This window comes from Camelus ferus, chromosome 2 (assembly GCF_009834535.1).
Source record: "Camelus ferus isolate YT-003-E chromosome 2, BCGSAC_Cfer_1.0, whole genome shotgun sequence".
Classification (NCBI taxonomy): Eukaryota; Metazoa; Chordata; class Mammalia; order Artiodactyla; family Camelidae; genus Camelus; species Camelus ferus.
In genome coordinates, this window is record NC_045697.1 from 116,869,793 (window position 1) to 117,013,971 (window position 144,179).

Genomic DNA, 144,179 nt, shown 5'->3' on the forward strand with positions numbered 1-144,179 from the left:
TAGAGCGCTGTTTAAGGAATGGTCAACGTCTTGGTGCCAGTTAAACATTTCTGAAAGAAAATTTCAAAGATGACAGGGCTAAGAGTTTTTCAGTGACAGGCCAGGCTAGCTGGCTGCTGCCCAGGCCCCGTGTGAGAGTGGGTGGCGGGAGGACTAGCTGATTCCACGTGACAAGCAGGACAGAAGTCATACCCAAGAACTGCGGCTAAGCCAGGATTAGAGCTCTAGAAGGGCTCTGGGTCCTAGAGGTCAGGAGGGTGGTGGGCAAGGGTTAGGGGCCCAGTGGGCAGGTCTGGTCAGCACAGAGCAGAGACAAAGCATCCATCTGTAGATCTGCAATCTGTAACAAGCCTAAGTCAACCACAGCAAGGAGGAGCTTACGACTTAGCTTTGCAGGGGCTGGAGGCCTTACCTATGCCTCCGAGGGGCAGGCCTGAGGCCGCAGCTGCAGGGAGCAGTACCCCTGCCATGGTGGACTCTTGGGGAAAGAAGACTGTTCCGAGGTGGGAAACTTGGAGCCCTCCCCACTGTCGGATCTGGTCCTGGAGTTCTCCCAGATTGAAGGAGAAACATCCTTCCCACACTCGGGTCTCACCACTGGAAGCCTGGAAGGATTTAAAAATTATTTCCCTGCCAGGAAAACCTATGACTTATCACTTGACTGCAGAAAGGTGCTAATTTGCTCCTGAAACCAGCCCTTTACCTTTCAGAAGAGCGCATCATAACCCTGCACGTTAGACGTTTTTCGAACAATGGATTGGGGGTTCCACCTCACACCCATTACACGGGAATCTCCGGGGACCCGGCTGGGACCTAGGCATCTATCTGTTTCTGAAAGTTTCGGTGATTTCATTGTTCTTTAACCTCTTCACTGAATTTTTAAATGATGAAAGTATCATGAGCTCTTCACTGCAAGTAAAAAAGATGGAAAAAAGGATTTGTTTTCCACTGTCTTTCTAGAAGGGGTTTAGCGTATGTCTACATGCTATAAAGAATATTCTTGTTTACCCACCACCTCTTTCAGTTTTATTAAAGGATAAGGTGCACCAGTCATAAATGGACAGCCAATGAACTATCCCCAAATAAACACCATCTGGGTTTAAGAGCATCACCACCAGCCCCAGACCCTGCCCATGTTTCTTCTCCACCATCACCTCCATAATTGTATCAAAATTCCCAGGTTATTCTAATGGTCCAGACCATTATCTTATGGTCTATTCTTCAATTTGTTTTCCCCAAAGATTTTTTTTTTTTAGTGGAGAGAAAATATTTTAGGTATGAAGATTAGTGTATCAGTCACTCGGAGTTAATAACAGCCGTAACGATAACAAATGCTTTGAATGTTTTACGTGTACTCACACGGCAGAGCTGAAAATTCTATTGTGGCAACAGATTTTCGAACCATTAGTCATGCAAGGAATTTAGCCTGATTTTTCTAAAACTAAATGAAATTTTTCTCTTGAGTCTCATGATACCTGATGGTAGAAGGTAACTTTCTGGTCAATTTCAGCAGAGACCACGAGCAACATGTGGTCCCGTTGCCAAACACACCCAGGGAAGGAGGCTGCAGTGCTGGGGAGCCTGAGGTTGCTGGGGTGAAGGGTGAGGACCATGTCTGTTGGACCACTTGTGGACGATACATCCAGGCCCGAGTGAGGAAGCCAGCCTTCTGGTCATCTTAAATGCTGCCTGAGAGAACAGCCTGAAGAAACGAGGCGGTCTCCGTGGAACAGTGGGCTGCCGGATTCCAAGGCACTGAGTGGACACCAGCAGCCAGCCAGGGAGACAGCGATCTTCAACATGATGGCAAAATGCCTCCAAAGGTCAGCTTTATACACCTGCCGCTCCCTGAGAGCCGGTATGCCCGTCCACAACAATGACAGTGGAGTAGCAGGAATGTTTCTGCTGATCCCACCCCTCCTTCCCCACCACCCTGTGACTCTGAAAGAGCTGGAGCCAAACTCAAAGTGGAGTGACTGTAACAGGGAAGTATAAGTCTGACTCCACGTTAGATCCATTTCTTTCACTTTGACCTTTGTATCTATTGCTTTTGCTTCCAGTTCATCACTAAAGGGATGTAGCCTATAAGCTTAAATTATACAAAATGGTGCATCTCTGGGAACCCTGTCTCCTAGATAATGAGCATTAAGCTAAAATATCTTTGTATTTAGCTCACAGGAAACATCTGACCAGGCCCACTTGGGAATGGATGCAGGAAGGAAGAAATTAACACGGCCCCTCTGGAGGCTGACTGGAGCCAGGAAATATTTGACTTTACTCCCTCCCCTTTGAGTATAAAGGAAGCCCCAATTCTAACTCAGGGAAGATGGTTCTTTGGGACACTAGTCCACCATCTTCTCGACCTGCTGCTTTCTGAATAAAATCATTATTTCTTGTCCCAACACCTCATCCCTTGATTTACTGACCTGTTGTACAGTGAGCAGTACATGCTTGGGCTCAGTGACGTGAGTGGGTGGGTGGATGAGGAATAAAGCCCTAGACAGAAAAAATAATCCTAGATGGATTTCTTCTCCCCTTTTTCAGTAGCTTTTGGCCATACTTTTTGAGGGACAGCTAGCTTTCCAGACAGGGGAAATGCTTTAAATTTAAAAGGCATTTGAAAATCTTGACCAGTATGTAGAATCCAACTTTTGATTAGGTGTGTGTCTTTGATGAAAAGGACCAGAGAAATCTTTAAAAATCTCAATACGACTAGGGAAGTCCTGCCTGAGTTTTTATCCAAAGGAGTTGAAAAGAGCTACTAGGTCCACAGAGCAGTGGGGAGAATGATTAAAACTGGTTTCTGATTTTATCTGCTGAGCATGGTTTCTGCATTGTATTTGTAATATCAATATACTAGCTACACCAATAATTATATTTTTTAAACTGAAGTGTAGTTGACTTACAATGTTGTTAGTCTCTTTTTTCCTTATTTTTATTGTTTTTATTTTTATTTTTTTATTCATTTAATTGATTACTTTATTTATTTATTTTTTTTATTCAGTCAGTTACCATGTGTCAGTTTCTGGTGTACAGCACAGTGTCCCAGTCATGCATATGCATATTCTGGTGTACAGCATAGTGATTCAGTTACATGTATATTCATTTTCATATTCTTTACCAGTATAGGTTATTACAAGATATTGAATATAGTTCCCTGTGCTATACAGTAGGGCCTTGCTGTTTATCTATTTTATGTAGTAGTAGCTTGTATCTGCTAGTCCCAAACTCTCAATTTATCCTTCCACTCTCCCTCTCCCCTTTGTAACCATAAATTTTTCTCTATGCCTGTGAGTCTCTTTCTCTTTTGTAAATAAGTTCATTGGTCTCATTTCTTACATTGTACATATAAGTGATATCATATGATATTCGTTTTTCTCCATCTAATTACTTCACTTAGTATGATAGTCTCTGGGTCCTTTCATATTTCAACAATAAGTCAATGAACTGGTTCCTAACTCTACCAGACAGCATCCCCTTGGTGCAATGGTGACTCCCTGTCAAGATGTATGTGCTGGGAGAAGGGCCTCCCAGAAGTTCGATATGGTGTCAGGGACAAAAACACTCTAAATTTTCATCCTATCACCACTGTCTCATACAGGCGTCCCAAGAAACCCACGAGGTAAGTGCGACCATCATTCGTCTCTTTGACAAAGGAAATGAGGCTAGAGAGGAGGTGGGTTTCCTGTGCCTTCAGGAAGGACCAGAGCCAGGAAGCGAGAGGGTGGGACTCCAAGCCACGCCTCACCTTCTGAAGCCCTTTCCCTAAGTATTACCCTCTTCAGCCTCCACTAATCCCTCTTGTGCCTGGAAGGGAGGTGATATATTGGCCTTTTAATAAAAAGACATTTCGTTTGGGGGAGAGGTGCAGTCAACAAAATGTACTAACTTGACAGCTCTTATCTACTTCCTAAGCATTTCTTCACCAAAAAAACAAACAAAAAACTGCTTTAGAAACAGCTGGTGGAGGCTTCTGTTTAGTATAACCCAGTCTCTGCCAAAGACAATTTTAATTTTTAGAGTCAGGTCAGTTATTCTTCAGAAGGTATGAAAACAACAAGATAGTTTGAAAAACCAGCCTTGAGACAGTTTCCTTTGCAGAAGTTAATATTTACTAGCTAGAAAATAATTCTGTGCTTAGAGAAGGGTATCTTAAGAGTACTGGAACACCAAGGGAATTGACTGGATGCTTAAATTCTCATAAAGTTTAACCAAAATCGACAAGTACTTCCAGGCCTGTGTCAATATTGAAATTGTTTCTTCTTCCTCCACGTGGCAGAACTTGTCAAGAGGCAGAAAGGTCTGCGTTTAAGAGTGCTAAAGTAACAGTTCTGTTACAATATTTGGTATTTTACACTTGGAAATTTATTCATTCTTTCCCTCTATATTCCAATACCTTGACCCTTTTTTGCATCGTAAAAAGGCAAACTTGTTAGGATTGTACACCACACCCCAATCCCTTACCTGCCCCCCACCCCCATAGCACAACCTTCCTTTCCAGTGGGAAAACCTTCCCTGTCCCCGTCCTGCCCTGCCGTCCAGATTCTATTTGCTGTAGAAGGAAAATCTAAGTGAGACCAGAGGTTATCAACCCTGCCTCTGTGCCAGGACACACAAACCACCTAAACCAATCACTAACCTTTTTAAAAAAAAAAACAAAAAACCCTCCAATCAGAGAGCATCCACAACTTCTTCTTGGGAACTGTTGCACCGGGCAGAGGCAACACTATAAACGTCTCTCCCCATCCATGTGCACTCTTATCTCTCGGTTCTGTTTTTTCCCCTCATTTGCATTAACCCTTTCTTACCTTTTTATGAACTTCTAGACCTACGCTTCTCAGAAGGGGTGGGACACCCACGTCACTCTGCCCGTGGCCAGGATGGAAAGGTGAGTCCCTGGGAACCGGGGCACTGTAATCCTGGGCAGCCAGGACAGACAGAGAGCTGGTGGCATTCAGACTGCCGCTGAGCACACTCTCAACCCCTTTTAACTCCAAGAGACTCTCATCTCCAAGTCTATTTCCAAACAGGACGCTAGAGGGCTCCCAGGGGTTAAAAATCAATGGGAAAAAACGATCTGAATGAAAACTGCTTCTATACGGCATTTGTTTTTTCCAGAATTTAAAATCAAAGTTTATTGCTTAAACTATTAAAAAAAAAACCCTCAAAACTTACACGTCTGAAAAGTGAGTTGTCAGTCGCCAGTGAAGAAGCAGCTGTTTTGCTTTGCAGTCAGTAATTTTCAAGGACGCTTTTGAAAGCTGAGCTATTTGAAATGTGGGACACTCTTGACCTTGAAGTATGTTCTACTTACATGCCTCAGCCTTTAAAAGTTCTTTGCATTAGAGTCAGGGATCGCATTCTTCCTGGAGCCAAGCACCGGGCCAGCCGTGTAAGTAAGTCCTTATCAGCCCTTGTTCTTTCTAATAATGTGACAGAATAGAGCTGGAGAGGTCTTTGTTTTCTTTCAGCCGACTTTGGTGGAAAGAAAAGAAATAAAAAGCAGTTTGATGTGTGTTTTGCATTTATGTGTGTGTGCCTGTGGATGAATACACGGAACTGCTTCCAAGATACGTAGGCATGTGTGGCTTTACATTATAATAACTCAATATATGCTAAGGGACTCTATTATGAAAAAAAGGATGGTACCATCCGATGAAGAGATTATGTTTCTGAATTTGCATGTGAATACTTGCTGCTTCTTCCCAAGTAGCTTTTTGGGACACAGGACTTTTTAAAATAAATGTGAGAGAGCTATAGGTTTTTGTTTTTTTTTAAAACTATTTGTTACTGGTCTTAAATTATTTCTGACTTTCAAAAAAGGAAAATCTGGATTTGCTGAATTTTAACACTTTTCCTTCAGGATCGAGTTAAATGAGTCTAGTTACAAGTTATACAATGCTCTTGGATGTTAGTGGTTTGTTTTCACTCATTGAAACTGAAGGACAAATCTATACATCTTGTTTCTATTTTTTAAACCTCATTTAAAAATGATTTGGCGGTGATGGTGATGACAAGAAAGGGTTCCGCTTTTTGCTTTCCTCTTGTGGAGGAACTGGACTAGTTTGAGACGGTGACTCAGTTAATGAAGTCCGTTTCCATTCATTCTTAGGAACAAGCCGCACTTCTTTTGGGGGAGACTGATAGAAGTTTAAAAGGTCGGCTGTGGCCAGTGTCAGAGACATTCCCGGCTCCATCACGCACCCTTCGAGTCCACCTCTGCCCACTGGAGACCACTTAGATACCCAAGCGGAGGCGACAGCTGCATTCAGGAAACCATGCCTCCCGTCAGCGGGAGCCAACTGCAGACTTTCAACCCTGTTCAACATGTGGATGCGGCCGAGAAATGACCTGTCCGGACAAGCCGGGGCAACTCATAAACTGGTTCCTCTGCTCCCTGTGCGTCCCGCGGGCGCGGAAGCTCTGGAGCAGCCGGCGTCCCAGGACCCGGAGGAACCTTCTGCTGGGCACCGCCTGCGCCATCTACCTGGGCTTCCTGGTGAGCCAGGTGGGGCGCGCCTCTGTCCAGCACGGAGGGCCGGCCGGCAAGGGCCCGCACCTCAGCCGCGACTCCGCCGAGGTGCCCTTTCCTGAGATACCCTTGGATGGAACGCTGGCCCCGCCCGAGCCCCAGGGCAATGGGAGCACGCTGCAGCCCAACGTGGTGTACATCACCCTGCGCTCCAAGCGCAGCAAGCCGGCCAACATCCGTGGCACGGTGAAACCCAAGCGCAGGAAGAAATACGCGGTGGCTCCTTCGGCCCTGGGGCCGGAGGCTTGGGTTGGACCATCCTTTCAGCCTCGGGATGCTGCGGGGGCGGCTGATGCTGAAGTGCCTGGGCATGTCCAGGGAGGACACCTGGGGGGGCCACCCTGGAGGGGGATACAGGGTCCGGGAGTGCGAGGTGGCCGCTTGGACTTCCAGCTGCCCCAGGCCAGGGAGAGCAACATCAGGATCTACAGCGAGAGCGCCCCGTCCTGGCTGAGCAAAGAAGACATCGGCCGGATGCGCCTACTGGCGGACGGCGCGGTGGCGGGTCTGCAGCCGGCCGGGTCCAGGAGCGGAGCGCGCCTGCTGGTGCTGGAGGGGACCCCGGGGCCCTCCGCGCCCGCCTGCGGCCCCAGCCCCTGTGGCCTGCTCAAACAGCCTGTGGACATGAGCGAGGTGTTTGCCTTCCACCTGGACAGGATCCTGGGGCTCAACAGGACCCTGCCCACCGTGAGCAGGAAATCCCAGTTCATCCCAGGTAACCGTCCCCCGCGCGTGGTTATTTGCAGCTGTTGGGGGATTCGGGCTGATTTTCCTCTTTTCCCTCAATCCCTTTTTCTAAATGATTTTCTCCGCCCACGTTTCACATTTGGACAGCAGCAGCAGCGTGTCTTTCCAAGCGCTTGGCATGCTTGAGTCTCCCGGCTTTGGGAGGATGTGCGAGTTCCAGGGAGATGCTGTTCTCCGCGGGCAAGAGTAATCCCACGATGTGCGATCAGTGCTCCACGTTCCCCTCACTGCACTTCCCAGAGGCTTATTACATCTAATTAAAGCCGTGGCAATTTGCATGATGAGGAGAGGAAGGGGGTGAAGCAGAGAACTTGCTGACAGTCAGGCGTATGATTAGAGAGGTTGCTATGGAAAGTCAGTAGGATTTTGTTCATTGGAAGTTTTGAAAAGTGAGGGGAAAGTGGCTTATCTTTCCATCTTCAATAGGGGAAATCTTTTTAAGAGGCTCCAAGCCAGACCAGGTTAGCCAGATCCACCCCCTTGCTTTTTCATGATGGATTTAACCCCTTTATTTTGCAAAGAAAATGAGGCAAAAAGAGGTGATTTGTTCTGTATATGTACTAACTAGCCATGTGGTTTCTCCAAGCCCGTGACTTTGATTCATGGAGCCTGAGGGCCAAGACGCTCGCAAGTGACAGTCATTTTGGCAGGTGTACAGTCAGCCACTTCAGCTGCAGGCACAAGGGCTAGTCTGTGGCCACACTCATGCCAAATAAAGAATTTTCTCTGCATCCCAAAGCTATTCCAGGCTTTGAGTACAAAGTCAGGTGGGTCCACGACTTGCGTTTGAAAGCAGAGTGATCCTGGAAGTTGTCACCCTGAATCCAGGCTGGTCCAAGAGGCTAAAAAGGACCACAAAGAGATGATAAACTCCAAGTTTATTTCCTTACTCCCTGTCACCATACAATTTAGCATTTCAGCCCAGCTTCCGTGGGGTCTGGACTGGAACGGATAAAGCCTTGGGAGTGCCCAGGAGGCACACTGCATTTTCAACGGCTCTAGGAGTATAATTTAGTCTCAGAATGAGTACTTACGGAAGTACCCGTGATTGACTTAGAGAGACTTGGCCTTCCTTCCTTACCCCGGTTTGTGGCTAAGTGCTGCAGGTTGACAGGTGTGTTTTGATGTCTCACGTCCCAAGTCACAAAGCTGTCTACCATGCTGCTGCTGACATGAGAAAGCCTCTCAAACAGTCCATCAGATGTTGGTGAGGGCTCACGATTTGCTAAGCACTGTGCTCACTGATTCATAGAATCCGCACACGCCTTGACTCCTGTGTATCCCGCAACAGTGCAAGGAGGTAGGTTCTCTGGTTACTTCCACTTAGTAGATGAGAACATTGAGGCTTATTTAGGCAAAGTAACTGGCCTCAATGGCCACCGCCAATGTTAATGGCTAAGCTGGGTTTCGAACCAACTTCAAAAGGTCAGTTCTTAGCCATTGGGCTTAGGTGACAATACTGCTTCCTGTCCAGACAGGAGCACCCTGGAGACAAGGATGATGTTGGCAGGCGTTGGGGCAACAGACACACGCTGAGGCTGTCCTGGGCCAAGCAGGGCAGAGGGTCGCCCTGTTATGCTCTCTTGCTGTCTATTGTGATGTCATAAAGTCCCCAAAGAGGTGCTTGAATATATCTGGAGGCATGGCACGCCCATCTGTCCTTTAACTTCCCTGGGATGCTCCTGGGTGGAAGTTGGGAGAGTAAAGCAGTGGTGAAGACCCTGGGCTCTGGAGCTGAGCTGCCTGGATTTGAATTTACCAACCACGTGACCTGGAAATGTCACAGCATCTCTCTGTGCCTTGGTGTCTTCAGTTGTAAATGGCAATGATGCCTACCTCGGGAGGCTGTTGTGAGTTAATACATAGAAAACACGTGGACCTGGTGCTTGACACGCAGGAAACCTCTAATAAGTAAGTATTGGCTATTTTTGCTACTACACGAGGCATGTGAGGTATTCACTGAGGTCACTCACATAGCCTCCAATCCTCACGTGTCATTTCTTTTATTTTTTAATTGAAGTATAGTTGATTTCCAATGTTGTGTTAGTTTCTGGTGTATAGCAAAGTTATTCAGTTATACACACACACACGTATATATTCTTTTCAGATTCTTTTCCATTATAGTTTATTACACAATATTGAATATAGTTCCCTGTGCTGTACAGTAGGGCCTGGTTGTTTATCTATTTTATATATAGTAGTTTGTTTCTGCTAATCCCAAACTCCTAATTTATCCCTTCCTACTGCCTTTTCTTTTTGGTAACCGTAAATTTATTTTCTATGTCTGTGAGTCTGTTTTGGTTTTATAAATAAGTTCATTAATATCATTTTTTAAAAGATTCTACATATAAGTGATATCATATGATATCTGTCCTTCTCTGTCTGACTTACTTCACTTAGTATGATCATCTCTAGGTCCATCCATGTTACTGCAAATGGCATTATTTCATTCTTTTTCATGGCTGCATAATATTCTGTTGTATAAATATACCACAGTTTCTTTATCCAGTCATCTGTTGTTGGGCATTTAGGTTGCTTTGATGTCTTGGTTATTGTAAATACTGCTGCTCTGAACATTGGGGTGCAGGTATGTTTTCAAATTGGAGTTTTCTCCAGATACATATAATTTCTTTGTGTGATAGAACTAGGTCAAAACCCAGGTCTCCCGCTTACCTGGTGAAACTTTTTGGTTTCAGCATATCTCTTAGATATTTAATTCTGTTCTTTGAATATCCAGCATCTTTGGAAATAAAGAAGGCAGTTGCATCCAGTTTGAAGGAGGCATTTATAATCCCAGTATAGACTGGCTGTTCCTTGCTCCTTTCAGAGGTAAGTGGTGATAGGAACTGACAAGGTTGTATTGATGTGACTCTCAGTGTGGTGAATTAAATACCTAAGATTATATCTCAAGTGACACCAGACCTTTCTTTGTCCTTTCTTTGATACTTTCTCTTAGAAAGTGGTTAAGAGTCATAAAATCAGGTCAGTTTCCTCAGGAGCCTATGACGTGATTTAGATATAGTTATGAGCACTCAATATGATTCTGCTCATGTAGACATGGTACTGTTGTAAAGTCCATAAATAGATCAGTTCTGGTCATGGTAGGGGATACACAGTCCTAGGTCCTCAGCACCTACCTCTCGTCTTTTCCCGACTTGCGTCTTTATTCCACTGATTTCCACAGATGTGTGTCTTCCCTAGAGGGTCTTCCTGGTCTTCTCTTGGTGGAAACTCAGCTTCATTTGATTATCTTTCTATCTTCCTGTCTAAGTAAGAGGGTGATAGATCTTATCTAATTACCCGGCACCTGTTTCTGGTTCATTCCGCATCATTGCTTTGTAATCATAATCACTTGTTGGTAATTATAACCATCTGTCCCTCCCCATTGGGGTCTAGGTCTGTGAAGGTAGAGATGTTTCCTGCCTTGCCCATCATTATGTTCCCGGATCCTAGTGGAGAGTCTAGCACATAGTAGGTGCTCAATAAATATTTTTGAATGAAGGCAGGGACACATATTTGGCCTGACTCTAAACAGTAAACCTATATTTGCTTCCAGCTTTCAAAACTCAGGACAGATATTCCCTTTTCAGTCCTAAATCCAAGCTGAGATTTCTCCTGGCAATTCTTATAAATGGCTTATTGTAACGGTAATGACAGATGTCCTTGGCAGCCTCTGTGTTATGTGAATAATAAGTTTTATAGGACTTATTCTTGTGAGGCCCATCAATATGGTGGGCTTCGCCTCACTGTGACGTCAGTTGATAATGAGTTTTCTGTAGGAGGGACATGGGGCCTTAGTGGAGGAATGTGTTTCCCTGATGACCTGGCTTGGTCTGGGAGCAGATTTTTTTTTTTTTTAATATTTGGGGAGTGGATGGCCAGCGATTTCTGTAAGTGATCTGCCCTAAGTATTGTTTCTGATCTCTGACTTTTGATTAATGTTTGTGAAAATAAATTCATGCTTTATACCAAGAACTTAGCTAGTCTGCCTCATGAGTTGAATATAGATACTTGTCTTGTCTGGGTTAATCTTTCGAAGCAATCTATGCTGTAAATATTTTTTCACCTCAGTTTTGAGATGAAAGAAAGGTAAGAAGAAGGCAGTTCAAAGTCACACAATGAATTAATTGTTCAGAAAGAATTCCAGCCCTTGTCTTCTAACTTCCGAGTCTTTCTTCTTTGTCAATCTGTTTTCCTCAACAAATCCTTCCAGGGGCCTTCAGGTACGTCTTCCTTCTCCATCACCATAACCTACTTGTATATCTCTCTCTCTGACATAACTGGACCCTGATGACTTCCACACTGATGGGCAGGTACAGGCAGGAGGAGCCTGTTATTTCTCAATGAGACAACAGCCATCACCACAGCAAGAGGAATACTGAATATGACCATATACCAGGCCCTGTTTTTTAGTCCTGTGCGTGTATTATCTCGTTAAATCCTGCCACACATTTTAGGAGGTGGGTACTCCATGAAAGACGTTTCCTGGACGTGGAAATAGAGGCCCAACATCATTAAATACCTTTGCTCAGAGTCATACACGTTATCTAGGTGTAAAAAGGAGACCTAAGATGCAAAAAGATGTGTGGAAGAGAATCAAAGGCTATGACTGAAGGATCTGCCAGCCCCAGCCTCTCAAGTGACGCTTTCTGTTCTTTCAGTCCAAAGGCAAAGGGTCCCAATTATAAAGCTCATCTTCAGGTATTTATTTGTTTGTAAATCTGACATGAGTGATCCTACCAGCCCAGAGCCTCCAGCTCAGGTTATTCTGGGACAGGTTCTTGATTGTGTAACTTGATGAATTCCAGATGATTCTCCTTGACTGCAGACATCTATGTGTGAAGTTGGCAGGTTTACTGGCCCCGTACTGTACACCAGACCATTTTCTGACAGGTGTTAATTCTAAAGGTATCCCAGAAAATGCGAAGGGCAAGGTTGTAATTATGTAGACGGTGCCAAGAGTCTACCACACTACAAAGTCCAGCCATTCACACTGGAACAGAGTCTTGTCCCATGTGTATCTTTGGAGGAAAAGGGGAAATACAGAAATGAATTGAAAAATAGCATCCAAGGCCTTTTTAAGAAATCCATTTTTGCAATAATGAAAGCTTTTTCGGTTGTGAATCTATAAAGAATCTAGTGTCTAGATCTCACATCACATTTTAACACAACGAGTGGGGAGGGTATAGCTCAAGTTGTAGAGCATGGGCTTAGCATGCACAGGGTCCTGGGTTCAATCCCTGATACCGCCACTAAAAATAAATACATAAAATAAATTATCTCCCCCCCCGAAACAAACAAAACAACAACAAAAAATTAACACAATGATTTCTGATTTACCATTGTGCCAATATTTCTATTTAACTTCTTTTTCCAACTCAACAACATAATGTAATATTTTTACTCAGGGAAGTAATTGTGATAACTACTCTGAACACTGCTCCAAGGGTGGTGGTGGTTGTTTAAATTCAAGCCAATGCTTACCAGATTTTCTTATTTTACCACAAACAATCATATGTATATAAATATGGCTCAGCATAGTAATGCATTTCTTGCCAAACTGTCTTAGTGAAAATCATCAATCCTTGCAAAGGTCACCAAAGACTATGTGGTGCTGGTACCTTCAGATAAATTTTTGTTAAACAAAATCTTCTGAAATATTTATCTAAGACAAGACGAACCATGTCAAAGCCAGGGGCATAGGAACCCTAGCACCTCTCCAAGGTCTTCCATTTAGCAGCATGGCCAAGCCTACCAGCAATCCGAGCAGCCCCGTGCATGAATCCCAAAGGCTACCATTTTGGTAGCACTTAAGTGTTATGCTATTTCTCATGCCCAGCATGGAAGATGCATTATGCGTGCTTCATTTTTAGGATGTTGCTTTCTTGCCACAGAGCTGTCATACTGAATTAAAGTAGCCTTGTTCTAGGAATTCTGTGTGTCAAGGCTGCTTGGATGACAAACTGCAGGCACCTCACCAACTTCCTGATGAATTTAAATTCATCAGAGATTGCACGTTGTCCACTGTTCTTCAACTTGTGCTGCCTCGTCTTACTCTAAAGCAGGAGAAATACACTGTGTATTTTCCACTCTCTTTTTGAGTCCATGTGAGCCGCACTGGGAGTTGTCGGCTGATGGTGCAGTGGCCGGGGCAGGGGGATGGCAGGTGTGCAATTCATGTTGTCCCAGGTTCTCAGATAAGATCAGAGGCATTTTGCAAGGAGTTGTGAGCATAACCCAGTTGCCCACACAACTTGGAAACACCCTGACTCCAAAATCCTAGAAATCTGGGACATGCGTGCAAACTTTCTTAAAATATTGATGTGAGAGTATAGGAATCATGTCTTACTTTTGAAAATCGAGTTGAAAGCACACTGTGTTCTTTATCAGAAAAGCCCTAAGGGTATTTCTTTAGTGATCAAATTGAGCTGGTCAGCTTAATACTTTCATTCATCAGTGAACAAAGTTTGCTGAGCGTAGGCTCCAAGCAGCGAGCGCTCGGCTGCACGGTCCTCTGGTTTGCTCACTGCACACCTTCCTCGGCAAAGTGGGGGCATGGGGTGACCTTCTCTGCTGTCCCTCTGGAATGTGTCCCTAATCTCACACGGGGCTGGGGCAGAGGGGACAGTGGGTAGTGGTTGCCACACGGCTCACAGCTGAAAAATGCTCGTTCTTTGCTCCAAGCAATCTGTCCCCTTTCACAGTATCATATTGATCTTTTCTTCTTTTAAGAAATATTTTACCGAGCACCTGCTGGGTGCCAGCCACTCCTCTAGTGACTGGGGTCTACATCAGTGGACAGAACCATCCAGAATCCTTGTCCCTGTGGAGCTGACACTATTGGACCACGTGAGAGTTCAGTGGCCTGGAGGGGATGTTCATATGGGCCACGGATTCCGAGATTCACTCAGCACCAGCCTGAGCCCAAGGTCATGACCCTTCCAGCAGGACTGAATCTGTTGCTGTCTCTGGGTTAGTTCAAGGACAGCAGAGATGCTGACCTCCGTTAACGGGCAAACATTGAAGTTTGGGGTGAATTCGATTGTAACTGATAGCATTTGCTTCCTCTGCGTGAAACACTGTTCTAAACCTGGAGAGAAGCTGAATCTTTTCTAATTCAAAAAGCTTGGCAGTTAAGAACGTGGACCGGCGTGTCAGTTTGCGAGGGCTGCCGTCACAGAACCCCAGGCTGGGAAGCTGGAACGGCAGACATTTCTTTCTCACACTTCTGGAGGCTGGAAGTCCAAGATCAAGATTTTGGCAGATTTGGTTTCTTCTGAGGCGTCTCTCCTTGGCCGCCTTCTCCCTGAGTCCTCATCCGACCTCTCCTCTGTGCACACACACCCCTCATGTCCCTTTGTGTTTCCAAATCTCCTCTTCTTACAAGAAGGACGCCGGACAGATGGGCTGAGGGCCCCCTCTAACAGCCTCATTTTAACTAAATTGTCTCTTCAGAGGCCCTTTCTCCAAACACAGTCACATTCAGAGGTGCCGCAGTTGGGGCATCAACATACGCATTTTGGGGAACACAGTTCGGCTCATCACAACTGGCAGTCTAGACTCCCTGAATTTGATTCCTGGTTCCACCACTCGATCACTGTGTGACCTGGGAGAACTAACTTAACCTCTCTGTGCCTTATGCCTTCATTAGTGCGACAGGGATGATGATAATGAAAACGACGACCCTGATGACAGCACTTAGCTCCAGAGCCGTGAGAACTAAGTGAGCTGCTACGCATGAAATATCTATGATGGCGCCCATCCGATGTTCTTGGAGAGATTTCCTATTGGGAGAGTGAGGCTGGGAGAGCGACGCATGTCCTCCAGAGGCCCGCAGGTCGTGGGTGGCGGGGCTGGGATGTCGACAGCGTGGGTCAGAAGGGTTCCACAGCCCTGTTCTTTGCGCTGTCTGCACCATCTCCCATTTCCCACATCACTTGTCAGCCCCAGCGGTTGTGGGCTGCGGTTCCCAGGTAACCACGCATCCCCATGGGAACCCACTGCCCCTACTGCCTTTTGGTCTGATTCCTGAATGAAGCCGTGATGCCTTAAGTGTTCCCGTCTCATGACGGCGTTTCAGGGTCCGGAGGAGAGAGGCAATGGTCTTTCCACCTCTTGTTTTCATCACTCCAGTGCCTCAAAGAACGGTGGAGACAGAAGAGTGGATTGTTGAGCACAAGCAGGGTAGAAGGAGGGTGTGGAAACCCCTGCACACACCACCTCTATTTCTCGAGTGTCTCTCTGATCCTTCTCAATCCTTCTCAATCTCAGTTTAGAGTGAAGACAGTGAAAGCCCAGCTTACGAGGAGGTCACACCAACCAAACTTTTTTTTTTAAATTGTTTTCATTTTTATTGGGATACAGGGGACAGGTTGAGAAATATTTATGCAAGTCATGCTTCCCCAGGAGACATCCATCATAATCTTGCTGGGACAGTTTTCAGAGCCTTTTATTTTTCTTGGAGCCGCTGCTCAACCAACCACACTGTTATTCAGGACCCACTGACCATTCCTTAGAGCCTAAGGGCTTAGAGGTGAAAACTGGGGATTCTGAACCTTCATTCAGTCATTCATCAGAAGTTTTGAAAGCTTGCTCTGGTTATGTCAGGAGTTGGAGACCCAACGGTGATTCTCAGACAGCTCCCAGCTTGGAGGGTAGGAGACAGCCAAGCAGACAAGAAGTGTAGGATAAAGACCTCAGTGGAGATATTTTCAGGGAATCCTATAGGCACAGAGAGGGGGAATTTGGTCCAGAATGTGTGTGCATCGGTGGGTGGGTAGGGGGATTAAAAAAAGTTTGAGAAGAGGTAAAGTCAGAATTGGTTCTTAAAAGTCACCGTGGATGGAGTGAGGGACGCAGTGGGTACTGACAGGGAGGAGAGAATTGATGGGTGAGAAACCTGTGAAGGCAGAGTGTGCTGGGGAAACTGCCAACAGTTCTGAAACAAGGAGATTGGGCTTGAGGGGGCGGTGAGAAGGGAGTGGGTGGGTTTTATGGCATGTGAGGACAGGGGACTTCATCTCAGCTGTAATGGGAAATCACTGAAGGGTTTGAAGAAGAGGGGTGACATGGTAAAGGTCACTCTGGCCAGGAATTCGTGGCTTCTTCATTCACATTAATAAACACTGAGCAGCCCAGGGCCGGGGCACCCTGATGTGATCAAGACTTCATTGGCAAAATGCGACTGTTTGTAGAGCCTGGCAGTGACCACATCATCCCTACCCTCTGAAGTCAAGGTCAGGGTTGGTTCCTGTTTTTCTACATGGAATATTGAGACAGGAAGAGTCTGAGAGTTTCCACTGACAGAGCGGAAGTCCAGGGCAGACCTAGAAAGCAGAAGTTCCCGTCCATTAGTCAAAGGTTCAGAACAAAGCGTGGCTTTGTTCGTAAAGTGGAACTAACGGTCCAGGTCGTTTGAGTCGTTTGTGATGGAGGAAGTCACAAGTGCTTCACACTTAGCCAATTCTGGAGGAAATGTGGAGATTATTTTAACTCAGTCCAACCTCGGGAAGGCAAGTTATGAAGTGAAAAACAGTTAGGAAGGTAACTAAATACATTTTTTTTTTGTTAGAAGAACAGTATTCTAAATCACTTAGAAATCCGTTCCTAAGAAAAGTCCTTACTTCCAGGACTTGGCTGGTTAGAATCTACACATATGAAATCTATGGAATTCTGCCTCTCTACTGCCTCCCCTTAAGAACTGAACAGAGGTTGGTTCTTTCTAATACTCAGCAGTGCTGTATCTTCACTGTTTCCATGAATGTCCCACAGCCCTGCTAGGGCAGGTTTGGAAAATGGTCTTTTCATGCCTTGAGGAACTCGCTGTCTTGGTCAGGGTGGTTGGAGGACTGGGCTTGAGTCTGGGGAGGCCAAAGACATGGGCCAGAATAGAATAAACGCCTGTGATTTCTTCTTTGACCCCACGCCACACGCTCAGCTCCTCTTCAGAGAAGGTTCTTCTCCTATTATTGCCCCAGCTCACCACCTCACTGTTCCGGGGCTCGGCAATCCTTTGTTTCTTGGCTTTATGCTGAGAGCTCAGTCTCTGTTTTAGTCCCTCCCTTGCTCCCTTCAAAACACCCTTCAACTGGCAAACCTTTAGCTCGATCGCCATCACACGCAGGCTTGTCTGTTTCTACGAGACTCCGAGCTGCAGCCCGGGTCTTGCCTGGGACTGGGATCTCGTAGGACCGCCATGTCTGGCATGCCTCACTCTGAATTCTTTCTGTCTGAAACCCAGCAACCAAGTGGGTCCAGATATTGAGGGACGATGGTAAACACATGTTGCTGGAAGAAGTGGATTAACCGTGACGAAAACCCTGAGCAGAAGTAACATCTCATCTCATCCGTCACATTTCCTCCCCCCTCAAGGCTGTCACGGCATCCTGCACCCTGTTTTGCCCTCCCTCACATTGACTAACTGGTTCACCATCACCAACTCTAAGCCAAGAGATCTTACCTGTTTTTTTCGCTTTGGTCTAGTGCTTTTAATGGCCAAAACCCTACTATGATAAGCACTGTCGAAAAACAGAGCAGATAGTACTTAGGGGATCATTCACAGCCAGACGCCTGCCACACGGTCACTGGAGACACACCCACATCAGCACGTGATTTCAGCAGATTAGAGATTTGCAATGTTAAGATCTTCCTTCAGTGCGTCGGACGGTTGGAACATGACAGAGTTTCCTTCCCATAGCAAAGATGAGCCTCAAGTTGTGACGGGTCTCTGTTTTCTCGAATGGGTTTTAGAGTTATTTTTAATGAAGGGCTCTGAGCTGAATTGTCACTTTCCTTTTTGTCTTGTTCACGAGAAGTCTTGGAACTTGGCCCATGTGATAGAACAGACCTTTGACTTCAGAGCTCAGGATGTTTTGACTTATTTTTGCTCAGTGATAAATGCAGACAGACATTCACAGCTCCACCCAGCATGCTTAGCATTCACCTGTGGTTCCACAAAACCTGTCACCCCGTGTTCAAAGCGTGGGGCACTTAATAAATCCGTGCAGAGGCGGCTGTGTGTAGCACTCATTCTCAGTGAATTTTCACATTCATCTTCTCAAGAGAATGTCCTCTTTGTGCTTTTGAATAAAAAATGACTTGGGAGAACATCAAAATTCAGAGGAAATATTCCGATTTTGGGAAAAGATAAGTTTTACTGACAAGTCTCATCTTTTCAAAGACAGCTGCATAAGCTTTAATACACGTGAACACCCACATATCTTTAAAACCCCACCTTCTCTCCCCACTCTGACAGTTAGAATTGTATTTCTTCACCATCACGAGGTCTTTAGAGAGGACAGTCCTGCATCATTTTGACACACCTGGATGCAGAGAGATGAATGCTCCTCGTCTCTGAAACCCTTCAGGTGAATTGCTTTAACCAGTTTCCTGCTTTCCGAGGTTGTTTTTCTGCCATCCTTTCAGATGGATCAGAGTTCATTTACTTCTGTTAACAGCCATATTTTATAAAAAGTGAAATTCCCCTCACAGTAGTGGTCATAGCTCTGATGTTAGCACTAAAAGGGAAATTTGCAAGGATGCTTGAAGAAGACCTGGCTCAGCCTGAGGACTGCCACGCCCCTGCTTCCCCGAATCCCGCCTTCCTGCAGTGACGGACGCCAGGCAGGGCAGGACAGAAGGTCTTTCTGGGACAGTCAGCATATTTTGCTGAGGGGAGAGGGATGTGAGGGAAAACAGACGATATTAGCTGAAAAACAATTACTCCTATCAGCTGAAAACTCCCTTTGTCAGTTGAAGAACAATTATTAAAATAATTTAATGGAAAATGTATCATTCAAAATGTTTTTGGATTTAAAGGAGAGAAATGGTAAATGAAATACAATTTACTCATCGGTAGCTCAGGGGTTGATTCTCTATGGTCCGTGGGTGAAAAATGCCCCTCACCTCCTGCAGCCCAGTTTTGTGTGGTCTGTGAGCTACCAATGGTTTCTATAGTTTTAGATGATTGAAAAAAAAAATCAAAAGGTTAAGAATATTCCAGTAACGCTTAAAAATTCCATAATATGTATATTTCACTGTCTATAACAAAGTTTTATTGGAATGTAGTCACTGCCATTTGTCTATATATTGTTTGACTGCTTTTGTATCACGATGGAGTTGAGTACTTGCTAGTTGAGATGGTATGGCCCTCAAACCGAAAACACTCATTGTCTTCCCTTGACAAGGTTTGCTGACCACTAGGCTAGACTATTATATCACAGTTAAAGTCATACTATTATTATTTATTATTTATTTTTTATTGAAGTATGGTTGATTTTCAGTGCTTCAGGTCTACAGTAAAGAGATACACTTATAAATATATATGTAAATATATATTGTTTTTCAGATTCTTTTCCATTATAGTTTATTACAAGATACTGAATACAGTTCCCTGTGCTGTACAGTAGACCCTTGTTTTTCATCTATTTTGTATATGATAGTTTGTATCCCAAATTCCAAATTCATCCCTCCCGCATTAAAGTGATACTGTTTAAAAATATTTAATTGTGAGAGAAATGTTTATGATGTAACATTAAGTGAAACAATTATGACAAATTTTATATATATATATATATATATATATATATATATATATATAAAATGATTCCAAATAGTTTATTTTCATTGCATAATTTTTGCCTTTCCCCTGGTGGAAGTGTAAGGTTTATGAAACTAAAACAAAACAAAACAGAAAAACAGCTGAAAATCTGGCATGTATGTATGTATGTATGTAAATTTCTTAAGACAGTTTACTTTTCCAGGTCGGAAAGAGAGGGATAGGAAAATGCCAGATGTAAATATATAAATAATAGAACCAATTACTAGGATAGGAGATTGTCGATATTGTTGTTTTCTTGGCTATGAATTTTTAATTTTTTTTTCTTTTTTGTATTGGGATATAGTTGAGTATAATATTATATTAGCTCCAGGTTACAACATAGTGGTTCCATATTGCTATAGTTTTATACTCCATTTAATAATATACTATTAAATACTCCATAACAAAGTTATTACAAACTATGACTATATTTTCCTGTGCTGTATACTATATCTTTGTTGTTTATTTTATACATAGTAGTTTGTGACTGTCAGTCCCCTGCCCCTATCTCACCCCTCCCCCTTTCTCTTCCCACTGGTAACCACAACTTTGTTCTCTATGTCCATGGATCTGTTTCTGTTTTATTGTATACATTGGTTTGTTTTATTTTTTAGATTCTACATGTAATTGATAACAGAGTGTTTGTCTTTGTCTGACTTATTTTACTAAGCATAGTATTCTGTAGGTTTCTCCATGTTCTGGCAAAGGGCAGTTTTTCATTCTTTTTTTATGGATGAATAATATTCCACTGTGTATATATACACCATATCTTCTTTATCCATTCATCTATTGATTGGCACTTAAGTTGCTTCTTTATCTTGGCTATTGTAATAATGCTGCTGTGAACATAGGAATGCATGTATCTTTTCAAATTAGTGTTTTTGTTTTCTTCAGATACATACCCAGGAGTAGACTTGCTGGATCATATGGTAGCTCTATTTTTAGTTTTTTGAGGAACCTCCATATTGCTTCCCATAGTGGCTGCACCAATTTCCAATCTTACCAACAGTGTGTGAGGGTCTCATTTTCTCCACAACCTCATCAACATTTGTTATTTTCAGTCTTTTTGATGATAGCCATTCTGACAGGTGTGAGGTGATACCTCATTGTGGTTTGCTTTGCATTTCTCTGATGATTAGCAAGGTTGAGCATCTTTTCATGCACCGGCTGGCCATCTGTAAGTCATTTGGAAAAATGTCTATTCAGTTCTTCTTTGCATTTTTAAGGGTTCTTTGCTTTTTTGATGTTGAGTTGTATAAGCTGTTCAGTAGGTTGTCTTTTTGTTTGGTCAATGGTTTCCTTTTCTGTGCAAAAGGTTTTAAGTTTCATTAGGTCCCTTTTGTTTATTTTCTTCCTTCCTTCCTCCCTCCCCTCTTTCTTTCTTCCTTCCTTCCTTCCTTTGTTTCTTTTCTTTCTTTTCTTTCTTTCTTTCTTTCTTTCTTTCTTTCTTTCTTTCTTTCTTTCTTTCTTTCTTTCTTTCTTTCTTTCTTTCTTTCTTTCTTTCTTTCTTTCTTCTTTTCTTTTCCTTCCTTCTTCCTTCCTTCCTTCCTTCCTTCCTTCCTTCCTTCCTTCCTTCCTTCCTTCCTTCCTTCCTTCCTTCCTTCCTTCCTTTCTTCCTTCCTTCCTTCTTTTCTTGCCTTAGGAAACAAGTTCAAATCATAGGGCTATGATTTATGTCAAAGAGTGTTCTACCTATGTTCTTTTCTAGGATTTTGATGGTTTCAGGTTATACATTTAGGTCTTTAATTCATTTTGAGTTTACTTTTGTATATGGTATCAGGAAGTGTTCTAATCTCATTCTTTTCCATGTAGCTGTATAGTTTTCTCAACACCACATGTTGAAGAGCCTGTCTTTTCTCCTTTGTGTATTCTTGCCTCCTTTGTCATGGATTAATTTGCTGTAGGTGTGTGGGTTTATTTCAGGGCTGCTTTCTGTTCCATTGATCTCTGTGTCTGTTTTTGTGCCAGTACAACAATATTTTGACTACCACAGCTTTGTGGTATAGTCTGAAGTCAGGGAGCAAGATACCTCCAGCTGGGTTCCTTTTTCTCAAGGTTGTTTTGGCAATTCAGGGCCTTTTGTGGTTCCATATAAATTTTAGGATTATTTGTTCTACTTCTGTGAAAAATATCCTGGGTAATTTGATAAGGATTGCATTAAATCTGCAGATTGCCTTGGGTAGTGTGGCCATTTTAACAATATTCTTCCAGTCCAAGAGCATGGGGTATCTTTCCATCCCCTTGTATAATCTTCCAATTCCTTCATCAGTGTTTTATAGTTTTCAGCATGTAGGTCATTCTCCTCCTTGGTTAAGTTTATTCCTAGGTGTTTTATTCTTTTTGATATGATTGCAAATGAGTTTGTTTCTTTAATTTCTCTTTCTGAAAGTTCATTTTTAGTATATAAGAAAGCAACAGATATCTATATATTACTCTTATATCCTGCAACTTTACTGAATTCATATTTTAGTTCTAATAGTTTTTTTTTTTTTTATTTTGGATGGGAGCGTTAGCATTTCCTATATGTAGTATCATGTCATCTTTCAGCTACACATTTTAAGAATTTCCCACATTTTCTAAAATGAGTAGATTTACTTTTAATTGCTTTTAAAATATGAAACAAACATTTCTAAAGGGAAGAGAAACAGCCCAGAAGTTGTTACCTGTTTCAGTTGTTTTTGTGCATCATTTCCTCATTTCTCTGAGGGCCTTGTATGAATTGCTGAGGAGAATGCTGGCCTGTCTCGTGTATTGACTTGTGTTGTTGAAGTTCAGTGTCAGATTTCAACTCCCTCTGAATGCTTCCTGACCCTAAGAATGCAAAGCGCTATCTGCAGACGACTTTGTTCCAAAAACACTGACTGATAAAAGCCTTTTGGTCGATCTGGATAAGTCTGAAGTGCCCATGTCTTTGAAAGCCGTGTTGTGTCTTCCATGCACATTTGGTTACGCTGGTTTATACATGTCTCCCATTGCACAATGGACTGCTTTTACCTCGAATTTATTATTACTATTTTTTAAATTGGCATACCGTTTGGAGCATATACTTTTAAAATTGTGTTTATCTAATATCTAAGATAATTAGGTCCCAGCAGCCCCAAATCATTTAGTAAAATAAAACCAAACAAAAAGGATTAAGATAACAATTAAGTTCTTTAGTTATGGTTTATGTTTCTTCTCTATTTTTCTCTTAATTGTACACCAAGGCCTATAGCCTGTTTTCCACAATCTAAAGGACATTCTGTGTGCCCTGGCCTAAATTGGAAGGCTAAAAGGAGGAAGATTTTTATTTTGAACAAAACAGTAAAGTAGGTGATTAGAATGATTAAGTGAATGCTATTGAAATTATTGAGGTTGCTGTAACACTACATTCAAGGATGGTGAGAGAGGGTGACCGTTTCTTGTATTAAAGACCAGAGATAAGAACTCAGTGAGAAGGCAAACCAGCAAGGGGGTAAAATAAACGTCTTTAACAAAAAAACAAACAGTTATAGAATGAGAACCTCTCAGGTTACTTAGAAGAGCTTTAAAAATCCCTGTGATGTCTTGACATTCCAGCCATAATTTCAGTCTTCTGTAGTCCAGGCCTGCTAAGAATGAGTTAAATGGGTTTTGTTTTGTTTTTCTTTCAGATCTTTATCTCTTAGTTGTTGTTTTTTTCCAAGGCACCATTCTGATTTTTCAGTTACAAGCGAAGCTGGTTTACCTTACCTCACCTCTCAGTGACTTTATTTGGTAGATGTGGGGGCTTGAGCGTGATCTTTTGGTTTTAAGTTTAAAGCGTCATTTCATGTTCAGTTTACCAATGAAATTTCTAAACCGTCCAGAATGAGGCAACAACATTTGAGTGATCAGTTTTTGGAAAAGTCACCCATGCACAGGCAGTTGAAGAAATGACATTTGCTTAAACTTTGTGAGGCTGTGACCTCACCTGTAAGTGAATAAATAATCCATCACCCGGAGCGCCACTGTTTCTATCAGAAAAGAAGAAAAAATCCTCCTGCTTCTTTTTTCTTTCTTTGGAGTTTATAGTTGCTGGCGTGAACCATACAATTTCACTGTTAAATTTGCGACTTCTAAAAATCCCTTCTCTTCCTGACATCATGCTGTGGCCTTAGAAAGTCAGACAGTTGTTTTTACAAATAGAGAGCAGCTCCACTCAGACACTGAATAGACAATTATAAATGTCTGGATTCTTTCCTTTTTCAGGGCGGCTGCTTTTAGATGTGGAAGAAAACCGCATTAACCAGAGGACGTTGTTATTGGTGGTTAGTGGTCTTTTCCTGCCACATCTGTAAGGCATCTTGTTTAAAAAAACAAAACCAAAAAACCAAACTTTTCTCTCCTTGTCGAACAGTAATGTTTTGTGTTACAAGACTTCTATCAGGAAGTATCGAGGTATAAAAATATTAAATGTTCAGAAGACAAAGGACCGTGCGCTAACGTTCTGTTATAAAACTTGTACCAGGAAGCATCGCTGAGGTATAAAAGGACCATTCATGTCATCTGATCACAGTGTGGCATGTGGCAGGTGACAGTGTGACGCTGTAAAGGAGGGCACGGTGGTCAGGAGTGCACACTGAGCCAGTGGCAAGCTCAACGTGTGTTTGTTTTTTGGATTCTGTAGATGGCCGCCCACGGCCGGTGATTCTCTGGGACCCATCTTTGTGTCCGACAAGCAACGAGACCCACTCTTCTGTGAAGCTCACCTGGGGAACTTACCAGCAGTCGCTGAAGCAGAAGTGCTGGCAGAACGGCCGGGCGCCCAGACCCGAGTGGGGCTGTACAGATGTGCATCACCACGAGTGGTCCAAGATGGCCCTCTTTGATTTTCTGCTACAGGTAAATTTATTCAATCAAGTAAGTGTCTATCTGAGCCTGACACTGAGTTATGTACTTCTGCCATGAAGGAGTTTTCTGCACCTTGAGTTTTTATGAAGCCAGGGTTTAGGTTCTGGAATGCTGTATTTCGCAAGCATAGTACCCCATCACAAGATGTTATATCCTTTCGGGAAATATTCAGAAATGTCCGTTAGCCCTTTCATTACATGCTGAATAAGTACTTCCTCAGCACTTCACTCCTGCAATAGCCGTACCCATTATAGATACAATTTATTGAGATAGCCCATCGACGGTTCTCCAAGGTGAGTGTTCTTACCTGACTTGGGAGGCAAGTAAGTAAACTGAAGTTTGGTGAGGTTAAGTAACTCACCCAGGTTCTTACAACTACTGAAAGCCGGGGCTGGGATTCCTGGGGTCCGCTGACAGTCAAAGTTTGTCTTATTTCTGATATTCCACACTGTTTCAATGGTCACTTGGCCACCTAGCTTACAGCCACCGTTTCCTCTGTTTTCTTTCCAGTAATTTTTTGCAAATATTTTATTACAACTAGACATTAGAGAATTATAAATATTGGCCATCTACATAATTGAGTGATTCAATGTTTTGTAGGTTTCTTTTTTTTCCTTTCACATTTTTTAAAATTGAAGTATAGTCAGTTTACAATGTTGTGTCAGTTTCTGGTGTACAGCATCATGTTTCAGTCCTACATATACATACATAGAATCGTTTTCATGTTCTTTTTCATTATAGTTTGTTACAAGATATTGAATATAGTTCCCTATGCTACACAGTATAAACTTGTTGTTTATCTATTTTATATATAGTAGTTAGTGTCTGCACATCTCGAACTCCCAATTTATCCCTTCCCACCCACTTCCTCACTTGGTAACCATAAGTTTGTTTTCTATGTCTGTGTTTCTGTTTTGTAAATAAGTTTATTTGTGCCTTCTAACAGAAATTCTACATATGAATGATATCATATGGTATTTTTCTTTCTCTTTCTGGCTTACTTCATTTAGAATGATGATCTCCAGGTCCATCCATGTTACTACAAATGGCATTAGTTTTTATTTTTTTATGACTGAATAGTATTCTGTTGTATAAATATACCACATCTTCTTTATCCAGTCATCTGTTGATGGATATTTAGGTTGTTTCTATGTCTTGGCTGTTGTAAATGTAGGTTTCTTATAACTCTTATCTCCTTTTGGTGAAGATCTCATGACTCTCCCTACTCCTCATTCCAATTATGACCTTCCTTCCTCCTTTTTAGAAAAGCTGGTTTTCTGTAGTTGTCACGTTAATTAGTATTTTGTGGCAATTTAGGACTGCCTTCACACATGTGCAAACCATTCTCCTTATGTTAATTCTTGTGTGTATGTGTGCATGTGTGTGTGTGACATTTCAGCAAAGAACCAGAGGGAGACAAAAATGTAAGAAGAAAATCAGTTTGGTGCAGAGTCAGTGTGGGATTGGGAACCTCCGAGATGGAGGGGACGACCTCTGGTGTCTGTGCTGCGAAGCCCCCAGTGAGAACTGAGCCTGAGAGCAGGCTACTTGGTTTGGCAAGCTGGTCATCAGGCGTCACCAAATACTCACGAAAATACAGCTAAGCAGCTCAGGCTGGTTTGAAGCTCTGTATGTGTATTATTATTCCATTTCATTAGCACACTCACTCTGTGAGGTAGGCAACCGTTCTCCATTTTACAGGCAGGGAAACTGAGGCATAAAGAGGTTATTATCAAGAACTGTGAAGGCTCTGAGGTCATACTCTTCCTGTAAGCTGACACGTAGCTAGCCACAGGTTCATAAAAGACAGAAGGCTTCCAGCTCAGAGACAAATGACTTTGCTAGTCGTGTTGCTTTGCCCTTCGAGTCCCACTGGGTGATATGAGGTGGCCCCAGTGAATGCTGTATATGGTGGGTTTTTGTACATTTTGAGAAACTGTAAGCCTAGGAAACCCCAATCTTCTAAGAGTTGCTAGCAAACCTGCCCAACATTTGCCCCAGAAGCTGACATTATCTTTATTATCTTGGTCAGGAAGCAAATCTGTCTTCCACCCCAGCAGGAGACACTCTTTATATCTTCCAAAGCTGTTTGCTCTACTGACATCCTTGAAGAGAGCATGCAGAACAAAACTTGATAGAAGATGTGCAGAAATGCCTTCGAGAATTTTTTAACAGTTTCCTGTCTTACTTGGCTAACTGTGGATGCCATCATTTTAACTATTATTCTATAACAATTACCAAGTCATCCTTTGTTTAATGAAAGAAGTTGGTGTGATAAAATGTAGTAGCAAATATGGAGAAAGAATAAAGATTTCAAGGATTAAACGGACTCACAGACATAGAAAACAAGCTGTTGTTACCAAAGGGGAAAGATGGGGGGAGAAATAACTTGGCAATTTGGGATTAACATATATATACTACTGTATATAAAATAGATAAACAACAAGGTCTTACTGTGTAGCACAGGGAACTCTGCTTAACACCTTATAATAGCCTATAATGGAAAAGAATCTGAAAAAGAATATATATATATATTATATATATATTATATATATATTATATATATAAATAAATCTATTGAAAAATCTCTATATAGAATCTCTATGTAAAATCATATATATATATATGAGGGAAGCTACAGCTATCCTTCAACAAATGAAGATGTATTTTTGCAACATCTACTGTGCGTTTTACTGTAGAAAACCACCACAGGGGTCACAGAGTAGTATAAGATGGTCATCCTCTCTGCCCCTAGAAGATGACTTAGTTAGGAAAATATACTATATAAAACAAAAATATAGATCCATGTAAGAATGGGTGGCTAAAATTATATACGTTCTTAGTGTTACAAGTCAAAAGAAGACCTTGCTGCAAAATAGATAGTGAAGGAGAAAGTTTGAGTAGGATTGTAGGCTGTAAATGAGAAAGACGATGGAAAAAACATGAGAAAATACATAGGACTGGGGCTGTTCATGCAATATTGAAGATATCCTAAATACAGGCACAGCTCAGAGAGATTTTGGGGTCGGCTTCAGACTACTACAATAAAACAAATACTGCAGTAAAGTGAGTCACGTGAATTTTTAGGTTTCCCAGTGCATGTAAAAATTATGTTTACAGTATATTATAATCTCTTCAGGGTGCAATAGCATTATGTCTAAAAAAAAACCAATGTATTCATCTTAATTAAAACATAATGCTGCTGGGAAATTGCTCTGATAGACTTACCCCATAGACTTCTTGATGAAGAGTTGCCACAAACCAACTTGTAAAAAGCTCAATGACTGGGACATGCAATAAAAATGTTCGCCTGTGTACTATTTGTCTGAAGCAGTTATGTAAGGGAGTAGTGATGCTCACTGCCTGTGAGAGTTATGCTAGAACATTGAGGAAGAGAGCTATTTTCACAGAGTAGAGTTACAAAGTAACTCCTGACTCAGCAGGAGCAAATCCCCGCTGAGTCTCCCCCGCATCAGCGGTTTTATCATTGCCATGTCTATTTTCTGTGGTCTTGAGGACATATCTGGGCACATGGAATTGCTATTATAATGTTTCAAATCCGTAAATGAATACTATTAATAACCTCACCATCATATAACACTTGCTGTGTGCCTAGCACTGTTCTAAGCACTTGGTTCTAAGCACTAAGGTATTAACTTATTTAATTCTCCTATCAACTATAAAGTAAATACTATTATTTCTATTTCAGAGATGAAGAAGTCAAGAGAAAGAGAAATTAAGTAACTTGGCATGGCTGGTATGCAACAGAACTTGTAGTCACACTCAGGAGTTCTGTTTTAGGAGACAAATCCCCTACGATGCCTCTTCCTATTCCTTTGGTGGGGAAACGGCACTGCTGTCATCCAATTTTCCAAGTCAAATGTTTGGAGTCATTCAGGGGCTTCACAGTACTTACCTTCCATTCATACCGTGACCAAATCCTTCATATCCACCCCAATCCATCTTGTCTCACGAATAGCTGGTGCCTTACCTGAGTTCGGACTTTAACCAGCTATCACCCGGATGACTCCCTCCAGTGCCCTCAAACCATAGGAGCCAAGATCACCTTTGGTCTGAGACACTGGGCATCAGCTGCTGCTGCCCGAGCAGGAGCTGAGCCTCTGGGTAGGTCAGCTCTATCTGTGGTCTGCCCTCTGCTCCTGATGCCTGGGGCAGGGGCAGGGGGTGAGGGAAGGGGTCTTCCTCATCCTTGATAATCCCTGAGGATGGGATCTCTGACCTGCCCAACTTCAGACACCAAGACTGGAGTTCCTAACTTTGGATCCTGTTAAAGCACTGAAAATCTAAGTCAGAAGTTACTCTGATTGTTAAGAGTTCATTTAATTACTGTTTACAGAAGTTTATCAAGCTCCATATACACAGATGGCTTTGTGAGAAGGCACTTATTTTTTTTTAAATCCATCCAACTTTTATTTACTTCCCACAGTAACAGACAAAAGGCTAACTTCCCCTAGATGTTGCTGTGTTTTACAGTTCCACCAGGAAGGTATGAGAGTGCCTGTTTCCTGTCTTTTGCCAGCTTTGGGAAGTGGAAAACTGATTTTTTTTTTTTTTTTTTGCTGTTTTTATGGAGGATAGGGGAGTTTTGTATATATTTTGAGTTCATATATTACTAGTGAGGCTGAGGATTTTGTATTTTCAAATATTGATGGTTTGCATTTTGTTTTCTATGAATTGCCTGTTTGAATCGTTGATCTTTTTTTTATTGCATTCCATAACTTTTTTCTTATTGATTTATAAAAACATTTTTAATACCATGAAGATGAGCCATTATCTAGTCCCAAATGTCTCAAATAATTTCTCTTACTTTGCTGGTTTTCTTTGGACTTCGCTAATAGTAGATTTTGCTCCAGAGCAATTTTATATTTTTTGTAAGATCATATTCATTTACTCTTTTTCACTCCCCATGTTGAGCCTCATACAGTGTTTATAGAGAGATGCTTATTGAAAATGTTTACTGAAAAAGTAAATGAAGAAAAGAACAAACTTAGGTCATTTTTCATGAGTACCATAATAGTTATCTTTTATACAATAATCCTTCTCATCAATTACGCTGAAATATTTAAAGTCAAAATATATGCCTTACTTAAATGGCATTTGGGAGTGTGTTGGGTTGTCTTGGATGGGTTTTGTGAGCAGTCTTAGAAAAGTTATGCCTGAAGCAAACCAAAGTCACGAGATCTAGGGCACCACAGCAAGGCGAGGGAACACAGAACGCAGTTGTTAATTTTCTGTACACAACACTCTCTGTGTTTCACCCAGTTACCAAATCCACATTCACAAAGGCTATGCCATTTTCCTGGGTCTGTAAAATGTGACGGAGGCACAAGTAACCTTTTATTCTTGAAGCCTGGGGCAGGAACTGAGTAGATAAAAATTTGCTTCCATTAGGATGACAAAGAGTGGTATTCTAGAGAGCGTTGGAGTTTCCAAGGCTTGGTCAAAATTTTTTCGAAAGATTAAATAACAGAAGAAGATTTAAGAGGTAGAAAACTTGCTTTCTGACCTCGGATATAGTCTGTATAATAGGTAGGGATTGAGATTCCGGATTCCGGAGCCAGCCTGCTAAACTTGAATTCCAACTGCCAATAACTAACTTTTTTTTTTTTAACATTGAGAAGTTCCTTCATCTCTCTCTGCCTTGGTTTCCTCATCTGTAAAATAAGGATAATAATATCGTTTATCTAGAGGGCTATTGAGAGGATGCAATACTTTTATATGTGTAAAGGATTTAGAATAATGCTTGTTACACTGTAGGTGCCCAGTGAGTACTCATATTAATTAAGAAATTGATCATCCAGAAATAATAGTAGAGGTAAATATCAATATAAAAATTAAAATATTTTATCATTATTTTTACTCATTAAACTGTAAATTATTCCCAAACCATTTCGTTCTTTCTATTCTTCTGTACTTTCATACTTACATGCTAGGTTTTAGCCTACTAAGTTTTAATTATTTTTGACTAGTCTGTCTTCTTTAATAAGCTGTGAATTTCTCAAGGGCAAGTTCCTGTCTTCTTCAACTTTGTAACCTTTCAATTTACAGCAGCATGTCTGAAAATGTCACAGTTACTCAGGGCATTGTGGGTCTTTTTTTTTGATCAAAGAAAACTACCTAGTTATATTAAGATATTAAATCCAAAGTGTCAAAAGTGTTAAAAAGGAAAAAAATAAAAGCATACTTGCAGTAAAGAGGTAAAGTTTTGTTAAAGGAAGGAAATGAGAAGTTTAGCAAATGAGAAATCAAATGAATAGAAATATTTAATATTTTTACTATTTAATAAACAGTCGTCCCTATATTTATATTTTCTGTTTATTTGATGAGAAATTAAGCAGTATTTCCATGGAGGGGGACCAGCAGAAAGGTGTCTTGGGAGCTGTTTGCTTCCACCATCAAGAAAGTAAGTTTCACATATATCTTCCCACTTGGGTTTGACAGACGCTTTTCAAGGTCTTCTCTGTCCCAGACACTCAGCAGGCTTAGTGCTGGTGTTAAAAAGATGACTAACATCACCTATCTCTCTGTCTATAAGAGTTACGCAGTCTAATAGGAGAGAGATCATCATAGCGGAGTGTCTCGGGTCTAATAACCCAGTTTAGCGTCCTAAGGAAACAGGTAAGGTGCTGTTAGTTCTTGTGGCACTTGAGGTAAAAGAGTGTGGATGGAGAGTGTGACATTTCACCCAGAAACTGAAGGCCTTGCAGAAATCAGGAGAGCACAAGAGTCAGGAAGGGAGTTTGAGAGAAAAGGCCTTCTAACAAAGGACCGGAAGTGAGGACACATTCACTGAGTGGGAGAAACGGCCCTTATGGAAACTTGCTGTTCCACCGAGGTCGTTGGCTCCCAGATGTCCGCGAGTTATGAACTTATGTTCGTAAATTCAATAAGAAACAATATGCACTGGCACGCCTGGCCCCCTAGACTTGTCTCTCCTAACTTTTACCTGGCTGCTTATGATTTAGTTCCTCAGTATAATGAATTCGATTGATCTAGGGTCTTAATCCTTAATATGTTTCCTCCCCCTCTTGATACTGTGGGTCCCTTTTTTTTTTTCTCTTAATGGTCTGACAGAATGAAAGTAAAATTTCCAACCAACTGTCATCTAAACAAGAGGACACATTGCTTTTCATTAAAAAGGAATTGTTTTTGTAGGAACGTTCTATATGTTAAGCAAAAAAAGATTCTGGGGTAGATAATGACCATCTTCCAGGCACCCTGTCCTCTTAACCCTCCTACTCAGTGATCAAGGGTCTCGCTTCCAACTTTTAGAGGTCAGTGAGGAAAAGCACACACAGGCAGGTGCTCTGACAGGGTCCCAGACACTGGGATTTCAAATCTAGAATTTGGGTCAGTTTTGCTGTTTTGTAGAATTAGCACCTGCCAGTCTAAATGGCTTCGAGCCCTGTATTTATTGGTCAGTCCAAAGAAGCAGATCGCATAGCATCCCATTCACTTGCTAGCAAGTAATGAGGGGTGATGCAGTCAGACACTGTCTTGGCTTCAAGTCGCCAAGAGAGTCTGGGATTAGCTTTGGCAATATTGGTTGGCATGCTGCATCGGCTGGGATCTGGGGAGCAAGGATTGCCAAGGATGAGAGGATGTAGAGAACATTACATTCCTGCTTTTTATTTTTTGTTGAAAAATCACAGTGGTTGGCTTGATTATAGAGGGTTGTTTACTAAGGTAAGAGGACATGGGGAATGTGTCATTCTAAGCTTTAAAAATGACACGCTTCAAACTTTGCAGATCTGCCTGGGCTAAGCGCTGAAATATACTGTAGGTAACTATAGAAGTGTCATTCTGTAAAACTAAGTTTGCCCTTTTGAAATTCAAAAGCCTGCCTTTGACATAGCTTCTACTATACAAATGTTCACACGATCACCGGGAGAAGTTATTTTTAGTATTAATGATGCTACAATACAGGGATTTTTAAAGAGGCCTCAGAAGACTTTCCAGATTATCTTGTGACACCATAGTTTCATTCTTCTGAGTACTGCTTGCAATGCGTGAGCAAACTGGCCAGAACACTTGGTATGTTTTGAGCACCTACAATGTTTTTTATTGCTTTTTATATTTATACGTGTAGAGATAGGAAGGGAAACTTACTTCTGATATCAAAGAATATAGACATTGTTTCAGGAAAAAGGATATAAATGAAATGACTAAACCATGCCAAGAAAGCATTTTTTTTTTAATTGAAGTGCAGTCAGTTACAATGTGTCAATCTTTGGTGTACATCACAATGTCCCAGTCATGCATATATATACACATAGATTCATTTTCATGTTCTTTAAAGGTTCTTACAAGATATTGAATATAGTTCCTTGTTCTTCACAGAATAAATTTATTTTTTTAACCTGTTTTTATATATAGTAGTTGATATTTGCAAATCTCAAACTCCCAAATTTATCCCTTCCCATCCCCAAGAAAATATTTTTATTAAAGAAGGATTTGGGTTATCTTGATATTTGTTCCAAGAAGATTTGACTTCCATTTTGATTCAAGCATTTTTATTATACAAATTTATGACACTTTATTTTTAAAGAAGTCATCATAATTGGGGAGAGGACATCATGTTTGTGCAGGTGTAGCTAAACAAGAGTTTACTTTTAACAAGTCAAAGTACGACTTTTTAATTTTTGACAGAATTTTATTTCTGAGAAAAGCACGTTGTCACGTCAGCCTCTCAGACTTGAAGTCTGGGAGCACATTTGTCACCTCGTTCCCTAACAGTTCCTGTCTCGACTTGAACCTATGTCTATTTCTGACGTTACTATTTTTCAATCAGCCAGGTTTGAAATCTTTGAGTCATCCTGGCGTCTTCCTTTGCTCGATGCCTCATAGTTGAGTAGCACTAAACTCTGACAGTTCTTTGAAATGCCTCCAGTCCCTTTTTCTTTTCATTCCTGTTAATGCCACCTGGATCAGGCTCATCCATGCAGGGCAAGATGCTGTAGGAGGCTCCCGAGTGACCTCCTTGTCTCTACCTCTGCCCCAGAGGCAATTTATTGTGTGAATCACTGCTAAATTTATCATCCCTACTTCCTTTTCAATCATATTGCTTCTTGAGAAAAAAAAAAATCTCTCAAGACTTCCATTTGATTGGAAAATAAAGTCTAAATGCCCTAATGCATTGAAAAATGTCTTATGGAAAAACTAAGCATATACAAAAGTAGATAGAATATTATAACGAAACTTTATGTGCCTGTTATATCCAAATATAACAATTAATCAACGCATGACCAGTCTTGTTTCGGCTCTGTCTCTGCTACTTCTGATGCCCGCAGTAATTTGAAACAATCCCAGACCTCATATTCTTTCATCTGTAAATATTTCAGTACGTATCATTAGAGGACAAAACATGCAAGCACAGGATCATTATCCCACTCAAAAGAAAAATTAGGAATAATTTCAGACAAACATGCAGTCAGTGGTCAGACTTATACTTGTCTCCCTAAATGTCTGTTTGTCTCTCTGTCTGTCTATCCATCTATCTACCTTCCTACCTACCTACCTATCTATCTCACAGTTGATTTCAGTCAGGATTCAGATGAAGCCTACCCTTGGTGAATGGCTGGTATGTCTTTTAATCTACAAACTCCACTCCATCACTTCTGTTTTTTCCCCTATCAGTCTACTTACTGAAGGAACCAGATCACCGGTTTTGTAGAGCTCTAGACTCTGGAGTTCGCTGGTTGCACTTCTCTGGTGACTTTGTTTGTCCTTCTATAATCTCTGCTCCATCTACATTGGTGTCAGGCTTAGGGACTTGATCAGATTTAGATTTAATTTATTTTATCCAGGCTCCTTTATAGATGGTGATGTGTTACACTGGGAGACCCTGGCAGATGTCCAGGGAGCCAGCCTGGTCATGATAGTAGCAGCTGTTGGTGCTCAGTATTAACCTCTCCAGTCACTAGGCATCAAAAAATGGGGGTATTCTAATTCTGGCATTATTTCTTCATTGATTAGTTGAAATACTTCTTTTTAAAAATTTTTTATTTTTATTTTTTATTTTTATTTTAAAAATTTTTTAATTTTTCTTTTTCTTTAGTTACTTTTTCTTTAATGGAGCTACTGGGGATTGAACCCAGGACCTCCTGCATGCTAAGCACGTGCTCTACCATGGAGCTATACCCTCCCCCTCAGAATACTTCTTTAAAGAGTAATTTCCCTTCATCTCTTATCTAGTTCTCTAGTGGTACAGTTTATATAGAAAAAAAAAATAACAGCATTACTTTTAAGGAACACTGTGACCTGAACTTCTAACTCCCTTTTTATTTTCATCTGTCACGATAACTCTTGTACCGTGTTTGTGTCTCTGAGGCTGAGAACTGGGCAGTTAAACACAATGAGAAGGTATGTGTTAGTTAACTTCAGGGTGTGTGTGTGTGTGCGTTTTGTGGTTTGGTCTGTTCCAAACTGTCAATAATTAAACACGTCCCCTCACTCTTTTCTGCTCTCCCGTCCCCACTAAAACACCGCCCGGTTCTTCCCTAGTGGACAGTCTGCCCACGCCTCAAAGTCCAGCCCAAATCCTGTCTCTGCAGAGCCTATGGGACTAACCCGAGTAAGCTCCTTTTCTCAGCAGAACATCTAGTATGTATATATACATATATTTAATTCTACAAGTTTTCAGTTCATCAATATCATAGAGAAATAGCACTGAATAGCATTTATGTAAAAGAAACTTGGGCTCAAATTCCACTTTTTCAATAGTCACATTTGGGCACATTTATAGTCTCTCAGAGCTTTGATTTATTATGTAAAAAAGAAAATGACTTGATTTCCCTTGGAGATTTGTTGTGAGATTAACAGGAGTGTTGCACATGAACTATTTATCATGGTACCTGGCTGTTACGGGCTGAATGTCCCCCCAAATGCATATGTGACTCAGTGGCCCCAGGGTGTAGTATTAGGAGGTGGGACCTCTGGGAGGTGATGAGGTCAGGAGGACAGAGCCCTCATGAACGGGGTTAGTCTTCTTATGAAAGAAATCCAGCAGGTCCTCCCAGCCCCTCCTCCCACGCGCCACACGGTGAGACGTGCGGCTCCCAAAGAGGGTCCTCACTGGAACCAACCGCACTGGCACCAGGTCTCAGACTGGCAGCATCCAGCCCTGTGCGAGCTAGATGCTTGCTGTTTCTAAACTGTTCTAACAGCTAAATGGACTGACACTGATGCACTGACAGATCTGCAGTTATCACCTAGAATTTAAACTTGCTGTAAATGTATATTTGTATGTGCATAGCTATGATCTCCTGAATCTCCAGATATGACAAGGTATTCGGTGGTAGGGGCGTGTAGGTCTGACCTTGGATGTTCTGCAGTGTGGAGCTGTGCATTGCAGCATTTGTGCTGTGGGAAACCATGCAAGCGCGTGACACAGTTTCCATGCACGTGCCGTCCAGGTCAGGTTGGGGTGGGGGCATTTTTGCACAGACAAGGAAACTGCAGATAATACCTCCTTACGTGTCTGTTAACTGCAGGACCCTCAGCCTGCAGAATTTGTGAAGCTAGCTTGGGTTTTATTCTCATATTCTGTTCCTCGAGGTCTCCTTGCCAACACATAAAAAAAAAAAAAAAAAAAAAACAAAGAACAAAGACTAACATAACAAATATCATGTTGCCAACTTCTAGAATTATCCTGTCAATTTTTTTGTGCACATTGGCTTTCAGAATGTACTTGAGAGGGGGTATAGCTCAGGGGCAGAGCATTTGACTGCAGAATGTACTTTAGGGACATAAATACATCAAAGTCAGAATCCCTCTGACCATCTCCTCATGTCTCCTTCCTGCACCTTCTCCCCAGAGGTGATCACACTTGTGAGGTTAGTATGCATCTTTTCAGCCAATTTAAAAATAATTTTACATACATAATCAGTGGATATCTGTGTGTTTTTTTTAAAAAAGCTTGCATATTGTAAATGCAGTTGACAACATGCACTTTTCTGTAACTTGATATTCCTGTTTTTTAACAACTGCTCCTACTTTAACAAGTGGAGAGGTGCAGGGTCTAGCCAGGCTGGGGGCTACGGTTTTATGGTGCTGGAAATAGGGCTGAACCCGGAGGTGGATATGAGGGACGGTCTATTCTTTTTTTAATACCTTTATTGCGGTATGGTTCTTGTTCAGTAAACTTCACATATTTCAGATGTACAATTTGGTGATTTTTGATAGATTTACACACCCATGAAACCACCACCACAATCAAGATAGCCAATAGTTCCATCACTCCCCAAGAAGTGCAATTTTCAAATTCCCAATTTATCCCTTCCTACCCTCCTTTTACCCTCTGGTAACCAACCATAAGTTTGTTTTCTAGGTCTGTGAGTCTGTTTCTATTTTGTAAATGATTTAGTCTTTTTTTTTTAGATTCCACATATAAGTGATATCATATGGTATTTTTCTTTCTGTTTCTGGCTCACTGCACTTCGAATGACGATCTCTGGTTCCATCCATGTTGCTGCAAATGGCATCATTTTATTCTTTTTATGGCTGAGTAGTATTCCATGGTATAAATATACCATAACTTCTTTATCCAGTCATCTGTCTATGGACATTTAGGTTGTTTCCATGTCTTGGCTGTTGTACATAGTGCTGCTATGAACATTGGGGTGCAGGTGTCTTTCTGAATTATATTTTTCTCCACATGTATTTCTTGAGAACATAGTTCTACAAGGCATCAGCCAAGAAATTTTCCCTTCGTTGGAACAGGAATATTTTTTTGTGGGGGAAGGGTGGGTAATTAGGTTTATGTATTTATTTATTTATTTTTAGTGGAGGCACTGGGAATTGAACCCAAGACCTCATGCATGCTAAGCTTGCGCTCTACCACTGAGCTGTACACCCCCCTCAACCCTGAGGTGGAATCTTAATGTGACAAATACCACATTATTGCCTTTGGACCCTTTAACATCAGATGAGAGGCTTTGCTTGGCTTCATAGATGTTCTATTTAAATAATTGGCTTACAGCCATTTGTTCTATTTTTCTCATTAGCCTATCTTAGTACTTTTAATTCTACTTTATAAACAAAAGCAGGATTTATAAGAGTACAGGATACTGCTTACAGGGTTCAATTAAATTCAGCAAACTTGGATTGAGGCATTTCTGTGTTCTAGCTAAACAATTCCCAATCAATCTGTGCGCCTCGGGCATCCTTTCAAATGGTTGTGTCTTGGCTCCTGAGTCTGACACAATGTTGTCTCATGCGTGGGGACCATTGTTCTCCTGTTTCTCAGGGTGATCCCTTCCCAGATGTCTTTCTGGTTGATTCCCACAGCCAGCTCCATCTAGGAAGGCTGCAAACTCTCCTCCTGCAGAAACTGACCGGCTAGCTTATCCTTCCCACTAAGAAGCTGGTCTTTTCAAAGCCTCGGGGAGATTAGGAAACCCACAGTCGAATTACATTGCCCTTTATTTCAAAAGGCACAGAGTTTCACTCTGTGTGGCCCTGAAATGGCATGTACTCCTGATACTCAAAATTCCTCTGCGAGAACATGAGAGAACGTGGAAAGTAAATACAAGGGCCCTGACCTTTGACATCCCGTCTTTTGGGTTTTGACAAGGTTTCTCCGGTAGAAGCCTGATTTTAGAGACCACATTCTTTCACTCCACGGAATTTAAGGTATTTATTTGATTCTCCATGGAGGCAGCTTTGAAGAGAAAGAGCTTCCCAGCCACACTGACCCCAGTCCATCACACAGACACAGCCGGTTAGCTGGCCGGCCTCTCCAACAGGAAGGCGCCTCTCCGGGTCCTGGCCCACTTCCTGTGAAGGGTTCTCTGTGTCTCAAAGCTTATCCTTCCTCTTAAGGAGCATAAAGATCCTCAGATGTCTGCTCCCAACCTAAAAGCCTTTAGAATTTTACGTATTCCTTCCTCCTACCGGCTAGCATTCAGAGAGCTCGGATTCTGCTAAAGCATCATTTGCATAAAAGGCAGGCTGGGGGACTGGCTGATGTAGGTCTTTCCTCTTGCATCAGTCTGCTTCCCGGGGGAAATGTCTGGTCAAATACATTCTATTCATAAGCCTCAACTTGCTAACTGACAACCAAGTGAACATCTCTGGGTCATTTCGAATTTAATTATTAATCAAAAGCACAACATATTTTACTTAATTATGGGTCCTTCTTGCTTCTATCAAGCCTTGCCATACAGTGCATAGTCAGTGCACTTCAGTCCTGAGTCGTCCCCACCACTGGGCTGGAGACAACAGGGACTGGAGGAATCCTGCATGAGTCCATAAATAATCTTTTGAGACTCAAAGATGGCTTGATGCATTGTTTGAGCTGGCTTTTGGGACTGGCTTCCCCATTAATCCTATGTCATTGAAACATAGACAGTTTGAAACCATCCTTGACTGCTGTGTTCCAGGAAAACAGGAGGTCGAAGCACTGGATCTCTAGATCAATCTGCCTGGAAGGAAAAACAAAACCATGGAAAGGGTAACACAACAGTATTGCCACAGGAAAAATGAAAGGCCAAGCAAATATTTACCTGGCGCGCTCTCTCTCTATATATATTTTATGTAATTATTTTTAAAAGATTTATGATTCATTTTGCCCCATGAAGTAGACTCAAAAAATTAAGGGAAAGCTGGCATTTTTGAATCCAAGCTACTTTAATAAAGAGTTTTACTTCAAAGCTGTTTGCCAACCAGGGAGTGTAGAAATAAATCCATTTTCAAATGGGAAATTCTATATATACATGTAAAAATAATTTTTAAGAAAGTTTAATTTAGTAACCCGGGGAGCATAGAAACAAATCCATTTTCAAACAGGAAATTCTACATATATGTGTAAAAATAAATTTTTTTAAAGTTTAATTTAGTAAAGCAGAGTTTATTTGTTTATTTTCTCTTTTTTTCTTCTAGCTTTATGGAGGCATAACTGACAAATATAATTGAATATGCTTAAAGTGTACAATGCGGTGATAGGATTTCCATATACATTGTGAAATATTTACCACAGTTGAGCTAGTTAACACATTCGTCACCTCACATACTTATCGTGTGTGTGTGTGTGTGTGTGTGTGTGTTTGTGTGTGTGGTGAGATTGTGTGAGTTCTACTCTTGTTAGCAAGTTTCAAGTGTATAATACAGTATTGTTAAATACAGTCTCATCCTCAGAGCTTAATCTTCTAACTAAAAGTTTGTACCTTTGACCAATATTTTCCCTTTCCCCCCTCCCCTGGTAACCCCATTCTGTTCTCAAACAGCATTTATTGTTCAATAACCAGAAAACAATCAGTTTAACAGAATTAAGTTTTGTAAAGAGAAGCGATTTCCATAAAAAAGGTGAGTTTAACATTTGGATATATTACATTAGCTTGTGTTCATCATTGTTAAAGAAAACCACATTCAATGATGCCTGTTAAAGATGGTAAGGCCGACTTTACTCAGGGCCATCACAGCAGGTATGGGGCCACTGCAGGGGGAGTTTACCGCGGTGGGGAGGGACTGGGCTCAACCTGGAAGGCAGCAGTGTGAGTGGGGACTCACAGCCCCACAAGGGGTAGAAGAGGGGTCAGCGGATGGAGAAATGACTAAGAAGAAACACCAGGGAGAAGGGCGTCCAGGTAAACTGGCCTCAACAGATTCTTGCTAAGGACAGGCCAGGTGATCGGACATCACCTGGGGGACCCAGTCGGATGCTGAGAGTGATCAGATAGCAAGCATACGGGCTTCTGGTCAAACTGACTTTGCAGGGCTCTTGCTGAAACTCGATTTTATCAGAAAGTGCACAGCTGGGCCTAAGAGAAGGTTCAGGAGCCCAGCTAAAGTTCGATCAAGCTGAGAGTCTTTATCACCGTGGTCACAATTATGTTTTGGTATAGTCCTCATGTTATTTTGTCAATATCCTTGTAATAATATACGACGTAAGGGGGGAAATGACATTGATAGGCATTCCTTAAGGGTGCTAAATATGAACACACACCACTTTGAGCAAAGGAAAAGCTTTCAATGACACGATTCCCTGAGATGTAAATGTACATAATTTTAAACTTATTTGCAGCCCTATTTAATGTTAACTCGTTAAAAATGGTGCCTCATTTCATTGAAAGAAAGCATTTTTAAAAAATTTTACTTATGTTAAGGTTATTTTATTCCTATTGTAACTTTACTGGCTTAATATAAATCCATTCTATAAATCAGAACTTCATGAAATATAAACATTTTCATTTTTCTTTGTCCAAGTGCTCTTTGGAAGTCTTTGCATCCAGGAAGGTGGGTGCGCCTTTGGTAGACACTATTTTCATGCAGCTTTGCCTGTGCAAATTATAGAACATGAATTTTCTTTCTCTAAAAATAGGTTGTCACTTGCCTAGTGACTCGCTTCAGGGTCTTTCTGTGGCAGGATGATGTTTGAGTTCTCATCTTGATTCAGAGGTTATATGAATTCAACAGATCGCATCTTTAGAAACAGATCCAAATATATTGTAGCATTAAAAATATTTTTACTTATTTGTAAAGAAATACTGTTTTGTCTTTACTTATGACTCAGTGATGTGAAAGCAACTAGAGATACTGCACTGAACTGGTCCACACTGATAGTTACTGTAAAATGTGGAATTCTGGAGTATCGGTGATGCTGAGCAGTGACTGCAACTTCCTGAGACTGAGGCACAGGGACGCTGGTGCCCATTGTTAGATGCACGTACTGCAGACGGTTTCCACTTTTCTCATCGTCTGCAACTGCTCTGGTAGTCACATGTGCATGCAGACTAATTTTACAGGCACCTGTTGCCATGGTAGCACAGAACAAGAATGAAAGCCATTATTTTACGGGGTGAGAGTTCCCACGAGGTGCAGGTGCGGGCTGGTGAGAACACCGCTTTTGCTTTGTCAGGTTGCCAAGGTACAGGGCCAGGTCTGTAATAACAAGTCCCATGGGGACTGTGGGGCTCGTCTGAGGCTGTCCTTGTCTGTGATCTAGGCTACCTTCACACGTTTATTAGACCACAGGGACCCAAATCTAGCCCCACTGATAACACGGCACTGATTTCCATCAAGACACACCGAAGCAGATGGATTTTCCAATGTGAGTTATTAGCTGATAAAGAAAGAAGCCCACATGTTTATGTGTCTCTGTGCTTAGGGTGGGGCTGACAGTGGTAGTGATTCTTTCTGCCGTTTTGAAATAAGATAATTACAGAAAGGTTTTTCTCCGTGTGTTTTCTAAAAACTAATGAGACATCAAATGAAATCGTTGGAACTCAAAGGAACCTTGCAGAAAACTGATTTATCACTCTGAGGTTGTACCTGTTGTATCTTTGTCACGTGTCTGTTACATGCCAGGTGTCACATGGACTCCCCGTGAGAGGTAAGACTTCACGGTCCACGGTTAGTGAAATGAAACCCCTAGAGAGACCCAGACGAGAGCAAATGACCAGCACAGGCAGTTCCATTTTTTGCTCCTTTCCCATTTTTTCCATTCCATCCAGATGCCGTCTTACAAAGACCCATGTCTTACTCTGCTGGCATTATTTTGTTTACTTCACTCTTCCCAAAGGGGGCAGTGTTTTGGAGGAGCTTTGTAAATAGCCAAATACGAAGTGGATACTGACTTCCCGCAGGGTTCTGTCAATAATAAACGTTTATCAAGTGCCTCCTGTATGCCGAGCATTGGATGAGTTCGTTACTATGGTGAATTACTCAGTTCCACTCATTACCTATCTTACTGCATCGTTTCAACTTGCTAAAACCAGTTCCCGGTAAAGGTGCGGTCTTTAACACAGTAACTTGACAAGAGATGGTGAGAAGCTTAAGCTATTGACTTAACAAACTGGAAACACACACACACACACACATGCTCACACGCCCCTGAGCTCACTCAGACCCTCAAAGAGGTGCAGGAAACAGGTAGAAGGCTGTACCAGGTGGTGTAATTTAACTAAAAGAACTGAGTGAGAGGAGTTTCTCGCCTTGGTTGGAAAGTACACCTTCACTTTACTCCCTCTTCAGCCCCTGAGAGCGTTTTGCCTTGGTTCCCTTCAGTTTTTGCTCTTTTGACGTTTTCACCTGATGCCGTGTTCCCTCGCCTGTCACCGCTCCTCCAGCCCTACAGGAGAGAGGGCTGGTGGGGCTTGCAGACATGGCAGATCTCCCAGCTTCCCCCTGTGGGCACAGAGCCCTTATTCAGCATTGACTCTGGCCGCCTGCCTTCCTGCCTCCCTCTCCCGATGGTGCAGACCCAGACCGTGGGATCAAGGGCCCGGGCAGTCTAGACCAGTCCTTGTAGAGAGCAGGGCCAACATCGAGCATTTGGACACTTTGGTATCAACTTGGGAGAGTATTTTTGTCTCTTGAATCTAACAAAATACTTGTTTGTATTTTTAAAGAATTTCATTTCTCTAGTAATAAATTATTTTATTTTATTTTATTCTACTATTATTTTATTCTATTTATTTATTTTATTCTATTCTATTCTACTCTACTCTTTTATTTTTCTTTTTTTTTTTTCCTTTTAACAAAACAATAGTCTGCATGCAGTGTCAGGTCTGGGGAGAGAAAGACCGAAAACACCTGGCTTTTCACTACAGACCATTTGAGAAGCACTGGTCTACCTGCTCTCAGGTTCTCTAAAGATGTGTTTTGATTTCCTGCCTGCATGCTTTTGCCTATTTTTTTTTAGCTAACACTGCCTAGCTCTTAAAACCCAACAGTGATATCCTCCCCCTCATGAATTTTCCCTGAACTCTTACACTGAAGTTCTTTTGTTTCTGCTGAAACCTTGTGACTGACATCTTATTGAAAGCAGTCTCACTTTGCATTCTGCACAAACGCACGTGTCGTGCTGCAGCGCCACCTCGGAAGCTGCACCTGAGACATCCACTCAGGGTGCGTAAAAGCGTGCACTTGGAAGTCACAGACATCGGGGCTAGAGTCCTGAGTCCTGTCGCGTGTCAGCCGAGGGGGCTTGCATCAGCTAATTGGCCTCTCTGTGCCTCAGTTTCCTCAGGTATCACAGGGGATTGCTGGTGGCACCTAGCTCTTAAGGTTGCTGTGAAAATCAAATAATACATGTAAACAGTTAAGGGCACAATTCCTGGCACACACCTGCCGCTCAGTGAATACCTGCTGTGACGTTTTTCATTATCAATATTGGCAGCATGTTTAGAATATATTCCATTGCCTTTGTTCAGGCAATAAAATTAGTCATGTAATTGTTTTGAGGAGAAAGAGATAAGAAGAGACTCCCACAATGGCTTTGAAAGACCCACTTTTTTTTTTTTCATTTTCATATTCTTCTTCATTATAGGTTACCACAGGATATTGAATATAGTTCCCTGTGCTCTACAATAGAAACTTGTTGTTAATCTATTTTATATATAGTAGTTAGTATCTGCACATCTTGAATTCCCAGTTTGTCCCTTCCCACCCCCTTTTCCCCTTCTGGGAACCATCTGTTCTCTGTGTGACAGGCCCACTTTTTGAAGACACGGCAAGAATGGATGGGGGTGCCGAAGTGTGGAAAGTCACTGGATTTCTGCAGATTCCTACTGAGCTTTGGGGAGCTGGTCTGGGCAGCCGAGACATCCTTGTTTAGGCTCTAGGCACATAACTCAGGTCACTTATAAGAACTTTTTTTTTTCTGACAGACAAAACTAACACTACCAGAAGGAAAATGGGATTTAAAAAAAGAAACTTTAGAAGAAAGGCAACATGTCTAAAAATATCCCCACCCACAAAATATTTGGCTGGAGCACCTGGATTTTTCTGAATATATTTTTAGTTAGGTAAACACTGAACGGATAGATTTTCCTAAAAGAAGAAAGAGTCATTTTATGGAAAAATGATGGTTGGCCATCATCTTCAGCTTCAGAAGTTCAATTTTGTAAAAATTTTGCCTTTTTTTTCTTTTTAAAGAGTGAGAAGCTGTGAATTTGAACAAGAGGCAGTAATGTGGTGAATAGTCATAACTGCTTAGTTGACAAGCTATACCCCCAAGTGGATTCTTTGTAGGGTTACTATCTAAGAACAGAGACACGTCAGTGGTAACTCTGGGGCTTCGCCACGTGACAGTGAAACGGCGTGATTGTTTTAATGCGTGCACTACACAAATACGTATATTAGAACCATGTGGCAGATACATAGGTATCTAAGATATGCTTTATTAGGCCTTAAAAAGTTAGGTAAAATCTGCTAAAACTAAGCAGAAATATATATATATATTTCTATATATAACTAAATTAAATGCCAAGAAAAGTGGCACTGAATTTAAGGATTATGGTTTCCTGGTCAAATTATTTCCGGTATATTGAATGTCAATTTGAAGGGAGGGCCATAAACAAAATTCTGGGAAGAGCTGGAGGCATGATTTAAGAGTTACTCAAGCCCTTGCTAGACAGAGACACTGATACAAAGACAGAATTTAGCCTCCAGTTGGAGGCTGAGAAAAATAAAGTAAACCCCAGTGATCTGAGGTCTTACAGTCTGATTCTGTGTCTGTAGGTGTAACACACACACCCAACCCGTGTTAACATACACACCAAGCAGGCGCATGGATCTGAACTACAGGACTGACACACGGTTTTGGAGGCGAAGTTCAGCTGAACACACGTTTTCCGTAATAAGGTCTGTTGGACCTGAGAGACGCAGCCGTCTGTTGGGGAAGTGAAATCATCACAGGCTGTTGAGTGATTCAAAATTAGATCAGACAAAGCACCTTAAAAACACACTGTAGGAAGCAATCTGATGTGGAGAAAAAGGCAGTAAGAAGATGACCCAAGTTGGGTCTTTTCGACCTCTGACTTTGAACGCTTTCTTGTAGTTTAAAAATGGAAAAGTATGATATTTACAGACGTCCTGAAAGCGAGGGTCTAAACTCTAAAGTGCTTGTTAGTCTACATACGTGGCGCTCATAGCTCTCCTGTAGAAACAACAGAAATGTCACTACGTGTCTTAGTCCTTTCTCACCACTAGAAATCGACAATGAAGAAACAGCCTGGGGCTCAGGGCGCTCTTTAAGAAGTGCCTGGTGGATGTGTCCTTGAAAGTTAGTATCTGCAAATCTCAGAGTCTCAGTTTACCCCCCCACCCCCTCTTCCCTCCCTGGTAACCAGAAGTTTGTATTCATTCTATGCACAAAATAGATAAATGACAAGGTCCTACTATATAGCACTGGGAACTGTATTCAATACCTTGTAATAACCTGTAATGGGAAAGAATCTGAAAAGGTATATATGTATCTATAGCTCTCACTGAATCACTATGCTGAACGCCAGAAATTAACCAACATTGTAAACTGACTACAATGAAATTAAAAACAAAGCTCTATACACATTTATTCAAAATGTGGTAGCCTGAATGAAATAGGATTAAGATTTTTTTTTTAACCATATATAACGTCATTATAATTGGATAAAAACATATGGTGCTTTTTGGGGGGGAAATGGTATACAGATTCTTTGAGATTCATTAGCTAATGTTTGTTAAAAAGGGACCTTGGATGAGAAGCAGCTTCCAGAAGTAATTTTTTATGTTCTCTCTGACCCTCTGGTCTTCACTTAAATAATTGGTGACCATGTACGAATCTCTTTATATCATTTGGTTTCTCTTATATTCACAGGCAGTCAAGGTTCTCCATAAAAGGAAAGAAATTCAGGGGAAAGGGTCCCATACAGGTTTCTAGTGGTTTCTAGTTCACGCGTCTTTCGTGTGCCCTAAAGGGGCTTGGTGGGCGCTCTCTTGCTCACCTTGGGGGAATGTTGGTACCCTTGGGTTCAGCGGATGCTCTTGAACCAGCAGTGGGAACTGGCTGTGCCCTGGAGTCAGCCTCTGTGGCCTTCTGGATAAACCACTGGTTAGACGTATCAGCCCCAAAGATCAGCTTCCTGGAGCCAGTTCTGACGGAGACCTCCCTGATCTGCAGGTTGTTTGGAGACCCGCCGTGCACCCTCTGAGCTGTCCAGGTGCCGGTGGCTCCGTGACCACCCCGCCCATGTGACTGGTTTCATATAAACGTCGTAGAAAGTTGGCTTATGCTAACTCCTCTTCCAGTCCCTGCTTCCTGAGGTGTGCTATTCGATACCAAGTCCCTTTACGTGCAGAAAACAGAGATGAGGGTCACTGGTCCAGTGCCTGGAGTTTGCTGTGGTACTGAGGCAAAATTAAACCACTTCATTTTCCTTTAGGAGTAGTGGTGATGCTGAGGAGGTGCTGGCCATGGGCGGCATTTGCCTCGGCACCCAGTCCACTGATGGGTGGTGGAAGATGCCCAGTGAACAGCTGGCTGGCTGGCTGGCTGGCTGGATGGTTATTTCAGAACAGGCTACATTTTGAGACTGCTATTCCTGACACCCTTTCTTAGCACCTGGCCACCTAGAGCGGCCAACCCCACAGATCTGCGAAAACACAGGAGGGAGAGAAAGGACGGGAGTTCGGTGCCAGAAGAATCAAAGTGCCAGTCTGTGTTGAGGAATCTTTGAATCACAAGCATCTGTGCGACCTTGCCTAGCCTTCAACTCCTCAACGTGATGACCTAGGGGGACACTGGGAAACTGAAGACAAACACAGCTGTGTCTGAATCTTACCTTTGCTACTTGCGGGAATTCTGCCCTGCAGATATTAAACCTCTCTGAGGCTGTTTTCCTCCATTGAAATGGAGAAATTACCTTTTGCCTTGGAAGCTTGGTTTTTTTTTTTTTTTAACTCCTTCCCCACAATAAGGTTTTGTTTGGTTTCTTTTTTTTTTTTTTTTTTCTTTTGGAAGCTTGTTTTGAGATAAAACACTTCCTACAGTGTGCACGTGTGTGTCTGGACAGTAGTACTAACAGTTTTTATTTTTTCAAGGATCTTCTCGATGCCTAGGTCAGGGCTGGAGCGTGTCCGGACCCTTTCATTAATCCTCTGACTAAATGCACAAGGTGAATGCTATCATCCCCATTTTACAGATGATCAAATTGAGAGTCAGTGCAGTAAAGGCATCGCAGAGCTGCAAAGTGTGAGAGCCGATACTGGACTTTACGTTTATCTGATTCCTGAGCCCAGACTTTAATTTACCCTGAAGAATAAATATTATTTCTTCCCTTGCCCCAAAGAAATGGAAATGACACAATTCTCCCTTTTCTAGTTCATCTGTTTACCCTCTTCTGTAAGGTAGTGGTCCTGTTCCCCCAGTAAACCCCAGGAGGCCCAACTGCTCTGCTTATCCTGCTCACCTATTTTGAATCCAGCCGTGGGCTTCATACAAGTAATGTGTTGGGTTTCATGATTGAACTTAACATCTTGTCAATAGATTTGTCCTCCGTTATTTCAGGTTAGATGCTGCAGCACGGAAGTCCAGAGAGGTTCAGAGATGCAGTTGAATTCTAGAGACACTGGGGTGACTCAGGTTTTCTATAACACAACCTGAGGGCGAGAATAAGATACAGCCTTCCGGGTGGGTCACAGGACAGTGGTTTCTAGCTTCTGTCCTGAATAGAATCAGATTCTTCTGGCCATGCGTCCACCCATGATGTCAGTGGGAACTTTGAATGTTAAGGGTGGAGATGCTTAACTTGGATGATCTGACCTTGGAGCTGTTAGCAGAAGCTGGAAATGCTCATGCTGTGCCTGAGTCAGAAGGATGTGAACCTTGGACTTACTCTGACAGTTGCCTTTAATTAAATGAGCCTGGCCCGATCGGACGCTGGCAAGTCAGCAATTGAGAAAGAAATCTCCAGTTCTTTGGAAATCTTCTAACTTTCCCAAGTTTTGTTTCCACTCAGCACCTTGGGTTTTGTTTTTTGCTTTCCATTTTCAGATTTACAATCGCTTGGATGCACACTGCTGTGGATTCCGCCCTCGGAAGGAAGATGCCTGTGTGCAGAGCGGACGGATGCCCAGATGTGACAAGCAGGATTCTGTGGCTCTGCAGCACATTGTCCAGCGAAAGCAGGACCCCAGGCACTTGGTCTTTATAGACAACAAGGGATTCTTTGACAGAAGCGAGGATAACTTGAACTTCAAACTGTTAGAAGGCATCAAAGAGTAAGTTTTATGATGCAGTGACAGAGGGAGGACCTCACATTTATACTGTATAAGTAGTGAGGTTTTGAGGAAACTCACATCCTGTGTCTGATCGGTGGAGCCCTGAGAAGGAACCAGGGAACGGGGGCCCTGAGAAGGGACTCAAGACAGATCATCACCGACTCACACCACCTGCAGAGCTCCCACTGCATCTCACGTCCGCCGTGTGGCTTGGCTCTCACTGTGACAACCAACGTGGGTGACGTGGGAAGCCCGCAGGGGTCTCTGAAATAGAAACTGCAGGGATAAGCAAGTGGCAAAAGCTCTGTCACCAGGACCCAGGACAGGGGAGTCACAGATGTGCAGATACTGACGTGCAGGATGTCCAATGGCGGAATAAACTCAAGTGACTTTATCAACACGTGGAAAGTCAGAGCCAATCGGCTGAGTAGAACACAGTGTCAAAGGCCAATGAACGGCTGTTTATTCAAATAGGGGGGCTTTCTGAGCACTTGAAAATCCTTCCATAGACGTAGATTAAGGGAAAAAGGTATCCTGAGCTTACATATATTTGGAAACCAAGGGACTAAGACACTTAAGGGTGGCAGAAACCTCACTGTAGAGTCTGAGCTGTTTGCCCCCAGCCACGGAGTCTGCGGCTGGATTTCAGGCTTCCCCTCATAACCACCCTTCCTGGTCTCCCTTGGGCAAAAATCAGAGTCACTAGAAGGGGGGCTGTGTCTGAGACTTGAAGATAAAAGATGCTCTAGTGTAACAGTCGGCCAGCTTTGTGAAGCTGAGTGACGGCTGGGAGCGCAGGGGCGAGTCTGAATTTGACGGGAGAACCCAGGTCCTCCAAGTCTGGTCATTTTTCTGCGGAATGTCATTGTTCCTGCTGTTACTATTACTCTTTTTACTAAACCTTTGAAGCCTATTTCAACAGTTCTTCCCAGCACCATGAGTTAGGGAGCGTGGATTTTATGTACTGTCAACACTAGAGAGGATGCGTTTCGTGAGTCCCCATTCCATGCGTCTTGGCCGTGTCTTTCCCTGTTAATACCCACTCCTCGCACCTCTTTGTGGACTGAAGGTAGAGTGTATAGCAGATTCTCTTCTCTCTGTGTCTAAACTAAGAAGATTGTAGGTGTGGGGAAATTTACACCCCAGAGGCATCACTTCCTGGGTTGATATTACAGTGTCTTAAATCCCGGAATTTCCTCTTAGAATTAAGAGTGCCTGGAGACCCTACCTATCCCATACATTCATAAAAATATGAATAATATTTTACTTGTGCTTTCAAAGAAGATTTAACTTTAAATGCATTATGAGGAGTAATGAGCTTCAAGTTAAATCTTCTTTGAATAAGTAATTTACACCTTCCAAAGCAAAAATGAAGACTTGGCTAACCCAGATTTATGCCTGGAATATTTCTATGATTCCGGGTAATGCAAAAGCAGGTAATTTTTTCTTCCTTTATGAAAAGAATTTGTCACGAAAGAGATCCATGGTTATAATGGTCTCATCTCATCATTCTGCCACAGCTAAATTGGTTCAAGGGCCATAGAATTTATAAATCACGGATTATGAATACTTCATAGAGCAAAGGTGCTTACTTAATTAATACTGTGGTCACTAAATTATATAGCACATGTCTTCAGGGAGCTTGGAGCATCTGATTAGCATTCTTTAACCCCACACTGACTCAGGCCCATTAAGCACGTCCAGCTCTGCGGCCTCTGGTCTGTCTCCAGCATCAGCGATGCTGGAACACGTGGACAGCTTGTTCTCATGGCCCTCGGCGCCGTCCCCAGCCTGCTCCACTGAAATTTGTAAAAGGTGCTTGGAGGCCAGAAACTTCTAGCAAACTATACTCTTGAAACATGTTCTCTTTTAGTGTTTTAGGGACAACTGAGTTTACTTTGAAGATGACTATTAAATCCCAATATTTTTATGGTGCTTTCAGCAGCATTTTCATGAAAGCTGGGAGAGAGACCAAACTGGAGATGTAGCAAACCATTGCTTATAATTTTGGATCAGAAATGTTATTAATCCTTCAGAGAATGCAGGAGCTAGACCCCTGGCTTTATGCTTATTTTTATTTTTATTTTTTTCCTTAATGAAGAACAGAAAGCACAATGCTCTCTCTTTAGCTCATTCAGCAAGGAGCCTTCTAAACTGATCTCAGGTTTTCCAGGAGAGATGCTTCATTGTGGAATGCCCTGGCTCTCCAACCTGACTTCTGCTGAATTTATTTGCAAGCAATTTAGTACTCTAGTTCAATGGAATGTTCCCAGATTCTTAGAATTCCTGAAGGATCATCCGAATCAAAGGCAATTCTTTATTTAATTGGGCATTTCGGAATGATTTCTTTCTCTAGACTACATGCATTTTGGGTGATTTCACATCAAATCCAGTCATGCAACTTCTGTTCAGGAAGAGAACTTTACTGACATTGTCAGCATCTTGCTTCTATGTTTTCTTGCATAAAACTGCGTTTTGACACTTCGGAGGGTATGTTCTGCTTGACAGATTACAGTGGTTTCTCTGAGGGAGATGGAGCTTGCAATTGAGGAAAGTATTTTTGCCAGGTTCTCCAAATTCTTCCTAATTCTGTGCCTCTCTTTGCCTACATATAATGATCTTAAGTAAGATGTTAGCATGTCAAGTTCTCAATGGTGTAGAAGAGTCAGAAATTGACACAACACTGTAAACTGACTATACGCCAATAACCTATTCTTCTAGCACATAATTATTAAAGAGGTGTCAGCTTGACAGTGACAAAAATGACTTGATTCTCGAGGCGTTACCTGATAGTGTGATTTGGGCCAGACTGAATGACTATGGATGAAATAACATTTTATCTTTTGCAGGTTTCCCGAGTCTGCAGTTTCTGTTTTGAAGAGCCAGCACTTACGACAGAAACTCCTTCAATCCCTCTTCCTTGATAAGGTTTACTGGGAAAGCCAAGGAGGGAGGCAGGGGATTGAAAAGCTAATCGACGTAGTGGAACAGAGAGCCAGAATCCTTCTCACCTACATCACGGCCCACGGGGCCAAAGTCTTACCGATGAATGAATGACAGAACGCTCTCTCAGCCAGGGGACGGGCTGTTATGTGTGCCTTTCCGTTTTTGGTTTTGAGTCAAGTCCACAGACCTCAAGCCTTTTTCAGAACGAGGCTATGGCCATGAATGCATGGAATCAATGAATTGAATCAAGGGTACATGGTGAGTGTGAACACTTGAAGCTGACTCGAGAAGCTCTGGAAACCCATACGGATAAAAAGATACTCGTTTACGTTTTCCTTTAACATCACTGCGCGGGAGTCTTAGCGTCAGAGTGGCTGCACTGGCTGTCCCGTGATAAAGCACTGGTCACGTCGTGTAACAGGACAGCGTAAACCCGAGGTAGGGACTCCTTCAACAGAGCGGATCTGATGCCACTTTGACTGGTCTGACCAAATGCCCATGGGAACCATTCTGGACATTTTTCTGTTGCTGATTGTTACAACAGGGCAGTCCCAAGGCTGCCCAGAGACAGCTCTACGGTGGAAAACCGGGGCCATGATCCGCAGAAACATCGGAGCACACAATAACTCTAGGTGGAAATGGTGGTTTATTTGTAAACCCCTCAGTGTATATTCTATTGGACCTACAAATGACCAGCCAGCTCTGTGATCCTGAGCAGCAAGCATCATTTTCCATTCCTTCCTAGGCGTGCCCTTTCTTGTCACTATGGAAACCATCCACACCTGACAATTTACACGTTAGGTGTAGTTTTACTCTCTCACTGTTGGTCCAGCTTGTGTCCGATGGCTTAGAAATTAATCGCTTTTCGGGTATAAAGTTACCTATGTGAAACTGCACTTAGCGGATCTCTTTTTTAAAGTGGATACTGTTTTAAAATTTTTTGTCATTTTTACCAAAGATGTACCATACTTTCTGTATGTATATTTTATTAATAATAGTGGATCTCTTCAAATTTGTTCCATATAATTGTATTTAAACTGATTTAATTGATGTCATCCAGGATCAGATATGGAGTGTGTTCAACATATTGTTTAGCTTGTTCTCATGTGAATAATATGAACAAACTAAATTAAAGCCCAGCCCTGATCAGTTCTCCTCAGTGTAAGCTCATGGCTAGAACTAAAACAGCAAGTCAGAGGGTATTAAGCCTCAAATAATTCTCCTTGAACTCTACCAACTTTTTAATGCGGTGGGAGGGTGTGGACACAGAGCAGGTCACCTGCTGGGCCTTTGTGTCCTTGGAGATCCCCTGTCATCGGACAAGATGGATGTTCATACGGAGGTTCCAAACCTTGAACAAATCATGATTACCCTCCCACCACCTTCCACTCCCTACCCCTCATTTAAAAGCTAACATACTGACTTCTCCTTTCTCTGAAAGCTTAAAAATACAACTTAAGAATGTTTATAATACAGGCTATCCTCTGTTTTCTCAGTTCCACATGTTTTTGCTAGACTACGCCCTCTTTTCTGTGTTCTGATCAAGGGTAACTCAATGTCACCGTAAATTAGAACTATTCAACACGTTACGACAAATGCTAGGTTTTTTTTAAAAAAGAGCATATCTATAGATTTTAATTTATACAAATGTATGGGAGCAAAATGTCAAACTAATATGTTGAGTACCAGAGAAGGTGGACCAAGGGACAGGGAATGTTAGATCATCTAATTATAACTGTTTCAGGCTTGCGTTCAGGTCTGACTTTCAGCATCCTCACTTGTCGGCTGACTCTTGGAGAGCTGGTCTCCAGACCATTCTCTCTTTGATATTCCCTGGTGAAATATTTGCATTTTACTATGCTTTTTATGGACTAGACCATCCTACACAAATTTGTGACGCTGGTGCTGGGAATCCCAGGTTCCTCAGAAGTGGCTTTAATTTTACACCTCATACTCCACTGCTTCTGGGCAGCTAGGTCCTCCTGCTGGGGGGTCTGGTGGTTTGTCTGCCTCCAGTTATTCTGAAATGCTGAATGTTGAACGCAAGGCCCAGGAACACGTGTTTGTTTTGGTCACCTTTGCTTTTTAACAATGCTTTTTGTTTTAGACTCAGCGAATAATTCAGGCTGTATTAGTTTCAGATGATAGGTAGCTGGAGGCCAGGGTTTTCGTCCTAATGATTAATATTCTTCTCTTCTCTCACTGAAAACAGTGGGGATGCTCTGTGCCTTTCGGATGCAGTCCAACGATGCTGTGGTTTGGTTCACAGAAGCACATGATGTGGCTTATTTATAACTTGATAAACTTAAGATAGAGCAGTTTACCTTGGCAGACATACAAAAGCTTATTCTTGGGCGATTAATTATTTTTAAGCTGATGTTATGAAAATAAATATGTATCTGAAAAATCTGTAATAAAAATATTGGAAATTAAAAACTCATGCTTTTTATTCTGTAGATTTTTTTTTTTTTGTAGATGGGTTGCTTTTCAGAAGTTATGTTTAGGAGAATGTTGGTTACCTTTATCCATGAGAAAAGAAACCATTGAATAATTTAGAGTTGCACTGGGTTGTGTCTGCGTTTGCATATATTTGATTGCATTAATAGTGATATGACACCTTCTCTTGGTGTACGTATAGCATTGTTTTAGGTGGTATGCAAATTAGTTCATAGATGTCACAAGCTATAAGAGAACACTAATTTGGTGTTTTCTCTGCTTGGGGTGAGTTTTACCATTATATTTAAAATTTTCTTTATAACATTCATATTTATTAAGCTTATCAGGCACCTGGGGAACTTACTGAAATGCAAAATGTCTTAGACTCATGCTCAAAATATTTATAATCTCTGAACTTGTGTGATAGCTTGTTTATACCATTGGACTTTTAAATATACATTAAATTACACCTAGTGAATAAAATAACCTACATGTAGATTCATCTACACATTGTCTTATAAATTCTGATGTTTATCTCAGCACAGAACAAGCTGGGCACATTTAGGGCACAAGCCTGAAAATGTGCCACGGGAACTGTACATGGGTCAGATAAAGATGATGGAGACCTGTCTCTAAAAACTGCATAATGTCATCAAGAATGAAAGATTCATATATGAAAGACGATGCAACTTGTCAGAAGAGAATTCCAAGTGTCCTTCCAGTGCGATGCTGGGCCTGGTTTTGTATTGAATGGGCTGTTTGGTAAAGCTGTAGGTCAGAGGTTAACTTGAAAATTTTTATCCCTGGGAAATGCAAATAATTTCTGTCTGGTGGAAAAGACAACCCTAATGGTTTTACAGTTTATTACCTTGTTGGACATTAACCAGTCTTTACATCTAGTCCAACAACCTCATCCGAACATTGCCTATAAACATTCAGCTTTTGAAATACACTTGGAAATGCTTTTACCATCTTACTGGTTCCTGCGTTAGTTAATTACTTGACTAAAATTTTGACATGTTCATTTTACATTTGCTAAAAGTTGCAGTTTTACCTTTAAGAAAATTTTACTTTAATAAACTTTTGACTGCAGGGTCATAGAATTTTCTCTGCTTGACAGTCCTGATTTTACAATTTTGAAACTTTTACTTTCACGGACTCTCAAAACAGTTACATAATTTTAAGTACTGAATGTTACCGGTTGATCAACTTCTTAAGTTTAGTTTCATCTACTTCTTTAACTTATTAAAAATTATTAGTTGATTTTCAACTTGAAAGGTCTCTGACTCAGAAGGTTTGCTGGTAGGCTGTTTTGCAACCTAGAAACACACATGGTGGGTGAATGAAGTTGTCACAGAAATCTTTTCTCCCACCATCAATGCCTATGGTTAAATTAGTGCAGCATTTTTTTTTTTAATCTTAGAAAAGGACCTGTTTAACCTCACGTTTCCAAAGTGCATTTTATTTGTTGATAAAAATATGCACAATTTTGTACACAGTAAGAAATCTCTATGCATCTTCTTTCCAAAAATGTAATCTGTATTTCTGAGCAATGCTTGTCAAGTTTTCTAAAGCTTTTGAGACAAAGAGCTAAAAAAAAAAAAGTAAAGAAAACTTCCCTTGTCAGTGGCTTTAATCACATACTGCAAAATGGCTAGCTAGCTGTGCTATATTTCAAAAGGCAAACTGGCTGCAGGGAGTGGGCCCAGTCGCTAAATGAGACAGAAACAGCTGTGATTTTGCAAGACGGGCCAACATTTTCTTTAGCTCCAGGACACCAGACATTATCTGGCTCATAAAGTTCTCTATGTTATTGGCTCCATTTCTGTTTAGGAGAACAAGGGTTCTTGTTCCATATCCTCGTTTCAGGCCCTCAGGAGTATTAAAAGTTGAGGTCAATGTTATTTTTTTTTTAACCTCAGAGTACTTAAAAAAAAAAGAACTATGATTCAGAAGTCCTCTGTAACTTTGTGAGAATACGTTAGGACTAAGCTTGCAAATGTCACGTCTTTCCTAGGAGAATTCTGAAATAATTTGCAGCATCTCCCAGGAGAGTCAACCTTCCCTCTCAATCTGGTAACAAGTGACAGTTATAGGACCTTCCCAAGAGTTTTGGTGACAATTGTGGCAGTGCCATTTGCTGCTAGTGATGTGTCATTTCCTTTTTCTTACTTTATTGTTGTTGCAAATAGAGATAAAATGCGTTGAAAGAGGAGTGACCCAGAGTAGCAAGCGCCTAATTAAGGACATAGGTTACTAATTAAATCTTGACTTGAGCCCCAGGCTGCCTCCCAGTTGCCAGTAATAACACACCTTCAAGTTGGGACAACCGAAAATGCCTCCACGTATTGTAAACTTGCCCGAGAGGCAGAGTCATCCCTGGTTCAGAAACACTGCTGTAGTCCATTGGTAGCAAGTCGCCCATAATGGGGAAAACCCTTGAATTTTCTGTTGTCTTCTCACATGCAGCTGATGAAGATTTTTCTCTGTCCAATTCCTGATGTTAGAATGCACTGCTGCATTTTATGGCGTCAGTCAAAAGTCCCGAGAGGTTGGTTAATTCGGGGACAGGGATCATTGAAATGTGCCATGTGTGTGTGAGCAGGAGGAGACATCGCGGGCTCTGAAATAAACACTGTAGGTGCAGAATGAATCTAGGAGCACATGACAAATTGACTATGAGGGCACACATATTTGAATGGGAGGTGATAAAAGTGCCAGGAAGTCTGTGCTTCCCTTCCTCGGTCCCAGGGGCCAGATCTGTGTCCTTTGAGACAAAGAATGAGCTGCAAGGAAGCCACACGTCATCAGGGCCCCAGAACCCCCTGGGGCCCTCCCCTAACTGAAGGTCAAACGACATGGAGGGGAAGACAAGTAACGAAGCCCATTAGAGGAGAATTGTGGGCCACGACACAGTTAGCAGCCAACAGGAAATCCAAGAAAAGGATGGGCTATCAATCCGACAGGCTAAATAATAATGCTGCAGTAACAAAACGTCCCAGACGGCAGTGGCTCGGAACCACAGAGGCAGACTGCTCATGCTGAATGTCCGTCCTAGCTTGGGGGACGGCTTTGCTTTTCATAAACACCTAGAGACCCAAGCTGACGGGCAGCCTGGATGGTTCCAGTTCTGTGCCTGAGCAAAGGGACGTTCTGGAGGGCTGGCACTTCCAGTCACCAGTCACTGGACAGGGGCCACCTGGAAAGCGGAAGCTACCTGGTAAATCACACTGGGACCTACAGTGGATGGTGAAAGCTACAAATGGCGGCTCTGGTTACATCTGAGGCAACTATAACCTACGTCTGTTAAATGTCCATCCAATAACCCTCTTCTCCTGGGGACCAGCCCCCAACCCCGACTTCACATCACCTCTGCCTGAGCCTCTCGGCGGTAGCTGGGAGACTCAGTGATGCACATGTGACCTCACTGGGCAAAGCCCAGCCTCTCAAGTCAGCTGTTTGCTGTCACAATCGATTGGATCAGAACTGAACCCTTGACCTCACTGGGTCACTCAGAAAGCTCACCTCAGAATTCTAGAGCTGAAAAGGAGGAAAACCAGGACTGTAGTGATAAAGGGCGATGTTCTGGAGATCTCAGTCAGGTTTCCTCTGGTGAGATGGACTAAGCTGATGCAGAGGAAGCGAGGAGAGATGGAAGGAGACCCCAGAAGTGCTGACGGGAGAAGGGGCGGCTGGTGCCTGGGGGTCGGTCCCCTGCTCCTGTCACATTAGCTGCCCTGGAGGTGAGTTCCATGTCTTGGTCTCTTGCAGTGGCTCGGTGCCCTTTGTTAATTCACCTTTTTGCTTCAACTTAATCTTGGCTGATTTTTTCTGATACTTGCAATAAACAGAAAATTGGTTGGCATCTAAGGCACGGAGGTCTTTTTCCAATGCCAAGCTCAGAAAACACACCTCGATTTCTTCCTGTGACCGGTGAAGATGTTCACGTCTCACCTGTTCCCCCCCAGCTTCTTTCCTTCACAAACCGACTTTTAAAACACCGATCATCGTGCTCCCGTGGGTAACCTTCTCACGCCTCACCAGCCGGCGTCCACCTGTGACAGGTGCCCGCCTGTGACAGGTGCCCCGCTGCTGTGTGTGAATGGCCTCCCTGCCCACCATCAGTTCCAGCGTCCTCATTCCTGAGGTCGTTGTGCTTCCTCGCTCATCTCTTTGCTGACTGGCTTCTGCATCACATGCTTTGTACCGACTTACTCAAGAGTCCCACATCCACTGAGACTTGCTCATGTGTGAGTAACGCTGTTTTGTTACTTCTATAAACAACAGGCTGGTGACATGAAGGTTGGATTTCATACTTTTTTTCTGGAAACAAAATGCCCTTGGAAGTCTGTAGACATTGCAAGCCTATCAGTTGGCATTGAACATTACAGATAAGACTTCAGAGGCCAGCCTGCACTTTTTTCTCCTTCTAACTTGTGGGTGATTTGTTTTTCCAGTTTTGGAACACACTGGATTCTTTTTTTATCTTTTAATTTTTAACACATTCTCGGGACATGTCTTAAAGTTGGTCATTCTACATCAAGTTTTCCCCAAACACAACAAAGAGTCAACATATTTACATTTTCCCTCATTTCAGGAATATTTTTACAATATATATTTGAATTTTTTTTAGTTCTATTTGTTCTGTTTTCAGGTAAAGAGATATTTATTATGCATGTATGGAATTGGACTCTGAACAACTGTGTTTTCCTTATTTGCTCATTTTTCTATATTTTTTCTTCACCAAACGTACTGTTTTCTAAAGTGTTTTCTCTATATATCTGCCTTTATGTCCTCAGCATCTTTTCTACTTGCTGTTTCTGATTAGTCTTCATTCTGCTAGTACATTTATCTTCAAATTTCTTTTTAGAAAGTTCAGCTTTCACCTTTTGCTGCTTTATTAACACTTCATTTATTTTTAAAACCTGTTTTTTCAAAGGGTTTTAAAATTTTTCTTTGAGACTGTAGGAAATAGTTTCTGAAAGCCTTCAAATTAAATTCAAATCCAATAAAGGTAAAATTTTGTCTCCTCGGTCCCACACAAGCAGCGTTTCAGAAGCGGGGCAGCCGCAGGTGCTTAATGGAAAGTGTATTCTCATGTCAGCTCGCACAGATGGACGACGTTTCCATCACGTAGGAAGTCTGTCTGCTGGTGGTGCTGGAGGAAGACAGGCCGTCCTGTGTGTTTCTGGGGGTGGTCCTCAGAAGCACCTGCTGTTCCCTGACTTTCCCCTGTACCTTACCTGCCAGGCAACACATTGAGGTTAGCGTTTTGCTCTCTGTCTTTGACAGCTCGGGCTGCCATAACAAGACGCCATAGACTCAGTGGCTTTGACCACAGGAGTTTTCTTTTCACCATCTTGGAGCCTGGACATTCAAGACCCAGATGCCAGCATGGCCAGTGTCTGCAGCGGGCTCTCTTGTTGGTTACAGATGGCCACCTTCTTACTGTGTCATCACATGGCCTTCCCTGGGTGTGTGCAGGTGGAGAGAGGAAGCCAGCTCCTGGGTGTCTCTTCTTCCAAGGGCACTAATCCCACCGTGAGGGTGCCACCCTCATGACCTCATCTGAACCTCCCAAAGTCCCCATCTCCAAATGCCATCACAGTGGCATTGGGGCTTCAACACATGGCCTTTGGGTGACACAGTTGAGTCTACGGCACAGGCCCTTTGACACTCATGTCCTTGCACGCCAAATACACGAATTCCATGCAAACAGTGCCCCAAGTCTTAAATTGTTTCTGCATCAATTCTGAAGTCTAAAGTCCAAAACTCCATCTAAGTGTCATCTAAGTCACCTATGCAGGAGACAAGGTACGATTTGTCCTGAAGCAAAATTCCTCTCCAGCTGTGAACCTGGGAAACCAGACTGGTTATATGCGTCCAGAATACAGCAATGGGACAGGAACAGGGTGAACATTTCCATTCAAACGTTCAGAAGGATTGAGGGACATACACACATAGAACAATAGATCCAGGTAAAGAGATAAACTGTCTTCTTCCTTCATTTTTTAAATTAAAAAACTTTTATTGACGTATAGTTGATTTACAATGTTTCAGGTGTACATCAAAGTGATTCAGTTGTACATGTGTATATTCTTTTTCAGATTCTTTATCATTTAGGTCACTACGAAATATTGAATAGAGTTCCCTGTGCTGTACAGTAGGTCTTCGTTGTTTTTCTGCTTTAGATATAATAGTTTGTATCTGCTAATCCCAAACTGCTAATTTATCCTTCCCCCACCCTTTTCCCCTTTGGTAACCATGCTTGTTTTCTATGTCCATGAGTCTGTTTTTGTATTGTAAATAAATTCATTTGTGACACTTCTTAGATTCACTTACAAATAATATTGTATATTTGTCTTTCTCTGTCTGACTTACTTCACTTAGAATGATGATCTCTAGGTCCATCCATGTTGCTGCAAATGGCATTGTTTCATTCTTTTTTATGGCTGAGTAGTATTCCATTGTGTGTGTGTGTGTGTGTGTGTGTGTGTATGTATGTGTGTGTATATATATATATACACACACACACACACACACACACTTTTTTATCCAATCATTTGTCAATAGACATTAGGTTGTTTTCATGTCTTGGCTATTGAAAATAGTGCTAGGGTGCATGTGTCCTTTTGAATTTTTTTCCTTAATGAACAGGCTGATTTCTTTTCACAGTTGCTTATAAACTGAGTGATTTAGTATTATCAGAATTGAAGCTTTGCACTCTGGTTGGGGTGCCCCAAACCATGAGATTAAAGCCATAACAGGTTTTTCTGGGCCAACTAGCTCTGAGCTGGTGGTGATGGTTACAGAATTTATTTGCTAATTTGATTTCTTCAAGGCTTTATTTACTCATTCATGTAACAAATATTTCTTGAGTGCCAGGTATGCGTGCGGCCCTGCCTTAGACCTCAGGGTCCAGCAGGAGAAAAGAAAGGAACACAGCCTCCTTCAGCAACCTCCCCTTTCAAATATTCACTTGTGAAACTGTGAAAGTTCTTATCTATCTACATGTGGTGTGACAGAGCTCAGGCACTGGCTAAATTTTTTTCATACATAAGAAAAACTGATTTTTATATAGTGTTCCCTTAGCCTTCCCTTTCTTTCCTTCAAATGTTCCTATTAAAAAGGGAAACATTGTTCTTCAGCTATATTTGTGAACAGAATCCAACTCTCTTGCATATCATCTCAAATATCCCTCACGATAGCTCCAGCCAATGCATTTTATTATCAGGAATTGAGTGTTTTGTGCACCTTACGTTCTGTTCTTCTTCGATCTTATCTTTGGTAGGAAAAAACTCCTCGTATAAATCATGACAAGGACTCCGGAAGGAAAGAGCTTGGATTTTTGCCCATCTGGGCAGTGTACTGGCAGATCAAGGAAATGTTCTAAAAGCAATATTTAAAGAGCATATTTGGCAAAATGTACTGCCCTGAAAGGAATGGATGACTTTTTTTTTTTTTTTTTTTGGAGAGAAAGAGTAAAGGGAACCATGCAGCTGAGTTCACAAAGCCAGACTCCCTACGCCCACCTCCTTCTGTTGCCGCACAATTCCCTTCCAGTGCCCTCAATGTCTCAGACCTCCGTCTCCATTATCAGCTGTCTTCTCTTTACATTTTGTTTTTAGTGCTTTGCAGAATTGCTACCTTCTATTTTATTTTCACAGCAATGCCGGACTCTTGGAATGCCCTTCTGCCACAGACAGCCATTTCATCCTTGTAAAACCTGCAGTGTTTCCTCCCCTTTCCCACGAGTGCTGCCTTATCCCCTCTTTCTCTGAGAAGCAGAGATGCAGCTTTGCTATTCTGTCCTGCCCTCCCCTCCTTCCCTAAGGCTTTCTCCTCCCTTCCCTCTGTTGTTGCTCTCCAGAAATTCACAGCTTTGCTTCACCGCCTGGGACGCTGACAACTCAGTCAGCCTTGCCTTACTGCACACTTCCACTAACCTCTTGCTTGTCTCATCTTTCAGCTCTTTAGAAGTTCCTTGCATAGGTATTGGGCACCATTTATATTGACCGAAGGACCACGAGGTAAAAGAAGAGGCAAGTAACGGGTTGAATGACACCCTTGGAGATCTGGTCATTACTGAAGCTCCTCTGGTACAGATTTTTCATTTATATTTTGAAAATGATGGCACGTGCATTCTAGAGAGTTGCGACACGAAGCAATATGGTAGACCTCCCAAGTTAATAGCGACAGTTGCCCATATCAGGCTCACACGCTGGGGCTGGCACGATGCCATATGCTCCAAAGATATGATCCACCTTAGTTCTCTGGACTCCCTCTGACAAACGAGAAAACCAAAGGATGGAGGAGTGAATACTTCATCTAAGAACAAACAGCCAGGAAGTGACACCCCGAGACTCATCTCCAAATCTGCTTGACTTCACGACTTATGCTCACGGCAAGGAGCCCACACAGCCTTCCCACCCTCTTCCAGAGACTTCTCCACTCCATCACTGTGACTCACTTCCCGGAGGGGATTTGTATCTCTGCACACACCGAGATAAATTGCAGAAACCACGGCCAGGTGTTTAGCGGAAAAACTGACTAATAGACATCTAACTGAGAAAAAGCCAAGCCACTCAAGTTTGAAATATCCCTCGCATGTCTGGTTCTGCTCCGACGTGGGAAATGGTAATGGCCAGTGCTCCCCATGTCGACTGAAATAAAACGCACCACCGAAAAGCTAAGAGTTATGTTTTATTCGGCGTATTTTCTGAGGACTGGAGTCTGGGACACAGCATCCAGGTCTCTCTGAAGGACTACTCCAGAGTGACAAGGAAGGGTCCAGGATACACAGGAGTTTTTGCAACAAAGACCAGATAGTCAGAGCATTAACAGATTACTGTTAATTAAAGAAAACCAGATATTTCAAGTTAAGGAATTTAGCGCTTTTCCACATGTGGGAAGATGCAAGAGTCTGGCCTCACTGAAATCATTCCTTTGATGTGCACCATAGCTGTCTAGGGCCAGTGTCCTGTGCTTTCCCATCCTGAGTCCCCTCAGGGGCCACCGTTGGGGGTGGCTGCTGAGGCCGGGCTGCCTGCTTGTCTCCATCCTGAGGTCCCTCCGCTCATATTGGTGGCTGATGACTTGATGGCTGCAGCATCCTTTGTTTACTGATATGTCTGCAATATTTTTCATTCACACCCAGTACCAGTGCTGACTATTTAAAAGCGTTATCATCTGGGGCCATGTGTTTGGGCTTTGTGATTCATCCGAGACAAAGAGAATCTCAACCCAGAACTGTAATCTCCATCCATTGGTCACGACGCTGAGGTACACAGAACTCGGGCTCATGTAAAATAAATACCTCTTTCTGTCCCAAGCCTCGCTGAGCATTTGTCTTGATGCATTTGGATTCCTCAGGGAAGAAAACCACAATGTAAAGCCGTTCTTTACATTCGATGTTGTGAGTTTGAACAAAGGGCTCTGAGACGGCTCTGGTGTGAAAGCTGGTCAAGTTCCCAGAACAAAAGAGGGCAAAGCCCCCTTAAAATCACAGCATTCCACTTCGTTTTCCTTTGTGTTGTTATGTCGAAAATTGAATCTGCTAGTTTGCAAGTAGATAGAATAGCCAGTGGAGCTTTGTTCAACTGATTAGTTAGTGTGTTTTAAAGCAAGAGATTGAAAAAACAATGAACAGATTTAAACTCATATGAAATCACCTCTGTGCTGGGAAAGAATTTTTTTACTTTCACTTAGAGTCATATAAAAAAGTTTCAGTTCGTGATCAAAAAGCGATACTTTATAATTTTTTTTTTTTTTTACCTTTCTTGGATTGAAATTTTTTTTTTTTTTTGCATTCCTGTTGTCCGTTGGATGAGTGACAGCACTCTTCAAAATGGGATTAAGTGCCCAGTATATTCTCAACAATCCAATAACTGTCTGGTCAGTGTGTATGAAGGTTTGGATCTTTCATATTGAAGACTGTGGAAGATTGAGAGGCAAAAATGTGTAGCTTTCCCTCTACAGTCATGAACAGTTTCCTGAGAACACTGTGCTCTCCGTGCAGACATCTGTCTCACTGCGAACATGGAGCGGCATCCGAGCTTCCAGCCAGCGGGGTATCTGAGAGTGCAGTGCGCAAAGTAAAATGAAATTCATGGCCTCAGCCCTGTGTTTTGGAGGGAGATGAGGTGCTCTTTAAGAACACCATGTTCTTTCTTATGAAGCTGACAGACTAGCAAATCCGTTCCACTGCCGTATGTGGAAATGGGAACTCATCCCCAAAGAACTGGTTAGTACAAGACACGTTTTACAAGAGTCTATTGTTGGGAAACAAAACTCCATAAATTCCATTTATCATGCATTTGTACGGCGTGGATTTATTTTTACTGATGTATTTCCCTATGTCATTCCGAAAAGGACTTGAAACACCTAGCTTCACCTACTCCTAGTGGAAGCTAAGAATAGCAAAATACATAAGCTGTGCAAATACAAGGGATGAAGACGTAGAAGCTGAATTTTGGTCCCTAGAACACAAAGAGACTAAGACATAGGGGGGTTCTTCTGAAAGTTTGGTATTGGATATAGGAGTTCATGGAACAGAAAAAAAAATCAGTGAGTTACTCAGGATCAGGACAATCAAAGTGTGAGGGATGGACGAACATGTGAGAGAGATGGCTTCGGTGCCATCACTGCATGAAAATTTCACCAATGTTAGTATCAGTTTTGCAGATTAAAACCAAATTATAACATATAAGGAATACTATTCAGTCATAAAAAGAAGTCAATAATGCCATTTGCTGCAATATGGATGGATCTAGAGATGATCATATTAAGTGAAGTAAGTCAGACAGAGAAAGACAAATGTCATATGATGTCACTAATGTGTGGAATTTAAAAAACTTTAAAAAGATACAAATTTTATTTACAAACCAGAAGTAGACTCACAGACATAGAACAAACTGTGGTTACTGAGAGGAAGTGGGGAGGGATAGATGAGGACTTTGGGATTAACAGAGACACACTACTGTATATAAAAGAGATAAACAATAAGGACCTATAGGACCTATTGTGTAGCACAGGGAACTATATTCAATTTCTTGTAATGAGCCATAATGGAAAAGAAACTGAAAAAAAAGTATGTATATGTATCACTGCTGTATACTTGAAACTAAGATTGTAAGTCAACTACACTTCAATAAAAAATAAGAATTAAAACACCCCAAATTATAAGAAACATTTTCCTTATATAAATATGAATTTAATGCATTATATAAGGTAGACGGCTACACATACATATAATGTATATATTATGCATGTATATACTACTATGTACATATGTAGGCATATATTTAATACCTATGTGCATAAGATATATACATATTAAATACACATGCATAGATACTATATAAGGTATACATACATGCATTTATAATGTATATAGTATGCATTTATGTATTTATATTGCATAATGCATTAGGCATTTAATAACCGTGTATAACTTATTACATAGTATATGTCCAGTCACAGACACCTGAAAATTGAAGTCTTGTAAGTTTGGGATCCACGGAAGTCCTGCAGCCAGTGTTAGCCAGGTCATCACTCCTGATAAAATTTTAGCATGTATTAATGAAGTCCTTCAATAAATATTCCCTGAAGGCCTGCCACATCCCAGGACCAATTAGAAACTGTGAATTAAATAAACATGGTTCTTGGGATTTTTTGAAGCTTACATTTAGGGGAGAATATATACAATAATACTGAAAATTGCAGTGACAGTTGTGAGAGGTAATAGGGGAGCTGAGCTGTGTCTGAGGTCAGGCAGAAGTGGGGGCCTCTGGAGGAGGGGTGTTGAAGCTGAGATCTGAGGTCTGAAGATTGAGGAGCCATTACTCTGTGGATTAGAGGAAAGCACGTCTGGCAGAAGCAATGGCACGTGAAGGATCTTGGAAAAGGGTCAGCGTCTTCCAGAAAACGAGACCAAGTTGATTTTTCTAAAAGTCAGTGAAATGAGGGAGTGGCAGTGAAGGTGGGTAGTGCGGTCAGCAAGGCCCAGATCATGCACACCTGACCTGAAGGCCATGCTACCAGCAGTGCCGGGAGATCAGCCTGGTGGCCGTGTGGGAAACGAACAGGAGGAAGGGAGACAGGACAGAAGGCCCTCCAGTTGCTCTAGGGGGAGATGCTGGACCGTGACGCGGACAGTGGAGGTGGAAAATCTAGAGAATGAGGGGTGAAACCGACCAGATTGCCAATATAAAGTTTTCAAGAAAGAGCATGAGGTTCCTAATCTGAGCAGTCCGGTTCACGACAGTGCCCTTAACCGAAATGGGAACGACCAAGTGGGGAACAGTGCTGGTGAATACGAACCAAAAAGAATATCCTGTTTGACAGGAGTCAGTGTGCATGGGGGTGGAGGTTCGAACATCGGTGAGAGGCGCGGGCTGGGCAGGTCTCCCAGCACCGGTGCTGTGCGCGTCTTGGCAGAGATAATAACGTCCTGGGGTCTGTGGGATGTTCAGCGTCATCTCCGACCTCTGCCCACCAGATGCCAGTGGTTCTGCCTCTTGCTGTGACAGTCAGCACACCCCCAGAACTTGCCAAATGTCCTCGGGGGTAAAACCACCACCCGCTGAGAATGACTGGCTTAGAAACCTAACTTAGGGATTGCTGAAACATAGATGAAGTTTTTAAAATTCATGAAAGTAGAAGAAATCACCCAGAGACTTCCAGTTCCTGCAAAATAGTGCATCAAATAAATGCAGAAATTCTTCCACTGTGTTTGAAATGCTTGGTAAAACCTAACAATAACAAAATGGAAGAGCAAGAACATAAAAAAAAGGAACTACCCAGGCAATAGTATGATATGATAATACTATTCTAATATATCGTATTATTATAATATAATGTAATAATACTATTATATGATAGTAATAATAGTAAGGAATGGAACTTAAATCAGTAAACACGCAGCTGCTGTAGCCCTGACACTGGAGGTGGACAGAACAGAGCACAGGACTTGAATTTTAATACCTGTGCATGGCTGTATGAGGCAAGGATTAAGGACTCTTCGTGAAAACCGTTCTTTTGTAAAGTGTGGATGTAGAAACCCGAAAGCTTCAGTGAAAGGTGAACATTAAAAATATCTGCTTCTCACCCAGCGTTTGACACGGAAGCTCCTGTGTCTGGTGTCAGGAAAAAGGCTACCCTCAGCAATCAGAAGCCAAGCCCATGTCCCATTCTGCTTTGGAGTCTAATGTTGCAGGATCTGAGGAGACCAGAAGTGCCCAGCTGGGAAATTAATATACATGGTGGTTCTTGGGATGCCCTGGGGCTGTACAGAGGAATTAATATTAAAACTTCCTTGGAGGATCATTCTCAGAACCGGTCCACATGTGAGACCCCTGCCAAAAACAAGCCCCTCTCAAGGAAGTGCAAAACGTAAAACTAAAATATAAAGAACTCACGCACCATGAAGCAAAAGTTTACAGGAACCAGAAATAGGAGAACCATTGCTTTACTCACTTGAAACAATAAGTAAATTGAAGCTGACTATAAATTAGTAATGTGAAAAATGATTAAAAAATACATACATATATATATATATGTGTATATATATATAGAACAAGACACCAGGGAAAAAAGAGAACCAGATGGAATTCTTGACACAACAATTATAATAAATGATTGCAAACACAGTGGAAATCCAATAGGAGGCTCTTGCTTTACAGAAACTGAAGAAACTGGAAGCTAAAGTCGAGGAAATATCACAGATTAAGATAAATCAACAGTAATGATCAAAGAGAAGTCAAAGATGACTTCCTTATGGAAGGTAGCATGAAAATAACCCACACCTATTGGTGAGGAGTTCCGAAAGGACAGGACAGAGAGAAGAGAGAAGTGGTAATAATTGAAGGGAAAATGCTTACAAACTTCCAAAATCGATAAAAGACACAAATTCTCAAATTAAGGAAAAACAAAGCATAAATCTCAAGCGAGATCATTCACACATTCAGCATCGGCACAGAGTAGGGAAAGGGCAGAACACTGAAATGAAACGAAGTGTTTGAAGGAGAGAGATCATCTCATAAAGGGAATAGGGGCAGATGAGAAGAGGAGTAATACCCAGTCTGGGGGAACGTCCACAATGAGAGAAGCTGAGGCAAGGGTACCAGGACAACCGCTGTAGTCACACTACAATGAACAAGAATATGAAAAGGAATGTATGTGTGTACATGTATGACTGAGACACGATGCTGTGCACCAGAAACTGACATGACATTGTAAACTGACTGTACTTCAATTAAAAAAAAAAAAGATACTCACTGGAAAGGGAAAATGGAAACAAGAGACAGACTGAGGGAATGAGATAAGAAACAGAGACAGATCAGGGCCATGAGTGGGGCACTGTCTCAGCGTTTCACAAGAAAACTGTGTTATTTTTGCATACTAATCATTTAATTAAAAATATTGACTAAGGGCCTAATTTATAAATAACAGTTTACAAATCCCTACTTTCCTGGAGCTTACATTCCAGTGGGGGAAAGTGGATGATTTAAAAAAAAAAAAAAAAACCCAACAACAAATAATGACATAATATGTTGGAAGATTGTAAATGACCAGTGGGGAAGAGTTGGAGCAAGTAAGAAGAGAGGAGAGTGTCAGGGTTGCCAGTTTAAACGGAGTGATTTGGGAAGATCTCAGTGAGGAGGTGATCTTTAGGAAGTGCTTGGAAGCAGCGAGGGATGGAGTCACATCTTTTTGGGAAAAGAGCAGGCAAAGGCCCTGAGGCAATGGCTGCCTCCTGTGTTCTGGGATGACCAGAGCCAAGGGCACCACGGGGACAGCTGGAAGGAACAGTGGCAGAAAATGACAGGGTGCCCATTCCAAGGACTTTCACTTTTGCTCAGATTGAAGGATTTAAGGGGTGACGCCATCTTGCTTCCCTTTTAATGGTCTCGCCCTGGTTGGCGTGTGGAGAGCACATTTGAGAGGCAAAAGCAGGAGCAGGAAGGCCATCCAGGGGCCGTGGAGTGATCCAGCGAGCCATGATGATGTCTGGACACACCGTGGGGTAGAAGGAGGTGACTGGATGCCAGACACCTTTGAAGGTGGAGCTACTGGATTGCACGTGGGTGTGAGAGACGCCACGAATGATGACCAGGATGGTGGGGCCTGCAGGTGGATGGGCTTCAGGGTGGAGGGAGAGGCTTACTTTTGGGCATTTTAAATTTGAGCTGTCTTAGGCATGATGGCTCCTGAAAAAAGTAACAGCATAGCTAGAAAACAGAGCTATTTTAGTGCCTTGGAATCTAAGAACAAGAAAAAAACAAAAATGTGGCACAGAGGAGGGAATGAGCAACTGTGTCCGAGGACCGAGAACTGACCACTTGTTACTGATTCTGAAAATCAGTTTCATTGGAGGAGTGGGGATGAAAGTCCATTTGGAGTGGTTTAAAAAAAAAATGGGACGAGAAATTAGAGATGGTATGTATATGCTGAAACATGGTCTAAGATAATAAATTCATCTTGAAATTTATATTGCCTGGAAAATCTAATTTTCTTGTATTATTTTTATCTTTTTTAATATTCCACAACTTTTCCCCTCTATTTCTCCTATCTGAGCCCTGGGGTAAGACCTACATGACAAGGAAGAGTAAGGAACACACTGAAGACTCGTTTGCACAGCACACGACCAAGCCAACAGGAAAGCCAAGACTGCCTTGACTTCTCCTCCTTTCACACTTAAGGGGATGCCTCATTAGGTAAGTTAGACATTTTCGGCTATGATACCTGTCATCGTGGTACAGATTTTTAATGTTATGAAGTTCTATTTAACAACTCGCATGTAAACAGTACCGACGTGTGGTTTCCCTAATGACCCTTCCTGGCTGGCATTTGATTTCAAAGCTTTCCTGACTCTCACGAAGCCTAAGATGCCCTTCTCCTCGTGCATTCCAGGAATGAACATCCTTAATCGGCAATGAGTCCAATCGGTGGGGCTGTCTTAGGGAAGATCTCTGCAGAAAGCCGCCAGCAGGGCTGTGCTCTGCTCGCAACTGTGCTCTCTGCAAACATCACACGTGAAGAGTAACACCAAACAGTGCCGCAAGCTTTAGATGACTGCGCTTCATATCAGGAGTTCTTGTTCTATGTTTAGTGACGATCAGACATCCCTGTGGCACCATTTCGGTTTCCGTTCCACACGCCTTTCCTTCCCGCCATACCTTCCTTGACTTTCCTTGCTCTGCCTCCTCTGAGGACTTTCAGTCAATCAAATGGCCTGTGTTAACTGCTGTCTTTCATGCCTGCCTCTTCTCTGCTACCTGCCTAATCACTAAATGGCAGTAGGATGGATTAAAACACACACACACACACACAAAACATAAGCGAAAAAGAATTGGGCTGGAGAATATGGATGGAAGCGAGGGTTAAAAAAAAAAAGTCAATCCCAGGCGTTGAAGCTTGGAAGAGACTATGTACAGTGGATGAATGCAGGAGCTGCTTTCAGATGACAAGAGGCGAGGACAAGAGGAGACCAGAGGAGAGAGGCAGCGAGGTGCTGCAGAGAGCTGAGAACAGACATGAGCCTTGCTTGTGTCCCTGTGCTGGACCAAGGATGCTGAGATGACAGCAACGGGGAAAGTTACAGCTATGAAGTCCAGGCTCTGGGACAAGGTGGTATCTCTGAAAACTAGGAATGAACTACCGAGGACCCCCTAATCAATAATTAGGGGCTAGATACTGCAGGAGCTAAATTATCCACACACGCCAAAATTAGTGATATCGGGGTCAAAATTTTACTTGTTAAAGAGTCAGTGTAATCCAGCAACAGAATCACTGCTTCCTGCATCCTTGGGCATCTCTCACTTTCTGTAATTTTCTTCGTCTGTCATTTACTGGATTTTTTCAGAAAGCTCTGACCTTGGCGTCTTTTTTTTTTTTTTAATTTTTTTGGATAACAGTATGCATAAGCATCTGCTTCTGTGGCTGCAAATGCCAAAGTTCGTGGCCAAGAACCGAAGACAGGTTTCTCAACATTTTGCAAATAAATCCTTTGGAAAACAAGGGATATCATGGGAATGAGACTACTTTGCAGTTAAAAAAATAGTGGAAAACTTGCTTGCTCTTTTTGGTGATGAAAAATACTCATAAATTATACATTTGCTTCTTGGATGGGCGTAAAATCTGTGATGGTTTCACCTTCCGTCCTTAGAGGTATCCGCATTTGATCTTGTCAAAATTTCAGAAGGCTGGCCAGAACAGTAATATTTCAAGAACACCTTGTCACTTAGTTTGGTATCACAAATTCTCTGCAGGAAGTGACCGGCACCTCGTACTTCATTTTAGTGCATCTCTGGAGTCCAGGTGCCTTCCCGGTTACTCACATTTTGTACTGATGTAGTTCTACTGGGAGTTTCAGGGAGATGGATGAGGAGGTGGCCCCTGTCTGTAGGAGGGGAAAAAAGACATCGTGTGCAGCCAGTGCTTAAAACTCTGCCTGTCATTTTCAAGAAGTGTCCATGGCCACTCCTTTGCACAGATCGTGAAAGATTGAAGAGGCTTGGGGCAAAGTCCCCGCAGATTGTTCCATTTCTTTATGACTTACTTGTCACTTCGTGACACCTTGGATGCTCATTTTTACCTCGTTTCACCTCCAGAGAAGGTTGTCAGGGGACACACCGTGTGCTTGCCAGCATCTTTTCTGTTCACGCATCTCTAGAGAAGTTTGTGCAAATAATATACGATATTTTATGCTCTTAAATTCCAGGGGAGCAAATAAATGACTTTCTTAGCATGCTACCAAGCCAAAAAAAAAAAAAAAAAAAAGGGGAAATTACCAGATTAAATTTCACTGGTCATGGCCAAAATCTCATCTTCTATAACTTTCTGAGGAAATTTCATGAACAGCCTCTTAGTTGTTTTTATGTATAACTTTTTTTCCCTTTTTAAAAAACTATTGTTTCAAAATTTATACAGGGTAAGAAATCAAATAGCTATCTCTGACATGATAATTACTTATGGCTTTGACATACTTTAAAAATGAGCTATTCATAAATCCACTGATGGTACATTATAAGTTGGCTGTCTAAATAAGGTTCTCTCATGTGGACATAGTTGTTGTACTAAATGTGCTTCTGTAAGCAGCCATGAATTATTTCTGAATGGCTTATTGTAAAGAAATAAACAAGCAGATTTTTCCCCCTTTCTCTCCACCTAAAATCATGTATTCTTTCAGTTAGACTTCAAAATATTGCATTTGAAATGAATAATCTTGAGGTTGAAAAGGGAGCCCCAAATTAAATGAGTGTTTATTTTTCCCAATTCCTTAATGCCATATTCAATCAATAGCAGTTACTTTTAGTAAAATCACATTTGGACAGATAACGGCAAGGAAATATTTAATGTGAGTCCTGAATTTTGCTATGATAACATTGATGCATATCTTATACAAAAGAATCACTTTTTCTTGAGTTCTGCAGAACATGAGTTTTTTTTTTTTTTTACAGTGACATCTTTTATTTTTATTATTTGTTTTTATTGAAGTATAGTCAGTTTACAATGTTGTGTCAATTTCTGGTGTCCAGCATCATGTTTCAGTCAGACATATACATGAGTTTCTAAGTCTAGAGGTGTTTTAAAACAGAACTCTGAATGGTGAAGGGCTGGTTGAATCAGCGCCATGCTATGAGTTCTCTGCACGTGCCTTGTGGGGTGTAGACTCCTGTAAAGTCTTATCTTGGCATAAGAAGTGTGTGTGTTGAGTGGAGAGGGTGGGGAGGTTCTGAGTAGGGGTGGGGGAATGGGAATGGTAGAGAGGATTCTGATTTTACTAGAAACTGGAAGTTTCCATAGAAAAAATATTGAGAATAATTTAAAGTTTTCCGTTATAACATGTTTGCCCTAATGAATTTTGTAAAATCATATTGTTTTATTTTTTTAATTAAAAAAATTTTTGCTCAATTTTTTTTGGGGGGGAAGTAATTAGAGTTATCTATTTATTTATTTAATACTTTTGGTGGAGGTACTGGGGATTGGACCTGGGACCTCATGCATGCTAGGCATGCACTCTGCCACTGAGCTGTACACCCCCCCACAAATCATGTTGTTTTAAATATCATATAATTGCATTTAATTTTTTTGGAAATGGAAAAAGAAAACTAATCAGTCGTGGCTGCATTAGCTACTGTTCACATTTTCTTGCATTTTCTCCCATTATTTTTGATTTTCTATATTTTATGCTCCAAGTGCCTTATTTGATGTAGATTCTTCAAGCAAATAATGGTGGATTACCTAAGAAGCACCTACTCGAGCAGGTACTTGGCATGGTTTTTCCTGTTACATCTATATAGCATTCCTGGGAAGCAGGTAATATTTATCACTTCTGCTTTACAGATTTAAAAATTGAGGAAGACTTGTAAAGGTTCATTAATTTGCCCAAGGCCATGTGGCTAGTAAATTGCAATGTCTGGCCTTAAATCCAGGAAGCCTAACCTCAGAGTTCTTGATTTGAATGCCGTGCTGCTCTGTGTCTCTGCAAAGTTACTTCCAGGGGAATTTATGGAGATTGAAGATAAAATTATCTGGTTAGTGCCAGAAAAAAACTTTACTATATTTCTCTGTTAAAGATACCACTTATGGGCTCCAAGCTAATTTTGCGGATTCTTTACATTGTTCAGATTTATCAATTGAATTCTTCTTATCAAAATCATGGTTAACAATTTTTTAAGGAATATTCGGCTTAGTAGCTAAGTAGCTAAATGAATGGCTTTATCTTTAATTTTGACTGAATTTTCCTGCCTTTGTATAAGTTCTTAATCTTTCCCTCTTCTTTGACTGTGGTTACCTAACTTAATCAGAGAATAGATTTACTCGCTGCAAAGACTCCTGCTCATTTTGAAATACGTATTTCCTCTTTGGTTTTAAACAAGGGATTGAGGCAAAATTAATTGGGCCACCCTTTAAAATTTATTTCTGCAGGTATAAAGCCACGATAGTGCTTGATATTTCTGACTGTACAGAAAATGAAAATTGCAGAAAGGATGCGTGACTCGCAGGGTTGAAGGCGTAACTTACAAAAAATCAGTCTGAGTTTTTATTGCCCAGTTTCAAGGGCATAAATCCTTATTTGACTAAGAATGTGATTGTTCTTTGTGTAACTATCTCCGTTATATTCAGAACTAGACATTAGCAGCTGCCCGAGCAAGCCTTTGGTGCCCTTTTGAGCAAACTGAAATGCGCAGAACTCGGAGAGTTGGGTGAAGAAGGCTGACCTTGAGACGGTATGAGCAGTTACAGAGAACCTGAAACTTTGGCTTTTCCTACCAGCTTGTCTACTAGATTAAGAGTGATAGTAGCAAACATTTGTCATATTGGCATATTATAATGTACGTCTAGGTCCTCGAATGAACTGCAGAGGGGAGAATTCTCCTGGAGACAAAACTGGGAGTCCTCTCTTCCACATTGTCTGTAATCAGGGGTAGAGAGCCCTGGAGAATGAAAATCGGAGCAACCCTGCTGCATATGTATTCTCGTGAGTTACCTAGACATCATGCTGTCATAGGGAACTGAAAATAAGAATAGATTAAGTACAGTTGGTACCTGGGGATATCTGGTTCTGTCACTCACTAGAGAATTAGCTTAAGAAACAACTAACCTCCCTGGGTCTTAGTTTCCTCCTCTGAGCACAATGAAAAGATTGGATGGGTTGATCTCTTCTAATATCACATTTATTGCTGTTTCAGTAGCTTCCTAGTTCTTAGCTGGTGCCCAGCACATAGGAAGCCATTACACAGCTTCTGAATAACTGACTGTTGAGTTAGATGTAGGGAAACCTGGGGGTGATCATGTAATTCAAGAAAAAACACAAGAAGCTTTACGTGATTGATGAATAATACATACACGGCATCGAGAAAGAAAGGATTATACATTTCATATTTTAATGGCCAGTGTTTAGACTGAATATTTTCCTTGATTTCTGTGAGGACTCTGATGCCTGAGATGATGGTCTTTAGAGTGAAACCAAATCACTGAATTCTGTAAAGTAGCCAAATAATCAGTCCTAAATGGACAGCCTTGATTCTTAGCATCTAAATTCTTCTACAAGGAGGGTAGTGTTGTGGGTTGAATTGTGTCTTCTTCGAAAAAGTTTGTTGAAATCCTAATCCACATTACCTGTGAATTGGATTCTACTTGGAAATAAAGTCTTTGTAGATTTAATCAAGTTAAAGTCAGGCCATTATGATTGACCTTAACCCAATGTGACTGGTGTCCTTACATGAAGAGGGACAACTGGGCACAGATGCCCACAGGTGGTGCAGATGGGCACAGGCAAGTGCTATGAGAGGGTGGAAGCAGAGACTGGAATGAAACCTCTACAAGCCAGGGAACACCGAGGACTGATGTGAATCACCAGAAGCTGGGAGAGAGGCAAGAAACAGACTCCCCCCACCAGAGCCTTCAGAAGGAGCCAACCCTGCTGACACCTTGATTTCAGACTAAAAGCTTCTGGAACTGGGAGGGACCACATTTCTGTTGTATTAATCTACTCAGTCTTTGTGATGCCCTAGGAAATGAACACAGTAAGAAACATCTCCCAAGCTATTCTGTCTTGGATGATGAGTTTAAAATAAGTCCAAGTAATAGAAGAGAGCTCGGGTGGCCACCTAACGCTTTCTTTCCTAATCAAGGAAATCCAAGTTCTGAGAAACCCAAGGATTGTGGCCTTGAGCTAAATATTCTCACTAGTCACCAGAAAAGGAGTCAGTTTTTTTCCCTCCTGTGTTTAGAAACTGTCCACAATCGCCCACAGTGTCAATGATGTATGAAATTTGCAACTCTCTGCTTTCCACTATTCTAGTGAAAACAATTTTAAAGTGTAACTATTTTAAGATTAAAAGATAAGCATCATGTCTGGTGTCCCAGATTCAGGGGTCTGTGTGTGTATCTATGAAGGCGAACAAGAGCAGATCTCAGTGAGCTATAGCGAGGATGCTCAGTGCGGCTGACTCGGTTTCCTAGCAACTACATGACACTATTTGTCTCTTGCATCAACTGAAGCGGCAGTTGTACCCTGTGCGCCCTGCCCCCTCTTCCACATTTACCTCCTCCCAGTGAAATCAGGGGAGCACCTTTGGGATATTGAATCTCTCTAGATTGCTTGATAGTTAAAGACATGAAAGGAAGACGTATTAATTTATCAGGCAAGTGTTATATGCTTCAGCATTAGCTAATATTGTGCAGATGCTTCAAAGAAGTAAACAAAATATTAAGGTATGATCCGTCTCTCCCAGGAGCTTAAAATGAGGTGAAAATTGGGATCGAGAGTGTAGTAGACGCAGGAGTCAGATCGTCTTGGCCTTGATCTAACCTCCATGCAAACTGTTTCTGAAACATTGGGCAAATCACACACTCTCGGCTTCATTTCTTCATGCATCAAATTATAGTAGCTCCTGCATATGCCAGAGGAGTTATTTGTGTGAAATCGTGTGCTTAATCAATATTGTCTATTGGTATATTACTGATATTACTTGTGAAATTCCTTTGAGAAGCAACATTAACCAACATAAAAACAATTCTAGAGAAGACTTGAAAATAAACGCTATGAAGCATGATTGAACCTGGACATATGTAGAACTCATTGCATGTCTGATGTCACCATTTTAATCTTGGAAGGTTAAGGAAGAACCAGGGTTACGGGCCCATAAAGAAGGGCTTACCAATAGGCTGTGTAGACAAAGCAGTCTGTCCAGTTAATTTTTTTCATCAACTGGGTGGGAAAGGAAAAACTGGCAAATTTCTTTTCTTAAAATTTTGTGTTTGACTGAATGTTTTTAAAAGGGTTTCTGGGAATGTCCTTCTCATTGGTTAAAAATGAATAGAATAGTTTTCTATGTCTATGAGTTTGTTTCTGTTTTGTAAAGAAGTTCATTTGTGTCATTTTTTAAGATTCCAGATATAAGTGATATCATATGGTATTTTTCTTTCTCTTTCTGGCTTATTATAAACTGACTATACTTCAATAAAAAAAAAATGAATAGAATAGTAAAACTCAGGTCACCAGATCTTAGTTGTTAGGGGCAGAATAGTGACCCCCCTAAAGATATCTGTATCCTAATCCTTCAATCCTGTGACTGCTTCACATGACATGGTGACAGGGACTTTGCTGATGTGATTAAGCTGAGGATCTTGAGGTTGCTGAGAGCAGACTGGGTTATCCGGGTGGACACAGTCTAACCATGTGGGTCCTTAATGGCAGAGAACCTTGCCTGGCAGTGGCTGGAGGGAGACTCCAGGAGAACGGTCTGATGGGGCAACGAGCAAGGAATCCGTGAGCTGAGGGATGTGGGTGGTCTTCAAAGGCTAGAAAAGCAAGGAAATGGACTTCCTGAGGCATCCAGAACGAGATGCAGCCCTGCTCACGTCTTGACCTCAGCTCCCTGAGACCTGGGTCAGACTTTTGACCTACAGAACATAAGTAATAAAGTGACATTGTCGTTAAGCCACTAAAGTTATCATTTGTAACAGCAGCAACAGGAGTCGAACCTATGAGCTCTTGTACCTTAATCCAAACAAGCTCAAGAGGAAATTTTCAGGATTTCCCTGCTCTCTTTTCCACAGTCTTTTGCTTTTTCCTTTCTTCCTTTAGTTGTTTTTTAAAGGCTGAAGGAGAGCTTCCTTTCCTGCACAAGATATAGTATCAGAGACTGAAAATACCCTCTCTGCTTGAGAAAATCAAAAAACCGAAACCAAAAACCAAACAGTATATAAAATCTTGTTTTCAAGACACTAGGGATCAGGCTCAAAGCATAATGATCTCCAAAGAGAAACAGAGAAAGTGAGTCCTGTCATTTCCCCAGGTTACTGCCCCAGGTTACTGCACAGGGTGGGGGACCCAGCAGGCCTGTGGGCCCCTGAGTTGAAGAGTTGGGTTTGAGGGTTGATCTGGGGAGACCAGGAGGCTAGAGTTCTCTGGACAGGGCCCTGGAGGAAGGAGAGTTGCACAGAGTTAGCTCCCTGGAGATCCAAAGAGTAGATTTACCCTGAGGTATTCATCAGAGCACTGATCAGTGCCGGGGAAGAAAGAACTCCCCAAGGCCGAGGAAACAGCCAACCAAGAGGATTAGAGGGAACAGTGATTGGCACTCACACAGAGCTGGGACTGGTTCCCATTTCCAGTAGCAGACTGGAAAACTCGTAACTCAAGATAGATCCTGCCCCAGTACTAGGAAATTATTAGTCCGAGACTGAGCACCTCTCCAGATCTGCGTAAAAATCAGAAAGTCAAGATCAAAAAGCTTAAGTCATTTCCAAGCACTTAACTGAATCCTAGAATAAAGCACCAACAAGGCAGAATTCACCCTGTTTGCTATTAAAGTGACGCTTACGAGGCCCACAGAGAAGTAGGAAAACATAACGCATATGAAGAGGACGATCGGAAAATCAAAACTGACTTAGAACCGCCATAGATGTTAGAATTAGCTAAAAAAGAACGTTAAAATAGTTAGAACTATTTTTTATATATACAATGTGTTCAGTAGGAACAGAGAAAAAGGACCTACTTCAAAATTTTAGAGGCGAAAGTTACAATGTATGACAGAAAAATATATTGGCTGGAATTAACAATGGATTAGACATCACAGAAGAAAAAAAATAGTGAACTTAAAGCCATAGGAACAGAAACTGTGCAAAATGAGAAGTAGAAAAAAATGTAAAAGAACAGTCTCAGTGAGTTGTAGGAAAATTTCAGAAGTTTCATGTCCTTGTAATTCAAGTTCCGATGGAGAGAAATGTAGGGGCAGAAAAAACATGTGAAAAAGAATGGTCAAAATGTTTCCAAACTTGATGAAAACTTTAATCCCATAGATTGGGATCAGTACCTCAAAAGCACATAAGAATTTTAAATGTATATGCCCCTAGTGACAGAGCTTCAAAATACATGACACTAAACAGCTACAACTCCAAGGAGAAATAGAAATATCCTCAATGATAGTCAGAGATGTAATAATCCCTTCTCAGTGAATAACAGAACAAGCAGAGAGAGAATTAACAAGAACGCAGTAGACTTAACCACACTGTTAACCAACATGGTCTGTTTGACATTTATAGAATACTATACCCAGCAACAGAATAATATTTTTCAATTGCAATTTCAATTTCAATTTCAATATAATTTCAGTTTCAATACAATTTCAATTGAATTCAATTTCAATACTTTTTTTCAATTGCACGTGGAATACTTACCAAGATAAATAATATTCTCAGTCATAAAATAAGTCCCAAGGAAAATCTCAGTGAGTGATTTGTAAAAGTTAGCAAGCTGATTGCAATATTCATATAGAAATACAAAGGATTTAGAATGGCCAAAACTACTTTAGAAAAGAACAAATTTAAAGGACTGGTCCTAACTGGTTTCAGCCTTAATAAGGCTACAGCAGTCAAGTAGTGTGGTATTGCCATTCAGACAGACAAACAGATCAATTAAAAGAGTACAGGGTCCAGACGTAGATCCACATGTTTGAGGATAATGGATTTTTGACAAAGGTGGAAGAGTAATTCCATGGAAAAAGGATAGTCTTTTCAACAATTGATGCTGGAACAATTGAATGTCTATAAACAAAAACAAAAACAAAAAATAAAATCCTTTGATCCGCACTATATTTCACCATATACAAAATTAACTTCAAATGGACTATAGACCTAAATGTCAAATCTAAGATGATAATAATTCTGAATGTAAACATAAGGGAAAATCTTTGTGACTTGATATAGGCAAAACTATCTTAGATGTATTACCAAAAGCATAATCCACAAAGGAGTAAATTGACAAATTGGATTCATCAACATTTTAAAAAAATCTGCTCTTTTGGAGAGACTCTTAAGAGAATGAAGAAAATAAGCCATATAGTGGGAGAAAATTCAAGGACTCGTATCCAGAATATATAAAGAGTTCTCAAAACTCAAAAAGTAAAAAGCAAAAAACAAAAAACACAAATAAAACCAACCCACAAAAAATAGGCAAAAGATCTGAAGAATCACTTCACAAAAGGATATTTATGAATGGCAAATAAACACAGACAAAAAATGCCCACTCATTAATTAGCAGGCAAATGAAAATTCAAATCACAGTGGATCTCATTACAGACTGTGCAAAAATGATAAAAATTTATAAGACTGACCATACCGTATGTGATCAAGGATGTGGAGGAACCAGAAATGCAAAATGATGCAAGCACTTTAGAAAACAATTTGGTACTATCTTTAATAGTTACATGTATAAATGTCACGTGATCTATCCATTCATTCTGTTCCTAGTTAGAGAATTACCCAGAGACTTGTACACAAACGTTCATGCAGCCTGATTTGTAAAACCCGGGAACTGGAAACATTCCAAATGTGTACCACATGTGAATGCATATGCGAGCAGTGGTATATCTATACAATAGAACACACACACAAAAAAAGTGATGACCTATTCATACACGCATCCAAATGGATGATTTCAAAATAACTATGCTGAGGGAAAGAAGCCAGGCAGAAAAGGAACACAAAATTGGTGATTTCATTATATATCATTCTAGATCTGCTTCTAGGACCATACTAATTTATAGTAATCTAATCTATGCTAATCTATAGTAACATGATGCAAATCAGTGTTTACCTGAACAGGGGAAGGGAGAAAGGTGGTGAGTTTGGGGTGGTGGATATCAATGTTATTTTGACTCTGGTGATGGCGTTACGTGTGTACACATGTTACTCAGTCTGGGTTATGAAGATTAAATGTATTTGTACCGGGAAAGTCCTAAAAAGTGTGTTAAAAAGTAAATGTTTGCAATTATTAAATATTAACATAGTATCTACATTAAACTATTTCCTATATTGGGAGTTTTGTCATTTTCAACTCAGTTTCTCACAATTACAACCTTTCTTCTCATCTTCTATGGTTTTGTTTTTCTTCTTCCTTTCATGAGTTTTGTTTTTGTTTTTGTTTTTTGGTTGTTGTTTTTAATTTCTCTTTTTACTTTTATTCTAAAAATGCAACCTTACTGCTTCTTTCGCTACCACTGGATTTCTTTGTCAGTGGAAACAATGAATAGTGTAACAGTCACTAATTAAAAAATCAATCCAATAAATATGTTTTGGAGGAAGAAGTTTGTGACAAAGCATGAAAAGAATGTGCCTGCTTTCAACAACCTCTGTAAAAACTGTTTTGTATGGTGGATCAGCTTTTATATTAAGAGATCCAACATTTCATATGCACAAAGTAATAGGATTGAAATTGTTGTTCTTTTAATTAATAAAATAATCAGGGAAAGAGAAAATCCTGATTCTATTTAGCACTATAGAGTAACAGAGAGGAAAAGGTAAGCTTTTTCATCGTTCTAGTCCCTGGGTTTTATTCACTCTGGAGTTAATGAAGGAAGCAGTGAAATAAACCGCCGGATCTACCTGCTCATAGACAATATTACTGTGGCCCCTATAAGGAAATATAACAAGCACCTCTGTCCTCAGTTTACTTAGAGCTATTAGAGGTGGGATGGGGAGTAAAGAGAATTGTGGTGTGTCAGCGCAAATAATCCATTCTTAAGTGTGTCTTTTCTTTCCGATATAGAAAGGGGATAGAGGTTAGAGAAATCCAAAGACGAAGCAAAATAATTGTTAGAATTCTCTCATACAGGAAGGGCTATGTGGTGGCGCAAAATAGCCCTGTGATTTTCTTCCCACTAAATGAAAGAGGAGGGAACTGCAGGGACAAGCAGTGATTATTCAATACAGGTTAAGAGACCTAGAATCAAAGAGCATCTCACCAGTGCCCTGTAAGAAGACCCTTATTCCTTGTGTGCATCGCCAATTGTGGAGATAAAAATGTCTTCCTATAAATTTAGTTCCATCAACTATTTTGTACAAAATGCATCCTGAATACATAAACACCATAGCAACAGCTTCTGTTGGTTTTTGTCAACCACAGTGAATCACACAAAATAGGGGATTGCTAGGAAAGAATCAACAATTTTATCAATACAGTCTACACCTTGAGAAAGATGGCCGTGTCGTTTTGTATAGCAGCTCATGAATGTTTCAGGATTGATGGTCTACTCTTTTGAGTATTGTGATTTCTTATTTCTTCATTGTTAATAAAATGATTTTTCTATAGAATTGCTCATGGATGTTATAACTTGAGCTACAACCATTATTCTGTGGGTTAAGAACCTATTGTTTCCATTTGGGGCTTTCTATGTCTCCATGGAAACTGTCCATGAGTTAGGTGTTTATGATTGATTTGTGGTCCTTGATGAAGCAAACTTTTGATGAAATAAATCCCTTCATGAGCCATTTTTTTTTTGTCTGAAAATTTCAGGATTTTTTCCCCTAAGATTCAGTGCCCCATTTAGTTTCTTTGTTTTAGTTTTTGCAGTGTAGTTATCAGGGTGCTTCTAATTTTTATCTATTGTACTTGCTTTTTGTAAATTTCTCCACTTCCTCTTTCAAATGTTTCTGTGGTGGTGGTGAGAACTATCCTGGCCTGTCTCGGAAGTGACTGTTCTCCTTCCGATATTTTATTCAGTGCAGAGTTGCAAACAGAAAAACCTGCTTTCAGCATCACACCTGTCTGAGATGCTCCCCTATTTCTTGAATAATTTGGGGGATGGAATTAATTTTCCTTCCACTTTTTTTTCCTCTAGCAAACTTGTAATGAAGCTAAGCAGACAAACATTCTTATTTATGAGGCAAAGTCAAAGTATTTTTGACACAGGAAAGATGGGGCAGGAGTGGGTGGTCAGGTCCCAGGTGAGTCCCTGGGATGCACTTCATCAAGTAAGGATTTTCGGCTTCGCCCAGAAAAGGATTCAAGAATGAGCCATAGTGAAGTAAAAGCAGATTTATTCAGAAAGATGCCCACTGTGTAGACAGAAGGCGAGAGAGAGCAGCCAGAAGGTGCGGGGTTGTTCGTTTTTATGAAATTTCATATGCTAACAAGTTGGAAGATTATTCCAGCTGCTTTGGGGAAAGGGCTGGGATTCCCAGTCACTGGGCCACCACCCACATTTTTACCTTTAAGGCCAGCCTGCCACCTGTGGGAGGACCATTTAGCAGCTATTGTATTTCAATGAGTAGATATTGAAGCCCAAAGTTAACTGGGAGTTGAATCTTCCATCATCTTGGTGCTAATGACTGTTTCATTCTTTTAATGCTTGTGCCCGGCCCCCTTCCCTCCTGTCTCATTTCCATCAAGGATTTGCAAATATTAATTTCCCTAATTCACACTATTCATTTTTATTAAAATATTTTTAACTTATATCATTATGAGTATATATATTTAGAATTTTATCCAGGAACATGAGCATATTCCAGTATTTTTGGTAACAGTATTCTAATTGCAATGCTTTAACACTAGTATTAGAGAATACTAGCCTTAATAACTTAGTATTTAAATAAAATAAAAAAATTGTATTTCCACAGAACTCCGGCAACAATATATGAAAATTTTCGTTGCCCTGGTGGGGGCGGGGGAGTGGCATCTCCTGGTTTTGATTTGTATTTCCCTGATGGCTGATGAGATGAACATCTTATCATGTGCTTATTAACTATTTGTATACCTTCTTTGGGGAAATGCCTGTTTAGCTTCTATGCCTGGTTTAAATTGGATTGTCATTTTATGGTTGAAGTTTAGACTTTTTTTTTTTAATTAATGAAAGTGGTCCCCCCACCCCAAAGCTGTTTTTTAACTGGTGAGTTTTAACTGACTTAAAAAAAAATGGGGGTAGAGTATAGCTCAATTGGTAGACCACATGCTTGGCATATACATCCTGGGTTCAATTCCCAGTACCTCCTCTCAAAGTAAATAAGTAAACCTAATTACCTCCCACCCGCTGCTCCCCCCAACAAAATACAGAAATTAAAAAAAAAAAAAGATTTCTACTCTTACTGTAGACTCTGGTCTCCTTAAATCTAATATATAACATTGATTTTATATAAAAGTGTCAATATAGTTTTGTATTTATTTAAGCATCAATCATAGCAAAATGATTTCATTAAGCAGCAGTTTTAAAATGATACTGTCTTTTTCCAAGATAACATTTTTGGAGAAGAAACACACAAAGCCTATCTAGTGAAGCAAAAACTGCTTATTGCTTAGCAACTAGTGGGACCTGATATCGCAAAACTTTCGCAGCTCCAAGAAGACCTGGCATTTAGACAATGACATTATTGTTTGAATAGAAGCCATTTATTAAACGATGCTAACTTTTTCCTATTCTGCCTTGATAATTTCCCCTGAATGTCTCTGTAGGAAAATTGACAATGTTGTCAACACCAGCTACATGGCCAAACCTTAAAACCTTGAAGTTGGCTGGATGTTATAGCAGGGAATAAAAATATATTCTGAAAAAAATACATATTTCCTGCAAAACAGCAATATTCTAATATATTGATCTTGCAGAACCCTGGAAATACATGTTTGATTTTTAACATGGAAGCTCTTTGTAGAGTGGTAAATTACAATAGAAATATACATGTAATTTGCCAAGGTAAATTACAATATAAATGAAAACACTACAAAAATGGTTTTGAAAAAAAAACATTATTAATATATTTTTCAAGACTATTCTCAAATTGTCTTTAAAAATAATACCACTTGCTATTTGTAAAAAAAAAATTTTTAATTATATTCTTGGAATTTTCCTCATTAGACATATAAATATATCTGTCTTTCACAATAAAAACCCATTAACACATTTTTCAACCACCGCAAATTAATGTCTTTTTATTTAAAAAAATTAATACTTAAGGGGTAAAATTTGTCTTAGTTTTTTTACCTGTAAGATTTCTGGGCACAAAGACTTGTTTGGTGGCCAGAGAACCCAGCATACACTAAGTACTTAATATATGTTTATTGAATGAGTGAATAAAAGCTATTTTCTAATTGATGAGTTTTAACTGACTTAAAAAATGATTTCCACCCTGTTCAAATTCATCCTAGTACATTACATTGATTTTATTTAAAAGTATCAATATAATTTCATACTTGATAAAATAAAGGCTGTCCCACACTGGGGTGCCTGGGAAAACTTGGTCTGCTTCACCACAAGAGGTCAACCACCAGAACCATCAGGGATGCAGGGAGAGGGAGGGGGTGGGGGAGGGGAGGAGAAGGAGAGGAGGGGTTGACAAAGGTGAAGGGCTTACCCTCCCCCTGATGGGGTCCTCCCAGTCCCTTTGGTCTGGCCTGGCAGGACATGGCAGGTCTGGGGCTGCCAGATGCTCTGGGCAGGGAAGGGGCTGGAGAGGGGCTCTCAGAGGCCTGCCCTCCAGAGCGATGAGCACGCAGCTCCCAGCCTGTCTGTCTGCAGGGCTCCTTGGTCCGGGACCTCCTCCTAGCAGTTTGCTTGTGCGCAGCCCTGATGTCCATCCTTGGGGCTGGCAGAGACCAGTTTGCTGGGAAGGGGTGCAGACTCAGGGCCCTCCTCCTTGCTTTCCCTATGACAGTTTTACATAGTCGCTTCTTTTTCTAAAGTAGGCTGTCTGTTACGGCCTCGGGTGTCTGTGAGAGTAACTGCTGAAAGGAGGAATCAAAGCCTTGCACACTGATCTCCCGCAGGGTTGCAGCTATTGGAGGAGTGGTCTCTGTGCTGTTTGCCCTTTAACCTCTCCAACCCTGTGAATTCCAAGTGGACCCAGTGTCTGTCTGAGGTCAGGGGCCTTCTTCACAGCTGCCTTTGCATTCCGATCCTTTCTGGAGTCTTGGGAAAGCAATGGCGAGGAAATGCATTGTGTTTTACATTATCTGTCCAGAGATCGACCAAACAAACAAACATTGATTACCACTGGACAGATTCTGATAAAGCTCTCTTCCTGCCCATCATTCCTCCCTGATTCTGGGTATTTTTAGCCAGTGCCAAATTAGCACTGCAGCAAAGCTGGGTAACAGGCCTGTATGAAGCCAGTGCTGAGAAATAACACACACTGAAAGCATTCGACTGGCAACAGATCAATTATTTCAACACTTTTCTTTTACTTGTAAGAATGCAAGCAATCTTAGGCATGAGTCAGCATTTTTAGAATCCTCGTTACAATAAGCTTCTTTCACTAATAGTCTCAATTAAAAAATTAAAACTATGTGGAGAAGAATTAGCAGGACAACAAGCCTCACTTCACCTTAATCATGAACAGGAATGCACTGCTTTTCCTCCCAAGGGATACAGAAATGCGGTGGGTGAGATCATTACATTTACTCTGAATTAAAAAGAAATTTGAGGAAGTGAAATATGAAAGAGATATTTTGGGGATAAAAGAACTTAGAGATGTAATCTGGTGATTACTCAACTGTTCTTATTCTGCAGATGAGGAAATTTAAGCCCAGAAATATTTATTTCACAAGAAGGTCCCACACAAGAGACCAGGCAATACATCTGAAAACAGAGTTAACAGTTAACTTTCTGCAACACATTTACCAAAGAGAAGATGTGCAAAAGATAGCCACTGGCTAAACTGATGCCACAAACCCGTGGTCAAAGGCAAAGAACTTCACTCAGACACTGGCAGTTCTTCCTGCAGCAGAATTAGCAAAGTATCAGGGTTCCAGATCCATCAGTGATGAGACGATGTGTCCAGGGGAAAGTCTTCTAACTGGTCCTCAGCAGTAATAAATAATAGATGTTCCGTCAGGAAAAAACAAATGACTCTTTGACCTTGATTGGCCAATTTTTAACATCTTGCAAAACAGACTATTACTCTCTCGTGCTCTCTGTCTCCGTCTCACGATGCACATATATACACACACACATTGTTACAATTTTTTTTTATCTGAACCATTTGAGAATAGGCTGCATATGCCATGCTCCTTTGTCTGTTACTGCTACTGTATGTATTTCCTAAGAACAAGGATACTCTCTTACATAACCATGGTACAGTTTTGGAAATTCAGAAAAAGTTAACATTTCAATCGAATCTACATTTTTCTCTTGTAACCAATTACATCACAGTTTCAGATTTATTCTTCTTTTGATTGTTTTCACAAAAATAAGCTGATATATACATGTTTTCTTATTTCCCTAAATAGGATTGTTTTGTACAATATTAAACCTACACAAATAAAACACAAAACCAAATTTGAAGTCATTTGTAGATTTTGAGATATTTTTTATTCTTTCCGATGTCTCTGCCCTTACCTCTTTCCTTCCTTTTCCCTCATTGCTTAAAAGCATCCTCACAGGAGCCAAACTTGATTTCCCAAGGAAATCGTGCTGTTGGCAGTAAGGCATCATTATGAGCGTCCAAATAGAGAATTAATATTACCAAATCTAAGACTGTGGCAGCTGCGTGAAGGAGGAACCAAAAGGGGGAGACCAGAGAGATTGGAAGACCAAGTAAGAAGTTACTGTGATTTTCCAGGGAAGAGATGCTGAAAGTCTGAAATCAGATCATGGCTAGAGGAGCAGGAAGTGGTGGGAGATGGCCCCTGTTTGACTTGAAGGATGAGTGGGGAAAGGTGAGGGCACTACAGAGCTATATACCCTTGGAGAGTGATACTGCTGTCATCCAAACTTGGAAAAGAGAAGGTGTTGTTTCAGGGGAGGGAGCAATGGTTTGGTGGTGAACCTGGTGAGTTTGAAAGGTTGGCATTCTAGCCATGTGGAGAGGGTCCCAGCACAGTGCGATAACATACAAGCATATGGAATATCACTCAGCCATGAAATAGGATGAAATCATGCCATTGGCAGTGACATGGATGGACCTAGAGATTATCATACTAAGCGAAGTAAGTCAGAGAAAGACAAATACCATATGATATCACTTACATGAAGAACCTAAAAAAAGACACAAATTAACTTACGAAACAGAAACAGACTCACAGACATGGAAAACATTTATGGTTACCAAAGGTGAAGGGGGAAAAGATAAATTAGGAATTTGGGATTAGTAGACACACACTACTATGTATAAAACAGATAAAAAACAAGGACCTATTGTATATCACAGGGAACTATCTTCACTACCTTGTAATAACCCATAATGGAAAAGAATCTTAAAAGGAATGTATGTGTGTATATACGTATGACTGAATCACTTTGCTGTACACTTGAGACGTTGTAAATCAACTGTGCTTCAGAACAAATTAAATAGACCCACATGCAGAAAACTCAAGGTGCTGAACTGGGTGTTGGGGAATGGTTTGCTCTAGAATTTCATTCTCTTGTTTCCTTTCAGAGTCGCCTTCTCTGCTTTGCGCGCCTGCAGGTAAGGCAGCAGTGAGCAAGTGTGATGCTTTTTGTTTCCTTATGGTTAATCCAGGAAGCGAGGTCAAAGCATCGTGTCCACATAGTCACACAGAACTGCTTAAAAGTCTACCAAAAGCCTTTATAAAGCCCAGGGTCTACCAAAGGCATTTTGTAATGGTGCATCATGGTGTTTGTAAAGAACTCTGACTAGTGAATTTTTCTCATTTTCTCCCTGCAGAACCAGAGTGATATCTGAGGTTGTATGTGGGAGGGAACACAGTGTGGTGTCCAACTCCCACCCCTGTTTATGAAAACACACACACAAACACACACACACACACAAACACATGAGCAGGTGTGCGCACATTTTTCTGGAAAGAGCTCAAACTTCTATTGTTACCGAACTTCTTTCCATGGTACAGAGATTTTGTTTTTCTGTCCATATTAGTTTCCCGTTGTACATGGAGAGGAAATGTTTTCTCTTGTTTCTAGCAAATAGTCATGCACGGAAAATGCAAAGCCTTGTTTGAAAGAGAAAGAACTCTCTATTCACAGGGAGAGAGGGCAGCTTTTGTGGAAGTTCTCAGTGCTCTGACTGCTCCCTCCTCCCGTCTGTTCAGCCACTTTTACTGACATAAAGGGCAGTATTGGTGCCTGGTCAGTGCCTAGACAGGCTCCATGAGTACGTAAAAAGGAACCCCGTGCAGGATACTGAGTTAGGAATGGTGCCAAGCATGTCCCGTTTTAGGTATTCTGATGAAGATGAGCATGTTTCCATGACAACCCTCTGTTCCCTTCGACCAGCACGAGGAGTGGAGTTTCTGGGAAGCCGGAGGTCCCAGAAGCCCTGTGCCCTCGTGGCCATCCTGACGCCAGCCCTCATCACTTGCCTTCACCGCCTCTTTGCCATTTTTAACTCCACCGAATGGCCTGGCTTGAGCTCAGTGGGTAACATAAGCTTTGAGAGGTACCAGCCCTGCTCATCACGATGATAACACTTATTTTAATTATTATACTATATTTGACTTTTACATTAACCTGGTGCCCATCAGTTCTCTTTTTTGTTTTTGCCAAAGAAGGGTTATCAATTTCTGGTCTCCCGTAGGAGAAACAGATGCTTCCTGAGTAGTAAGGTCCAGCCTCGTCGCCAGGACACGCGGACTTGGATTATACCTGTCACACATACTTTGGTATCATGTGCCTGCATTTTCCTTATTTCTTTCCCATTGAACCAGCGTAGTTTCTGCTCTCGATGATGAACATTTAAGCATTCCTGCCTCTTGATCTTCTTTTGTGTCTTCATCCCTCTTCCTCTCCACACATCCCTGTAATATATTCCCCAACTCTCTCCAACTATTTGTGTTTCTGAATTTTCAAAATTTCACTGAGACACGTTTTGCCATCATCCCTCCCTTTTGTAACGTCTTCTCTTACTCGGAGCTTGACGACTGCGTACGAGCTGTGCTATTTATTGGACGACTGTACTGTCTCCTTTTCTATGTCTGCGTCTTGATGTTCTAAATCAATGCTGTGGGTAGAATAATGATCAAAGCCTTGAGCTTTAGAGCTTGTCAGACTTCGGGTCGAACCCTTGCTCCTCTGCTAACTGGCTTTCACACCCTAAGGTTACTTAATCTCCTTCAAGCTGCAGTCTCCTCATCTGTAAAATGAGTGCAATCATCATCAGAGCCATAAGGTAGTCACGGGGATTAAGTGGGATAATATATGTAAGAGATTTAGAACAGTGACTGCAAATTGGACCAGATGATTGCGCAAAACTACTTTCTGACTGTTTTTTTAAGAAACTGTCAAATCTACAAATCAGTCAGTCAAACGTGGCTATAGTGTTTGACAAAGAACCACCGTACACCAAGGGGGGAACTTACCGGGCTGTATGCTTCATACGACTGTTTCAGAGCAGAAGCCCTTTCCGTGGAAGACTCATAGTGGCATTAATAAACATGGTTTCCTCTTTTTTCACTCTCCCAGCTCCCTCCTAGTCATTAGGAATAAATCCCCAAATTTTGGCAAACTGAACATGTCAGCCGGGGTGGTAGGTATACACCCATGCCATTGCCCCTTTGTGCAAAAGGCAAAAGGAGCTGAAAGTAAGTTTGACCTTTCTCCCACTGGAAGATTGAGGCCCCATGTTTTCCAGGATGGGCAGGAGGGCCTCCTTGACTACCCTTAGGGAGGCAGCTGTGAGCCGTCCCCAGCTCTCTCCAGGATGTACAGAGGTGAAGTAGAGAGATTGCTGAGGGTCCCCCTCTACCGCCCGGGGCCAGTCTCATGCTTGCCAGCCTTGTCTTTTTGTTTGTTTGTTTGTTTGTTTTTTAAACATGCCTTATTTCTTCTCTCCTTAAAACTTCTTAGAGAAATTGCGGTAAAATTTCTTGACCACGTTTCCAAATAGCTCAATTAAAAATGCATGAAAAGCCAACAGGTATGTGAAAAAATGTTTAACATCACTGGTCATCAGGGAAATGCAAATTAAAACCATAATGGGTTATCAACTTTCAGCTGTCAGAATGGCTATCATCAAAAAGACAATAAATAACAAGCGTTGGTGAGGATGTGGAAAAAAGGGAACCCTTGTGGGACTATAAATTGGTGCAGCCACTGTGGGAAACAGTATGGACGTTTCCTCAAAAACTAAAAAGACAACATCCATTGATCTGGCCCTTCCACTTCTAGGAATACATCCAAAGACAACACAAACGCTAACTTGAAAATGTATCTGCATCCCAACACTCCCAGCAGTAACATTTACCATCACCAGCAAGAGAACTGGGATTCTGTAAAGTATTTGCTGAAACACTATGGGTTTTCTTTTTTTTTCGTGCGATCTTCACAATAGATCAAAAAATAAATTGAGAAAGAAAAGAATAAATTAATCCATGGGTTCTATCATCTATAATCAATGTGTGTCTGAGGGGAGAGGTTGGTTAACAAACAGTAACACAGAGGTGTCAAGTCATACCAGACGGGGGCGTCCATGGGGTCACAAAAAGCACATGGCCGATGAGATTTGGGATTTCCAATTATTATTTACTTCTCCCTAACCCTTTATGAATTTATCCTCTCTATCACAGAGATCAGGGGTAGGCAAGCTACCCCACATGCAAACTTAAGCCAGCCTGCCTCCTCTTTGGTAAATAAAGTTTTATTTTTATTTATTTATTTAATCGAAGCACACTCAGTTTACAATGTTGTGTCAGTTCCTGGTGTACAGCACCGTCTTTCAGTCATACATATACCTACATATATTCCTTTTCATATTCTTTTTCAGAAGTTACTGCAAGATAGTGAATATAGTTCCTTGTGCTATACATTATAAACTTATTGTTTATCTATTTTATATATAATAATTAGTCTCTGCAAATCTTGAACTCCCAGTTTATCCCTTCCCATCCCCCTTCCTCCCCAGTAACCATAAGATTGTTTACTATGTCTGTGAGTCTGTTTTTGCCTTATAGGTAAGTTCATTAGTGTCTCCTTTTTTCTATTTTTCAATTCCACATACGAGGTGATAATCATATGGTGTTTTTCTTTCTCTTTCTGGCTTAAATAAAGTTTTATTTGAATGCAGCCACACCCACTGGTTTACCTGTTACCCAGGGCTGCGTTTGGACTACAGCAGCAGAGCTGGGTACTGGTGGCAGGGACCAGGTGGCTAAAAATCTAAATATTTCCTACCTGCTCCTTTTACAGGAAAAGCTTAGGATGCCTGAACTCAATCACACAGTTAAAAATCAAACCAACAACACTACAGCTTGCCTCTCCTCTCCTCCATGTGGAAGGCAAATCCATCCTGTTTATCTGGCTCTGTTTTAATATTTATTGTTTTCCTTACGTGCAAAAGTTGGGAATAACATTGTGTTTTCAGCTTATCTACCTAAACATATGGGACTATTTCCTTTGGAAAATGTTACCAAAGTTAATGGTATTGAGTGTTTTCCTAAATTCTGTAAATCACATCACGTTTGTTACTATCCAAGTTAGCAATTGCTTCTGCAATTATTAAACAAGGAAATATTTGAATATCTTCCTAATGTTTTAAGATTAAATAAAATGTTAAATTTTTAGCTGAATATTTAATCTTTCTAATACTTTTGATTCTTTGGGAGCCAGATATGGGGAGATAAAAATCTGCACCAGATTTGTTTTCCATTTTTCTTTTCTGATTCTCTCCTGCTCATTTCCTTAGAGCACATATTGTTTTCAGCAACATCACACGTTCAAAATAAGTCAATGTCGAGTTCCTGAGTAAAGGAAGTCTTTGATGTCTTTGCTAATTATAGATTCTGCTTAGAGATGCAAAATATATTTACAATGTTTTGTAGGGTTGTTGAAAGATAGAATTGCCCCAATCAGTTAAGTGAGGTGTATAGAGAGATTTAGGAAAGAAATTGTCTTCGATTCAATGATTTGGAGCTTTTTGAGTGCAAGTTGATGGTAGTGAATCTGGGAGCAATGAGTAATGGCATATCAAGGACAATTTAAGGGAATGGCTTTTGAGATTAAAGATCTAAAAAAAAGTACTCAGGAGAGAGACAAGATTTGGAATTGGTTCTCACACCGGGAAGGTACTTTCCTGTGGCAGCTTCCCAACACATCTGTAGACGGATGCACTCAGCACTGTCAGGGGGAATTCTTTGAAGGATACTTGGCTATTTAAAATAGAAATGCTGGTGTTTGTCCTAAAAGGGATTGTTACCGTCCTACTAATTATCCTGACTTCTGAATGAAATGCTGACTCATCAAAGGCATAGTTTTACTTCAAAGGACTGTGATACAGTAAATATAAAAACATGGAATTGTGGGGATGGATAAAGCTAGCTGTGTTTGCGTGTAAAACAAATTTTAAATAAAGCACGGACATGTTTTAGACTTTCTGGTTTCATAGCAGTCCTGCTTCTGTAATTCTCCTTGGTTACCTTAATCAAAAAAATCACAAATATTTTGTTTGTACTTTTAGCAGTAATTTAGCCTATGATAAAGGTAGACAAATCATTGTTGATTTCAAAGAAGACAATTGTTTTATTGGTGTAAGTTTTCCTTAACAGTGCATTCATTTATTTGTTTGAATTGGTAATGCAAATAGATGACAAAAGTTAAAATAAATGATATACTGTAAAATGTAAATATCCCATCCCACCACTGTCTGTTGGCTATCTATTTATCTTTCCTGGAAGCAATCACTCTTTCTGTTTTTTTCCTGTGTCCTCCCGAGTTGGTCTGTGTATATGCAAGCATTGACTTATATATTCTTTTTTAAAAAGCAAATAATACTGTGCTCTTCACACAATGTGGAACTTTGTTATGTTGCCTTAACAGTAAACATTTGAGATTATTTTCCATCAGCACTTCATTATTTTTAACAGGTGCATAATATTCCATGACATGTAAGTACCATAATATTTTTAGCCACATCCCACACCAAGGTTTTAATTTTCAGACATTTTGTTTGACTTTGTGTGTGTATGTGTGTCTGTGTAAGTATGTGGCGGGGTTGTGTGTGTGAGTAGGGGGCTCAAATACAGAGGTTATATTGTTCAGCTCACTGTGCTTTGGTGTAGTTTTAGGTTTATAGCAAAATTGAGGGGGAAGATGCAGAGATTTTCCATATACTCCTTACCTGCGTAATGCACAACCTCCGTTATTCTCAGCATCTCCCACCAGAGTGGTACATTCGTTACATTTGGCGAATGTCCATCAACACATCATTATCACCCAGCATCCATAGTTCACATCAGGTTCCCTCTTAATCTCATATACTTTATGGGTTTGAACGGATACAATGATGTGCGTTCATCATTACTGTATCATAGAGAGTATTTTCACTGCCCTAAAATCCCCTGTGTTCCATCTGTGCATTTCTCCCTCTCACCACAGCCCCTGGCAGCCACTGATCTTTTACTGTCTCCATAGCTTTGCTTTTTCCAGAATGTCGTATAGTTTGGAGTCAAAGTGTGTAGCCTTTTCAGACTGGCTTCTTTCACTTAGTAATATGCATTTAAGTTTCCACCATGTCTTTTCATGGCTTCAGAGCTCATTTCTTTTTGGTTCTGGATAATATTCCATTGTCTGTTGTACCACAGACAATCCATTCACCTCCTGAAGGACATCTTGGTTGCTTTCAAGTCTTAGAAATGATAAATAAAGCTGCTATAAACATGTGTAGGTGTTTTGGACTTACGTTTTCAACTCCTTTGGGTGAATACCAAGGAATCTGTTTCTAGATTACAGTAACAGTATGCTTATTTTTGTTAAAAAAAAAAATTGAAAACTGTTCCATTTTGGCTGTATGTACCATTTTGGATTCTCGCCAGCAATAAATGTTGAGTTCTTGTTGCTCCACAATCTGCCCAGCATTTGCTGTTGTCAGTGTTCTGGATTGTGGCCATTCTGGTAAGTTTGTAGTGGAATCTCGTTGTTGTTTTAATCTGCATTTCCCTGGTGACATAGGATGGAAAATGTCTTTTCATATGCTTATTTGCCAACTGTATATCTTCTTTGGTGAGATGTCTGTTAAGGATTTTAGCCCAATTTTTAACTGGGCTGTTGTTGGGTTTTAAGAGTTCTTTGTATATTTTGGATAACAGTTCTTTATCAGATACATCTTTTGCAAATATTTTCTTCCAGTTTATGGCTTGTCTTCTCATTCTCTTGACATTGTCTTTTGTAGAGCAGAAGTTTTTAATTTTAATGAAGACCATCTTATCCTATACATCTTCATGGACCATGCCTTTGATGTTACATTCTTATTAATATTTAGTATGAAATTTAAGGTCAGTGTGTCTAGTTCCAAAAAAAAAATCATTATTGTTTTTTGCTATTGTAATCTTGAAAACTCTAAGTTGAAGAGAATGAACATCTTACAATGTGAAGTTTTCCTTTTTACTAATAACTTGTGCTTTACAATTGTTCAAACCTCTTTGTATCCTTTAATAGCATTTAAATTTTTATTTAAAAAACCAGGTTTATTAAGGTATAAATCACCTATGGTAAAATTCACCCCTTTCTAATGTACAATTTTATGAATTTTGACAAATGCATATAGTCATGTATCCAAAATCAAAAATCAAGGCATAGAACATTTTCATCACCCTAACAAGTTCCCTTTTACCTCCTTTATAGTCAGGCATTTTCTCCACCCCAAGTGCCTGGAAACCACTGACCTATTTTTTTGCCTCTAATATTTTGCTTTTGCAGATTGACACATCAGTGGGATAATAGCTGTAAGAATAGCTTGGCAATTCATCTCCACAAAAAAAAGAGTATAAAACTGAACAATATTGTCAAAAACAATCATTTAAAGGCACCGGAAATTGACCAAAAGCAAATGACAATTTGAGAAGTATTAATTCCAAAAAACCAGTGAGAGCTTTGGGTAAGAACAGTAGGATTCTCTGTCCATCTCCCTGGGACTGCTCACACTGCTAGCCCCTGCTTGAATGGCAAGAACTCTGGTTTCACAGGTTGGGGCTGGGTGCAAAAATCTGTGGCTTTATAGTCAAAGGGGGAAGATTGGCTCGATTTCAATTTAGGGTAGGAGGCAAAACGCCCTGCTTTGCTGATTAACAGTGGTGATGAACTCAGTTGGGAATGGTCAGGAAGTACATTCCAGCCAGACGTTTCAAGGGGAGAATTCTGGAAATGAGGGAGCCACAGAAGTTCTGAGAAAAGCTGTTCTCATGCCCACTGGCTGATTTAGACCCATGCATGTACAGAAGAGGGCTAAGCGCCCAGCAAAACAAAAAAACAAGCAAACAAAAAGTAAGCCTGGAGAGACTTGAGAACCAGCTACAACTTTGAATGCATTTCTCAAACCACAGGCAGCTAGATTGCAGAGGGTAGAAGCCTCATGTGTTTGAGCTGTTTGAACAAAACCTTCGCTCAAAGCATTAGCTGACCTCTTACGCAGATACACAAGGCAACACCTAGGAAGCCAAGTTGAAAAATAAACATAAGGATGGAAAACCTTAGCAGAGACATCTGACTGTGTACCACAGAGCAGGTAGATTCTACAGTTTAGATCCAGGCAAGAATAAAAAAAGAATGGCTCCAGAGTTGCTGCAATAAATTATCTAAAATGTACACTGTCGAACAAAACTTCTGGACATACAGTGAAACAGCGAAGTGTGGCTCATTCATGTTCAGTTCCAGGAGCAGAAGCTGTCAGTAGAAACTGACTCTGAATGGGTCCATTGGCCAGATTTAGCTAAGACTGAAACACAGCCATTATGCATATGTTCAAAGAATTAAAGGAAACACTTTGAAGAAGAAAAGTAAATTAAGGTGACAGTGAGAGAATAATTCTAGAGTCAATAATTACAGCAACTGGAAAGAGGGGATCAGGAGCAGACTTGAGACATCAGAAGAAAGAATCACTGTGAATGGGAGTTAGATCAGTAAAAAAAAAGTTAGCCAATAAACAATAGAAAAAAGATTGAAGAACAACAAAGAGACAATGCCAGGGGTTCCGACTATGAATCCCAACTGTCTCCTTTCTCCACCTAGAAGACAGACAAAGAAACAGAAAAAGAATTTGAAGAAATAATGGCTAAAACTTGCCAAATTTAATGAAAGATAGAATCCTGCAGATCTCAGAAGCTCATGAAAACTAAGTAAGATAAACACTTATTTTATTTTTATTTTCTTTATTTTAGGTACAATTTTTCTTATATTTAATATTTTCTTTATTTTTTTATGATAAAAAAAGAACAACACTTCTATACACTGTCAAACTGCTGAAAGCCAAACACAAAGAGAAAATCGTCACAGCAGCAGAACAAAAATGATTTGTGATAGTATGATTAACAACTGGCTTCTTCGAGGAAACAATGGAGACCGAGAGGCAGGATGGAATGACATATTCAGAGTGTTGATGAAGAGAAATAAAGTTAATGAAGAATTAAACATTCTGTGTGTGTATTATGCATAAAACTAAAAGTCAACAGAGAATGTAACATGGTAAGCTAATCATGCTTGTTCATCACAAAGGAAGGCAGTAAATCAGGAATAAAAAAGGTATAAGATGTAGAAAAAAGAGCAAAATGTAAATCAAACCCTAACAGTAATTGCCTTAAATGTAAATCTAAACATTCCAATCAAAAGGCAGGGATTGCCAAAGTGAATAAGAAAGCTTTCTATTAGAGAAATTATTTGTATTTGATGAAATAAATAATTGAAAGTAAAAGATGATAAAAAGATATTCCATTCAAACTGCCACTATAAATAACCTGAAGTAGCTATATTAATATCAAAATAAATTTTAAGACAAGAAATATTGCTAGAGACAGAAAGGGACATTTCCTATTGATAAAAGTATCCAATACATCATGGAGATTTAGCAACTGTAAATGCACTTAAACAGAGTTCCTAAATATATTAAGAAAAATATGACATAATCATAAGGGAAAGAGACAACTCAACTATTCTAGTTGGAGATTTCAGTACTCCTCTTGCCATAATTGACCAGGCAATCAGAGGGAAAAAAACAAAAAGGATACAGAGACTTGAATGACCCTATCACCCAACTTGACCTGACATATAGATGGCTTTTCACTCAACAGCCGAATCCACATTTTCACTGCACGTGGCTCATTCTCCAGAGTAGATCCTAGGCCAGGACATAAAACAGTTTTTAATCATTTCAAATGGATTGAAATCATACTAGTATATTTGCCAACCACAACAGAACTGACTTGGAAATAAACAACAGAAAGACGTCTGTGGTTAGAGGAAGATTTATAACTTTAAGCACTTACAGCAGAAGGGAAGAAAGATCTAAAATCAATAATCTCAGCTTTCACTGTAAGAAGCTAGAAAAATCAGAGCAGCAAATCCAATGCCAATAAGAGGAAGATGGAAGCAACAAAATCAGGGTGGAAATCAACCAAAGAGTAGAGAGAAACGTGGAGAAAATCAATGAAGCTAAAAGTTAGTGCTTTGTAAAGATCAACACAGTCAATAGATATTTTGCTAGACTGATAAGAATAAAAGGGGGTGGAGACGAAACTGAAGCGGAAAAAGGAGAGTCAAACGTTAGATGTTGGCTTTGATCTCACCTCTGCTGGATATAGACAGCAAACGATGGAACTCCCAAGACAATCTGGGAACCTGAGATTGGAATCCAGTTTATCTTGGGACGCTAGGTGATGTTCTAACAGATACTCCCTGTGCTGCAATGACGTGGAAGCAGTTGAAGGAGAGGGCTTGACACAGCCCCTGCCTCCTGCAGCACCAAAGGGAGAAAAGCATCCAAACGTTCTCCACACCACTAACAAAAATTGGGAACTTGGCTAAGAAACACTTAGCAAGACGATCCTCTGGGTTTAATGAGAGACCCAAGAAGAATGCTTTTCCCTTGAGAAAGACTGAGCCCGTATGTTTTAATCTGTTAGACTGCAAAGGCAGGAATATTACACTAATTAATCAACTTCTACTTGTTTTCCAGGGAGCGCTGTGATTTAGCAAGTGGACTATTTATCATTAGGCAAACAGATTAAAGCACACGCTCTTGGATCCTGGAGGTGGGACACTGGCAAAGCCACCCTACCTCTTGGAACCTCCTCATCTATAACATAGTGTTAATCGCTCTCTACTTGCACCGAATTCTACCAAACAATAAGGTTGCTTTGATGCATGAATGATATGAAATATGTGAAAAGTGCTTTGTAATTGTTCAAAGCCCTGCAAACCATTTCTCTCTATATATTAACTGTTATCCATTTGTGGGCAAGGGGCCTTTTTCTAATTTTTCTACTTGACTTTTACTCTAGTGTGCAATTTTTGAAAGTCTTTCAAGCTATTACAAAAATGTATTGTTTTAGAGTTTCTTTGTGAAAAAAAAAATAAGCTGAGGGCTTGTTCACTTTGTGAAGTCCTGTGATATTTTATTTTCTCCTAAGTTTCTGCTAGACCCAACCCATGAGATGGAAGTCCACCCTTTTCTGAAACTTACAATTGGTTTTTCCAGAGCTACCATGATGGACTCTCTATTTTCTCTTCAAAATTTTCTTCCAGGTAATTCATACTGAAATATAAATGTTTGAAAGTAGCTTTGGGAGAGAGCTCTGCCAGGAATGTGGGTGAGATGGAGAGAGGGTTTGGGAATTAGTAGAGATCAAAGTTTTCACACCTACTTTATCCAACCCCCAGATATTCTGAGTCAGTAGTTCAGGATGGGGACTGGACATCTGTATTTTTAAATAGTCTTTTAAAACATTGATGGACACTCTTACTTAGAACTTCTCATCTGAGGGATAAAGTATTCTAGACTGCCAGGCATCAATAGGTCAGTGCATGTGAGGGTCTGGAAGGACATCCTGGCCTGCTTGGTATCCTTTAGACACACCACTGACCTCTTTGCTTACTGCCCATGTGACCCGTCAGCACACAGAGCTCCCTCTGACGTCTGAGGGGCTCTGAAATAACACAGGCAGACCTGTTATCATAGAAAAAAAAATAGAAGCCTGTAGAGCAATAGAAGTACAGCATGCCAAATTTTTTATTGTATGTTCTTTGTCTCCAACTGCATATTTATTTATCTTGGTAAAATTGCTAATGTTGACAAGCAGTCAACATAAGGAATATAATTCAAGGTGAGCTATATTTTCATCACTTGTTGAATTATACTATAACCTATTACTTCATTTTCAGAGTTAGATTCGACAGGTACATGGCTGAGCAACTTCGGTTCATGTTTATCATAACTTTAGGTCCTAAAAATGTCTTTACCTTAACTAGTATTTTGTTCCTGAACAAATTATTGGAAATAGGAACACATTTAATTTATTGTAATTATCCTGAAGATGGGAAATTTGTGGAATAGGAGGAAATATCTTTGAAAATATTTTAATTTCTTACAGGATTTGAAGATAACTCTTAGGAAAGAGTTACCGTGTAAGTGATATATACTTTTACCATATAAATTAGCAGCCAAATGTGTCATATTTTCGTATTCTTTTATTGATGTAAAGTTCCTATGGTGTTAGAAAGCCACGGTGCTCAGCAGCTGAGTCTCTTATCCATGTGGATGTGAGAGTTGATTTTGCCTGGAGGTGACAGCAGAGGTCATCGGCTTTGAGTGAAATATGATACTGTTTTTTAAGTCTCTAGAAGACCTAGGTTTGGGAAGCACCATTTATTAAATAAGGGTTTTTGCTTTAAAAAAAAATTTAATAGTGTCAGTTATCCTTTATAGAACACACATTTATTAACTGGCTTCTAAGTGCCAGACGCTGTTCCAGATATTTTTACATCCATTATTTCAATAATTTCAGAGATGTGATGTGGTAGATTAAAAAAACTAACAGACAATATTAGCCTCTCTTCTTTGGAAGTAACGCAATGTAGCATCATGATGCTTGAGTCTAAGGAAACGGCTTCTGCACCTCCTGTTTTAAAATGACAGGCCCGGTCATATTCCTTCTCTGAAACATCACCAGAATTGTTGTGTTGTTGGTCTGGGAGGCAATGAGGAAAGGAGGTGAAGAGAGGACAGAATTAGTCTATTTTCTTATTATGGACCTTCTATTCTGTGCGATATGATGTCACCAGGAATGACTTAAAATATCCCAAGTCTGTCGGAGAGTTGGGAGGGACAGTTTTGCCATGTTGTGAGGAAACGGGGTCCCATTCCAGGTCTTAGATGCCTGGAATGTGAATGTGTTGGATGACCTTCAAGTTCCCTGCTCCCAATGGAGTTTAAAGCAGGTACCATGAGATCTTCTCGGGGTTGGGGCTCAGGGTGGGATTCTTTTAAAGTCCCTTACGAGGTCTCTGTGATGCATTTGGTGCTAGGGTATTGGGGGAAAGTTTTTTCTGAACATATATTTTTTTAACTTATAGTAGAATGACACATAATATGTCAAAACTCTTAAAAATCCTGCATTCTTCCTCAGAGCCAAAATCTCAGAGTATCATTGCAAAACTTCCTCTGGAATCCCAGGGCCCTTGGTGGGATTGATTCATAGAACATTCTCAATGAGGGAGGAAACCCTTTCCCAGGAGCTGGTGTGGGAACCGGAGTCAGGAAAGTTCGGTCTGGACTTGATGTCTGTTCTTACTCACTTTTCTGAGATTGAAAAAAGAAAAAAGCCTACTTAGATACTAATAGATACTAAGAAAAAACAAAAAACCACACTCCTTTGCTCCCTCGTGCATCATAAATGAAAGGTCTAATATAAAGAAGACACTTTAGTAATAGAGCATTTGGTCCAAACATCAACTTAGAGAATTAAAATATAATGTGCTTTAAAATTTAATCTCTGATAATGTAACAGAGGCCTCAAGAGGTTAAATACATTATTCCGAATTACCTATTTGGAATAGCTAAATACATACCTAGCCAATTGCATTCTTTTTTTAAAATATATTTTTATTGAAGTCTAGTCAGTTCACAATGTTGTGTCAATTTCTGGTGTACAGCACAATGCTTCAGTCCTACATGAACATACATAGATTCGTTTTCATATTACTTTTCACCATAAATTACTACAGGGTATTGAATCTAATTTGCTGTGCTATACAGTATGAACTTGTTGTTTATCTAGAAGGGATAAATTGGAATTTTGAGATTTGCAGATACTAATGTATGTCAAACGAATAAGCAGCAAGCTCATACTGCATTCTAATTTTTGAGAATGATTTAGAGTTTGAACAGTCTTCTTTTCAGATTTTGGCAACTGTATGACAGCGTTTGTGTGCGGCGCCCAATTTCTTCTGTCGTTCTGAACCTTGTGCTGAAAGGCGGGGTTTATGTCCTTTTCTGAAAGAACAGAATGCAGGTCTCTGTCTTCCTTGTCTAGTCGCTCTCACAGCACAAGGTCCATGATCTTTCCACAACGCACACCAAATATCCCCTTTCTATATTTTTAGTTTGAGCTAAATTGTTGTAAAATTAGAGAGAAGGTTCAGATTAATATCCAGAGTGTCTTTATTACTCCCAAATTGAATAGCTTTTATGTGCAAAAGCATACTTGTGTGATTTGAAACGTTGCTCTGTTTTAATCAGCTCACAGCACTTGTTCATCAACAGGTGGATCTTTCTGTTGCCCGAGAGCAGGTCCAATTAGATCTGAGTAAAGGCGTCTTAAAACACTGAACTGAGGGATAGCACGCATGCAGACATAAAGAAGAGAACTCAGTCACCCTACTCTTCTACAGTCACTCCAGGGCGTGGTTTATGTAGTAATTAAGTAAGAGTGGAAGTAAACACTGAAAAAGTTTGACATGGATGCAGGGATCAGAGTGTCTACCACTTAGGGATGGGGTCACAGGGCTCTGTTTTTTCAAGCTTTCTCCCTGCAAATGACACCCACTCCTCCACTCCCACGTCATTGGCTGACACAAATCACATGACTGTGGCCAACTTCAAGGGACCATGAAGCCCCGTTTTACCACATGACTGAGGAGGGAGAGCAGAAACGATGCTGGGATACTGGTGTCAAATACCGAGGTTCTATTCTCCATCCTGAGTGAAAATATACCTCCTCCTTTTTGTGGGGAAACAGAACTCCCCAGATTTCTCAGTGCCCCTGTGGAAAGCTGCAGCCTTCTGAGACAAGGAAACATACAGGACGTAAAGATAGGCAATGTTTGGTTTTTTTTCCTGGAAGCCTTTTACCCTGCATGTATTAGGAGAATCAGACCTGTGGCAATTTGGACTCTGTCCCTAGGTTAAGTCCCAAGGTGCCAGAAAGACTGGAAAACTCTCCTCCCAGCTGTTTACATTCCAAATCCTATGAAGCCCAGAACTTGGCAGCTTCTCTAGGTCCCAGAAGCAGGAGACATTCAGTGTTTATCTGGCCCTTGGAAAGATGTATTTGCATTCCAGAAGTTCAGGGTGAGAATCCAGGATTCTTGCCATTACTTCCCAAAAGAGCAAAAGTTATTATTCTTTCTTAATCCTCTCTTTTCAAAAGGGTCGGCGGATAGCTGTCTCTCTACTGGATGCAGAGAAAATGCACTATTCCCTGTTCCTTTGGAGATGTAGAAGTTTGTGCGGGTAGGACATTTTCCCCGACTTTCCTCCAGTCACCCTTGGGGTAAGAATCCAGCTGTGAGGGACCACAATGGCATTATTTGCTTTTTAAGTGAAAAATAGTTGTCTGTCTTTGATACAGAATACCTCCTTCTCGTTTGCACATTCAGGATAAAATTTATAAAGGTCAATATTAACAATCCAACACTTCTCTAAGGGAACCCAGACACAGCATCAAGCGCCAGCGCCTGGTAAGTGCCTGGTCTCCACCTCCCAGGGTGATGCGGGGGTGCGGGGGTTTCTCCATGAAGTCCAGGTGTGGCCCATCTTGACCTGGAGATTTACAATGGTAATAGTTATTTGCCTGGATAGACTCAGTCTACGGTGACCGATCAGGTTCAGGATAAGCACAATGAACACTGGGTGGGGAAGGAGGGGAACGGGGGTCCCATGGCCAAGCTGTCCATCCATTGGTGACATCCTGCTGGACCACAAATCCAGCGCCCTCGACCCTCCCACCCCTCACTCAACCACGTTCTGTGGTCTGAATGTTAATGCCTGCCTCCCCTATGTATCTACGTGCACTCTGGACAGCGAGCTCTCTGTAGAATAGACTTTCACGCCTCTGCAGCTGGAGCCTTCCCCATCCATCGCTGGATCTACTTAACAGTTAATTAAATATGAATGTGTGTGATTAAAGCTCAGTGAGGAACTAACTACTCAGCAAAACTTACCCCGAGCAAAGATTCACAGCCGGGATGATGGACCCATGCAATCTCCCACCTTCTCAACAATGTCTCATTTTTCACCCTTTGAATCTTTCTAATGGCATTATACTGCCTGAAATTTACTTCTGGCATTATGGGTAAAATTTTTAGTATTAGTAATAAAAATCCAATAATTCTGGTCCCTACATACATGGAAAATGAAACACATTTCTCATACACTCTTAAAGAGTCCCGTGAAAAAATGAGGCTGAAATAAATCAAACACACAGCCAAGCTGAACAGAAATACAAGTCTGGGAAATTAGTTCGGAAAATTGAAATCAAGTCTTTTTTTGATTGAAAACTCTAAATTGAGGAATAGTGCTACTCACCTCAAATTTTCTTTTGCATGAAGAATTTAATGAACTTGTACACTCCGTGGGTATATATATATGTTTGAACAGTATCTCAATAATTACACCATATGTATTCATAAAAGGCTCTAATGCTTCTTGCTTGATACAGCGTTACTCAAAGAATTTCTGTTGGCACTCAGATGAAATGTTTTCTGATAAGACAACAAATGTCGTATTTAAAATTAACCTTAAATAAAAATAGAAGGTGTGAACACGAAAGTCACATGGAATTTATTCTTCTCTCCTTCCCTTATCTGTCTTTTTAACTTCCTCCTTTCTGTCCTTCCTTGCATTTGTTTATGGAAGAGACAAATTTTATTCTAACACATTCATGCTCTCAACATACAGTCATTGAAAGCCTACTACGCAGTATTTCTATTCTATAATATTCTGAGGTTTGGCAAAATATTTTATATGTATTGAATTTAAAAAGGTTTTTTTTTTTTTTTTGAGTTTGTAGTGCATTTGTGAAGTTTAAAAATCCAAGTGACATATACAAAGAGATGCAGTTAGATATCTAGTCATTGTCCCTGTCCCTGGCCACCCTGAGTCGACTGAATTCCCTTAGAGAACCAGGTTTTATGTGTTCCTGTGTAAACTTCCAGTGTTTATGTAAATACAGGCAAATGTAAATATATATCATTACCTTCCTAAACAAATGGTGTGACACTGTTATGTACGTTGACTATGTGTTTTGTCTGCTTGTTTGTGTTGTTTTATTTTGTTTTTGTTTTATTCACTTAACTATGTATCCTGGAGAATTTTCCATATCAAGGTATAAAAAAGTCTTCAATTTTTTTTCTTTTTTCTGTTTTATTAAGTAGAATTATTATAGTTTGACTGCACATATACATTATATTGCATGTAAAAACGTCTTCAACTGAAAACAAATTACATATGTAACAACACCATAGTCTGTTTAATCCAGTCCCCTTTAGATGGACATGACTAATTGTCACTGGTTCATTTGCTGACAGAAAAGTACTGCAAGAAAATAACTGTCTGCATAAAAATCATTTAGGTGCTTCTGCAGGGTAATTTCCCGTAAGGATTTTTGCCAGATAAAAGCTTTTTAATTTTGTTCAGCTTTATCAAATTGCTCTCTTTATAGGATGTGGTATTTTGTAATCCCACCAGAAATGATTGAAAATGTTGTTTTTTTCATACAACTTCACCAACAGAGTATATTGTCAAACATTTTGAATTTTGACCAGTATTAATACAGGCAAAACACGTTATTGTATTTTACTAGGGTTTATTTTTCGTGAATGAGGTTGCACATTTTTTTATTTCTCAGGGAATATTTTTATTTGATTGTCAAAGAATCATGCACATCTTTGCTTATTTTTCTGTTGAGTTGTTGGCTTTTGTCTGAATTCCTAGGTATTAGTGTATTGGGAAGATTACAGATTGCCTGCAACAAAGTTTCTTTATATTTTTAAGTTTGACACTTGTCTTTCTTTTGATCACTTTGTGATTAGTTTTTTCTTATAATGGCATTTAAAAGAAACTCCCTGATAATTTTATCACTTACTTTAATGATTTCTACACTTTACGTGAGGGTCAGAAAAGTTTCCTTCTCCACACTAATGTTATTAAAAAAAATGCATCTGTGTTTATTTTTCATACCTTTATTTCCCTTTTCTTAACATAGTTGCAATATCATGCAGATGTGAACTGGAGGATTTCCAGACAGTGTTTTAGTTTAACCACAATTTGTAAAAAGCCAAAGGTCAAGAACTGCCTTGCTGTCAAAGGGCAGATTCTGGACGTGGCATTCCTGATACAATGTCACATTTGTAATTTCAACACCAGATCTTACTTCATGAACGTCTTCCCGCCCTCTGATGAAACTTACAAAAAATTTAGCAATTCTTTTGTTATTCCCTGAGAATGAACATAATAGCCCAGGCTGATGAAGTTACTGCCATAGGGCCCTATTGATAGAGAATGTGACTCCAGTCCATGTAGGGTCACATTCCTTCCATTCCAAAGACATGTGTGGCCCTCCTTCCCCACAAAAGAGAGCTTTTCCTCAGTTCCTCACATTTCATTGTACTTGTGTAAGTGGGCACATCTATTATGCACAGTGAGGGCTCAGGAAGACAGGCTGTCAGGGAAAAATGAAGCCCCCAGATGCCATGCAAGACGTATGTGCTCTCCTCCAGCCCAGAAAGTCTGCCTAGAGGTCACTGGGAAAGAAGAAAGCAAGAAATGTCCTTTAAATGTTTTGTTGATATCGAATCTTGTGTGTATTTAGGATTATTGGAGAGTTACTATTGCCCAGTTGAAGCAACCTTATTTGTTTTTGAAAAACGAATGAAGAATTTAAAATTACATAAGAAAACAATGTTAAAACCTTGTGCTTATAAATGAATAATAATCATTAAAAATGCTTTGGTTACTCAATATAAAAATATCGAACAAACTTAGAGGTAGAATTCACAAAAGGGAAATACATCTGGCTTATATTATAAAAATTCTAAGATAACCTTGAAATGGTGTATCATGTCTCTGTATAATACTGTTGAAGTTATTTTTTCAAAAGGAAATATTCAGTGATGGTGGAGGTATGGTAGAAGGGGCTTTAGATGGACTGCCAACATGATGCGACCCCTTTGTGAAGAGATTTGGGTATGAATGTAATGGCAAAATACTGTGACCCAATAAAGCACTGCTTATAGCCAAAGGAAATACTCTGAGATTAGTATAAATTTTTATATACAAGTATGGTCATTAACATATTATTTATGACAAAGACATTCAACCCTCTTCCTGGCCACAAACGAAATGTCCAGTCATAGGGTTAAAAGTTAAATAAATCGTGTTATATTGATAATATGGGAGATCACAGTCACATAAGATTAGTATTTTTGAAGGAAATCTAATAGCATGGAAAAATACAGCATAGCACCATGCAAAATGAAAGCTAGAAGTGTATTTCTATTTGCATGTTTATCTGTATATACAGACACAAGGCATAAAGCAGTGTTTTAGAGAACACATTCTCTCACACACATAAAAACTTACATTATTGAAAATAAAGCTCAGAAGTTTAACAGTAGATATTACTACCTGATAGGATTATATGATTTACATTTCGTCTTTATATTTTCAGTATTTTCCACAGTTTCCTCTATTAGGTATATATAAGTAAAATTTCTAACTGAAAAATTTTATTGGGGGCGGTTATTATATTTCTTCTTGTCTCTAACTTGCGTTCATCACCAATCATTTTTGCAGGATTATCAGGCAAACCAACAGTCACTTCACTGCACTCAGTTTTATAATACAGAGTTTCAGGGGTCAGTCTCCGAGTCACATGAAATTTTCAAAGCTAAAATAAATATATGCTCTCGCAAGAATGATAGTAAAGATGCATATTTATTTATGTGCCTCCATTTTAACACTTAGCAGGTGTTATTTCTGACAGATCTGTGTTTTTTTTTTTTTTTTTGAGAAAAAAAAAAAAATCCCTGAGCCCTGACTGGGACTCACTAATAGAGAACTTTAAGTCAACCACGTTATAATTACAGGACAGAGGCATATTTTCTTAGGTACATGGACGATTATGCAAAAATGAGCAGTAATTCAAAAACAGCATTATCAAAAAAGTATTGAAAGGCAATATGCCTTTAAATCTGGCATCTGGGAACTTTCCAACTTAAAAGACATCTTTAAATTCTTAAATTTTAAAATTTATTTTTACTGAAATATTGTTGATTTACAATGTTTCGAGGGTATAGCAAAGTGATTCATTTATATATATATATATATATATATATAGTTTTTCAGATTCTTCTGCATTATAGCTTATTACAAAATATTGAATACCTATACAGTAGGTCCTTGTTCATATATTTTATGTACAGTGGTCTGCATGTGCTAGTCCCAAACTCCTAATTTATCCCTTCTCCCTCTTTCCTCTTTGGTAACTGTTAGTTTGTTTTCCGTGTCTATGATTCTGTTTCTGTTTTGTAAATAAGTTCATTTGTATCATTTTTTAGATTCCACATATAAGTAATATCACATAGTATTTGTCTTTTTGACTTTCTTCACTTAGTATGACAATCTCTAAGTCCATTCATGTTGCTGCAAATAGTATTATTTCATTCTTTTTTATGGCTAATATTCCATTTTATACACACACACACACACACATATATGCGTGTATATATATATATATATATATATATATACACACACACATACCACATTTTCCTAAGCCAGTTGTCTACTGATGGACATTTAGGCTGCTTCTATGTAAGCAGTGCTGCTGTGAACACTGGGGTTCATGTATCTTTTCAAATTAGACTTTTCATCTTTTCTGGATATATGCCCAGGAATGGGATTGCTGGATCTTATGGCAGCTCTATTTTTTAGCTTTTAATAAAAATTAAAAAAGGCATCTTTGAATCAAGGGCATTTCTTGAATTATCCAGATTGGTTTGATGTGACTGAAACCCAGTGCACATTTGCATATTCGTCCAGCTCATTGTGAATTTTATCTGATTTGGAACTGAAATGGTGGCAAAAATATTCCTCTGACTTAGTTATTATTTAACTCTTCGAGCACTAATGTTGTATTAGCTGCTGTACAAGCGAATTATAATATTCCTCCAAGATGCCATCTTTGAGACAATTTTTGTTTAATTTAGGAATTGAGATAATTGGATGTTTCTAAGTCGCCTCATTTATCATGCAAGAACATAGTCGCAGAATCCCAAGGAGAGTTCTTCACCATCTCATCTCCAAAAGTGAGATTTTCCTTTCCAAGGGTAGTTCTTGCCATGTCAACGTTAAGGATGCTAGGTTCTCACAAAGACGCTGACTCCAGGATTGATGTTTGCCAACAGCTTTCAAATCCCACCCGTCGCCTCCCCCTCTGCCCTTCATCTGAATAAGCTGATAAGAAAGTCCAGTTTTCCCTCCTTTGGCATCAGCAGTAAATTTGAACCCTGCAAGTCGTGATCCGCCAGCTTGACTCCTCACCCAGCCCCGCCGCCTAATTACAATAGGAGCAAAGCCTGTCTCCTTTCCCTGCAATTTCTAAAGCCACTTTCAGACCTGCTTGGGAGCCTGCAAAACTTTCCCCAGAAAGTCTCATTCATTGTGAGACCCAGCAATGAACCTTTCACACCCTCTCAGTGTGTGTGCAGCGACGCTAAATCTCTCCATCGGAGCCAGGTTCTGGGTGGGATCCGTCCTGCCTTTGTGAGCTGATCGCAGCGCGGATGCAGTGGGTCACACTCAGCTGTGAAAATGCGAGATCTCTGAAACAATTCTCATTCCTCTTTCACAAAGCATTTAAGCACGTGCAAGTCATGACTGCTTCTCTGATTCTTTCTCCTTCTGCCTGCTTATGTCCAGCGTGTTTTGTCATTCTCAGGGTCTGACGTACGACTCACCCCTGAGCATGTGACCAAAGCCTCCAGTTTTCCTTGTTCAGAGCATAATTCATAAAGCTTCTTTAGCCTTCCTGCAACTTTTCCCTCCAACGTGTTAGCTCGTTCTTGGTGGTGGCCTTGACACAGCTGGGAGCTCGTCTTCTGTGTGGATCTGTGTATTTGGTGGCTTAGCCTTTCTGTCTATCACTCTTTTTGTGGCTGGTGTACTTCCCAGAAATTACGGTTGATTCTCTGTACCCCCCCCCCCACCACCTCAACTGCCTCCTGCTCTGGAGAGGACGTTGAGTGCGAGGTCCAAGGATTTCTTAGTCCGCCCACCGTGCCGGTAGACGGGTCATGTGCTGAACAGCAGCGCCATGCTGAACTCCACAGGGAGCCAAACTGGACCTGTGTTTTCATATGGACCTAGACCTGCACGTTCCTAGCCCAAGAGGGAAGATTAACAGACTAACCGATATGCAGGAGGGAATGCCCCTTCTCTTCTCTACTGTGAGCTCTGCCGCTGGGACTTCAGCACTGTTTCTTTGTATGACTCCCGGAAGTAAGCCTGGGTCTGTGGCCGCCGGATGCTCGGTGGAATCGAGACATTGAAACTTCCTCTTCTACTTTGAAATCTAGCTTCTTCAAGTCCCAGTTGCTCTTTCTGGAATATCAGCCTATGTGCTTTTTATCAGCTGCCATCTTATAACCCTCTTCAGCTCATAAACTGTCTTTTCTGTAGCGTCATCTTTGGTGAGGACCCACATTTTTGATACACTCCCAGCCTTACATAGAACCCAAGTTTACTCCCTCTTGACTCTAATTCTTCCTATCTGGGAGGGATCTGAGTAAACGTAAGGACTTCCTAGAATCATAATTAAGATCCACCTCTCAGACCCAGAGATGTAAAGCCATTCTCTTTCTTTCTGGTCTCTCTCTGTTGGGTCACCTGGCTGAGTCTTTGCTGGGAAAACTTCAGTGCCTGTGTCTTTAGGGCTTCCCCTCTAAGGCCGCTCAGAGTTCAAGTTCTGGAAATTCCAGCTTCCTGGAGAATGAATCCCTGGCTTTCAGTGTTCTTAGAACCCAGATGGAGCAACAGTAGGGCCTCAGAATTTATCGCTCAGTGTTCATATGTTCATTTAGTTCCCCTAATTTTTCATTTGTGCTCATCCACTCGACAGATTTCTCCAAATCTATGAATCTTCTATTTTTTCTTGTCCATGAAACAAACATTCAGTCTTCCTGGGCTTGGGGATGGACCGCCCTCTGGAGGGGTGGAGTTGATTGGGGATCTACGTTTCTGACTATTTATTAAGCAGCTTTCAGTGCATCCTTTTTATTTCAGTATTCCCTGTACCCCAAGTTACAAAGCGATTTGCTCCTATGAGTAGCCTAGCCATGTGAAGATTTTGAGGTGAGGACTGGGTTTCCTAGAGTGCCCTGAATAAGAATCTCTGGTCCACGTGCTTTCCAGCTTCCAAACAATGTTGTTGATATATTCTTCTGTCCACATTTCTTGGTGTATGCTTTTTCCTTTAAACTTTTAATTGTAGTTTTAATGTACTTTCAGGATGGGCCAAAATTTGATCTGTATAGTCAAGCCACTGTCTTTACCCGCCATCTTCCTCTTTGACTGCTATTCTTGAATTTTGTCCTAATCTGGAGTCCACAGAAATACCCAAGACTAATAAAAATTTGTCACTACCCAAGATTGCAGTGAATGATCTCAGAGACTTATTTATATCGGATGGGGAATGAGATGGCTACTGCTAGCCTAACATTGACCTTGGAAGCAGCAGCAGCTACCATTTACTTACGAGTCCTGTCAAACTCAGAGCTCATGAGGAGGTTCACAATTCTGAACTGAAGTACAATCTCAAAACCAGTTGTTAGTTTTGGTAACTCTGGAGCCAACTTCACGATGGGTGTTAGGGAAGGAATGTTTGTGTCTTCCCCAAATTCAAATATTGAAATCCTAATTCCCAATGTTATGGAATGTGGAGGTGGGGTCTTTGGGAAGTCATCAGAGCTAGATCGGGCCATGAGGGTGGGCTCCTCAAGATGGGATTAGCGGCCTTACAAGAAGAAGGAAAAAGAGAAATCTGAGTGTGTGTACGTGCTGGGGAAAGGCCATGTGAGGACACAGTGAGAACGCAGGTGTCTGTAAGCCAGAAAGAGAGCTCTCACCTCGACCTAAATCTGCCGGCACCCTGATGCTGGACGTCCCAACCTCTTGCTGTGAAAAATAAACTTCTGCTCTCTAATCCACCCAGTCTGCAGGCTTTTGTTACGGCTGCCTGAGTAGACTTAGACAGTGGCCAGCCCTGCCTGTCTGGACAGGAATGATAAAATACAGTGCAACAGCATTTCCTAGTGTTTCTAGCTCTTTGGCTGAAATTGCCTCTCCAGACTTTAAGAGATAAGCACTTAACCATGAGAACCATCTGGATATTAATTATAATTAAAACTCATACTCTGAAAGCCATGTAGGCTTGAGAGAGAAGCACAGTAATGAAAATGTTTTGTTCTGACTCTCCAAGCTACTGGCATTTTGCTGGAGTCACGGGGCTGAATCTTTTCCCTTGATTGAGTTATAATTGAGAAATAAACTTATTATAAGAGATTTAAAATGTACAATACAATAATTTGATGTGCATATACAGTGTAAAAGTAATCCTCCCACTGAGTTAACACGTCTATCACTTCATGTATTCACCTGTTATTTTTCTTCTGCTTTTTTTCCCCCTTTGGTGAGAACACTTAAGTTCTACTCTCTTAGCAAATTTCAATTATACATTACAGTGTTATCAACTATAGACACCGTGTTATACATCAGATTCTCAGATCTCACTCATCTTATAACGGAAGGTTTGTCCTTTTTAGCCAACCTCTCCTTATTTCCCCCACCCTCTGGCCCCTGGAAACCACCCTTCTACACTCTGCTTCTATGAGTTGGACTTTATTTTTAGATTCCACACATAAGTGATACCAAGAGGTGTTTGTCTTTCTCTGTCTGGCTTCTTTCACTGAACATCACGCCCTTCAGCTTCATTCATGTTGTTGCAAATAACAGTCTCCTTTTTCCTAAGGCTGAATGATACTTCAGGAAGAAAGGGAAATCACATCTTCTTTATCCTTTCATCTATTGATGGACACAGCTTGTTCCCATGCCTTGGCTCTTACAAATAACGCTGCTGTGGACATGGAGGTATAGCTATATCTTCGAGATGATGAATTTGTTTGGCTATATATCCAGAAGAGGAGAAAACCAATCTTGAAATTTATTTGGAACCGTAAATGACCCAGAATAGCCAAAGTCGTCTTGAGAAAGGAGAACAAAGCTACTGGAGACATCACACTTCCTGATTTCAAAGTATATCACAAAGCTGTAGTAACTAAACAGTGTGATATTGGCACTAAAAAAAAAAAAAAAAAAAAAAGACAAATGGATCAATGGAAGAGAAGAGAGTCCAGAAATAAACCTTGTGTTTATGGTCAATTTTTGTCAAGAGTCAAAAATATACAATAGAAGAAAAGTCTCTTCAATAAATGTTGGAAAAATTGGACAGCCACGTGCAAAAGAATGAAATTGGCCACTATTTTACACTGTACACAAAAATTAACTCAAAATGGATTAGAGACTTGAACAGAAGACCTGAGAGTCTTGGAAGTCTAAGACCTGAATGTCTAAGAAGAAAACAAAAGGGGTAAATTCCCTGACATCAGTCTGGGCAACATTTTTTTTTTTTTGGACTTGACAGCAACAGCAATGGAAACAAAAACAAACAACTGCAACTACATCAAACTAAAAAATTTCTGCACAGCAAAGGAAATTACCACTAAAAAGAGAAGGAAATCTATGCTCTGGGAGGAAATATTCGTAAACCACATATCCAGTAAGGGGTTAACAGCCAACATAGACAAGAAACTCATAAAACTCAATTAAAGAAAACCAGTTAAAAAATATGAGAGGATCTAAGTAGACATCTTTCCAAGGAAGACATACCAATGGCCAAAACATACACGAAAAGGTGCTCAACATCACTAGCCATCAGGGAAATGCAAATCAAAACCACAGTGATGTATCACCTCACACTTGTCAGAATGGTTTTTATCAAAAAGCCAATAATAACACATAGTGTTGAGTAAAGGAGACCCTCCTACACTGTTGGTGGGAATGTGAACTGGTACAGCTTCTACGGAGGACAGTATGGAGTTTCCTCAAGAAATTAAAAATAAAACTACCATATGACCGAGCAATTCCACTCCTGGGCATATATACAAAGGAAAGGGGGAATAAACAATTTCATTGAGGAGCTGATAAAATTCGTCAAGGAAAATCTTTATCCATGCCAATTACTGACCCTTGGGTGAATGCTATGAGAAGGGCATTCACCACAAAAGGACGCACATCCAACTTTCACATCCCTACTCAGGCAGTTACACGAAAGAGCTGTATCCCTGAAAAGACTGGCTTGCAGGAAAGGAGAGGCTGAAACCAGAAGAAAATGAGCCGCAGAGTGAGGAGGAGATAATAAAGTGAATGCGTCCAACATAAACCATTCTTGCAAGTGGTTCAGACTTGACAGGAAACCCAGAGGGGGAGGAGCTTAATGAGAGGGGAACAGTCTAGGGCAGGATTGTTTGTTTTGTTTTTTTTTTCAGGATAAGAAATTTGAGCTTGTTTTTAAAAGGAAGAGAAAGCGTCAAGAGTGAAGGGAGGTAGAAGGTAAAATAAGTGGACATAATTAAGAAAGAAAATTCTCGGAGCAGACAGGAAGGGAGGGGACCCAAAGCGCAGGGGAAGGGATTAGCTTTGGACACCAGCAGGAATAGAGTGAAAAGAGATAAACACGGTTCAAGATAAGCTTGATGTGGCGGGGAGGGAATTTGAAGGAATTCATACCTCACAGTGTTTTCTTCTTTAACTTGGAGACTTAGTTATCTGTTAGGAATTTAGATTAAACAAATTAAAAATAAAACTGGGACAACTGATATGAAATGGGAACACGATGTGAGTAAAGTTAAATAAACTGTAGAGCAGTCCTGATGGATAAGCTCAGAGTCTGGTCTATGCAGAGAACTTGCAAGCCCTTGGTGGGGTTATTTTCTCACTATTTTTGGTGAGTTTGGTGCTGAGTCACCACTTAAGAGTGCGATTGAGAAGTAGGTCTTTATGGTAAATAAAACATTCAGTGATGAATTAGGTTTATGAGGGTGATGGATTATGTTAATGTTACAAAAATTCTGCAATGATGTAGTGCAATGGAAAACAACTGGAATTAGAAATAGATCTGTGCTTCGATGTTAGCTATGCTATCCACGGTGTCATCCTGGGCATGCTAAGTACTCACTGAAGCTCAATTTTTGCAACTATAAAATGGAAGTAATAATACGATCAAGTGAGATATTCTGTTATTTTTATTATCATAGTATTATCTTTATTGTTGCTATTGCCTCATGAAAAACCAGCTGGCGTGTGATAAAACTCTAACCTCTGGATGGAAGAAGTATGAAGGATGTATTGTCAGGAGACCTTGAGGGATGGGAGATGTTGTGATGAAAGACTGTAATTTCCAAAGATGGTCACTACGGTACCTCTCAAGCCATGTGATTTCCTGACGTGTGTCTTTCACGCCCCTTCCGTTGAGAGGTTAGACTTCCATCCCACGCACTGGAAACACAGAAGACTGTTGAGACGGTTTCGACTGGTCAAGTTTGACCCAAGTGTTGCTTGATGACTTCCAAGATCAAGTCATAAGTAGAATTTCAGCTTTTCCATCTTTCTCACCGAACCAGTCCCTGTGGAGTCTTGGCTGAAATACGAGTAGTTCTACTGCCATAAAGTCACCGTGATGTCAGGAAGTTCAAGCTGTCCCACCCAAGGAGACCACATGGAAAAGCTATGAGATTATGGGAAGAGAATGAGATAGACGGTCAGCCCCAGTTGTCCCATTTTCACCTGCAACCTCACTGCAATTTCATGAGTCACTCAGCTACATCTGCCCAGCCAAGTTACTTATGGATTTCTAACAGATAAAAATCATGAGAAATAGTATTGTTGTTTTATGACACTAAGATTTTTGGGAGATTTGTTTTACAGCATTAGTAACTGATATGATTATTTCCCCAGTCTTTCTCAAATTTATTTCTTAAAAGATTTCCTCAACAAGCTTGTTTGTTTCAAACTCACATGTACGTATGTAAGATTTACTTTTATTTTTATAAGATCATTTACTTATATAAGATCACATATTATTTACTAAAATAAGATCATTTACTTATATGAGAACATTGTTAAGATTTGGGTCTAAATTGGCTTGTTCATCTCTAGATAAAAGAGAGAATGCATTTGATATCTTCAAACTATTGCTTTCCAACCTATGGAATTTTCTTAAATACAGCAAATATTCTTCATTTCAGCAATGGAGTAAAATATCATTTAAGTCCTCCGCAGACCTCTCTGCTTTGCGTGAAAGCGGGAAGTCAGCATTAGTATGCAGGATGAGGAGAAGTGTGGTCCTTACACTGCACATAAATTAGGTCATTTTAACTGTAGCCACCCTGTCCTTGGGGATGCCCCTGCTGAAGGCATGTCTTAAACAGCACCCCATTTCCAGAGTTAGAGAGAATGTGGATTAATTACACTGTGGAATCTGTTCTCTGTTCATATGCATTCTGTTCCTTGAGCATTGTTTCATCCAGAAGCTGAGTATGTGTGAACAGCACGGTTAGAGTCTGGCTCAATGTTGCTGGAATCACAGTGGCTATGATTCCACTTTGCTGACCACTTGGAAGCCAGACATATGTCAATGGATACAGAATTTTGATCATCTTTAGTTCTATCTATTGTTCAGTTAGCATCAACAATTTTTCCAGGATACTATGGAGGGCAACCTTTTTTTTTTTTTATGTTTAATTCCAGCACATATGGTAAGACAGTTGCTGATAATTAGGTTTTTTATTGGTAGAATGCATCTCCTTTTTTATTGCCTTAAATGGCAAGTACTTTGACACTTTATTTGGTATATTATGTGAACTCAAAGATACTTGTTGAATGAATATCTTTGTGTCATCAAATACCCGGATTTGAATCCCCCTCCACCATTCCTAGTTGTACGACCTCTCTCTTCCTTTGGTTCTTCATCTGTGAAATGGGGATGATAATAATAGCTTCTACTCATTAGGGTGGACTGAATGATCCTACAGGGAAAGGATGTTAAAAAACGTGCCAGCATATTCATAGCAAAAGCTGCCGTGATGGGGGAGGGTACAGCTCAGTGGCAGAGCGCATGCTTAGCGTGCATGAGGTCCTGGGTTCAGGTACCACCACTAAAAAAAAAAAAAAAAGAAAGAGAAAAAAAAGAAACAAAACCAAAAACAAAATGCTGCCTTTAGTCACCCAACATGCCCAGAGATAGCGTCTACCGTCTTGCCCAACCCAGCAGGGTAAAACTAGAGCGCTGGTTCTTCCGTTGGCTTTGGATAGGAAAACTTCTGGGTTCCCACACTTAGTGAGTTTGATTTAATTGGTTTGGGGTTGGACCTGGGTGTAGAGATTTATAAAGGCTCCCCAGGAATCCTAAAGTGCAGCCCCAGAGAAAGAAATTCTGGACTAGATGTGGTAAATAAAGGCTTGGCTACCACTCAATCTTACTGGCTTTTCCTCGGGACATCTGGGAATCAGCAATAATACATCAAAATCGCTCTGCTTAGATTTACAGCTCCTTTTGTGCCAGGTGAAATCAAGATAGATAATATCTTTATAATCTTAACATTGTTTAGGTTAAGATTAACGCCTCTTAAGCCAGGGTGTGTGGGTTGTTAAATTTGCTGTGGCAGGGCCATCTTTGTGAGAGATGAACATCCTGATTAATCATGAATTTTACACGTGTCTATACTTCAGAAGTGATGATTGTGTATTTCCAAACTTGCTTTGCAGGGACTGCTGCTTTGGTCTGGTATCAGGGAACAGAATGGCTGGTACCCTGAAGAGGCACATGTTGTGCTGTAAGAATTCCTTAAGCATGATGTTGGCGGCTGACAAGATGAAAAATGGCTCTGTGATTCATTTCCAGTCTCAGGCTTATAGAAGCACTTAAATATTTTGAAATGCCCTCCCACATCCTGTGATTGTGCTAAATCAGAACTGAAAAGCTCTCAGCAGGCTGGATGTGATCCCAGGGTTAAGATCCCCTATTCTTTATTTTCTTTTTCACAACACACTTAGTGCTAGAAAAATAAAGTTTATGAGGAAGTATTAAGTATGCTTAACAGGCACATTTGAGCTCCAACCCTACTATCCTACTCAGTTATAAATTATCTCCTAAAGTAAAAAATAAAATAAAAAAGGCCCATACGTCTCACATGCCCCTAAACACCGAGCGCAGGGAATGGAAAAACGCATCCGTGGATCCGTGGAGCCATTTGCAATTCCAGAACATTCTGGGCCGGTCTTTCAAATCTTCCGTGCTTTGATGCTTTGTAAAGTTACTCTTAAGCAATGTTGTGTCTGTGACCCTGAGTCAGGTGACCAGGCCAGTGGACCCTCTTCGTGTGAAGTGTTGCCGCTGACACAGAGACGCTTCTCTGGTCCTTGAATGTATAGACTTTGAAAGCAACACCGGAAACAGCCAGATGGGAAACACATGTTGATCCCATTCAGAAAACGCCACTCTTTGCTTAGATTCAACATAAGCTCTGCATCAAGGAAGAATGAGAGGTCATTAAAGAGCAACAGATGCTCACTCGAAATGTACAAACAATAGCGGGAGAGCCCACAGAGACGGTCCGGCTGAGACTGCTTCTAGCTGTTGGTGGCCAGAAGGGGGGAGCCCTGAAATTTCCAGATAGCTGACTATATGATACCCAAATAACAGACTGTATTTTTAAACACAGACTTACGGCTGTCATAGTCATTATGCTTTTATTCATCCAACGAACATGTCTAGAGCCCGTACCAGGGGTCACGCATTATGATAGGAGTTGGGACCTCGTGGTGACAAGATGAGCAGGGTCTGTTTCACCATGGAGCCCTCGGGGGCATCAGAGAAGCACCAAGAGGAAATGATGGCATATATATAGCAGCAGAGCCAACACGGGTAAGTCCACCAAAATCTGGAGGGATCCAAATGCGTGTAGGGAACTTAGTATATGTGAGACGCTCTCCTAAATGCCCACGCAGAGTAGCTCGTTTAATCTTGCAACAGTCTGTGAGGTGGACTCAGTTAATACTCTTCTTTAATATTGGAGAGAAATGAAACACAGAGAGGCTAAGTCACTTGTGCAGGGTCACCCAGCTAGCAAGCGCCAGGGCTGAGGGGCTCTCCTTTCCAGATGGCCTGGTTCTGTTTTACATTTTGAGCTCTATTACAGGCCAGTATTACAATGATTAGACACTCATGTGTTTTAAGAGAAAGCATATTCGTTCAAGTAATTCTAACACAATAAGCCTTCGGTGTTCACGATCTGACGCCATGGGACACGTTCAGGAGAGAAAGGACCGGCAAGAAAACTTGAATGAGAGCCAACAGAGAGACCACAGAGGGAAAGGGCTGCTTTCTGTGCAATGCCTTAATGTTCAAAATCTTTTTAGAAGCATGAGTCTTATGTTTTCAAATTTAAAAATAATTAGTATGTATTGTAGAACATTTGTAAATACAGAAAAGGAAAAAGGCCAAAAGTCCTCAGTGATCAACCTTGCTATCCACAGAGAACATCTGGCTTCTTAGTGTTCTTTTTTCTGCATGATTTACATACATAATTATGATAATGTGACAGTGATTATGAAGCCAACTCGCAGCCTCCTTCTCACAGCTATTACTATAACGTGGACATATCTCATGGCACAAAAAGTTATTTCTAAACTTCATTTTTGAAAGCAGTCCCGGGATGTGCAAATACTACTATATATAAAACAGATGAGAAACAGATTTCTTCTGTATAGTACAGGGAACTGTATTCAATATCTTGCAGTAACCTATAATGAAAAAGAATATGAAAATAAATATATGTATGTATAGGTATGACTGAAGCATTGTGCCGTACACCAGAAATTGACACATTGTAACTGATTATACTTCAGTTAAAAAAAAGCAGTCTGCATCCATCCCCTGAGGAGAAGGGCATTCTCTTCCGCACTATTCCTCGATACCAGTGTTACCCAGAACACGATCCTTACCTGTGTCAGCCTGGTGGTTTCGGAGTGAATATGTCCTTTTTTTTTTAATCTTTACCATATCAGGAAGGATGGTCTGGCACTGCGGAAAATTTTTTAACCAAAAGCATTGAGAGAGAGAGAGAAAAAAGAAAAGGTTTCAGTAAAGAGCATGCATTCTGAAAGGAGGAGGCTTGAATTTTATTCCTGTCAACTGCTAACTGAGTGACCTCTGAAAAGTTGTACCATTTTTAAAGAAATTCAAATGAAAATAAAGGCTTGAATCTGGAGATCACTTTGAGACTCGACACCTTAATGCTTTCTAATGTTAATATTTTGTGATTATAATTAAATTCAATAAATAAATGCATATGTATTAGGTTATTTGATGCTTTTCAAAGATAGTTCCCAGGAATTAAAAAAAAATTAATCTAGCGAGAGGGGAATTAGACAGAAATACTGAAAACAATGCACATGGGGTATTCCTGTCTTTTCATAAATTTCACATGTTTCAACTTAAAAGGAAATTTTTTAACCTATCAAAATAAATAATTCACAAATTAGGATTCTTCCTAGTGGAATCGTAGACCATCTAGCATTTATTGATTTCACGTTTTAAGTTTTTCCTCATTACTGAAGGTACAGTAATTAAAGAAGAAGGCAGTTCTTCCAGGCACTGAGGCTACAATGCCTGCTTATTACTCAAACAACATTCTGGAACAAAGGACTGGGAAATATATATTTGTTACATGGATGAAACGTAGTGTTAAAAAATATTAAGGGCGGTAGTTTGGATTCTGACTCAAAGAGTATCTCCCAAACAATTCCCCGTAGTGCTGTGGTTAACAATTTTTCTTGACTTACGTATCTAGCAAAAATGTCACCCATGTAACCACCGGTGTAACTGAGGGAAATTTAAAAGACCTTAGCGTGATTATCTCTGAAAAGTCGTATCCAGGAGTCAAGTGATTCCTGATCATAGGTGGAATTTAAAAATCTTTTGCATGTACTAAATTAGAAAAGAAAGAAGTCCAATCAGTAAAAGGAAAAAAAAAAAAATAAAAGAGTTCTCTTTGTATGTGGAAAGGCAAGATACATAAAATGTATTTGACAGAAAAAAAAGTAGCTTCAATGAAAATATTAATAATGTATCTTCAATCAAAGAATACATGAAAATATTTTAGTGTCATGTAAAAGAAAGAAATACTAAAGATAAATACAGCTTTTTGACATTTATCCTTAACTCCTTGGCCAACCGCACCTGAATCAGAGCACTTCCTAGAGATCTTGGCTTACTTTTATGAGCCAGGTGTCTGTCTTCTCTGTTTTATTGAAGTGTAGTCGATTTACAATGTTAGTTTCAGGTGTAGAGCAAAGTGATTCAGTTATACAAATATATGTATCTATATATATATGTATCTATAGATGTAAGTATTTTTTCCGTTTCTTTTCCATTAGGCTTATTACAAGGGGAAAAGACAGCCTTTTCTACACGACCCAGGACCGGCTCAGGTGATGTGTGTGACACCCCGTAAGGAGGCACTGCTTCTGTAGCTGTTGAAATCTGAAGACAGAACCGTCTTCTGACAGCTGTGCGGTTGGTCTGTGGCCACAGTGGAAGGACCCGTGTGCTGGGGACTGTTGGCTCTTCCAGTAACCCCTGGCCCTGTCTGAGCATTTTTGATTCGAAACAACTGTCATTAGCTCCCTTCGAATTGAAAACTACCTCCAGAACTGGAAAATGCCCATGGAGAGGATGCTTCAAATGCTTTCTGAAAAAAGGTCCTCAAACAATTCACCCATCAGCAAGTCTTGGATCTCCCCCTATTTCAGGAACTTGCCCGATGCTGTGAACTCAACAAAGGTCCTATAAGGTTTTTATTTTTTTTTTTTCTAAATTGAAGGAGTGAAATTGTCCAATTTTAAAGGATAGATCAGACCCATTTCAGCAAATTTGAATGAGGAGGTTGAACAAAAATGTAACTTACTTTCTTACAAAGAACAAATCAAACCATCTTTTCTTTTTGATCATGAGCTATTGAGAACATTATGTTTCCTTTCCTGTTTCTTAACTTGAATATCAAATATCCTTACAATTTGATCTCCCCACTGTCAGAAGAGATACCACAGGTCTTTAATTTCTGTTCTCTTTAGTCATATTTCATGGGTTCTTCGTTCTCATTCTCCTCCAAATACCATTCAGTGGAAGATAATTAGCTATTTAAGGAAATTCAAATAAAAAATTTCAGCATATTTCCAGTATACAATATGTGTTCTTAATATTTATTTGATTTTCTTTTCTGGAGAGCTTTTACTTTCATATAATATAAGCATTATGACTGATTGGAAGTCCATTCTATAGGCCATTTCTTCCTTTATCCTAATGTTAACTGAGAAAATTTCCAGCAGAAGAGATACATTTCAAGAAATCCTACATTGAGCTTGCCAAGCACAGCATGGTAGTCTCACTCCTGTGCCCCTTCGATTTATGTCAAAACAAGAAAGAACCCATCCTTCAACTCTGAAGAATTTCTTCTGATGGATTGGATAGAGAATGAACATTTTCCAGAAACGTATTAGACAGAAACTCTATAAAACTATTGCACTAAATACTGATGACAGGAAGGTAATGACCTTCATAGGGAAAAAAATCTCTCCCCACAAAGTACCTTAAAGATCATCTGTTAAAGATTACTTCATGTTTCTCAAGAGTTACTCAAGCCAATCATGTTACATTCATATTTGCATTTATGTATACATAGTTGGGCAGTTTAAACACCGTGTTTATATCTAATGGATCATAGTTCATGAAAAAGACGCCTTTGGTCGTCAACATCTCTGACTAATTAAACACAAGCTAACAGCGAACTCAAGAACGATGCTCATAGGATGATTCCAGCCTTTCAGTCTTTAAGGAAATTGAGAAGGACCTCCTATCTGTGAACAGAGGCCTCTCTAAATAACCAAATTAAGCCTTCTAGAATGGTTAAGAATAACATTCTTAAATTCCACGATCCAAATTGAGCTTAAGACTTAATTTTAAAAAAGACAGAAAATGAAAATAAGATTTAAATTACTTACAAAATTACCTGATATACGGGAATATGTTACATGATGCCAGTTAAGGCTGCGTATTCTTCCACTTCACTAAAAGCCAATGCTTATAGAGGATATGGAAAATGATCAAGCTCGTGTTTTTCCTTATCTGTCCTCAAATGGTTGGCATATGTTAACCTCTCAGTGTTCTGAAACTGAATAGATGCATTTTCATTATAGGTACCTCATAAAATGTGGCAATTTCTGAATGCTTTTTGTGATGATCAAAACCAACTCTCCCAATTTTAAAACAATAATATTTAAACTATCAAGTATAGTGACAAGCAGACTTTAACAGCAATGAATGATCATTTTAAACTCTTTTATCTGCTGACAGCAATGACCAGGGGTTCTATTTTCTACATTTCTTACTCTTCTTGAAATAAATGATGCAATTTCCTATGCTTAATTTTTGTAAAGACGGAATCACTTATAATGAAGGAATGCTCATTGGCACTGATTCTGTAAGAGTTTAGTGATGGTTACAGACTCTGCCTCCATTTGGTCATTTGTTCGTGTATCCATGGTAACAGCTTGGCTTTTGTGGGAACCACATTCGGCTACAGCCATTGATATGCTGCAGTGTAAATAAACCTCAAGCAGTGTTTTGGGGGGTTGTCAAGCTAATTTATGTCTTTCAGACATTTTCTCACTGTATTATATGATATTTCACTTAGAGATGTCCACTGCTGCCCATGTAAGGCCCCCAAATTTACTCTTCTCTCTCAAAACAGACATTGGCCATCAGACCTCTTCAGAAAATGGAACCTTGGCACCAAAGGAAATGCCATGTCCTCATTTTTTCTCTCCTAGTGACCTGTAAAAGCTTCTGTCAAAGCATTTCCAGTGACGTAATGAATCTGTCTTTCTTGCTTGTTTTTCTCCCCATTTCATTGAGATGTAGTTGACATGGATCACTGTACAAGTTGAAGTGTTGTCTCACTCATTCACTGCCTGTGTCTTTCCCTCACATAGACTCATGGCCATGCCCTAGAGCTTAGGTCTTATCCACCTCTGTATATGCGGGTACTTGCCCCAAATCTAGAGTATCTAGTCATTTTTTTTTTTAACAACTCTGTGTTGTGCCTCCTTGGAGGTAGACTAGAGTGTTGCCTGAGAACTCATCAGATGTGTGATTATGGGCATGTCTCTGACCACTCTTTGCCTCCATTGTCTCATCTGTGAAATGAGTGTCATATTGCATCTATATTACAAGGTTGCCATGAGGATTAAGTGGTCAATGCAGGTAAAGTGCACGAAGTAAGGTGTGTACAAGATGAATAAATGGAAGGTATTATTATTTCTAGTACTAGTCCTGTTGCAGAAACTCAGCCTCGGCACTCCACTTACCAAATTGAGACTCAAGGACTGAGTTTTAAATGAAGTAGAAAAGGCAGCTTTATTTCTTTGCAGGCAAAGGAGGATCACAGTGGGCTACTGCTTCAAAGACCATGAGTCTGCTGGGGAGAGAAGGCAGGGGGTTTTATAGTAAAAGTTCAAGAGTTCAAGGGGCAGAGCTGGTTTCCATAGAGATCACAGTCAGGGTAACAAATTTTTGCAATGTTGTTCTTATTTTTGCAGACCCCCTTCCCTCTACTGGGTATGAAGTTCACCTCTGGCTTTGGGATTCTCTTAATATTCTTGTTCCTAGAACAAAGTGTGCATAAGAAGGGGCTCCATGGAAAAGAGCTCCAGAGAAAACTTGTGCACTTTAAAGTCAGGTTGATAAATGCTTTTAGCCTTTTGAGAAGGCTGTGTGATGCCTGGGACCTCCTGCTGCAGGCTGAGGCCTGCAGCTGGAACAACAGGATACAAAGAAACCATAAGGGGTCAAGAGTAGGGCACTGGGGTCAGGAGCAGGGCACTGAGCATGACCCCTGCACACAGCACCAGAAAGGGGGTGGGGGGACCACCCAGGCCTCCCTCCTTTCCAGTCCAATCTTGGTCACCAAGAGCATAAGAAAGCCTTTTATACCATGATACAGTTAGGCAGTTACAAAGACCATTGCAGACTCAGATGGTCACCGGTAATAATAGGGTCTTGCTCGGTTACAGTTAAGCACTATTCTGGGCCCTGGTGAGACAGTGATGAACAACCATAGAAAACTGGAGGGAGATGGAAACAGGTGCAGGGTAATCCAGGTGTATTCTGATTGTAGTTAAGTTTACACAGACACTCAAACAGGCTCAGGTTACAGAGAATTTCTTAGGAGTGAGGGTCTAATTTAGATGGGGATGATCAAACTAAGTCATTCTGAGGAGGTTAAATCTGAGCTGATGCCTGAATTATGGAAAGAAACCAGCTATTGAAAATCTGAACTGGAAACAAGCTTTGTACAGATGAAAAATAGAAAGAAGTTTAGCATGTGTGCAGATTAAAAAATGTTTATTTGAATGAGTTACTGGAAGCTTGAATGCACTGTCATATTTTGACATATTCAAATGCAAACCCAAAAGAGAGTCCTGCATTTATGCAAATATTTGGTTTATATTTTCTATAATCAAATGCTGTGGTCTAAATATTTATATATGCTATTTTTTTCAATTTCTGAAGCTGGACAGTGTAAATTGGGGTAGAATAATAGTAATTTCCTGGATACGTTTAAAGGTAATATTGGCTAACACTTATTGAAGGTTTTCCAAAAAAATGCTCTGAGCTGCCGTCAATAAATTCTCAAAACAAACTTCTGAGTATAACTCACCCAATAAGATGGATAATGAGACACAAAGAACTGGCTCATACTCTCAGAGAGTAAGTTATGGAGTCTGGACTGAACCTTACTAACTTGTCTTTTTTTTTTTTTTTGTAACTTGTCTTAATGACAGGATAAACCTGTCCCTTTGGCACATTTAGACAAAATGCATTCTTTTGACTTTATACATTAGAATGGTTATTTATTTAATTTGATGTTATGTGTACTTATGTTCACCAATGCACTGCTTCATGATTTCCCTACAGACAAGGTCATTGGCATACTTTTAGGATCACGTTGTAAAACATGAGGATTGGTGCCTGTGGTACCAAGGATTCCTGGAGAGCCTTCGGAGTCCCCAGCCTGGGTGCAAGAATCAGAGCACCGGCCCTCACCTGGTGGCAGGAATGATGAATTTACCCTCTGGGCTGTCAACCAGCGAGGCTGCAGCTGACACAATGCACCTCTGTTCTGTTTCTCTGCTGTGTCAAGTTCACAACTGATGGACCGAGTCTAGGGCTCATCAATTTCAAAAGAAAAGTGTTCTCCACTTTCTTTTCTTTCTTTCTTTGTTTCTTTTCTTTTTTCTTTTTTTTTTTTTTTTTTGGTCTCAGAAGATAAATATTTCTCATGGCACCTGTGACATGCCTATGCACCCTGCGTAAGGTCAGTGGAAATGGATGGGGTTGATGGATGAAAATGGTACACTGACTAGACGCCCATGGTGGCCTGCCTGGGAGAGCCCATGAGTCTCGCTGTGATCTCTGGTTAATGGTCAGTCCAAAGATCTCTCCACCAAAACAAACAAATAGACGTCTCGAGCAACTAATAGTGCTTCTCCTCTGGGAGACAAAATCAGGCAGGGGTGGCTGCATCTGATTTGAAAGAGACAAAGATGAGGCTCAGTAAGACAAAGAGACATTGTGTAACTTTCAGAGGGGGCAGGGGAGCCAAAGAGAGCTGCTGCCCAGAGCGGGAAGATTTGCTTCTGAGCAGAGGGGAGGGAACATGTGTGGTCCTCTTCAGTTTGTCATATTTATTTTTTTCCTTCCAGAATATCAGTGACCTTTTCTCCCAATCTAAGAATTTAACTCAGTAGAGTACATTGTATTTTGCAAACTTGGGGCCATACTGGTGAAACACAACTAAACAGCAACATCAACAATGTAACAGTGTCTACTGGTCCTTACAGGATAGCTGAAGTAGATGGCGTTTGTGAAGACGTCTGGCCTAAGGCGAGTGCCCACAGGGGATAAACACTGCTGCTGTGGGTGTTCTCAGTCCAGGGCTTATCAGGAATCAGGAATGCCCACTATTTATTGAGTCTCCCCAGGCTTTTTTTTTTTTTTTTTTTTTTGATATTTCATGTGCTTTTATACATTTTCTTTAATGGAGTCATCGCAAACTTGTAAGCAAAGTCAATTTCTCATCTTATAGTCAATGGAATTGCAGTTTCAAGAAATTAAATGAATTGAACTAAGCTATAGAAGAAAGAGGTCAGCAATCAGACCCAGATGAATCTATGATCAGGGCCCAAGGTCACTCTTTTACATCACATTGTGCATATTCAATGTACAAAGAGTTGGATTCTAGTTGATAAAAAGGCAGAAAATGGGGAGAAAATGGATGGGAACTAAAGTAGAAAGTAGGCTAAAACTCCACTTTCTATTAAACCACACTTTTTTCTTCTCTCAATATTATTTCTGTCCTAAATGTGAGAAGCAGTCTCACTTGGAGGCTGCGTTAGAATCGGAGAGAAAGAAAGGAGAGACAGCTCACCAGAAGAGACAGGTTTATTCTGAGAAACCTTGCCGAGAGGTCTCCAGCCATCCTGGAGCGCACTCTGTTGGTACAGACTTGGTTATTTTATGCCTGGAGGTCGGAGCTGATTGGTGGGTTCTTATGCAAATACCGGGGTGCTGAGAGGTAAGTTCTGATTGGTGGGTATGCTGAAAGTGAAAGGGGCGTGTCTGAAAGAGAGAGGGGCGGGGATGAACTTTCCAGCCAGTAGTCCTCACTCAGGTCTGGGGAGGCGGAAGTTGTTATGCAGATAAGGTATGCTGAAGGGTAGATGCTGATTGGTGGGTTTCACAGAAGGCGGAAGTTGTTACTTGCGGTAGGCTCTGCTTGTTGGGAAATAGCGGTGGATTCGCAAAATGGAGTTTGAGCTTGTCTGTCAGGCTGAAATTCACATGTGTCCCAGTTTTACTTTGAGGACTTGAGGGATTTGTATTCTTCCCATGAATTGTAGAGAAACATCAAGACTTTAAAAATGATCCCTTTTATTATCTTTCACAGCCACAAATTACAATAATATACTCAACAAACTGTTACTGAGTCCAAACTCATTCTGCTTGCAGCACAACAGGTCAATAAATCAGGAAGCAAGGTGTTGGGGCAAGGAATAGTGACTTTATTCAGAAAGCTGGCAGAGTGTGAAGATGGGGAACTAATGTCCTGGAGAACCATCTTACCCAAGCCAGAATTTAGGCTCCTTTTATACTGAAAAGGGGAGGGGGTGTGGTTGGTTGTTGCAAACTTCTTGGTGTCAAAATCCTTTGTTCTTGCAGCTCTCGGCGTGGGTCAGGTCATGGTGTCCCTGTAAACCTCCAACAAATGTTCTTTTCTGTTCCGCAACTTTTTATCACTATGAATGGGAAAGTGTTATCCTCTTAAAGGTCAGAGCCTTGAGAATGGGTTCTTCTGTCTATTTCAGGCTCTAGGCAATATTCTTTTACAAAAGGTGCAGAACTAGCGTGACTGAGCCCAGGAAACAGAGCACAGGGTTAGAGCCAAAGGAGCAGATCTCATATGGAGTTAGGTTTGTTCTTTTTTGTAACAAAACAAGAAACCATTGAGAAAAAATGACAGGCTTACAAGCGATGAGTACCTAACTCATGGGTTATTATTATCCTTTAAGAGATTTTATCCTTTAAGAGAATTATGATACTTTTAGGCTTGGTTTCCAGAGGAACCCTTGTTGGCTCTTTAATTTGGATATTCTTGAATTCTGTTATAAAAGAAAACACTTCCAGCAATTGTTGGGACATAATAAGGCCCATGCTATGTTATACATGGTATGGGTTTTCCAGAATCAGTGAGGAAGTATGAACTTCTTGGTTTCTTGTTCTGATTCAAATGGGGGAAAACGCTGTAATACAATGCAAGGGAGCTCAGCCAGCAGGCCACTTCCTAATAAAGCAGCATTGTTCCGTAAACACGTGAGAAATAGCTTACAAGACACCAATCTGGAACTTGTTGAACTAAAGGAAACAGAGGATATGAGATTTTTTGTTGTTGTTACATCCTAACTCAAAAATAAATGTCTCTATTTGGGTCACCAGGGTAATACCTAAAAACAGTCTTGTTAATCATTGTCTGTCACTGTGTCACCTTTCCTCCGGGCATCAGATCGGACTGCATAACATAAAATGAGGCATTGAAAACATAAACCTTCACCACAGACTGTTGTCTGCTTTAAGATATTCTTGTTTATGGATCTTCAGAAAAGTATTATTTTCAGCCAACTCAAGTGCTTACTGAAATGCGAGTAAATAAAAAGAAAAGAAAAAATTTGGGAGGGACTTGACAAAGAAAAGTACACAAAATTTGAACATAATTAGGAGCCAATACCCATTTAGTCTCTACTCTGTGGAGAAAAATTAGAAATAAGCATCATATTATTTAAGAATATAACTTTCCTACTCAGAAAAGAAGTGGTATACTTGTTTTAAAAGGTGATTTTATGGGGAGGATAATGGCTCAGTAAGCGGTAGAGCACATAATTAGCATGCATGAGATCTTGAGTTCATCCCTAGAACCTCCATTAAAAAAAGTGATTAAAAAAAAGTGATTTTATGAAAAGAATGCACTTTTTGTAAATGGTAATGTGACTGCTACCACCAGTCTCTTGTTACAAAGTACTTAAATCCTATGTAGAGATTTTCTGTAGAAAGCCAAATCAACTAACAGGATGTGGAAAAGCAGAAACTCACCAACTAATTAACAAAAACTTGTTATCACATCTAAAGATACCCACAACAAGTAGATCAGCTGTTTTAGTGGTCATCTTGGAAATGGTAATAACTTTGGAAACACGTGAGTCCATTTGGAATGTTGAGGAGGAGTTTTACAAAGGAGGAAACAGAAAGGAAAACCTTAGTGGGTAAATAGAAGTTCCCAGGCAGGAAAGGAAGACAAACATTTCAGTCTGAAGCTGTCCAAGTGTTGAGCCTTCAGAATGTGAGACTGGTTATGCTTGTGTGGTGATGGTGTAAAATTGTGGGTTGGGGCAGGAGAAATACATTGGAAAGGTGAGTTGGGGTTTATTTTCTTGTTAAAAGGGAAAGCAAATTCAATCTCAGGTACCTTTAACTGAAAGAGAATGAATTAGCTTATATGACTGAAAATCTAGGGTGAGTTAAACATCTATTCTTGGTGTCTCCTCAACTCAGGGCATTTCTTCATCAGCACGACGGAGTTTCCCATCTGCTTTGCTCAGTTCTGTGTCTTCTCTGTTGGGTTCATGTTTCGCTGGAGGATCTCTTTATCCTGGGTAGGCTTTCTACCCCATATCACTCCCAGTGAAAGAGGTCGAAGCTCCCTCTGGCCATGCCCATGCTTGACATGTGAGTCAGTCTGGTTGGGTTGATCAGTTGCCTTCCTGAGCCCATGCTGCTCTGTACTGTTGCCAAGAGTAAGGTTCTCCTGCACCCCTGCAGCTGAGGGTGGAGTCCCACTGGGAGAACCCAGGGGACCTGGGTTATGGCAGCTTTAAAGCAACAGAGGTCTACTCCAGTCCACCCCTTTGGCCACCTAATATACATGCACAACTTATTCTTAATCCTTTATTCCCGGTTACTACACCCAGGTCTAAGCCTCTGCCCTCCTGTTAATATCAACTCCATCCATCAGGTCTGGGTATGGGTGCTTATGGTCTGGCAAACTACTATATATAAAATAGATAAACAACAAGTTTCTGTTGTATGGCACAGGGAACTGTATTCAATATCTTGTAGTAACTTGTGGTGAAAAAGAATATGAAAATGAGTGTATGCATGTATATGATTGTAACATTATACTGTACACCAGAAATTGACACAACATTGACTACATTTCAATAAAAAAAGAATGTGCCTAAAATTTTTTAAAAAAATACTTATAAAAAATTTAAGTAGGCTTTCAATTCATGTGTTCTAGATAATTCCATGGGCTCCTACTAGAAACCAGATATCTCTTCAAGCCAGCATTTGTATTAGAACCAGGACCCCTATTTTTCCCTTAATTCCCTCCAGCCACTTTGCTCTGCCCCCCGCTCCCAACCTTCATCCGAGTCATCCACACCTTGCTTCTGCCCTGGGGTAACTTAACACTCTGACATTGACAGGGGGAGACGTGACTGCTCTGACTCTGTTCCCACATACCTGTTGTGGCATCTGTGAGGTGAGGTCGTCACCCTCCTTTCCAGGTGGTTTAAAAGAGGAGCTTCTTTGGAGGAGGTGAAAATGACTCCTCACAGATTTTAATATAATTTCCTGCTATTGTTCCTACTTACCTGCTTTTGTTGGCAGTCACTTTAGTTTGGAGGAGAGAATTCAGCTTTCACATTTCTCAGCGACCTTGAATGAGTCTCAGGCAAGAAAGGCATTTCTTAGTAAAGCCACATTTTTTTTTTCCCATCTGCCCTCAGATGAACCAATTTCAACCTAAGCTGGTCTTTTCATTACAAAATGCTCAGAGGGCCATAAGAACAAGAATCACACTCTGAAGTCCTGCATTTCATATCAAGACCAGGAATGGAGTTGCCTCAGTAAGGGCAAGTTCTGAACACTAAAACAGGTGTAAGTTTACCTATTTCCAACCTCTGCAACCAAAGAACAGGTATTATTGAAACTGAGCAGACCCTGGGGGGCCCTCCCTGGTACAAAACTTTCTGTGTCCCCCATTTCTGTTTGTAGGAACTAGGGTACATTCAGCCTCCTTGACCTTCCCTGATTTCCAAAGGGCAGAATCAAACAGTTGCTAATCCAGCAAGGGAGGGAATTCAGAGAAAAGGGAGGAACAGTCAAGATACAATAGTGTAACCTTGGGGCAGGGCGTTGATTCCTCCTCAAGGAATATGCATAATAATATCTTTAAGTTCTTCTGCAGGAACTAAGGCCCCCCAACCCCTGCCTCTTGTTTATGGCTGAGCAGAATCTTTGGAGACGGTGTTTTGGGGGGACAGTGAGTCTACCAGACTACTAGGATTCTGATTAAAAGCAACTTTCCTTTCTGTTACCAAGGCTATTGCCCCTGGGATCATAAGCTTGCTCTTCCCTCAAAAAGAAACCAATTACTCTAATCTAAGTCTCAGGAGACAGCTGCAATGAGAAGAAATAAGAACTGGTTAGAACCAACTGAGCCCAAGATGGTGGAGGATCTGACGTCCAGTGGACCTTGAGCCTCATTATACACTTATTGCAATGCATTAACATGCTAAATGACACACCCACCAACACCTTGGCAAGTAACAGTTGCCATGACAGCAACCAGAAAAGCCCATACTAGGAAGGAAGACAAGGCAATTGACTCCATCACACCCTGAGCAAGGACCTGATGGTGGAAGCCTCACATGAAAGTCCACGTGGTCCAAGCTGCTGCTGGAGCTGTTTCAACCAGCTGTCTTGGCTGATGGCTCCCCGCAAAGGCACTTTTTCCTCTTCTGAGCAATAAAACAACCATTCACCTGGGTGGAGGCCTTAGTTCCTGCAGAAGAACTCAAAAGTACTGCTATGTATATCCCTTGAGGAGGAACCAGGACCCTGCCCCAAGGCTGCACTACTGTTTCTTGACTGCTCCTCCTTTGTCTCTGCATTCCCTCCCTTCCCTGATTAGCAACTGTTTGAATCTGCCCTTTTGAGGGAATTTGCTCTCAGGGACGGTCAAAGAGGCTGAATGAACACTAGTTCCTACAAATAGAAATGGGGGACACGTAAAGATTTATACCAGGGAGGACCCCACAGGGTCCTGCTCAGTTTGTGTCAGAGGCCAGGTGATAATGCTGATGTGTTGTCTTACTGTTGTAGGAGAACAGGTTCTTGCCTCGGGCAGGAAAGAATTCAAGAGTGAGGCATCGTAAAGTGAAATCAAGTTTATTTAGCGAGATATACACTCTATAGACAGAGTGGGCTGCCTCAGAAGTCAAGAGAGAGAGAGCAACCACAAGGTCTGGGGTGGGTAGTTTACATGGACTCAGTAATTTCATTTGTTAATAAGTAGGAGGATTATTCCAACTACTTGAGGAAGGGGGGGGTTTCCAGGAATTGGGCCCCTGCCCACTTTTGGATCTTTTATGGTCAACCTAGGCACTATCATGGCATCTGTGGGTGTGCATGAGGCTCAAGGTCTACTGGGAGTCGAATCTTCCACCATCTTGATTCTAACCAGTCTATCCTGTCTTCAGCTGCTGTGTCATTCCTTCAGTGGTTGTGCCCTGCCCCCTTTCCCCCTGTCCCATTACCTTGTGGACATGGGACACCTGTGTGCCTGGATCTCTCCCTGCACCTGCAGCACCTCGTCCTCCAGCTTCTCTGGGTCCAGGGAAAGCGTGAGTCTTCCTTGTCGGGAAGTACATCAGCTTCTTCAGCAAGGTATGTGCGGTCAAGGTCAAGGGGTGACTCATGGGTTCAGGTTCTTGTTTGTCCTCATGTGTCCCGGTTCATTTTTGTGGGTTCCAATGTGAATTCACGGGTTCCCATTTTCTGTCTTTCTGCCCCCATTTTATGCCTCATTTTCCTTCTTGAACGTCAGTTTCAGTGCTGTCTCTGGACGTGGAGACCATGGTCTCCCATGGATTTTGTCAGCAGCCTTCACAGTTGAGGAAAGTGTTATCATAGTAACAAATCCACTTTTCTTTATGGCTTAAGGTTGTTCTACTTCCTGAGGCAAAACCTAATGCAGACAGGTTCTCTTTTCCTGTTCCCAATATGACAAGGGTAACTTCCAATGACATCCTCCCAAGTTCAAGTCTACAGGAAAAGCTTTAATGTCTCTTTTGAGTCCTGAGATCTCTTCTTATTGGATCACCTTGGGTCACCTGGCCATTTCCTACCAACCTCTGCAACCAGGAAGGGAAAATGGTCCATACTGGCTAAGCCTGGTTCATAAGTCCACCCTTAAATTAGTCAGCACTGTCTAGAGAATTCAGTATATTGACTGGCCAACCCTGAGCCACATGCTCTTGTTCTGAAAAAGTGGGTACCCTGAGTGACAAGGGGTTGATTTCCAAAAGAGTTCAGAATGTTACCAGAGAGAGAGGAATCAGGGAGTGTTCACTACAGGAGGGACTCTAATCTGTGTAGGTTATGTCTGGACATATTTTATGGTAAAGGAGAGTCATTAGGGTTTCTAGAAGTAGAGGACTCTGATCACCCAGTGGGCTGCTAATGCTTCTGTTCTGAGGACCATATTTCATGTGATTTTATTTTCTTCCTCCCAGAACCGTGCCTACAGCATAGTAGTTGCTAAAAAAATCATCAGAATGTTGGATAATATGACCTCTGTTTCTGAAAGAAGGTCAGATATTGTGCGGAGGATGGATAAGTGGGAAATCATTAAGCCAGAAGGATGGTTCTGCCTAGACGGAAAATAAGATGGAAGGGGGAGGGTATGGCTCAGTGGTAGAGTGTGTACTTAGCATGCACGTGGTCCTGGGTTCAATCCCCAGCACCTACATTAAAAATAAAGATAGATAAACCTAAAATTTTAAATATAATTAAAAAAATACAAGAAGATGGAAAGAGAAGGGCTCAAGGCTGGGATTTTGAGATGCACCAATGTTTAAGGGCAAAGGAGGAAGCGGTAACAAAGGAAATTGAGAAACAGCAGTAAAAATGGTTAAAGATATTGGAGTAAGTCCATCTTGTGACTTCATGAGGCCAAGACATGGACAAGCCCTCTGAGGAAAATGGAATGTTTATATGCTGAAGCAATTTTTAAATGCATTCATGGTTGTGCATGGCTCTGAGCAAATGAGAAATGGATTTTTTTTTTAATAGGAAGGAAGCTTGGATGAACAACTAAACATAAAAGGGTATATTTTATTTGAAAATACACACAACTTTAAAGACGGGAACCGAGGAAGATGTAATCTGCTCCTAGGGGAAGAAAAAAGTTATATAAAGATTTGACAATTCATCAAAGTTTATCACAGGATTCCCAGATGAATCTAGCTTTCAGTACATACTCTAACATCAACATTTAACTTCGAACATTGCACGTGACATTTGGGAACACGCCAACCTTGTTATTCATCAGTAACACTCTTAAGTGATTCCTAATAAGAAACACATGTTTCATGTATCATAAATACATTTGTTATTCTTCTGTTGCTTCTCATTTTTAGAATTAATTTTCTTGACTCAGTTCCTGAGTGTTCATTTAACCAGGGCCACCACCCAAACAGAAAACCTCAGTGAAGTTCAGGCTCTGTGACTGGTACTCCAGCCCCTTGGGAAGACAGTGTGGAGTTGCAATCCTTTGTATGCTGTCTAACTCTGATGGACAGAGTAAGCGACGTTCTCATGGCTTGACTCTCTAATAACAGACGTGCAAAAAAACAAATCGTGTCATGATTGGTTTGGGAATTTCAAACCTAAAGCTGGCACCAGTCAAGTATGAATTATAAAGTTCAAAGCACCATACAGATATTAGCGGCGTTCTTTTGTTCACAGAACATCAGCACGTAGGCACAACAATTACTGCCACACCACATATACTTATTAAACCCTGGTAGTTAGATAATGTCTGTCTCAGTCGTAACGGTATTTTTTTCTATCCTTTGTTCTTTCTGCCAAGGTATTAGAACTTACCAACTTGCAGAGTTTTTATTTTTGAGTAAATTTCAAAAGAAAAAAGCAACGATATGCAAAAAAACCCACCATGATAAAGAACATTTAAAAGAAAAGTTAAGCTGCTAGTTACAGGTTGTTCGTGAATTGGGGCAATGTTAGTGAGGTATTTCAGTGCCCAGGATATCAAATTAATTACAATGACTCTCAGCCTTTTCTTTACATAAGATTTCCAAGTCAGCTTTTTTTAATACACATCAAAATAAAACTCTGATGCTATGAAGACAGAATTCAAACTGTAAGGCAAAAGTTGTCAACAAAATGTGAACTTTCATCAACTAAACTTTTGGGATTGAAAAAAGCTGGAACATTGTGCTGTACACCAGAAATTGACACATTGTAACTGACTATACTTCAGGCAAAAAATAAAAATAGTCATTATGATGTATAATTATAAACTTTTATAAATCACTGGAAAAATAATAAAAATGAGAACGCTACATTACAAAAGTGATAGAATTGACTCAAAGCCAAACTCGAATGTGATTCTATGATTAAGCAATAACACAAAAATGAACCAAGCCTTCAATTTAGAATAGTCTGGAAAAAACTTGTAAAGTCACATTCTCTCCTCCTCTGCCTCCTAGAAAAGAAGGGAGGGAAAAAAGAAACATGTAGGAACGGAAGAGTTATTAGAAGTGAATGTACAAAGTAAGAAAATATAACAGAATTGCAAAGGGAAATAAAAGAATTAATTCTTTTGGAAAAAAAATTGGAAAGTTAAATTTCTGCTAACTGTAATCAGGAAGTACTAATTTTTTCCTGAGAACAGAGGAATAAAACAACGTATAAGAAGGAGATTAAATTATAAGACATTACCGGATATTCCTCAATGCTATGACATTTGAAATTTTCTATGAAAGAAGTAATTTTGTAGAAGGTAATGAACATCTCCAAGTATACCAAGAAATAGGAAACGAAATGAAAAAAATACATATTGAAAAATTATTTGCACATAAAACTCTGACTAGAAACAGATGGCATTACAGATGCACAAGGAACAGATTCAACATTTCCATGCCAAGTCGTGGAGTTAAGAGCCTAGAAAAGGATGGAAAATGGTCCCCTTCAGCCTTTGAAGGTAATGGTGCTCTGAAAGTGGAGCGCAATCATTTTTTATGATCGTGAAAGTGAAAATTCAAAATAAAACCTTAGTGTATTGCATAAAACAGACTATGAAGCAAATGAGACTATTTTCACATAGTTTTTATTCCATGAGAGGAATCAATATTAGAAACATGTGATCTAACACATTTGTGTGCCCAATAAGAAAAAAATCACCCATTTCAGAAGAGGCTAAAAGTATATTTGATCATCTTCAAAACATACTGTGGGTCAAAGCTCTTGGAAAATGAGGACTAGAAAGATCTTTCTTTGATTCCAGTCATTTTTCCTGTGTCCAAACCAGCCATCTGTTTTCATGGGTCCACCCTCTACTCTCTTGTCACCAGTCTCTAATTGAAACTTGTTTTTGTTTTTGTTTTTGAATAAACATACATTTTATTTTTCTAGCTCACTTTCTCCACAAATCCCCGGGTGACCATTGTGTGACTAGTACAAGTCTTCAATTCATTTCTCCTTCTACATTATTTTCCGCCTCCCGCACCGTCACTTACCTTTTGGTCTGTTAACCCAACTTCTTACCGATACGCAGAACACAGAAAAAGTGTAGCTGATTTCACTCCAAGTTACCCACATGCTGCAAAATGTGCCCAACCCCATCTGAGACTCCTACTCAGTTTCCCGTAATCTGAGGTAAGTTTGCTGCCCCCATCTTCTCTCCTCGAAGTTGACCCCATCTCCTCTGGCAAGCCTCACTATCAGAAGACGATTTAGTTTTATAATTTCTGGATTAAATAGATGCAGGGTTATAAGACCCTCTTCTTGACTCATCTACAAATATAAAAACGTAGCTGTGTCTGTAAGGATGATGTGCACTCTGCTTGTTAAAATGGAGAGGGGTCCCTGCTCCAAGCAGACCAACTCCTCTTCCGTGTTTTGTCACTTTCACACACACAATTTGACACCTGTCTTCACTCCACTTGTTAAGATGGACGTGCCCCTGCACTCATCACAGGTGCGCCTGACGGTTCACCTGAATTCCACCCCTTGGTCCTCCTCAAGGGTTCATCCATCTGCCTCCGCTGTGGATCACAGGTCTCTCCCCCACACCTGGTTCCCAACGACTGGGATACAGTCAGATCCTCAGTGTGTCTCCCGACCATCTCTGCTTGAAGAGTGACCACAGTTACAACAAAGACAATAAAACTTTGTGCATTAATTTAGCTTCTCTGTATTTTTCTCAGCATCACTATACATCACTGTCCTCACTCATTGCCCCGATTTCATTCCCCCCTTCACTTTTTTAATATAATTTTTTTTTGAGAAGGCAATACATGATGTGGTACAAAATTCCAGCTGTACAAAATGTCAGTTTAAAGTGATCTCCAATACTTAGGTCTCTCTTTCTTGAAGTGATATTTTTCTGCTTAACATTTGATCACTGAGGTCTCTCATGGAAGTCACATAAGTGTGCCTCACTATTTTCAAGACCTTTGTGGCTTGCTGTCCCATAGACGCCACTCTGAAAATTTTGTCGTTACATCTTTACAGCATGTGTTTATAGAGTAAACCTTTAAAAATGGAATTGTCAAATCTGAGGATATGTTTATTTACAATTTTGATAGTTGTTGTGAAATTGTCTTCCAGAGGGTTGTATCGACTTGTGATGATACTAACACAAGGGCGTGAATGCTATGCTCTTGCTAATATGGTGCATTAACAAAATTTTGCTTTTCACCAAAAGCATTAACTGAAAACTTGGTATCCAAAGGTAATTTTTAAAAACAGCTTTATTGAGGGATAATTGATCCACAAATGACTGTACCTGTTTACTGTGTATATTTCGGTGAGTCTGGCCATATGCAAACATGCATGAAACTGTCATCACAATCAAGGAAACAAACATGTCTCACCCCTCCCCAAACCTCCTTGTATCCCTTTGTGTGTGTGGTAATGACACTTAGCATCAGATCTACCCTCTTAACAAAATTTAAAGTGTGCAGCGTTGTGTTGTTACCTCTAGGCACATGGGAGTTATTGCTCAACACACATGAAGTTTCAGTTACGCAGTCAGAATGTAAATTACAATTTACACTCATTTTGTTATGATTGAGCGTGATCAGAGCTTCAAAATTTAAAAGGCTTTGTATTTCTTTCCTCTAACTCCGTCACCCTACACAGTTACAAAGCATTTTTTCTTGTGACTAGAACTGTTAAGGTCCACTCTCTCCACAACTTTCAAATATATGACCCAGTGTTATTAACTACAGTCACCATTCTGTACCTTACATCCCTGTGACTTACTTATTTTGTAGCTAGGAGTTTGTATATTTTGACCCCCTTCACCTATTTCACCCAGCCCCGATCCCCACCTCTGGCAACTACTAACATTTCTCTGTATTTAAAAATTTTTTTAGATTTCACATATAATTGAGACCATATGATATTTGTCTTTCTCTGACTTATGTCACTTACAGTAATGCCCTTAAGGTCTTCATGTTCTCACAAATAGAGAGATTTCCTTAGTTTTCATGGCTGAATAATATTCCATTACATATATATACATATCACATCTTCTTTATCCATCCATCCATCCGTGGACACCTATGTTGCTTCTCTAACTTGTCTATTGTAAATAACACTGCAATGAACATGAGGATGCCTCTTATTAGATATTTGTTACTAAAATACCTGAGCCATTAAATCTGCAATTTGTTGCTTTTTATTTTTGCTGCCATGGAAAACTTTTTAATTTTGATGAACTCCCATTTATCAATATTTCCTTTAATTGATTCTGCATCATGCTTACAAAGATTTTCCACTGTGCTTCAAAAGACATTTGAATGACTGTAAGAGAATTTTCCAATGTTTTCCTTTCACATCTATGATTTTTTTTTTTTTTAACTTTGAAAACACCGATCTTACTGAAACTTATTTAGTAGGAGGGTTGGGAGAGGGAGTCTGCTTCATTTATTTTCTCCAGATGTTCTCCCGGGACCCCACCATCGCCTCATCCAGACCCACCCTGCTCCCTCACCCTGCTGATTTACGAAGCCGCTTTCACGAGCGATCAGCCGTCCATATGCATTTAGGACCATGTCTGGTTCTTTGTTACATTGACTGTTTGTGGCCAGTACCAATATGTTTTTTTTTTTTTTGCTGTTTTACAACATTTTATACGATCTCATGGCCACTCTAGCTCATTTGATCTTCTGCTTCAGATTTTCTTGGACATTGTTGTGTTTTTGTTGTGGTTTTGTTGTTTTGTTTTGTTTTCTGTATAAAGTTCAGAATCCCATGTGGTAAGTTCCACAAAAAATTCTTGAGTAAATTTGTCAGGATCACGTTAAATAGATAAATTATCTTAGGGGAAATAGTTGTACTGACAATGAGTCATTTCATCAAAGAACAGATACAATAGGGAATTCAACTTGTTTAATTTCTCCTTTATAAGTTAGTTTCTCCTTTATAACTTGGTTTTATTTAGTGTTTTACTAATAGAGATTTTGTGGGTTTCTGGTTAGACTCAGTCACAATTTGATGCTACCTGGAATCTTTAAAAATTATACTTTCTAGCTGCTTATCATTTCAATCCCTATTTCACTCAAGAGTGGCTTCTGTGCCCACCAGCCCTGGGAATGTTTCTTGCCAAGGTAACCAGTGGCCTCTCTCCTGCAGAACCCAGTCAAGGGCCATTTCTCCATCTTCCTTTTGATGCTCAGCAGCATTGGGACGTCACCCAATCCCCCTCCCTGGAAATCTCCCCTCTTGGGGCTTCTCTGATGCCACCTTCTCCAGCTGTTCCTCGACCTGCCTCACCAGGAACTCTCCTCTGCCTGCTTTGCCGTCCCTTCCTCCTTACCTGGCGCTCAGGGCTGGTGATGCTGTGGGTCCCTGTCTCTCCTCTCACTGCATCAGCTCTCTCCCCGCGACTTCCTTCTGCCTGCCGTACACTGGCTTACATGCTGTATCAGGACCGTTGTTAGAGACTGAGATTTTTAAAACCACCATCCCTCCATTGAATCACATTTCTCTGGGAAAAGGTTGCCCATAAACCTCCAAAAGAAGGTACATCTGTGACACATTTTCAGAAGAGATAACTGACTCCTTCACACATATTTTGGGAACGCAGATTTTCACAGTTGAGACAGTACAACTGGCAAAATGGTGCAAACTTCACCTTGACTCTAGCAAAACCATAAATTATACAACTTCTACTCCGAATGCCCCAAACAGCCTAATCTAAATTCATTAGCAAAAGTTAGGGACAATTTGCATCTTCCTCTCTGTCCTCTCAACTAACCGAGATGTACGCTACAGAAAAAAAACTTCCCACTGGACCTATAGTATAAGACAAAACCACCAACCAAAATAAGCTAAGAAAAAAAAAGTTATCTGACTTTCGAAAACAAACATCAGCGGATTTTGCAATCATTGCCTGGGTTTCATATGTACCTAGAACTGGCTTCAAGATTTGTGTCAAGGATTAGTGATTCTTTTGTATCTGATAATTGCTCTGATGCTTTTGGAAGAAGTATTCTATTCTGCACTTCAAATGTTCCTAATGTCACATTAGAGTCTCAACAACTCATCTGGCCACAGAAAGAGCAGGTTACAAATCCTAGTTGGACTACAGACTGCTTTCTCCAGGATTCTGGAGATTCTCCAAGATTAGAGTCAGTGGAGGGTATAGCTCAGTGGTAGAGTACATGCTTAGCATGCAGGAGGTCCTGGGTTCAATCCCCAGTACCTCTGTCAAAATGGGGGAAAAAAAAAAAAAAAAACAAGATCCCTCTTAATCAGGTCTGAGTAGAGACAAAACATAAACACTGTCCCAAAATACAAAACACCAAGTCACTCCCTCATCTTGGCTAAGATCAGCTCCTGCCATTTTCCACTCACAGATTAAGTTTCAGTCTGGTCTTCTCTCCTCCTGGATAAGATACACACAGTCACACACACACACACACACACACACACACACACACACACTACTATATATAAAATAGGTAAACAACAGGGACCTACTGTATAGCACAGAGAACTACATTCAATTTCTTGTTATAACCTAGTAATAGGAAAGAATCTGGAAAGGAAATATATACATGCACGTATATGTATAACTGAATGGCATTGTTGTACACCTGAAACTAACACCGTAATCAAATACACCTCAATAAAAAATTTTAAAAAAAGATGTCCTGTATAAATGATCATAGTTGTAGCTCAGAAAAAGTGAAGTCTTAAAATTATTTCTGCTTCCTGTCCACATCTCATCTACAGCAAACCTGATTTCCTCAAACTTTCTCAAAAGTCTTCTGACATGAACTCAAGTGCTTTCATTGTGAGCTTTACTGATAAAAATGGATAAACTATCAATCTGTAAAAATTCTTCATATGACTACTTTATAATTAGGTGCCTACTTATTAAGAGAAGTGAGTGCATTCAGCCCATGCTCCATGGGAGACAAGGCAAATTATAGCATTTTCAATGGACAGGGGCATAATCAGGTAATGAGATTATTTCTCCTTGTATTGAATGAATAAATTAAATGTCAAAGAGAGGCAAAATTGGTATATGACATGGTCTGAACTCAAGATTTTGGTAATAATTTTCAATATGAAAAAATTTCTATCACAGTGGTTCATATACATCAGTGTTTTGTAGTGTTATGTAACGTTTTGTGTGTTTATTTATTTGTATACTAGCTACAATTTCAGTTATTGAAGCCCAGTACTTTTATCATATATTTTCTTCATCTTGTTCTATACCTAGTATAGGAATTTTTTTGACACTGAATCATTTTAATATTATTTACCAATTCATGTTAGTGTCTTTTAGAATTATGTAGTTTACTCAAAATTAGTGACTTTTTGTATGTATCAGGGATCAGATAGACACATATAACACCAAATGACCAAACTGAAAGAGAAATAAACTTGCATCATTAAATATTTTAAATGTTTAAAATTTCAGAAAGGAAATATTTTTTATACTTGTACTAACTGAAGGCTATTCTATCATTACAAATGCACTTTGATATAAACTGAAAATCAAGGCAAGCAGGAAAAAAAATGTATGCAGGAGTCCAGGATCCACTGAGATAAGCACCTTTATCATTTTTAAGATTTAGTGAAATATTGGCTTCTTTGGCCTTGTCCGTTCTTGACTAACAAGCAACTCCCTCTTCCACATTTACGCTGCTTTAATTAATCTCAGTTGCAAAGGCTCGATTTTCTGGAGAAAGAAACGAGCTGTTTTGCTCTGTAAACACTTTCTGTGGGTGCCTGGACACAAGAGGAGATGAATGAACAAATGACAGATCTTTCCTAGGACTGCTGGTTTACCAAGAGCAAACAGAAGATGGAAGCCTCTTTGTTTTGGTTTCCATCTTGTCTTCGGAGGAAATGCCCAGCCTGGACTGTTCTTTGCTTACAAAAGTCACAAGGAATTAGTCTTTTTCCAGACCTGATGATTGTTTTTTTTTGCAAGGGAAATGTGAGGAAAAAGGAATGTAGTTAAGAGACAGAAGTACTGTGTTTGGGCTATATTGTTGGATTTAAATCTCAAACTCCAATACCATTCTATGCTTCTCTGGCAAAAATTTGGGCAATATTTACCTCATCAATTTGTGTCATCATCACTGCTTGTGCTGCTTGGTTTTCACTAGGTTTTCCTCCAATGCTAAGAAATATATTGAACTTGTAACAGGGAAGAAGAAATCTGACTCCACATGAGATCTGTTCCTTTAGATCTAACCCTGGGCTCTGTTTCCTGGGCTGTTTCCTGGGCTCAGTCACGCAAGTTCTGCACTTTTTGTAAAAGAATGTTGCCTGGAGCCTGAAATAGACAGGAGAGCCCATCCTCAAGGCTCTGACCTTTAAGGGTGCAACGCTTTTCCATTCATAAAGAGATAAATAGTTTCAGAACAGAGAAGAACATTTGTCCTGTTGGAGGTTTACAGGGACATCATGAGCTGACCCTCGTGGACAGCTGCAAGAACAAAGGATTCCAACACCAAGAAGTTTGCAACAAGTGACCACATCCCCCCTCTTTTTAGTATAAAAGGAGCCTGAATTCTGACTTGGGGAAGATGGTTCTCCAGGACATTAGTCTGCCATCGTCTTGGTCTGCCCACTTTCCAAATAAAGTCATTATTCCTTGTCCCAACACCTCATCTCCCGATTTTATTGGCCTGTCATGTGGTGAGCAGAATGATGTGGACTCAGTAACAAACTGACTTTCCTCACTTTAAATCCTTTGGTATAACTCCCGTTATAATTCTGGTTTTGTGTCAGTACTCTGTCTCAACGTAAGAACACTGGGCATTGAGTTCTTCTTGGTTCAACAAATATTTATCACGGATAAACTTTAAATGCAAAAGCAATGGTAATTGTGTATGCTGTATTAGGGCATTTGGACTGTATTCTGTAGGTTCAGGGAGACTTTTGTAGGTTTTTAGGCAGTGGAGTGAAATAATGCTGTCTCTTAGCGTTCTGAG

General features: G+C 40.6%; 1 protein-coding gene and 1 long non-coding RNA gene across 5 annotated transcripts; both read left to right on the forward strand.

Annotated features, from left to right (window-relative positions):
• The first annotated feature begins 4,701 nt into the window (after positions 1 to 4,701).
• On the forward strand, positions 4,702 to 54,110 carry GASK1B (golgi associated kinase 1B). 3 transcript variants are annotated; one of them, XM_032466065.1, is made up of 5 exons: positions 4,702 to 4,888; positions 6,113 to 7,247; positions 24,505 to 24,719; positions 48,502 to 48,728; positions 51,578 to 54,110. In XM_032466065.1, the coding sequence occupies exons 2-5, from the start codon at positions 6,347 to 6,349 to the stop codon at positions 51,783 to 51,785; spliced, it is 1,551 nt and encodes a 516-aa protein (XP_032321956.1). In that variant the 5' UTR covers positions 4,702 to 4,888; positions 6,113 to 6,346; the 3' UTR covers positions 51,786 to 54,110. The 3 variants fall into 3 exon arrangements, with proteins under 3 accessions (XP_032321956.1, XP_032321968.1, XP_032321963.1); XM_032466077.1 differs by lacking the exon at positions 4,702 to 4,888 and adding an exon at positions 5,126 to 5,396; XM_032466072.1 differs by lacking the exon at positions 4,702 to 4,888 and adding an exon at positions 5,126 to 5,392.
• Positions 54,111 to 57,597: 3,487 nt separating this feature from the next.
• On the forward strand, positions 57,598 to 76,841 carry LOC116659080. Of its 2 annotated transcripts, none has more exons than XR_004314383.1 (4): positions 57,598 to 57,853; positions 69,687 to 69,826; positions 73,311 to 73,378; positions 74,043 to 76,841. It is a non-coding gene; the product is annotated as an uncharacterized LOC116659080 (long non-coding RNA). The 2 variants fall into 2 exon arrangements; XR_004314382.1 differs by having other exon boundaries at positions 74,241 to 76,841.
• Positions 76,842 to 144,179: the final 67,338 nt, after the last annotated feature.

Bases quoted from the DNA above. Each gene is read 5' to 3' on its own strand.
- GASK1B (XM_032466065.1), top strand. From the start codon at position 6,347: ATGACCTGTCCGGACAAGCCGGGGCAACTCATAAACTGGTTCCTCTGC. The intron at 7,248-24,504 runs GTAACCGTCCCC...TGGATTCTGTAG, and splicing joins GAAATCCCAGTTCATCCCAG to ATGGCCGCCCACGGCCGGTG. The intron at 24,720-48,501 runs GTAAATTTATTC...TTCCATTTTCAG, and splicing joins TCTTTGATTTTCTGCTACAG to ATTTACAATCGCTTGGATGC.